The 129,627-nt window shown below is 40.3% G+C and overlaps 8 protein-coding genes across 8 annotated transcripts in view; 6 read left to right on the top strand and 2 right to left on the bottom strand.

Moving 5' to 3' along the window:
* Nucleotides 1–6,224, bottom strand: part of nmi (N-myc (and STAT) interactor) — a 10,544-nt gene extending 4,320 nt beyond the window's left edge. The window contains exons 1-5 of the mRNA XM_028436551.1: nt 6,112–6,224; nt 5,851–5,916; nt 4,800–4,958; nt 2,767–2,883; nt 1,363–1,528 (exon numbers count right to left, since the gene is read on the bottom strand). Coding sequence (XP_028292352.1) covers nt 1,363–1,528; nt 2,767–2,883; nt 4,800–4,958; nt 5,851–5,916 — 508 coding nt within the window. The 5' untranslated portion in view covers nt 6,112–6,224. The remainder of the gene's footprint in view (nt 1–1,362; nt 1,529–2,766; nt 2,884–4,799; nt 4,959–5,850; nt 5,917–6,111) is intronic.
* Nucleotides 6,225–8,741: 2,517 nt separating this feature from the next.
* ubxn4 (UBX domain protein 4) lies at nt 8,742–29,364 on the top strand. Its single transcript, XM_028436947.1, has 13 exons — nt 8,742–8,921; nt 10,097–10,199; nt 11,283–11,311; nt 11,643–11,761; nt 13,102–13,228; nt 14,017–14,107; nt 14,283–14,337; nt 17,399–17,563; nt 18,432–18,559; nt 22,344–22,446; nt 23,962–24,093; nt 26,480–26,697; nt 28,949–29,364. Exons 1-13 carry the CDS (start codon nt 8,840–8,842, stop codon nt 29,085–29,087), a joined length of 1,491 nt encoding a protein of 496 aa, XP_028292748.1. The 5' UTR covers nt 8,742–8,839; the 3' UTR covers nt 29,088–29,364.
* Nucleotides 29,365–30,275: 911 nt separating this feature from the next.
* Nucleotides 30,276–60,066, bottom strand: itgb2 (integrin, beta 2). The gene is made up of 16 exons (XM_028435971.1): nt 59,901–60,066; nt 54,904–54,955; nt 54,504–54,601; nt 51,462–51,657; nt 51,112–51,282; nt 49,495–49,736; nt 48,554–48,712; nt 43,406–43,501; nt 43,221–43,310; nt 43,012–43,149; nt 40,841–41,031; nt 35,061–35,293; nt 33,839–34,058; nt 33,527–33,741; nt 32,453–32,619; nt 30,276–30,579 (listed from the first exon to the last, which is right to left on the bottom strand). Exons 2-16 carry the CDS (start codon nt 54,950–54,952, stop codon nt 30,511–30,513), a joined length of 2,334 nt encoding a protein of 777 aa, XP_028291772.1. The 5' UTR covers nt 54,953–54,955; nt 59,901–60,066; the 3' UTR covers nt 30,276–30,510.
* A 16,147-nt stretch (nt 60,067–76,213) lies between these two features.
* Nucleotides 76,214–77,365, top strand: LOC114455718 (trace amine-associated receptor 13c-like). Its single transcript, XM_028437099.1, has 2 exons — nt 76,214–76,380; nt 76,546–77,365. The coding sequence occupies exons 1-2, from the start codon at nt 76,214–76,216 to the stop codon at nt 77,363–77,365; spliced, it is 987 nt and encodes a 328-aa protein (XP_028292900.1).
* Nucleotides 77,366–88,250: 10,885 nt separating this feature from the next.
* On the top strand, nt 88,251–91,674 carry LOC114455717 (trace amine-associated receptor 8b-like). Its single transcript, XM_028437098.1, has 3 exons — nt 88,251–88,417; nt 88,583–89,397; nt 91,400–91,674. The coding sequence occupies exons 1-3, from the start codon at nt 88,251–88,253 to the stop codon at nt 91,672–91,674; spliced, it is 1,257 nt and encodes a 418-aa protein (XP_028292899.1).
* Nucleotides 91,675–96,415: 4,741 nt separating this feature from the next.
* Nucleotides 96,416–99,893, top strand: LOC114455716 (trace amine-associated receptor 13c-like). Its single transcript, XM_028437096.1, has 3 exons — nt 96,416–96,582; nt 96,748–97,562; nt 99,781–99,893. The coding sequence occupies exons 1-3, from the start codon at nt 96,416–96,418 to the stop codon at nt 99,891–99,893; spliced, it is 1,095 nt and encodes a 364-aa protein (XP_028292897.1).
* A 5,534-nt stretch (nt 99,894–105,427) lies between these two features.
* On the top strand, nt 105,428–110,179 carry LOC114455715 (trace amine-associated receptor 13c-like). Its single transcript, XM_028437095.1, has 3 exons — nt 105,428–105,594; nt 105,760–106,574; nt 109,623–110,179. Exons 1-3 carry the CDS (start codon nt 105,428–105,430, stop codon nt 110,177–110,179), a joined length of 1,539 nt encoding a protein of 512 aa, XP_028292896.1.
* A 5,190-nt stretch (nt 110,180–115,369) lies between these two features.
* LOC114455714 (trace amine-associated receptor 13c-like) lies at nt 115,370–116,601 on the top strand. The gene is made up of 2 exons (XM_028437094.1): nt 115,370–115,536; nt 115,782–116,601. The coding sequence occupies exons 1-2, from the start codon at nt 115,370–115,372 to the stop codon at nt 116,599–116,601; spliced, it is 987 nt and encodes a 328-aa protein (XP_028292895.1).
* Nucleotides 116,602–129,627: the final 13,026 nt, after the last annotated feature.

Here is a 129,627-nt window from a genome sequence, read left to right as displayed (position 1 = left end):
GCGGCGAGCGAAATCTGCTAATACTTTCTTTCAGGCCGCCTTCTACTCTTAAACATATTCATAAATGATTCATTACCCCCTTTAGCACCAAAAGAATATCTGTAATATTACGTGAATATCTGTAAAAGTCACGTTTTTCTATTAGCTCTGTCTGCTAGCATAGCATCTCTTCTTCACTGCAAAATATCTGCATGCCAACCGACTACTGGGTTAACAGCGCCCTCTGCTGGTCCAAACAAATATCTGATGTAAATCAGTGCAATGACTGTTTTTTTTTTTTTTTTTAAAGTCCAATTGTTAAGGCACAAAATACATTTTCAGTTGCACTTTTAAAAAGAAAAATAACTATTATGCAGTTTTGTATTGTTTACTATAGAACCAGAATTTAAATAATAAGCTTCTTCTTCATTTGTATTATTCCTTTATTTATTTCATTCAAGATTTATTTTTAATTAAATTGCATTGTTTTGAATAGTTTATCAAGGGATTCTTTTGACAATGAAAAATAGTATAGTATTTTCCCCCAAAAAATAAAGGAATATTTTTCAGTCATTTATATACAGTCCCATTTTGTAAAATAAATCGTGAGAGAATCGTATCGTGAATCGAATCGTATCGGGAGTTGAGTGAATCGTTACATCCCTAATATCGAATCATTTATATTGATTTTTAATGTAATATTGTCACCAGAGTCATCTCAACGTCCTAAAAAATGTCTTTAAAAAAAAAACACTGAAGCGAGACGCGAACCCGCAGCCCATCGCTTTCAAGAGCAGCGTCACAATTCACTGTGTCATCATACCTTTAAAGATGTGTGATGTACAAATTATTATCCACAGGTTTGTATTCAGTGAACTTTACTACAGACGTCAGTAGATGTTTTAATGTAGATCAACCTCAGTGTTTTTCACTTAATGCTCTGTATCTACAATGTTAGAAAGAAAACTACCGTTTGCACAAAACAAAAACAAAAAAAACATAAATCAACACAACATTAGTAATGATGTGAACACGTCTGTGGTATGTGATGTTACTAATGTGTTTCAGAGAAAAGTGTTAAGGTCCATTAAAGTGTTCAGAAACGGCGTTCATGTGGGCGGAGCCAGGAAGAAACCCAGGGTTTCTTTGATAAAACCTGCCAGCGACCAGGTTTAGTTCACGGACAATGTTGCCATGGTAACATACTCAGAGAAGAACATACCTCGCGTTTAGGAATGAGATACTCAGAGTTTCCCTCATTTGAGCCTGAACATACTCAGAGTTTGAACATAACCCGCTTTATAGAACACCCCTCAGGTGAGCTCACAGAGAACTTTGTGAGCCCCCAAATGACTTTGGGGGCGTGGCCTAAAGTGTGTTTACCTTTCTCTTCCTCAAAGGTGACGAGGGCCTGCCCCCCCTGTAGGAGCACAGCAGCTCTCTGACTGATGGTGAACACGCTTTTGATTGGCTGGTCACTGTCAAACATCATTTCCTCTTTGATTTGACTTAAAAAGTTTACGTTCGTGTGTAGAATGTGAGCACAGATCTGATCATGTAAAGGAACAGAGTGAATTAGAACGTGTAGACGCTGCATTTACAGAGTGAAGTAAATATGGGGCAACAATTGTAAAGTTGCACATGCTAAAATAAACAGCAACTTTTGGCAACATTTAGCAACAAACCACGTTTAAAAAACTCTTTTGAATTTTTTTTATGGAACTTTTGACCAGATTTATGGTAAAATGATTTACTTTTCTTGTAAAAATAAGTCAATGTTAATCCTAAATATAAAATATTGAATCTAAATGTAAATGTTTGATAAATCACACGTTGGTCCTGTCCTACGACCAAATGCAAACTCAGATTTGTGTGTGTGCGTGTGTGTGTTTGCTAAATCTAAATGTTAAATGTAACATTTAGATTTAATATTTAACATTTAGATTTAGCATTAAAGATTTAACATTTAGATTTAAATGTAACATATAGATTTAACATTTACATTTAGATTTTAATTTTGATTCAACATTTAACATTTAGATTTAAATGTAACATATAGATTTAACATTTACATTTAGATTTTAATTTCGATTCAACATTTAACATTTAGATTTAAATGTAACATATAGATTTAACATTTACATTTAGATTTTAATTTCGATTCAACATTTAACATTTAGATTTAACAATTAGATTTATATCTAACAATTACATTTAATATTTAGATTTAAATTTCACATTTAGATTTAAATTTCACATTTAGATTTAAATTTCACATTTAGATTTAAATTTCACATTTATTTAACCTTTCACAATTTGACATTTACATTTAACATTTTGATTTAACATTTAGCATTTAGATTAACATTTTTAACATTTATATTAACATTTCTAACATTTATATTAACATTTTTAACATTTATATTAACATTTTTAACATTTATATTAACATTTTTAACATTTATATTTAAATGTAACATTCATATTTAAATGTAACATTTATATTTAAATGTAACATTTATATTTAAATGTAACATTTAGATTTAACATTTCACAATTTGATTTAACATTTACATTTAACATTTAGATTTAAATGTAACATTTAGATTTAAATGTAACATTTAGATTTAAATTTATTTTTTATATTTAACATTTATATTTTTATGAAAAATGTAAATGTCACAAATATTGCTGTAAATCTGGTCAAAAATAAATGTGGTTTGTTGCTAAAAGTTGCTGTTTTTTTTTTTTTTAGCATGTGCAACTTTACAAAGACTTGTGCAGAACCTTAAACTTCTCCTTCAGTTTGGTGGCTTCGGCCTTTCTCATCTTCAGTTTAGCTTGACTTTGCTTCAGCGTCACCAACAAATTACTTTGGGATTTCTCCAGCTTTAGGATTTCACTCTAAATGAAACAAAGAGAAATGGTTCAATTCCCCCATTGAGCAACAAACAGGAAGATGTGGATCAATGGTTTCCAAAACTTTTTGGATCGTGACCCCATTTCAATATCACAAATTTATCTCAACCCCAAAGACATTTTTTAAATTAGTTTTTGATCACGTTTGTTATTCTTAAAGATACAGAGTAGCCAAAATTAGTGACACATTGCGCCAGCTCAGATATTTTTATACTACATTTTATTTGAACTAGATTTATATTTCAGAAAGTGAAAGTATAGAATATAGTTGCTTAAAATTATGTGTTGTGTTTTAATTATGAAAATAGTTGAATAATGATTCAATTGATTCAACTTTATTTATATAGCACTAATTATAACAATAGTCATCATGTAGCGCTATATATATACACACACACAAATATATATATACATATATAATGAAGTGCCGATTGTAAAGTTGTGCAAGCTAAAATAATCAGCAACTTTTTGCAACATTCAACAATAAACCAGCTTTAAAAAAACATGTGAATTTTTGTTACTTTTGTCCAGATTTACAGTAAAATTTGAGAAATTTGTGATATTTACTTTTCTTGTAAAAAAAATAATGTCAACGTTAAATCTAAATGTTACATTTACCATTTAGATTTAACATTTAAAATTTACATTTAAATGTAACATTTAGATCAAACATTTAGATTTAGATTTATTTTTTATATTTAACATTTATATTTTTATGAGAAATGTAAATGTCACAAAATTTCACAAATATTGCTGTAAATCTGGTCAAAAGCAATGTTTTTTTTAAAAATGTGGTTTGTTGCTAAATGTTGCAAAAAGTTGCTGTTTATTTTAGCACGCACAACTTTACAATGATTTTTTAATCAATTACTTGACATTCCAGGCGACCCCACATGGGGTCAGTACAGTATCCAATACAGTATCCATTTTCTTATTTTTAGGACACGCTTGAAAAAAATATCTTCTCTTAGTTACATTGCAGTCATAATGAGTAAAGTCAGATTATTCTGTATCTTTTCTGACATTTCACTGTTGGTATTTAATTAATAGGAAAAATATTCATTTTTTTTTTTTTTTTTTTTAATAAAAAAAGGAAAATATTTCTAATAAACCGTCTGCCTTCTCACTTTTATTGCTCAAACCTTGTCTTTTTATATGTTATTTTCATCTTTATATATAAATTATGATAATAAAAAATATTAAAACCAAAATTCAATGGACAAATTAAATGACTATTTATAAAATTTGGGTGAAGAAACGTGTATAAAAACCACGAACATTCTGTAAAACACTCATTTCTCAAAGCACTGACAACAGAGCCACAGCAGGGATAACTTTATCCTGGTTGTTCACCTGCTCAGCAACACATAGCTATAGAGGCTAAATCACCATGGTTACTGGTTAACTGTAGAGGCTAAATCACCATTGTTACTGGTTAACTGTAGAGGCTAAATCACCACAGTTACAGGTTAACTGTAGAGGCTAAATCACCACGGTTACTGGTTAGCTGTAGAGGCTAAATCACCACGGTTACAGGTTCGCTGTAGGGGCTAAATCACCATTGTTACTGGTTAACTGTAGAGGCTAAATCACCATGGTTACAGGTTAACTGTAGAGGCTAAATCACCATGGTTACAGATTAACTGTAGAGGCTAAATCACCATGGTTACAGGTTAACTGTAGAGGCTAAATCACCATGGTTACAGGTTAACTGTAGAGGCTAAATCACCATGGTTACAGGTTAGCTGTAGGGGCTAAATCACCATGGTTACAGGTCCTGGATAAATTGGCTGGCTTTTGTTCATCCGACTTGGGGATAAGTTTATCCAGGGTAGCTGATTTTATCCCCTATCCTGGATAAACTGTGTAACACCCCAGGACTCAGATAAAGGCTACATTACCTGCACTGTGCTCAAGCTCTGGTTGTATTTCTTCTGAAGTCTCTCCTGTTGTTTTAAACAATCTTTCACCTCCTGCTTTATCTTCACTTTATTCTCATCTTCATCAAGCTTCTCCAGTGTCAGTTTATCTTTGGTGTCCATAGCTTTCTCCACCATACTCTGAGAGACAGAGAACAACAGGAAACACTTGTTCACTCCACCTCGGCGTGTGTTTACATTTTATGGGAATTTTAAGCCATAAAATGGTCCAACATTTTTTTTATGCAGAACACATGTTTTTAGATTAAAAAACAGCTTTGCATCACACAGAACACTTGCTGTGTGCAGGGCAGACATGGGCAACTGGCCGGCCGGGGGCCACATGCGGCCCATGGTGTAGTTTGTGCGGCCCCCAAAGTAAATGCATAAAATTACTCCGGAAAATAAAAATAAACAGCAAAAAAAATAAATCACAAAAAATTACACAAAGAACAAAAAAAATGTACAACTTTACTTTAAAAACACATACGTAATACAGACACTACAAAACATACACAAAATATTATTAAAAATAAACAACAAAAAACAAAAAAAAATTAAAAAATGCAAAATTACAACATTGATAACAAAAACAACAAAAATACACAGAATAAAAAATAATAGAAAGCAATAACATAAATATACCAAACGACTTCAGAAATGCACAAAATGAGAAAAAAATGCACAAAAAGATTCCAATAACACACAAACACACAAAATGATAAAGATAATGACAACAAAAAATACACAAAACAACAACAACAACAACAAATATTCAAATAGACAACAACATGCTGTGTTCTGAGTATTGTAATTGTAAACACTGCCAGGCGCATGAAAACAGTGACGTAACATTCATTCCTGTGACGTATGACATGACCTATTATCAATTGTGAATTTGACGTTCTCATGTCAAGTGAGATTAATAAACCATGGCTTCTTTCATATTTTAACATATGAAAACATAGATATTGTTATTCGATGATTTGACTTAAAACATTGATATCAGAATGAAAACATGATCTAATCTTACTTTCCATTTCTCCAGTTCTTGTTTGGCCTCAGAAAGAAGAACGTTGTGGTCTTGTTGTTCATCCATCTGAAACAAAACAACAATATTAATACCAACATATGAGAATAAAGTGTAGCACCACAGAGTAAACACAGGAAATAACAGTTTGGTTCGTGCGCTTTGAGCGTCCATGGAAAGTTAAAGAGGATTAAAACACAAACATAGAGTTAAAAAACCAACATGGAGACGTTGTTCTACCTTTTTTATCTATAGTTTACTCACTTTGAGACACTCCGTGTGAATGTTTTAAAGAAGAAGGTTCGGTCACTGCTGCTGTTGCTGGTTCCACTGAGTGAGAGTGAAAGTGAAACTATGGCCCGCGCGTTCATGCGCAGAATACGCGAGCACGCGCACAGGAAAATGGTTCCGTTTTTAAAATAGCAACGTTAAAAAACAAAAATAAATAAATAAATATAAGAGTATCTATAGTATTGTTACTATTATATAATAATAATAATAATAATAATAATAATAATAATAATAATAATAATAATAATAATAATAATAATAATAATAATAATAAAATGGAATAATGCTGAGATAAGATTTGTTTTAGCGTGCGCACCTTTACAATCAGCGCCCCATAATATGAGATTTTTTTATGTTACTTTTGACCAGATAAACAGCAATATTTGTGAAATTTGATATTTACATTTATCATAAAAATGAATGTAAATGTTAAATTTAAATGTTAACTGTTAAATGTTAAATGTTAAATGTTAAATGTAAATGTTAAATGTTAAATGCAAATGTTAAATGTTAAATGTTAAATGTTAACTGTTAAATGTTAAATGTTAAATGTTAAATCTAAATCTAGATGGTAAATTGAAATGTTACATTTAAATATAAATGTTCAATCTAAATCTAAATATTCAATCTAAATCTTAAATGTAAATCTTAAATCTTAAATGTAAATCTTAAATCTTACATTTAAATATTAAATAATAAATCTAAAGGTTAAATCTAAATGTTAAATGTTAAATCTTAAGTCTTACAGTAAATCTAAATGTTAAATGCTGAATCTAAATGTTAAATGCTGAATCTAAATGTTAAATGCTGAATCTAAATGTTAAATCTAAATGTAAATGTAAAGCTGATTGATTAATTATAATATTCTTTATCAGAAGTCAGTGATATTTATCTGCAGGAAATAATAGAAATTAATTATTGTCTATCTGGAACTTGTGTTGTCACTTTTTTTGGATAAAGCTCTAACATTAGTCCTACAGGTCGTCAATTGTAAAGATGCGAATGCTAAAATAAACAGCAACTGTTTTTGCAATATATAGCAACAGACCACATTTAAAAAAAACCTATGTTCATTTTTTTTTGTTACTCCTGACCAGATTTACAGCAATATTTTTGAATTTTCTTGTAAAATTAAAATGTCAACATTAAATTTAAATATTACATTTAAATTGAATGTTAAATCTAAATGCTAAATATTAAATCTAAATGTTAAACCTAAATCTAGGGCCCTATGCTATGAATCTAGATAATTATATGCTGGATCATTCTCAGTTAGAGGGCTTTAACTAACCAAACATTCCGTGTCACAGAGAAGCTGTCCTACGACCGTCGATAACAACACGCTAATTTAAGCGGTGTTCTCAGCCTCGCTACGTGCACGTTCACATAAAAGGGGTGGAGATTGCAGTGTCTGACCAATCAATAGAGAGAACTGGCAGACTGAGCATCTTTACAGGAGGAACAGTTTATGATCTTAAATAAATATAATGAATATAAAGCCATGATGACAGTGAAGAGTAACAGTGTTAGTGCAGCGGACCAGGAGGAGGCGGAGCTTTTATACTCCCTCAGATCTGATCCACTACATAACTTGGTCCCGACCAGGTCAGGTGTTGCTTACATCTAAAATGATGAATAATTAAAATCCATAATTCAGACCAAAAATAAAACTGTTGTTACAGAAAAGGCAGGAATGAAAGAACCCAGACAGGAAGCTGCTGATACTGTTAATGTGTAAAAGTGTGAGATCAATGTCTGAATATTCTCTCTCCTGTCAGATCAGATCAGATCCACAAAGTGATGTGTTCACACATCACCTTTCATTGGACAGCTCGCTTTCTAAGAGATCTTATTGGTCAGGAGGCGGGACTTTAGCACTCGCTCAGATCCTAGCCAGAACAAAACCTGGTCCCGACCAGGCTAGCCGTTCAGCATAAGTTACCATGGTGATTTAGCTCTGTAGCAAGCTTCGTAGTCCAGCACACACTGATTAAATCCTGGAAGTTAGCACGATAAGAGGTAATCTCACTGCATAGCACAGACCCCAAATGTTAAATGTTAAATCTAAATCTAGATGGTAAGCTGATGATTGCTTATGATAATATTTAGCAGAAGTCAGTGGTGGCCTAGTGGTTAAGGACGCTGGGCTTGTAATCGGTTGCCGGTTCAAGCCTCACTGGGGCCGTCACTGTGGGATGTTGAGCAAGTCCCTTAACCCCGAACTGCTCCCCGGGCGCCGCAAAATGGCTGTCCACTGCTCCTCAGGGATGGGTTAAATGCAGAGAACGAATTCATGGCCAATTAAAGGCGAAAGCCCCGATTTAATCTTTACTCTTTAATATTTCTCTAGACGAAATTATCGACAAATAATTATTAAAAATTAAAAAAAAAAAAAAAACCTAATTATTAATGATGGCTATATGTACCTGGAGCCCTGGAGGTGACATTGTAAATATGTAACTTGTAGTAATAATAATAATAATAATAATAATAATAATAATAATAATAATAATAATAATAATAATTTTATGATTCTGAAAATGTAAACAGCGCAAATGTCACGTGACGCGCTGTGTCTGACGTGACAGTCCCCGTCGGCCGTGAGACCGGAAGTGAAAGGCTCGGCTAAATGAACGGAGGAGTGTGAGCTGCTCTGTGAGAAGAAGAAGAAGAAGAACAAACAAACAAACATTTAGTCAGAATGCTGTGGTTTAACGGCTCTATCCCTGACGCCATTAGCCTGGCCAAGCAGCGGAACCTGGTTTTTGTCGTTGTCATCACAGGTACTTTAAACACGACTGTCTGTTAGCCTTAGCCTGGCAGGATGCTAGCTGCTACGTAGCCGATGTAGGCATTAGCCTTAGCATGCTAGCATAGCAATCAGCTGGCTGCTGTTGCACTTCAAATGGTTTCCGTTTGAAGCAATGACTGACTTTATTCTGCGTCAGTATTCCACAGATTCCTTTATAGCATGGTTAGTGTTTAATGGTCAAGTTAACGGATTAAATACTTTACTTTGAGGTGATTAGATGATGTTTGTGTGTGGAATGATTGGTGAGGTCATCAGTTATTATTACAGTCACGGGGTGAGCTGGACACTAAGTCAATAATATGAGGGGAAAAAAAGAGATCCGATATCCTACATTTCATCAGTAAACTATTAGGGCTGGGAATATTTATGCAGCTCACGATTCCATTACGATGTTATTGACTGATTCAATAATACTTTGATTATCTATGTATCACGATGCACATTTTCACAGCATTTCTTTGTTTCTCACTGATAAATCACTGCATTCAGACACTGGAGATAAATTAACATTTTTACCTTTTGCTAAAGCTGTAAACCAGTGGTTCTCAACCTTTTCAGGCCCACGACCCCCAAATTAAAGGTCCCAGAGATGAAGGTAGTTGAACACAGACATGAACATTGAAGAACAGTCATGTGGAGACAGGACCATCTATAAGGGGGAATAAAGGGGAGATTTTTGGGGTCCGTCCATAAAGTCAGTTAAATGATGGTCCATTGTTCTATGAATCTGTGATAACCACATTTATTTATTCATCTGAATAATATCCACTGTTATCCAGGAATGTTCATTATTATTATTATTATAGTCATCTTAAAGATGGAAATCATGGTTTTAATCACAAATAAAATGGGTTCAAAGTGACCAAAAACGATGGAAAAGGTGGTGAAATGGGATTTTTTTTAAAAAAAAACACAAATTGTTTGAAGTAGTTTAAACTGGCAAATAATGATAATAAACAAATCGAGGATGAAAAGCAACACCACAAATACATGAATGTATGGGAAACACTGTGTATCGATTATAATCGATTACGTCAGAATGATGATGCATAGATTTATTTCACATGTCACATGTCAGACAGATTCCTTAATGTTAGCACGTCCTGCTGTCACCTGCATCACTGACGTGTGTGTGTGTGCACGCAGGGGACGATGAGCAGTCCGTCCAGCTGTTATCCAGCTGGGAGGACGCCAGAGTTTCAGCAGCAGCTCAGAGCTCATGTGTCGCCATCAAAGTGGACACGAAAAGGTACGCACTGCTCACATTTTCACCTCTTATATAAAACTGATGGAATATTCTAACTTGTAGCTAATGGGTCATTCCATTTCATTTCAACAAGTGGACCATGCACTTCAGTCTGAAATTATTCTGAAATTGTTCCTTAATTATTTAATAGTCACACTGTACATTTTTAGTTTGATTGGATGAATACTTCTTGAGATATCAACAATTTAGTGAGGGTGGGTGGGGGCGGGGGGGGATGTGCTGATTTTCATGCATTCTTATTTTTTTTTTTTTCCATTTTCAGTTTCCAATATCTCAGGAACTACAGCACATAGGAAACTGACAGAGAAAATGTAGAACATAAGACATTTGTTCATCATAAATATTGTTTTCAAAAATAAATATTTTTCTGATGCAATGGTTTTTATGTATTCATGTATAATAAATGATTATCAGACACAGACCCTACAATGGCCTCGTGAAGAATTTTCAATATTCACGAGTGGTGAAATAACCCAAAGTTTGGGTCTCAAAAAGAAAAATAGTTTTATATCCCAAGAAAGAGTAATATTTATACTATAAGTTAAAACAGATCAGATTTTTATTACATTCACACATTGAAAATAGTTAAAAAAGAAAAAGTATATGTTTATATTTCCAGAGCATGTGAGCCTAGAACCAATGCATATCTGTGACTAATCATTAGTGATGTGAACAGTCTATGTTCATAGCTCTAAGCTGATCACATTACAGGGAGCTGAGACATATGCTAAGTAGTTTATTGAAGACCCAAATATGTTCCAGACCCAAACACACACTGACTTTGTGACTATTTAGAGGAGCTGACATGTCCACCAGATAGGATGTATAGCAGATCTTTTTCTATATTCTGAGAGAGTAGGTGGAGCTTATTTCTATACCATATTTACCTTTCTATGTGCTGGAGCCCCCCCCCTCCCCAGTCATCTACAGCCTAATTTTGTAAAATAAAACGTGAGAGAATCGTATCGTGAACCCAGTATCACGAATCATATCGTGAGTTGAGTGAATCGTTACATCCCTAATGTGATGTGAGTAAAGTGTGTGTGTTTCTGTTCCCTCCCACAGTGACACATGTCTGCAGTTCTCACAGATCTGTATCCTTTTATGGAGAAAAGTCGACCCAGCTGCCATTTAATGTAGGATAAAATATGATTATAATTGTTTGATCAGCTCTGTTTCAATGGTTTATCTCAATTAATGAGTTTTAAAGTGACAACATTTAATGTATGACTCCCTGTTTTAAATGTTTTTTGTTTACCTCCAAAATGATTGAATAATATTGTTATAATTGATTATTTTGATTTATTTAGTCTTCAGATGATTTGCATTGGTTGAGTTTTCTACGTATTGACCTGAATCTGAATGACGTGATCACTGATGAGTGAAGCTTGTGGACTTGTTCTTTAACCAAGGCGTCACCCCCAGACCCAGTGGTTTGCGTCCCCTCCAGCTTCTTTATTGGGGAGAGTGGGATTCCTCTGGAGGTGATTGCTGGCAGTGTGTCTCCTGAGGAGCTGATGAAGAGAATCCAACATGTTAATCAGGTATGAGTCAAAGGTCAGACAGCAGTGGGTAAAGTACTGCACCTGCCCAGTGTGGGTTCATTTCGTTTTCATCAGTAGCGACACAGATTTTCTCTGATCTCAAAAGAGGGACGGAAAACACGAAATTTAAGGTGGAAACGAAAAAGGTTCTTTTTCTTTATTTAAAATCAGGCCCCAATATTACACAGATGTACGTCACAGGCATGTTTTGGGACAATGTCACACATTTAAACTGTGTTAATGTCTTAACAAATTGACAAATATGTCCAAATTCACTTATAATTTTGTTCATAACGTCTGCACAGGATTTTGTGCCAAACTAGATGTTGATTTACCACCGGTTGTCAGTATTTTGCTGAAAGTGAAACGTTAATATTTCTAATATGACACAGACTAAACGCTCACTCTCATGTTTGGGACCAGATAACACACTTCCTATGAGCGTTGAGCAAGAGTAGCAAACATAAAATTCCATTATTTTTGTAAGTCATCTGAAGCTTATAAATATAAAATGAATAACAGTATTTGACTCTATTAACACTATTTAGCATGTTTGGTACAGTTCCAGGAAGTTAAATAGCGTTAAAGTCATCTAAACAGAGAAAGACGATGAAATGAAACTGAAATTGTGTGAATTGCTAAAAATCAGACAGATTTAATGAATGATATATAGTTTTTGATTGTCTTTGTACTTGGCTTTACACGATAAGGATTTTTGAACCGATCAGTGAGTTTAACAAAACGATCCCCGATCCGATCATATGAGTACGGTTGGGTATCGATTTCAGATCTTTTTTTTCAGGTATCGACCAAATTCCTTCAAGACTACCTGGTAACGATTCACGTAATATCAAATGGTACCATGTTCGGGTAACGAAACGCATCCTTGTGACTGTGAGGGAATGAAAGAGTTGCCGGTGTTCATGCAGGACCTGAACATTGCACACACGAGAGCGTCATGACGTCAGTAGCTGAAGGTTCAGGTCCAAAGTACGGCTACAGTAAAGACTACTTTGAACTTGTTCAGGGTTTTATGCACAACATTATTTACAATGACAAACATAAAGCTTGCAAACATTAAAGTTGTGGCACTTTAGCAAAACACTGAATGACAACACAAAAATGAGGTGCTCATTCACTGCAAATATTTACTTGGTTTATTTGTTCAGTTCTAGAATCAGTTTTTAGTCTGAGGAGTTCAGTCACCTGACTATGATAGTTGGAGTAGTTTTCCTCAGTGTTTGTAGTTTTTAAAGCTTTGAGAAATGTCCTCAGCTTTAGTTTTCTCCACAGCTGCAGGTTGGACTGAAATGAATGTGGTTCTTCTTTTTGTGTGACAGATGCATGCTGCAGAAAATAGGACCGTTTCAGTCCCCCCTCCAGGTCCTGTAGAAACACAGCCCAGTTCCAGCGCTTCCTTATCAACAGTGGCCTCTGAGCTCCAATCAGAATCACAGAAAGATAAAGGTAAGGATGTGCTGCACAAAACAAGCTCCTCCCACACACTTAGGATAAACTGGATTAGAACCAACCAAGCTCTGGCCCTAGCAATAGCACTGAATGAAAATTTTGTTATTTTGGCCGAAAAGGGGTAACAGAGACGCTGACTCAACTTTCAGAGACTCAGTAATGAGACTGGACTCATGCGCTGTGCTCCGACTAAGCAATAATTAAGTTCATTTTGCACACAGCTTTTCACAGGTTTTCACATTTGTGAACAAATGCTAGTGAAATGCTTGCAATATAGATCCCTGTCACGTAGTGCTGCTTTTTAAAATGTGCATTATTAAGAAAAAAAACTGCGTAGTTGTAGTTCAGGGTTTTCATGAAGAAATTTATGAATGTTGCTGCAATACAAACAGTTGGATGTTGGTTTGATGTATTTGTTGGAACATTTTTAGATTTGATTATTTACCATTTATTACCACACAAAACTTCAGAAAATTGGTACCGTTGAGTATCTAATACCAATTCACAGGTACCAAGTATCAGTTCACATGTGAAAGGTACCCATCCCCATCGGTTAATAAATACCCCTAGACTGTGTGACCTCAAGTCCTCCAACTAGTCCTGGAGCTCCACCTGCACAGATTTAGAACAAAACTACTCCAGGAGGCCTGGGGCCAGAACAGTATAACATGCAGTAACCCAAACAAAACATTTCGTCACAGAACACTGTTTTTAACCTTAAATATGAGATGTACTCTTAAATCATGTTTGACTTGCTGTTTTTTGTCTGTTTTTATTGAAACCAGCGTCCCTGTCGAGTCCTGTTGGTGAAGCTTCAGCTGCAGAAAAAACTTCGTCAGATGCAGATGAAGAGAACCTGGATACAAGAGTAGAAAGGTAAAAAGATACAAAGCATTTAAGAAATATTGTCATTTTCTAATACTGTTTTACAATGTTCTTCCTCAGTGGCTCGCACATGTAATCTATCACATTTTAAAGTGATGGTGTTTTGTTCAGTTTCCCTCGTGTTTGATAATTCATTTTTATGATGAAAATTGTGCTGTCATTCCAGATTGACCAAGAAACTGGAGGAAAGACGCGAACAGAAGAAGAAAGGAGAAGAAGAGGTAAAGAGTTTTTAGGGCGCGTTTCCACTCAGCTCTACTCTCTTTTTGCGCTTTTCCACTGGGAAAAAGTACCTCATCCGTGGTACCTGGTGCTGCTTTTTTTTAATACCTTCCTCGTTGAGTCTGAAAATGTGATGTAGGCACAAAGCAGGCACTGATTGGTTCAGAGAATCATCACAGCGTAGAGTCATGAACTCACACACAGAGAGGAAGCATTTTGCCGCCATTGATTTTTATTGGCAATCTTGTGAGAATGGCAGCAATAAAAGTGGCAGTTTCATGTGTCATGTTGTTGCTCAATGGGAACGCTCCGGAAAAACAGCATCGGGTCCCGAAAGCGAGGGGTGTGGAGTCGTGTAGAGCCGATACCTCCAATGGAAACGCGCCATTAGTTTTTCACACAGCAGAGTGGAGGATAAATATCATTAGCCTCTGTTGATGTGGTGATATAAGAAGAACCCACAACGCTCACCGAAATCACTTCAAACTGACAAAAGTAAAAATAAATGAAATATACCTAAAAGTGAACCAATGAAAATTAGAATAATTTTTTAAAAAACTAATGAAAACAAGTCTGGAAAAATATACTATGCCTAGAAAAGTGTGAACATATTTTGACTGTAGAGATGTAAACATGTAATCAGTGAGTCTGTCTGTTTAAAGGCTGACTATGAGTCAGGGAGCTGGATGAGGACATTTTTTGTATCTCACTAAACATGGACCACAGAACACAAAGGACAGATTTGTCTCAGGAAATTAGAGATGAAGAACATTTAAGACAAGCTTGTTAACAGTCAACACAATGGCCCTTATTTATCGACCTTGTGTGAAAACGGGTGTAAATGTGAGTTCACATTGTGTCGTACGACAGGACCAACGTGTGATTTATAAAATCAGCAATGATTGGGTGTTGATAAATCTGATGGCTAAACTTGATCATTAACATGTTATACCCTCAAATATTTCTGGTTTAGAGGCCCCGCCCACTCATACAAGCACTGGCAAGAAAATAAACGTTTCCGAGATGAAAATTCTCACAACTGAGGTGAAGAAAAACAAAGATTTGCAAAGCGTGAAAACTGGAATTTAAAGAGCCAATTTAAACGCTCTTTGGAAGAGAATAACAGGAAGTGAACACCGTTTCCATATTGGAATGGAAATAAATTCTTAATAACTAACTTAACCAATGCCTGATGGTGGAATAAATTACATGTTACTCATCCACAGCCTAAAAGCCGGAATTCCTGCCATTATAGTAAGACAATTATTTGCATTTTGTTCAAGTAAAAGTCAGACCTGCCGTGAGATCTAGTCGTAACGTACGCTCAGATCTGAACGTACCAACGGTTGATGAATGAGGGCTGATAAGTATTATTAAGAAGTTTAATGGGCTGTACGTGACCATCAGACAAAGATGAATAACAAATTATAGAGACAGATAATATGAATGTTAACCAAAGAGCTCAGAACAATCTTCAATGGAATTAAAGATGAAGTCAAAGTATCGCTGGGTAGTATACCTGGTTCATACCGAATACCGGTATATGTTTTTGTTATGATATGAATTCTTAATATACCGCCGTACCCGTGTATTTGATTACACAACTTTCGGAACGCTACGCTGCGCCGCGTTTCAGACCTGATCCTTTTCGACGTTACACTTCTAAATATGAAGATAAACAGTAGCGATCTGGTGTTAGTTACAGTGTAAATCATACGTGTAAATGATCAGAAAGACACAATTAAAATCTCTGAAGCTGCATGTGAGCATGTGTCTGCGTGCACATGCCTCTGCTACAGTAGAACAACACTCACTGACACAGAGATACAGTTAGCTTAGCATGTCAGAAGTTCGGCAGTAATACACAAAAAAAGGGAGCAAAAGATCGCAATTTGTAATTCCTATAACTCAGAAATAAGTCGTGGTGGATCTGCAGCAAAAGTCTATATTATTCACCATAAGAAACCACCACACCACTGTGTATGTAGCATTTAAAGCTAGAAATCAAGCTAATGCTAAAGCTAAGCTAGCGCAGTAAAGAGCCATTGGGCTGCTGTTGCAAACTTACTACTAGTGTGAAAATATTTTACAATATTCACTCATCATAACAGTAAAATAGAGCATCATAAGTTAATTTACTGCAGTAATTCATCTCAACCAGTAGAAAATACTGTGAACACATGATTATGCATGAAAAAAAAAACGTCATATACCGTGAAACCGTTAGAATTTTGAAAAATACAATGATATACATTTTTGTTCATACTGCCCAGCCCTAATTAGTATTTATGTTTCCAACACTGTTACCACTGTTCTATTTCCTAAAACATGAAACTATGAATGAATAAATAAATGGATGAATCTGGCTCTTAAAACGCTTGCTAGCATAGCTAAAACGTTCGTAACGACACGTAACACGATTGGCTACGTGTCCCAAAAAACAAGCCCCGCCCACTGAGTGTGCATGATCATCAAGAAAGCTCATAATGGGTGGATGTAACTGGTCTGACAACTGCCTCAGAAATCCCAAATATAAAGACTGGTTAAAGAAACTAATGGCAAAGTTTGTGTGAATAATCAGGGAAAAAGCTTTTTTTTTTTATTTGTGTGAGCTACGTTATCTAACTTTAATCTTCTGGAAATCATTTGGTGACTTTTCTTAAATATTCAGAATAATGTAAACTAATGATTAATTAGATATTTTTTACATGACACTAGAATTCTATTCTATTTTACTGAAATTTTAAAATTTAAGTTTTGTTGGAACTTTGGCAGTGATTGCCTCAGAATGTTGTGCAACCAAATATTACATTAAGGTACCATGACTTCTATCTTAGTTATTCTGTTGAAACATAATTCAAAGGCAGTGTCTGATTTTCATCGATTCATTTTTGGTACATTTTAATTTTTTACTTTGGCAGTTTCAAGTGATTTCAGGGACCATTGTGGGTTTTCTTCTCATTAACTTAAGATTATAAACAGTTTGCTCGTTGGAACAAGCTCTGTGTTGACTTTTCATGATGATAATCACAGATTTATCACCTGCTGTTTGTGTGTTAGAATCAAATAAAAAAGGAAATGGAACGACGGAAGGTGGGCAAAGACATGCAGGACTTCAAAAAGAAACAGGAGGATGAAAAGACCAAACGTCTCCTGGAGGAAAGGAATCGAGAGAAAGCCGAGGAGAAAGCAGCGAGAGAACGGGTCAAACAGCAGATCGCCATGGTAACCACAGCCTCCATCTAAACCTGCCTGCGCTCACTGTACATGTAGTCTGTCATGTTGTTTGCTTTTCTACTAAGAATCAGTACTGGTGAATTACTGGCCTTTTCAGTCTTATGCTTCACAAAATAAACGCAGAGCTATAGTGAAACTACAGGCTAAGCTGAATCCACTGATATGCAGGTCAGGTAAGTTACGTACCAAAACAACATAACAAAATCAGAAAATACACAGCGGAAAAGTCAGCAATGATGACAAATGGTGTCTTACCGTTTTTGTTTCTCATCAAAACTTGCTCCAATGTACATAAAACTCCATATTTTGATAAATCCACATTGTATTGTCAGACTGACACCACTATTCTGTACATCTGGGCATTTTCACCCCACAATCAAGCATTCTGACTGGTCAAAGCATTGCTTAATTAGACAAATGCGTAACGGCATCAAAGAGTGGAAAGAAAAGTAGCATTACGCATGAACACAAACTTGGATAAAAATGTATGGTTATTTTAAGCTAAATTGCACCATCTAGTGGTCAAAACAAGATTAAACATGATTGGAATCAATAAACCCTTTGATTGTGTGTAAACATTGTGACGTATTTTGTTGGGCGGGGCTTAGCCTGGAGGTACAACCATAATTGTCTTCATTTTTTCTGAGCACGAGTGTTTGTGCTGGAATCTATAAAATTTTAATTTACGTCCACTAACGTTATTCCTGCTATTCTGGCACCCAAACACACAACAAGACGACATTCCAAAGTAGTGACATGACTAGCCTCTACAGCCTTTAGCCAGCGGCGTTTCCTGTTGTTGCAAAGTGACACTTTATTACAAAGCTGAGCATCTTTTTCTTTTTGTCTTTTGTAGGACAGAGCTGAGAGGGCTGCTCGGTTCTCTAAAGCTCAGGAGGAACAGATGGCCACCAAACAGGCTCTGCTACAGGCCCGACAGGCAGAACAGGAGGCCAGGAAGGAGTCCATGCTCAGGGAGAGGAGGTAACACAACAGTTACCAATAGGGATGTAATGATTTACTCAACTCCCGATACGATTCGATTCACGATACTGGGTTCACGATACGATTCTCTCACGATTTATTTTACAAAATGGGACCGTAGACAAATTTTTTGTTTGGGAAAAAAACTAGAAAATACGATACTATTTTCCTTTTATTTTTCATTGTCAAAAGAATTCCTTGATAAACTATTCAAAACAATGCAATTTAACTAACAATAAATCTTGAATGAAATAAATAAAGGAATAATACAAATGAAAATGAAGCCTATTAATTTAAATTCTGGTTCTATAATAAACAATGCAAAACTCCATAATAGTTCTTTTTCTTTTTAAAAGTGCAACTGAAAATGTATTTTGTGCCTTAACAATTGGACTTTAAAAAAAAAAAATTACGTCATATTTGTTTGGACCAGCAGAGGGCGCTGGTAACACAGTGGTCGGTTGGCATGCAGATATCTTGCAGTGAAGAAGAGAAGCTATGCTAGCAGACAGAGCTAATAGAAAAGCGTGACTTTTACAGATATTCAAGTAATATTACAGATATTCTTTCGGTGCTAAAGGGGTAATGAATCATTTATTAACATATTTAAGAGTAGAAGGCAGCCAGAAAGAAAGTATTAGCAGACTCCGCCTGCCGCCTACACTTGTGGATTCAATTTTCAGAAAATCGATATCAACCGTGATACCTATGAATCGATTTTTAACTGCCTTACGACTAATCGTTACATCCCTAGTTACCAATCAATCCACATGAGGGATCATTTGGTTTAAAGATTTAATTTCAAAGCTTTTTTTCTTTATCTGGGCCAAGAAGGGAGAAATAAAACTTAAAAAAGGTTGTTTTTATTTCTGTGTTTTCAAATGGTGCGACTCGAGTAGAAGTAAAAGTAAGAGCCTGTTACGCTCCAAAACAATGCCACAGAATCATAAAGTACACAGCGGAAAAACTATTCTGTACATTTGACAGTTTTTCACCCCATAAATCCATCCAATGAGAACATAGCAGTTGTGCTGATTGGCCAGTGATAGTGTTTGATATCACCAATATCTACAGATTCTGAACAATACAAGGTAGTGTTAAACATTCTGATTGGTCAAAGGGTTGCTCAACAACACCCATGTGTAACAGCACCAAATAGTAGAACCAAAAATACCATTAGGCCTTGCACAGCACAAACTGGATAAACATAGATAATATGTATTTATTTTCAGCTAAATTGCACCATCTAGTGGTCAAACTTAGAACTAAGAGTGATTGAAATCAATTAAAGACTGTCATGTTACAGTTAAACATTTAAACTTTTTTTGGGTGGACTACAGATGTCTGTTTTTAAAACATATTATTGTCACTCTATATCATATATTTAAAAAATGTTGTATCGTCTGTAACCACTGAGGGTCCTACCTAAATTTGAACAACAAAAATGAGCTATGTAGGTAGGGTTGGGCCTCGAGAACCGGTTCCTAACATCCGGCTCCAGAACCGTTATGAAGATGTCGCAGTTTCAAATAGTTTTTTTGGTTCCTAGTTTGTTTCCACGGCTTGTATTACTCTGCCCTTCTTGCTTTGTTTGTTTATGTGGGGTTTGTATAATGGTGTGTCTGTCTGTCTGTGGCGCCCGCTGACAGGGGAGAGAGAGGGTTGATCACTTCTTCTCCGGCCTTATCATAAACAGCGCTGCTTTTACAGTTTAAATGATCAACTTAGGTAGTTACTAAAGGATGAGTTCACCCAGAATGTAGGATTATTCAAGAAGTTTACAGCTTTAATTTTGCCCTGCTAAATTGAGGAAGTGTAGTACAGCCCTCCTCTGCAGCCGTCTCACTGTAGCGGGGGAGGGGCTGCAGCCTCGGCTCTTCAGACAGTTAAGGACGGGGGAATTGATGCTTGAAGTCGCTTTAAAAAGTTCAATTTTTTCCACGTTGAGCGACAAGGTCTAGTTTAGTTACCAGAATAATAATAATCTTTCTCTACAATAACTGTTGATTGATTTGTCACATGACTGCTCCAGGGTTTGAGTTAGTTTTATTTAGTTTCACATCTACCTTTGCTGTAGCTCTTATTTTCTAAGACTTCCGTTAACTTGTTTGTAGTTTTATTTCAACAAGTTTCACTTTTACAGTTACAGTTGGGGACCTTTGTAATTGAATTGCCTGATTAAGGCTGTTCTGTGTTTACAATATATTTGACTTAACTGACATGTCAAAACCAAAGTAAAGTTCCAGGCTTGTCATCTACAGAAACCTACACTCATATCACACCAAAGTGTGGGTGGAAGAGAGTTTTTTGTTCCTTTTAATTTTTCAAAAACTACTTACTGATCCATGTCCAACCTCTGCTACACAGCACCGTCCTCAAACGCACAAGCTCTTACTTTGAAAACCAAAACCTCCGTTCACACACAATGAACATCTTTTTTCTGTCTTCTTGTTTTTTTGTTTTTAGAAACAGAAAATGAAAATCAAGCAATTTTTAAAGTTTTGTTTTATTACTTCTTGATCCTGATAAATCAGAATCAGAAAAACTTTATTTATCCCAGGGGAAGTCACTGGGAAGTATGAATGTAGTGTGTGAGTGAGTGTTGGTGGTGGTCGAAGGGGCCGATGGCGCACTATGGCAGCCTCGCTTCCGTCAGTCTGCCCCAGGGCAGCTGTGGCTACAATAGTAGTTTACCACCACTAAGTGTGGAGTGAAAGAATAATGCCTTAATTCTGTAAAAGCGACTTTGAGTGTCTATGATAAAGCGCTATATAAAACTGATGCATTATTATTATTATTATTACTTGTGTTACAGAGGCTCAAGGAATATTACAAATAAAAAGAATAAACAAAAAACAAAAAAAAAGAAACAGAAACATGCTCAATTTTAATGAACTTTCAGTCTTCATTTTAGAAACTTAAATTTTTAAATATACTATTCTGAACAGATAATCCAGTGATTTAAACGTGCACGGAACGTTTCTGGAGCTGTTCCTTTAAATGAAAACTCAACGGAATGTTTCCTAAACCTAAACATGAACCTGCTGATCTTAGACAGTGGAAAAAAGGCTGAATTTATGAGTGAATTTCTCATTATTCATTAATTATGACTTAATTTCAACAAAGCATGATAACGGACTGTTCACTAGCTATTAAGGCTGTAAAAATCCTGATTAAAAAAAAAAAAAAAAAACTCAAATCAAAGATTGGGATTTAATGATGCTCTTTAACTCCTTTCAATTTTAATACATAGAGATCATATTTTGGAGAAAAAAACAGATAGATTTTTATTCTATTTTATTTCTCAAGAATTTTTTAACTAATATATTTTCTTCTTATATTCTTCTCACAAACTGTTTGAACTCATAAACCAAAATAAACTAGACATTTATTCATCAGCATGCAAAGTTCAACAAAATATATATATTTTCTAAAAACATATAAAATAAAAAATATGAGAAAAGTTGTCAAATCATAAATATAATGAAAAAATAGAGGTGACTTTATTTTTTTTAAGTGCAGCTTCTGCTTTTCTCTCGCTGCTGCTCTTGGTTCAGCCAAAACAAGTGTCACTAAAACAGTCCCAGTGCCCCCTATTGTTTAATCAGAGTATTGCAGCTCATACTGGGCTGTATCCATTTTATTCCTGTCTTATTTACATAGATTTATATCCCTATATTCCTACTATGTATTCCCTCTCATTGACACTAAGTAACTGGACACATTTTGAACTGCCCTAATGACACTGACTCTCCTGTGCTTTTTATTCCTTTTGTCCAATCAGCACCATAGCAAGGATACAGTTCCGCCTCCCAGACGGCTCGTCCATCACCAACCAGTTCTCGTCTCAGGGCCGTCTGCAGGAGGCGTGGCAGTTTGCTGCTCAGGTTTGTCTCAGAAACAATCCAGAGGTTGATTTATTATAATGTTTATGTAGCTGTCAGGACCTTTTTATCTAACACAGCAGAGCTGTTGGACTCCTTTTAGATTAGAGGAGAAAAACGAACCAGTTTAAACTGAAGTGGGAAAACAAGTAATTTCAACATTAATGTCCCCTAGTTTGTACTCATAAATAAATAATGTGCAAAATATCTAAAGCACCGACAAAATCCAACAGATATCAGTCTCTGCAGGATCTACTCCTTAAATTCCTTGATTTAATTTGGGGAAATATTTTAGAAAATTATAGGATTATGAAAAAAATGTATGTTGTGTCCACAATTAGAGATTAAAAAAGAATCATGTGATCTAATGATTGGGAAAACTGTGAGCTCTGCTAATATTGTGGAGTTTCATTGAATTTGTCTATTTAGAAGGACTGAGAAATCTACAACGATGGATCAATGATTCTTTTTGACTTTCTCCTGAGGGACACATTGGATGCTCTAAAGCTGTGGTTCTCAACCTTTTCCTCCAAAATAAAGGTTCCAGAGATCCCCACTGGGGTCCGTCCATAAAGTCAGCAAAATGATGATCCATTGTTCTATGAATCTGTGATAACCACATTTATTTATTCATCTGAATAATATCCACTGTTATCCAGGAACATTTATTATTATTATTATAGTCATCTTAAAGATGGAAATCGTATAGAAAATGGGTTCAAAGTGACCAAAAATGGTGGAAAAGTTGGTGAAATGGGATTTTAAAAACCACAGAGTGGGCAAAAAAACTGGTGAAAAGGATTCAAAGTGTCAATATCAGAACAATAAGTAGGAAAAAAAAACACGTCCGACATTGGGATGAAAAAGGACAACAAATAGAGTAACGTAAAGTAGCTATGCAGGGCCTCCGAAAGTACGCTTTCTCCAAATTCTGTTTCAGCGCTTATCCATTTCAGTAGTGATGCACTAATAATGTTCAACAGAGCATTTTTAGTGTTTGGCAGAAACACTTTATTAATCAGACAGATTATGGGTAAAATAAAAAAAAAAATGCTGGAAAAGGTGATGATGTGGGATTTTGAAAACCACAGAAATTAGTTAAAAGTTGGAAATGAAAAAAAAGTTGTTAAAAGGATTTAAAGTGTCAATATTGGAACAATTAGTTTAAACTGGCAAATAATGGGCATGAGAAATGCTGAATGTGCTTAAATTGGCAAAAATAAGGTATGAAATATGGTGAAAAGTAGTTAAAAGTGACAATAATGGGTCAACATATGTGACATTAGGTGTAAAAGTGGTGGAAAGGGTTTATAAGTGCTGAAAATGTCCTAAAAGGAATAAATGTGCAGAAAAGGCATTGAAATGTGATGAAGTATCAGAAATGTAGCAAACATGCATTAAAAGGAGGTAAAATATGGCAAGAAAAAGTGATAAAAATAGGTTAAAATATGGTGAGTGTAATGTACTCTTCACTGGTTCTATAACGGTGGATAAATGTTTATGTTTATAATGTTTCAGGAAGTGGGAAATCGTTACGGTAACTTCACTCTGGCCACCATGTTCCCTCGGCGAGAGTTCACCAGTAAAGACCTGAACAAGACCCTGTTGGAGCTGGAACTGGTCCCCAGTGCATCCATCGTACTTCTGCCTGTGAGTGCACCTCACATTGATCTGCTGAGATCAGATTTACTGTAATAATCAATAAATAAAGAGGGCGTTCAGATTCAGATAGATGAAGGAGAAGAAATTACCCAGTGAGCAAATAATCCTTAGTCTAAACTAATAAGACGCTAACCTGGATTTAGCAGCTCATAACTCCTCTTAAAAGTCTTCAAATACATTAAATTCATGAATCTAAAAATAAGGCCTTCATTGTCATTAAAATTAGTATCACATTTCAAAATAATTATAATAATACAATAATTATTTACTTATAATTTACTGTAACAATCACGACAGGTGAACCAACTACAAACAGTGACGTGGTTGCAGAGGAACGTTCAACAACTTTAATATAAATTTAACAAAAGATTTTTCTTATTGGTTTTTATTTTTTGTATTTTTGTTGTCATTTTGTATGTTTTTACAGTGATTTTAGTCTGTTTAATTTGTGTATTTTTGTGTGTTTACGCCAGTTGCACGTCTGCACTAGACACTGGAAAACATGAACCCTAACTCTATGTAATTAATGTGGCGTTTCTTTTCCCCCCAATTATGTTTACCATGAAGTTGGTCTTAAATTTAATTTCAAATGACATTAAAAAGTCTTCAAAAGTCTTGAATTTAATTTGACTGAATAAATAGTCTTTATTATTTCCATCACTGAGTGCTAACATAATGTGTAATATGAATAAATAATATTGTGATTGCATTGTTCACAAAGCACTAACTTATATTTAACTAAGATATATTCATGCTTTTCTGGATTTTTAGTAAACTTTCTAAAAAAAAAAAAAACTAATGTTTTTGTATTAAAATAATCCAGTGTGTTTTTATTTAAACTAAAATTAACGTCCACAAAGCACAGCAACGACTTCTTCTCTGGTTCTCCTGTTTCTTGTGTTGTGCTCTGTGCATCAGTATTAAGGGTTCTACTGAGAACTCATGAAATGAGAACGGTTCCACGCTGTTTGAAGTGAAAAAAAAAAAAAGCAATTAACTGTATTTTTTTTGTGTGTTATCTTTTTGTAATTAATTTATCACAATTGGTGATATAAAGTCCTTGCTCAAATAAAAACACTTGTATGCAGATGTTTTTATTGGCTATTAAAGCAAACTTTCAAATGGTAATTTGAACCTTTTATGTCTTATTTTCCAAGCAAATAATCTCTGAAATAATATGTTAAAGATTCATTTATTCAGACAACTTTTTTCAGGAAATTTGATCTCCTAAACTATAAGTTAAAGCTGCTGATACGATCATTTTTTAATCTGATAAATCCATAGTTTAAAGATAAATAAATCCAAGATTTTTTAATTCTCGCAAGTTAATTTTGTCTTCTTTTTTAAAAAAAAAAAACAATAATATGTTAAGATTTCATTTATTCTGACGACTTTTTTTCAGGAAATTTGATCTCCTGACACGTTTCAACTGCCAACTGTCAGTCTTCCTCAGGGGCGTCTAATGATTGCTTTGATAGGGACACATGAAAGCAATCAGAAGTTGCTTTGATGGTTTCCCTATAAAATAACTCGTAGTGATAATAATAATATAATAATAATAATAATACGTTAGTTTCATGAGCGCGTTTTAAAAAAATCTCAAAGACGCTTAAGGGACACAACAAAGCAATCACTAGATGCCTCTGAGGATGACTGACAGTTGACAATTGAAACATGTCAGGAATTCAAATTTCCTGAAAAGAAGTTTTCTGAATAAATAAAACCTTTAAAGGTATTGTTGAGGACGTTATGAGGTTATAGGTTTGAGCTCCGTCCGTCCAAGTTAAAGGAAGCAGCTTTTCTCAGAAACCGTTTAAGATCCGATAACCAAATGTGGTGTGTGGTTTCAGGGTATCAATACCTTGATGGAGTTTGAAAATGAGAAGTTCACAATTATTTCTTCTGGAGTTATTGCCCTTGTGCTGTTTTTTTTACTCTGTTTGAGGTAACTTCAAAGGGGACAGCTTTTCTTAGAAACCGTTTAAGTTAGTAATTTTATATTCTGATGTGATCATATTTTCTTAGATTTAGGACATTTAGGACAAGATATACTTTCAAGTATCATCATTTTACATTTGTGATTAAATATTAATTAAATAAAGTTTTAGATTAAATGTGATCAATTTCATGAATATTGTAAAAATGTAAGACAATTACAAACGTCAACAAGATGAAAAGTTTAAACGTTTAAAGTTAAAAACTAAGTTTAAAAATGGTTATTTAAATTAAGTAATTAACTTTAAAAAGTAGAATCTCTTTGTCCTACTTCTCTCTTTTTTAGTTTTTGTACAGTTTATTGTTATAAATCAGAGCAAAGCTTTTATTGTGGTGGTGTTAACACAGGAAGTGATGTGTTTTAATGTGTGTGTTGCAGCAGTCGAGCCGGCCCGCTAACGCTGTGATCCAGTCCAGCTCTGGGGGTGTGTGGGCCGTTCTGGGGACGCTCCTTTACCCTCTGCTGGCCGTGTGGAGGTTTCTCAGCTCCTTCCTGTTCGTGACTCCACCCTCTTCTGCTGCCACACCCTCTCAAGGCCCCGCCCAGCAGTCCACCTCCTACACCAACCCAACGTCAGCCTCAAACAAAGCAAAGAGGTGATGCTTCCCACAGATTGAAAACACAATCACATATAATCACACATAATTTATTATGAACACATTTCTGATGCAGCATTTAAATACTGTTATAACGATGATGATATCTCATATATTCATGTATTTTAAAGGAAAAACACCCCAAAAAGGAGTCATTTGTTCATAATAAATATTGTTTTTAAAATTAAACATTTTTTTGATGCTATGGTTTTTATTTATTTTTTGTTACTCATGTAAAGAATTTTCAATATCAGCGAGTGGTGAAATAACACAAAGTTTTGGGTCCAAAATAAAAATAAAGAAGTCATATAAATATTTTCATTTTCGCTTTTTTAGGGGTGTTTTTCCTTCAAAACACATTAATATATGGTATATCCATCATCATCATCATCATAACAGTAATAGCAGATCTTTTTCTATATTCTGAGAGAGTAGGTGGAGCTTATTACCATACCATATTTACCTTTACTATGTGATGGAGTTCCTGACATATTGGAAAATGAAAATGGAAGAAAAATAAGGACACACCCCCCTCACTACATTATCCATAGTTCATAAAGTATTCATCAGATCAAACTAAACATGTACAGTGTGTTATAGAATTATTAAGAAATAATTGGTTAAAAAAAAAAATTATGATTAATTTTTGGACTGAAGTGCGTGGGTCATTTTTTCGTTTTGTTTATTTGATCTTTTTATTACATTACAGAAAGTCAGACAAAACCACAAAAGATACACTGAGCCTCTCCATAAAACTAAGGCAAAATAAACAAATTTTTCTGACTGTTTATGTCCACTTTAATTTGCAACTTTTAACCAATTTCTGTGGTTTTTAAAATTTCATTTCACCACCTTTTCCACCATTTTTGGTCACTTTGAACCCATTTTATTTCTGATTAAAACCAGTATTTCCATCTTTAAGATGACTATGATAATAATAATAAATGTTCCTGGATAACAGTGGATATTATTCAGATGAATAAATAAATGTGGTTATCACAGATTCATAGAACAATCACTTTTAACGTTTCTGATTTAAAAAAAAAAAAAAAAAAAAAAAAAAAAGTGTTTCGGTCAAAAACTGAAAACGTACTTTTGGGCCATTTTCAGTCAAAAATTTTTGTTGTTTCATCACTGATATGGATAAATGCTGAAATGGAATTTGTAGAAATTTGAAACATAATTTTTTGGACCCTCATCATAACTACTCTGTTTTTGTAGATTTGCTGATGGGACCTCCAGTTTTCTTTGTTTTTATATTTCTAACTCACTTTTCCTACTCCGTTGTTTCTGAATGTGTTGAGTCTGTAAGTGCTCTATTCTCCCATGTGCGCTGTTTTTGTCTGTGTGCTGTTCTCCTCCTGTACTTAAGTCTGTCTCTGCACACGTTCCAATTCAAATCTGGCTTTATGAGCATTCTCTGGTGTGCGTGAGTCCTTTTCCTCTTACGTTATACTAACCCTGGAATAAGTGCAGCGCCCCCATAAGGTGAAACATTATATTGCACTAGAAATATGGATTATGTGATTCAACTATTTTATGTCCAACGTAAAGTCACAGTTTGATCCACTACAGAGTGAAACATGCTGTCATATGCAGATGAGGATGGAACACAAACTGTTCACACACATATTTTAATGAGGCTCAGCTCAGGTCACTTTAAACTATTTATATTTAAAACTGTGTATTATGGAAGTTAATAGTTCTGTTTCACTGTAAACATCCCTCTATAAAGCAGGACGCTCTGTGAACAAGTTATTACATCATATCTACATCATCTAACTCTGTCACACTTTACAGTGATGATGATGATGATGATGATGATGGAGAAAGATTTTAACTTTGACTCAGTCACACTGCAATAATCTGATCAAATCAACCTGTTACATTGTTAATCAATGAAGGCGTTTCAAATTAAAAGAACTTTGAACTTTATCATTTTCACAGATTTCAATGACATTTACAAGCGTTGGGAAAATTCCAGGTTCCGTGATTTCTAGACAGCCCAAAAAAATGACATCACCGCCTCCTTTCCTTCAGCCCGCCTTCATTCACACATGTACGCTTTTGGTCTACCTTACGCGTGGTGGGCGTGTCAGCAGCCTGGACCAAAGAAAAGTGCGTAACTGCAGGAGCGTAAAAAAGCGCTTAAGTCCAGACGGGAGAATAGACCCTAAATGATTAGTGGAATTATCTCAACATCACGTCTGATGTTCACATTTATCCATATTTTTCTCCTTTTCGTCTTCAGAGAATCGCTGAACAAGCAGAGTTTGGAAGATCGTCCCAAAGAATTCAAGAAAGACGGTAAAATCTGTCGACTGAGGACTCAGGACGACAGCGAGGACGACAACAACACCTGGAACGGGAACTCCACCCAGCAGATGTAGATCTATGGTCATGTGCTTGTTCACTTCCTGTCTGTCTCTGCCTGCCCCTCCCCCCCCCCCTCTGCTTTATAAATGTGTTTCACTAACTCAGTTTGTGAATGTAGAGAATACGTTCATGGTGGAATAATTAATACCCGAAATTAATTTTAATTTATCTTAAACTCGTTTGATGTTAATCTAATGGATGGATTTATTTGAGTTGCTTTGCTGGAAAAACAAACATGGCCGTCTTAACTCCACACTAGGAATAAAGCTGCTCTTTTTTCCAAAAAACACAGAGTATGAGTTGTGTGTGAATTACTTTATTAAAGGAATGAATGAAAGTCACTGAGAAAAGTGTGAATAATGATTAAAGCGACTAAAGAGGCTGAAGAGCAGATTAACTCATAAATGCACAATAATAATAATACAAACAAGGTGTGAATTCATCTCTAAACCAATGAGATTCATCCGTTTTACATCAAAATAAAATGTTTTTCCATAAAAAATAATATCACACAGTCAATAAAATGTGTCAAATTCACCCAACAATGAATAAACTGAAGACGTACGAGTGATTACATTTACGTCTTCAATTATCCATGTTCAATTACAACTCAATTGTGATTATAGTGACTGGCATTTTTTCCAATTACAACTAAAATTACAATTATTATTTTTCCCCTAAAAGTCCATTACAATTACATTCTCAATTATAATTAATAACAATTACAGAGCCTTTAATAAATAATTCCATAAAAGTTAGCCTTCCTCTTGTGTTAGCTTTCTGTTAGCATCTCTAATCATAGCGAGTCAGAATTTACTTATGTATTAAATCAGCTGTAAAATACACTAATAAATATTATCTATCATCTGGTTTCCTTGTTAGAGTTCATAATCAATGAAACTATTGGTTATTTATATTTTTGATGTGGGCGTGCCTTATTACTGCCCTAGATTTATATTTATGGTAGTGGGAAACATTTATATGAAACATATTTTATTGATTAACTATTTATGTGTAAGACATAGAACTGTAACAAGTTTTTATGTTCTCATTATATTTGAACTAGTTTTTAGGGTCTTATTATAGCCATATCACAGAATTATTTTTTTTTTTATGCATTACTACTATAGCCTTATCTAAAAAAAATGATCTTTTTTTATTTTTATGCCTTATCTGCACAATTTGGGTGTTTTTCAACAGTTTTTGTAGAATTTCTATGCTAATTACAAAGTCAATTATCTGAACTCAATTTTAACTCAACTATGATTACAACAGCAACAAATATATTGAAATACAATTATGTCATAATTGTAATTAATTATAATTCAGCCCAACCCTGGACTAATTGCACACCTTTAGAACAAATATAAATCCTGTTTTTTAAAGCCGTGAGCATGAGCATCATCATCATCCATCACCGTGTTCTGAAGCGTCTCCTCAGTCTCCACCTGTGAAGGTGGGGTTGGCCACGGTGGTGGTGGCGTTCTGGAACAGAGGGTTCACGTCCTGATGGAGAAGGAAGCGTGAAAGTTATAGATCTGCATCTATTCACAGTGAAAATAAATAAACACTCCTGTTTTGAACCACATCCAACATCTGATCTCTTCTCAACACAACATAAAGGTTTAAAAGTCCAAGAAGCTACATTTGTAAAAGCATGTGATTTATGACTCAAAGCTGCTGGAGACCAAAACAGATCAAGTTCATCAGATAAAGATAAAGATGGAATTGCTGGTTTTGATCTCCACTGTGAATAAACTCTTGTTAATATAATATTGTCTGAAAAGTTTGGATAAATATGGGATGTGGAGTCCTGTAGACCAGTGGTTCTCAACCTTGGGGTCGCACTGGGAGAGGGTCACCAGATGCCTTTAACAAATTTAGAACATTTTTTAGCTCATTTTTGCTTATTTTTACCCTTTTTCTGCAACTTCTCCAAACTCACCATATTTTAATCTATTTTCATCACTTTTTCTTGACATATTTTTGCTCCTGTTAATGTATTTTTTGCTACATTTCTCCTATTTCTGACACTTCATCACATTTCAATGACTTTTCTGCACATTTTTTCCGCTTTCCAGACATGTTCAGCACTTATAAAGACTTTCCACCACTTTTCCACCTAATGTCACATTATTGTCAATTTTAACCTCTTTTCACCATATTTCATGATTTTTTTTTTTTTGGCAATTTAACCACATTCACGTTTTGTCATGCCCATTATTTGCAGGTTTAAACTAATTGTTCCAATCTTAAAACTTTGATTTTTGATTAAAACAAGCATTTCCATCCACAGTCTCTGTGACCTTTATTTCGGGAGTCGCAGGCTGAAAGGTTGAGAACCACTGCTGTAGATGGAAGTGTTTTCACTTCATTCTTACTGTGATTTCTTTTATTTGCCAAAGTGACTTCCCAACATATTTCTGCAGTTTTTACTGAAAGTTCAAACAATAGAAGATGTTTTGTTAAAGATCAGAATCTGACAGAATACTGGGAACAAACTAGAATCAATTAAACCAATCACTTTCCTCCTTTTCTGGAGAAAAACACAAGAAATAAGTAAAAACACATCTACAGGACTCCACGTCCCACAATGCAATGCACCAAAGTGTTTCCTGATTAAAAATATATATGTATTGTAGATGTGGCCCACGTTCTAATTGTGCGTGACCCCAAAAGTAAATGAGCAAAATGTTTTAAAGAAATACAAAAATATAAAACACAAAAAAATAAAACAAAAATGACAGATACATTTACCAAATGAGAAGAAAATACACTAAATGACTCAAAAATATTAAATTACAGAAAAATACACAAAGGATGACAAACATACTAAAAAAACAATCTAAAATGTGAACAGAAACAGACAAAATTACCTAGAAAATACACAAAAATAACAAAAATACAAAATTAAGGGAATAAAACAAAAAGACAACTAAAATAACACAAAAATGTATCAAATGTGAACATTGAGACAAAAACATATTTCATTGTTTTACACTTTTTTTTACTAAATGATCTTTGATGTATTGATCCATGAGGCCTACACTACGTCTTTATCTGATCATAATTTATCGTCTCCAGCAGCTTTATTATTAAATTTATTTTCCTTTCTATTATTTATTTTTTTTACTTTGCAACACACAGACAGCACACCCAAACATTTACAAATATTTACATTTCTCACACATTACGTTAAAGAGTGAGTTTGTGTGTGAGGCAGGAATGAAAGGATGAGATTTCAGTAGTTTGTCATTAATAGAAGAAGAAAAATAAATACAGTAAATAGTATAATAAATAAATAAAGACAGAAGGAAAAGCATAGATAAGAATAAAAACGACGTGGACAGCATCTCAGCCCAAACAAAGCGAGGCTTACATCGGCCCACTTGGACTTCTTCTTCTCGTTCTCAAACTTCCTGAACTCCTTGAGGTCGTTCAGATGAATCAGTAACTTTACGAGCAGTAGAAGAAGAATTCCTATGATGGCGACGCCTGCCAGTGAGCCTGCAATGATGGCCGTCACGTTTGGAGGCTTTGGACATTCTGGAGGATTAAACACACATGCCTTCATGAACACAAGAATATATATATATATATATATATATATATATATATATATATATATAGAGAGAGAGAGAGAGAGAGAGAGAGAGAGAGAGAGAGAGAGAGACCCATTTTGAGCTCTATTTTGCTCATCATGCAACTCCACCAAACATATTTTTACCTATTTTCATCACTTTTTCTTGCCATATTTTTGCTCTTTATAATGTATTTTGCTACATTTCTCCCATTTCTGACACTTCTACATCACATCTCAATGTATTTTCTGGACATTTTTTCCACTTTCCAGACATGTTCAGCACCTATAAACCCTTTCCACCACTTTTACACCTAATGTCACATATTTTGACCCATTATTGTCACTTTTAACCTCTTTTCACCATATTTCATGTTTTTTTTTTTGCCAATTGAACCACATTCACTATTTGTCATGCATTATTTGCCAGTTTAAATGAATTGTTCCTACTTTTTAAATGACATTAACCCAATTCCCCCAGTCATCCCCACACCTGGGACTCTCTTCTCCTTATTGCTTTTACAGCAGTTTTACTGTGTTTTGGACTAAATGCTGGGATTCAATGGATTTTTGAATGGCTGAGGAAGATTTTGAAACCACTTTTGATGGAATATATGGATTCAGTCAGACATGGTATCACTTTAAAGGTGAGCAGTGCTGGCTTGATTATGTTTGCTGTGATGGTTGTGTCTTAGAATGATTTATATGGTTAAAGACAGAAGATTCTAAGTTTTCAAACTGCATTTATTCCCTTAAGAGGGTGAATGAGTGAGAACATGCATGTTGACCCATATTCAGGATGGTGGACGTTAATTAAATGACGTGTGGATGCACATTTATTTATACTTAATTATATTTTTTCTTTTGCCTCACCTCTCTGCTTGTCGATCTCCGCCCTGTAGACGTCCTCTCCGACCAACTGTTCCAGCTTAAATTTGATCCAGCATCCCTCGCTGTCCTTCTGCAAACACTCCTTTCCTGGGATGGTGAACTGCTCCACCGTTTCTCCATGGACGCTGCCTCTACACACTGTGTTACAGTTGTCTTTGAGGGGCCCTGACATGAAGCCCAGGCACTCGATGCAGTTTCTATGGGAGGAGCAACGTAAACGTGTCTAACAGTGAAAGCTTGTTAAATTAGAACAGATGGGTGGTGGTGGTGGTGGGGGGGGGGGGGGGTCCTTACAGTTTGCTCAGGCATTGGTCGGGGCAGCCCAGGCATGTTTGGCAGTGTGGACGCTGATAGCCTTCTTTACATTCACAGCGGTTACATTTACACACGCCTCTGCCGTAACACACTGAGTTGTTCGGAGTCCGACAGCCCTCCTCAGACACCGTGCACTGACATGCAGAGCCCTCGTAGCCGGGATTGCACTTACATTCCCCACAGTTGCACTGTCCGTTTCCTTGAATGAGACAAAAACCAAAGGCAAAGTGTGATCACATCAAAGGCAACGTCAAAACATCATAGGCAACGTACTTTGATACTGCCTTATATGACGTGCTGTGTGGAACTCTGGGGAACCACTTTTTAAAGATGCCTTTGCTAATAATCATAACACCAAAAGCAACATCAAAAACATCAAAAGCAATGTCAAAACATCAGAGGCCAACATCAAAGACAACACACTGTGATACTAAGACTGAAGACATTTTCTATTGTTTCATTACAAAAAAAGACAATACAATTGATAAACAAAGCAGGGTATTATAATCACACAATTTGTTAAATCAAAACTTGTGAAATTTAAAGATATTGTTTATTACAAAATAACAGGTAATGTTGAAAGCTAAAAGAAATGCTCTTCCAGAAGGCTTTCAAAAATACTTTGATCTACAGACCAGCAAATGCAGCTTAAGATATTCATACATTTTAACCAAAGGCAAGGTTAGAAGTAAAATTAAGATGTCTGTCTGGTCTCGGGGATAAATTGTGGAAAAATGTTGATATAGAAATAAAAATGAGTGACACTATTTAAAAAAACAATATATTTTTTAGAGTTATGTGAAGCAATATGAATATGTTTGTAAGAGTATAAAGTGTTCTTTGTTAAATGTTGCATATAAAAGAAAGTATATTTATTTTTTGCATTATTTGAAAAAGGTAACTCAAATGTACTTTGTTGAATGTTTGCATTTCTTTTGTGTGTATTATTTGAGAAAGGTAACTTGAATGTTATTATTTATGTTGCATTTAAGCATTTTTGATTCTGCCTATTTCAGTTTTGTTGTAAATATTGTTGTCAGACTGAAAAAATAAATAAATAAACAAAATAAAATATACATATTTTAAAATAAACTGAAAACATCAATTGCAACGTGTGATCACATCAAAGGCCACTTCAAAACATCAAAGGCAACGTGTGATTGTTTGCGTGTTACAGCAGACGATAACGCAGCAGCTCTACCTCCACACAGTTTGTTCTGGAACTTCTCACAGTGCTCATCGTCGCACTGACAGAATTCCCCGTGATAACTGCTCCCACTCTCTGTGGTGTGACACTGGCATCGGCCACACACGCAGTCTCCACGGCCCTCACACTCGGTGCCATTGTCCCTCCGACAGGATGCTCGCAGGGCTGATGTGTCTTTGTTCCCACTGGAGCACTCGCAGAACTGACCGATGAAGCCCTCAACACATCTGCGTGGAGGCGAGAGAGAAGGAACAACGGACTGTCATTGACATGTATCGAGTATTGGCTGATATCGATATTGATCGATACAACATCAGCACAAAGTGTAGAATGATCGAGTGATATTAGTCGAACAGAGAACAATGGTCAGCAACAATACAGCTGAGCCGTTCATTATAAACCAACTGGGTAGACATTTAACCTTAAACTAAAAAAAAAAGTTTCATCAAGAGTACGCCACATTTTTAAAAATTATAATACCCCCAATATATTGGGGGTATTATAATATATTAAAAAAGGCAAGGCAATTAAAAAACAAGACAAAAAGAACAACACACCACCTGCAAACAACAAAGAAATAATCCAAGATGGCTGCCTGTGTGACAAGCCAAGTTTGCTCTGACAATCTACTAAATATCTCTCAGAAAAACTGCCATCCAAGCGTTAACTAAAGTTTTTCATGGTAACTGGCAAAATTCTTCCTTAATGACGAGGACTTTTTTGCACATCTGGAAGAATCTGGGAGCCAATAAAAGCCAACTTCAGCACTGGGTCAATGAAGTCATCAAGATGGGCATTTCAGATCAGCACACTGACTCAGGACATTGAGAATGGTTAAGAAGTTGGCAGAAGACATGGAGGAGGTGAAAAAGTCACTCAACTATATGTCAAGTGAGTTGAGAAGTATGGTTAAAAAAGAAGACTTGACGACTTGAGGGCATTAATTGGTGAAATGAGACAACTAAAGGAGACGATCCAGGAAAAAGACAAAAAAATAGAAGAGCCGCAAAAGAAAGTGGATGATTTGGAACAATTTGCAAAAAATGGAAGATATGGCAATAACCCGATTAAAGACGGCCCACAGTAGTGACTATGGGGTGCCAAGAGTAAAAATTTAGTATAAAAGTTGTAGCTAACGCATTTTCATTATTAAAAAAAACATGAAATCTGAATCTAAATGGTATATGTTATATCTAAATGTTAAATCTAAGTCTAAATATTTAATCTAAATCTAAATGTTATATATCATATCTAAATGCTAAATTTTATATCTAAATAATAAATGTAAATCTAAATGTTAAATGCAAATCTAAATGTTGAATCTAAATCTAAATATTAAATCTAAATCTGAATGTTAAATGTTAAATCTAAATCTAAATGTTGAACCTAAATGTTTTGCACATATGCTAATTGACCCTTGTAGCCTCAACCAATACACAAGCAGAGACACACACAGCTGCTCCCACACGCCTCTTCACCGATGCCTGCCTGGGTGATATGTATGGCTGGTTCTCTCCCGGCGGCGGAGATCGAGCACACGGTCATGGCAGGTGTACGAGCAGGAAAATGTGCTAAATATGAGAAAAGTGAGATAAATAATGAAAATGTGTTAACTACAACTTTTATACAAAATTTTTACACTTGGCACCCCATAAGTGACAAGGAGGGAGAAGACGCACCACCAGGTGAATTGGAACAACGAGTCATTAACTTCTTTAATAGTAAGGACATCCCAATAGATGGCAACAAAATATCAGATCATTCATGATCCCCAGAAGCAAAGCCCCAAAACGAAGATACTTCTAAGATTTGGAAATCGTAAACATAAAATTGATCTGTTAAAGTTAACAAAGAGACTAAGGGTGTATGTTAATGAGCACCTTACAAAAAAACACAGCGATTGCATGGCAAGCAAGAGAAATAAAGAAGCAAAAACAGATTCAGGATACATGGACAAGCAGCTGCAAAGCAATGATCAAATGAAACTATACAAGAAATCATGGATTTGTATCAACATAAATGATGCATCTTTAGCTTGTCTCTGAGAACTAATGAATATCTGGATTGATTCCGCTCATCACATAAGGGAAAAATAAACCAAGATGGAAGAAGCTACAAACTTTAAAACGGTTGAATAGCAGGATTACAAGCCTTATGATTTATGGTTACGTAAGTGAAAAACTCAACTTGGACTGTTAATATTACTCTGGGAAAGTTTAGAAGCATCAACTACAAACTTTTCTCTTATTTATTTCAACAGCGGGAGCCTCTACAAAAACCCTTCCAGAATCAAAGACTACCTGCAAGACATAAACTTAAAATTTAATGTTGCAGTGTCAGAATCGTGGTTATGTGTTGACAAGGACTTGAACTACGACATGGACGATTATGAATTATTTAAACACTATGAATAAAGGGGAGGAGGTGATTTGTATATGAAAAGAGGAAGAAAATGTAAGCTTCTTAAAGAAGTGACTCTAGCCATTGATGACCTGATGTGACGTTAGTCCTTTGATCCTTGATATGTTCTGTAGGTGGTAATAAGCTGATTTAGTAACTGTCTTTATGTTAATGTTTATGTCTGAGTCCATGATGACGCCCAGATTTCTAGTTGTGCTAACTTTCAGTCTTTCTTCTTTGGCTCCAAAGACTATTTCAGTTTTCTCTTTGTTTAAAGGTTTTGTGGAGGATGTTATTTTGGCTTCAAACTCCAGGTGGATCATCAAGACTATTGATCCTCCTAATTGTCAATCATTCTGGTGATGTTTACGTAAGACTGTCATACGTGCTCGTCACTAGCTAGTTTTAGCTTGCTGTACATGCACACTTTTCACTTAGCGATGGCGAGTCAGACATAGTGGGAAAAGTGCAAATCTTCTTTTGGTAAGTAAGGAAAACGACTCGTGCACGCTCTTACGCACACGTTTAATAGGCGTTCCCTCTTGGGAGCAGGTAGAGTGTTGCACATGTGCATTTTTTTAAAAAGTGGAGGACGTTTCTTTTCTAAACTTTGGGAAAATCCTCCTCTATACATTTAACTGAAAACAATGTTGATACATCCAATTATTAATTTGATCAATGCAATTTATCAGGGTTTGTAGTGGTCTATAGTCTCCTGGGGATACAGTTATGTCGTCTGCCTACTTACGATAACTTATTTCATTGTTTTTGGCTCAGATTTGAAATCTCAAACAGACACAAAGTAGTCCCTGTTTGTTAAATAGGATTCAAACCAGTTCAGTGCTGTGCCAGAGAGTCCCACCCAGTTTTCCAGTTGGTCTAATAATATGTTATGGTCTACTGTTGAATGCTGCACTGAGGTCCAGTAATACCAAAACTGAAATTGTGCCGTTATCTCTGTTTAGCTGGATGTCATTGAAGACCTTAACACGAGCTGTCTCAGACAGTGCCGTGGTTTGGACAAAAGCCTAAAAACTGTTTTTTAGTAACTTTAGTAACTTTATACTCGCAATTTCAACTTTCATCTCGACATTTTGACCTTATTTTATATTTGCCCAAAATAATTTTCTCCCTCAAAATTGTCCCTAATAAAGTTTCTGTAGATTTGACTTAATTAGCAAACCTTTGACTTTAATCAGGATACTGTATTTTGAGTTTATTTTCAAAATTTCTACCCTAATCTTGTCTTCTTTACTTTAATCTCGACATTTCGACTTTGTTCTTGATTTGACCGAAATTATTTTCTCCGCCCTAATCCTCTAGATTTCTAATGCCAATATCTGATTGGTAAAGCCCTAGTGACCATCACTGTCTCTATAAAACCATGATGCTCATCTTCAAAGAAACACCTTAGAGTAGATATAGGCAATTGGTGGCCCTAATTTTGTGCGGCCCCCAAAACAAATCCCCAAAAATTGTAATTCAAGAAGTTGGAAGGAATATAAAGCCCAACATAATACACAAAATAACTCCAAAAATACACAAATCTACAACAAATTGCATAAAGTACACAAAAACACAAAATGACAGAAAACACAAAATGACAAGTTATATGAGAAATAGGAGACAATATGTTGACTTCGAACAAAACATATCAATAAGCCAAACCATACAATGTGGTGTGCCACAGGGTTTGATTTTAGGGCCAAAACTGTTCATTCTATATAAAAATGACATTTTCAAAGTCTCAAATTGCCTCAAACTAACGCTGTTTGCAGATGACACAACCATCCTATGTTCAGGTAAAGACATTAAAACTCTAATAGAAACGACGAATGAGGAACTATCAAAGATCCAAACATGGCTCAATGTAAATAAACTAGCCCTAAACGTCAGCAAAACAAAAGTCATCAGTTTTGGAAATAAAAAAATAACAGAAAACATTATACTGAAACTAGACACGGACATAATTGAACAAGTAAAAGAATATAGAGCACTAGGAGTGTGGATAGATGAGAAACTGACCTGGAAAAAGCACATACAAGTAGTTAAAAACAAAGTTGCCAAAAGCAGCTACATCCTATAGAAATTACAACAAATACTACAAACCACATCACTGAAGATATTCTATTCTTCCCTTATTGGGTCACATTTAAATTACTGCTCAGAAATCTGGGGAAACACCTACAAAACGTATCTTGAACCTTTATTTAAACTTAAAAAAAAAGCAATTAGAATTCTATGTAAAGCACCACACAACACACACACAAATGAACTATTTGAAAAGGCCAAATACCTAAAACTGCAAAAAATAATACACTACAACACACAAATTCTCGCATTTAGGGCCTCACTTAAAACACTCCCATACCAAATACAAAAACGTTTCATATACAAACAAACTGCTTATGAACTAAGACATAATAATGTGTTTATACAAAAAAGGGTTAAATCTAACATTGGAAAATACAGCGCTGTAAATAGAGCTATTAACAGCTGGAATAACCTTGATGTAGAGACAAAACAAGCTGCAAACTTGACTAGATATAAAGAAAAAACTCGGAACACATTCTTACACGAATACGAGATCAACACATCAACAAGATGGAACTTATCAACTGGTTAATGAACACAATCGACTCAATCTTCACGAACAGAAGATCACAACAAGACGAACCAGCGTGTCCAAAAGAGAAGATGAACTTTTCTTTTGAATAACGATGGAGAGGAGGAGGAATGAAAAAAGACAACACTGACTACAGAGAATACATCCTACATAAAAAAGGACAAAAAAAAGAAATGAAATTGTGTTCAGAACAACCAAAGACTGTTTGACCAGAGAGACAAGCTTTGATGTAAATGTTCTGTGTTCAAAAAAGGGGACGGGACTTAAATAAGCAAACTGCTTCTATCGTCTCCTTTTTCGGCATGGACAAAACAAAACAAAACAACAAAGACAGACACAACAGCCCCTAAAACAAACAAAATGATGACAAAAACACAAACACATGACAGAAAAGCTCCAAAGACACACAAACTGACAACAAAGTTACACAAAATGAAAATACTGAAACAACCAAAATACAGAAAGTGAGCCCAAAAACATACCAATCGACAACATACTTGCATAAAATCACAGAAAAACACACAAAATTAGAACACAAAAAGTAACAAAAACACACATAATGACTAAAAACTGCCAAAACTACAATAAAGACAAAACCCTTTCCCCCCACTGTATTACTGTATTATCAATCATTATTCTAATGCTGACATAAATGTTGATAATGTGGTCCTCGGATCTGATATAAGTACATATTGTGATAGAGTGGTCCATCCCTGCTATCCTGGTCTAATGGATGGTGAGAAGTTACCTGCAGATACCACAGTCCACACTTCCTTTGTCGCTGCAGTGCTGGTGGACGCTGTCAACAGAGCGTGCACACTCACACTCACACACAGGAGTTATCGTCACCGTCAGCGTGTCTTTGATGCCTTGAGGTCTGATGGTGAAAGACTGGGTCTTGATGCATGAGTCAGCAGTTACAGTAACGTTAAAGGAAATCTGAAAAGGACAGAGTGGAAACTTATGATTCAGCACAATGGGTGTAGTTTGGTTTGCCACGTAGACTTTACGAATATTTTTTTTTTCAAAACAATGTAATCTATCTTTTTTTTTTTACTACTTTATTTACATCTAACACATCAATTCACATTCATATCAATCTCTAGATTTTGTGTTAGCTGCAGATATGGATTATTATTATTATTATTATTATTATTATTATTATAATGATTATTATTATTATTATTGTTTTTTTATCAATATATTATTATTACTTTACTGTGAGTATTTAATTAAAGTATGATTTCGTTGCTGCTATTACACAGAGTAATCGATCTTTACAAACATGTCATTTGGTATTTTTAAATTAATTGTTTCTTATTAATCTTTTAATTATACTGCCTCAAAACCTGTTTTCCAAACATTTATTTCAGAATTTTAATACTATATGACTTCATCAAGTTCTCAGAAAAAAACAAAGCTTTAAAGACTGTTCAAATAATACATAAACATCTATTCAATGTGACACTGCAGGGAGGGTAGTTACACAATTTAGTACATGAAGTATTTGTGCCCCCAGGGGGAGCTGTTACCCTGCAACAGTAAAGCATTCGTCTCATGGTGGTTTTTACTTTTTGTCTTTTGAAAAAAAAAATAACAATTAACAACACCATCAAAACAGTCACATATTTACACATGTACTAATAAAATACACCTCCTCTGCCCCAACGGACCCACCGGTGGGGGCAGCTCAAGCTTCTGTGATTCTCACAGGTCTTAATTATAAAGAATAAACTAAATCATACATTCTATACCTCTCCATAATCCTTAGAAACGATAAAAGCTAAAACTGTATCGAACACAAATTCAGAAAAAAAGACCACAGGACACACACCAGGACATTATGTTCAAAGAGGGAAAAGTCGACAAGTCAACAAACTCTGCCTTTTTCTACTGGTGTGAGTCACAAAATAAACACGGATCTCAATAACAAGAGCCTACGTGAAACTACAGGCTGAGCTGAATCCAGTGGTATAAAGGTCGGGTATGTTACGTACCAAAACAACGCCACAAAATTAGAAAATACATAGCGGAAAAAGTTAGCAATGATGACATCTGAGCACTTCTGAGTCGCATAGCGCTCGTGCATAGAATGGCAGGTCCCTCGTTTACCCAGCTCTGATTGGACAGGGCTAAAGCCATTTTTTGATACCAATTTCTACAGGCTCTCATCTTTACAACGCTGTGTCAATCATTCTGATTGGTCAATGCATTGCTGAATTAGACACATGCGTAACAGCATCAAAGAGTGGAACAGCAGAGGCCTAAATAAAATGTGTTTATTTCATGCCAAATTGCAACACCTAGTGGTTAAACATCAGACTAACAATGATTGAAATCAATTTGACTGACATATTACAGTTATAAACTTGTTCCCAAACTTGTGGAAAACTTTGGCACAGCTGTCGCACAGTGGGCTTCTACCTGAACTGTTTTGTATAAAAACATGTGTATCTTTGACCTAATCTAGTTTATTATTATCACCTAACTTGCTGTAGTTGATGTCCATACGTTAGTTCAATTATTTCTGCTTTTATAGCCTTCGATAATGAGAATTGGCTTTATATTTTATGTAAATCTAAAAAACTTTTTGGGGGGCAGACTTCTGTATTTAAAACATGATTTATTGTCAGTGTCTTATATTTCCAAAATTTCACATCTACTGAACAAAAATTAGCCAAGTAGGTCATGTAGAACCTTAGAAAAACTTATTTGTTATAGGTATTGGATTTTCGGAGAAAAGTGGCTGGGGCTTAAGAGGTTAACAAACGTCGTATGGTCGGTTTACATTCAAATATTACGTCCCAGGAGCTGTGTCGCAAAGATTGCGATCGAAGGAAGTGACGTAGTCTGTGCGCATGGGTTGAAAGGATCTGAAAGGATCAGGCACTGACGCTAAAAACTAAATGTGAGCTCTACCATTTCTCCCACAGGCACTTTGTCACAGACGCCCTCGCTGTATCCGGCCGGTCCTGGGTTGTTACATATCGGAGTGTAGAGCACGCGCACATCGTTGGGAATGTTGTCATGACTCACTGTGACTTTAGAGGAGAGCTTCTGTAATGGAAGAAGACAAAATTCACACAAATTACAGTGAACCAGCGACATGACGATAGTGATGGACTCACATTGTACGCATTCTCAATCAGCTGAACCACATTTCTGGAATCTGATGAGAGAATTCCCACCTCGGATTTAGGAATCATCTCAGACAGTTCCTAATAAGAAAGAATGGAAAAAAAAGTAAAAGTCCTTTTTTTTATTAAAATATAAAATAAAATAAAAACCTAATCAAATCGTGGGTTTGTGTTACCTTATAGACTTTCTCCACATTCTGTGTGACTGCAAATATGGGCTGGATGTTGTTTTTTTCCAGCATCGTTGCTAGTTGTCCAACAGACGGATAATCCTGTTTGAGTCAGTAATCAGATTACATTAGCTGGCTTTTTGCTCTTCTTCATCAACAGATACATTCAACAATATTCTACTTCCATGTTATACCATCGCCTCATTTGTGTTCACAATTGGTGACCAAATATGGGGCGGCGATTGTAAAGTTGCACATGCTAAACAAACAGCAACATTTAGCAACAAACCACATTAAAAAAGGTAGGTGAATTTTTTTCAATGTTACATTTGACAAGATTTAAAGCAATTTTTTTTTAAATTTGTGATGTTGACTTTTTTCATTAAAAAATATAAATGTTAAATGTAAATCTGAATGCTAAATCTAATTCTAGATGTTAAATATTAAGTCTAAATCTAATTGTCAAATCTAAATGCTAAATCTGAATGCTAAATGTTGAATCTAAATATTAAATGTTGACTAAATGTTAAATCTAAATGTTAAATGAATAGAATAGAATAGAATAGAATAGAATAGAATAGAATAGAATATCCTTTTATTCTCCTTGTACAGGGTACAACAAAATTTGAGTGCAACTCCAAGGTGCCAGTGGGAGAAGAAAATAAATATAAAACACAGCAAAAACAATAAAAAATTTAAATATGACACAATAAAATGTTCTGACAAATACCCAGATAAATACACAGATAGCAGCTTGAATGTACAGATCGACAATAGCAACAAGGTGTTTTATTGCACAAGATGAATATGATCAGTTTGAGTGAGCGATGTGAGCGGATTTGTTTGTTTCAGTGAAAGAAGCTTTCCCTGAGTCTGTTTGTCCTGGTTTTGTGTGACCTGTACCGTCGGCCCAATGGTAACAGGTCAAACAAGTGAAAACTGGGGTGGGAGGAGTCCTAGATGATGTTGCCTGCTCTGCTGAGGTAGCGAGAGTTAGCAATGTCGTCCAGGCTGGGCAGAGAGCAGCCAGTGATCTTCTGGGCTGTGTACACAGTAAACGCGATCACTCTGTATGAAAAGACTGTGGATGCTCGTTCTCCTCAATGAGCTTTTATTTTGGTACTTCCGGTGAATTTGCATGTTAGCTAAATATTGAGTTTGACTCATGACATAAGTCAAACTCATGTCATGAGTTTACGATTACTATTACTATTGATGTGTTGTTGATTACTATTGCAACAACACATCATCAGTAAAACTAGAGTTTTACTGATGATGTGTTGTTGCAATAGTTGCGAAAAGTTGTTTATTTTAGAATGTGCAACTTTACAATTGACGCCCCAAATTATTATTATCATTGTTATTATTATTATTACAGCTGTATTCAACCAAGAATGGTGACCTTGTATGACTGTGAGCTAATAGCAACATTAGCATGGCAGTCAGACAAATTCATTCATTTCTGTATGAATGCTCCAACCCCATTGGATTCTATAATGCAGTGATTCTCAACTGGTGGGTCGGGATCCAAAAGTGGGTCGCGGACCTGAACTGGGTGGGTCGCGGACAGGTGGTCAAAAATAAATATATACTTAATGTCTCTCAAGTTGGACTTGTTTTTCATTTTAAAAGAAACCTTTTTTTTAACAGGCATGCTGTGAAATGCATGTTTCACAGGAAAATATACGTAATCTTTTTCAAAACATAAATCTATATGTGTAATTTTAACAGCTGTTTTTGAAAAACTAAATGTGGTCTGATGAATTGGGTCACAAATTAATGACCGTGGCAAAATGTGGGTCCCAGGGTGAAACCAGTTGAGAACCCCTGCTCTAATGCAGTGGTTCGCAACAATTTGAGCCCATTTTTGCTTTTTTTAAAAAAAATTTTTTAATCCTTTTTCTGCAACTACACCAAAATTTCCATATTTTAACCTATTTTCATCACTTTTTCTTGCCATATTTTTGCTCCTTTTAATGCATTTTTACTACATTACTGCAGTTTCTGACACTTCTACATCACATTTCAATGACTTTTCTGCACATTTTTCCACTTTCCAGGCATTTTCAGCACTTATAAACATTTCCCACCACTTTTCCAGCTAATTTCACATATGTTGACCCATTATTGTCACTTTTGACCTATTTTCACCATATTTCATCCTTATCTTTTGCTAATTTATCCACATTCACAATGTTTCATGCCCATTATTTGCCAGTTTAAACTAATTGTTCCTAGTTTTTGAAGAACTTTAACCCGCCCTCTCTCCTCCCACTTCACTTTTAAGCCATTATTGACACTTTTATTTCCATTTTTACCACTCTTTGCTACTTTTAACCAATTTCTGTGGTTTTTAAAATCCCATTTCACCACCTTTTCTACCATTTTTGGTCACTTTGAACCCATTTTTATTTGTGATTAAAACCAGGATTTCCATCTTTAAGATGACTATAATAATAATTAAAGCCGCGAGCGGCGTCATAGGGTCCGATGAAGCGGCCGGGGGCGGTAACCCACGGTCACGTATACCACTGTTGGGGATTTGGGAATTGGCCTGGAGTTGTAAGCGTTTTCGTATAACGGCGTAGTTATGGCGAAGGATTTTCCTGTGTCATGATAGGCCCCTCCCACTTTTCACAGCCATCTCTATTTGCCATAGCAATGTGCGTCCATCTAATAAGATTCATCCTACAGTGTTTTGAAGTCAACACGACATGTCGTCTTGCCGCTAGAGCTGCTGGCGTAGGACGGCCAAAGAAGCGGCGCCCTCTGAGAGCGCAAGGCATTGTGGGTGTTTTTGGTTATCGTTTGTTGTTTGGGGCTGTACGGTCAACATGTGTATCAAATATGAAGCAGTTTGAACTTTGCATTCTGGAGTTGTAAGCGTTTTCGTATAACGGCGTAGTTATGGCGAAGGATTTTCCTGTGTCATGATAGGCCCCTCCCACTTTTCACAGCCTGCTCTATTTGCCATAGCAATGTGTTTCCATCTAATAAGATTCATCCTACAGTGTTTTGAAGTCAACACGACATGTCGTCTTGCCGCTAGAGCTGCTGGCGTAGGACGGCCAAAGAAGCGGCGCCCTCTGAGAGCGCAAGGCATTGTGGGTGTTTTTGGTTATCGTTTGTTGTTTGGGGCTGTACGGTCATCATGTGTATCAAATATGAAGCAGTTTGAACTTTGCACTCTAGAGTTATAAGCGTTTTCGTACAACGGCGGAGTTATGGCGAGGGATTTTCCAGTGATTATAGGCCCCTCCCACTGGCCATGATGGGTAATTTGGTCATCGAGCGTTGTTCATGGATGGACAATCATTGTGTGTATCAAATATGAAGCAGTTTGAACTTTGCATTGGAGCGGTATAAGCATTTTCCTATTATAGCGTGTTGATGGCAAAGAATTTTCCAGTGACATTTTAGGCCCCTCCCACTGACCACAGTCTGTTGTTTCTTCAATAGGAATTTGCTCCCCTCTGTGTAGGTTCATCCTACAGTGTTTTGAAGTCAACACGACATATCGTCTGTCCGCTACAGCTGCTCGTGTAGGACGACCACAGAAGCGGCGCCCTCTGAGAACGCAAGGCATTGTGGGTAAATTGGTTATCGTTTGTTGTTTAGCTCTGGACAGTGATCGTGTGTATAAAAAATTAAGCAGTTTGAACTTTGCACTCTAGAGTTATAAGCGTTTTCGTATAACGGCGTAGTTATGGGGAGGGATTTTCGTGTGTCATTATAGGCCCCTCCCACTGGCCATGATGGGTAATTTGGTCATCGAGCGTTGTTTATTGATGGACAATCATCGTGTGTATCAAATATGAAGCAGTTTGAACTTTGCATTGAAGCGTTATAAGCATTTTCCTATTATAGCGTGCTGATGGCGAAGGATTCTCCCGTGTCATTATAGGCCCCTCCCACTGATCACAGCCTTTTTTTTCTTCCATAGCAATTTGCTACCCTCTGTGTAGGTTCATCCTACAGTGTTTTGAAGTCAACACGACATATCGTCTGTCCGCTACAGCTGCTCGTGTTGGACGACCACAGAAGTGGCGCCCTCTGAGAACGCAAGGCATTATGGGTAAATTGGTTCTCGAGTTTTGTTTATGGCTGTACGGTCATCATGTGTATCAAATATGAAGCAGTTTGAACTTTGCATTCTAGAGTTATAAGCTTTTTCCTAGAACGGCGTCCTGTAAATGCTAACCGTGTACATGACCTCAAATGACACCGGTCGAAAACACAAGGCATGATGGGAAATGTTTCAAAGCAGTCATGACCAAGCTTGGGCACATGTCCTTTGTGTGAAATTTGAAGCTGATCAAAGTTTGTGTGTCAGAGTTATGGAGATTTAGACATTTCTGCGTGCTAACAAAAATTAGCATCGCATTTTTGTGGCGGCGCCACGACCAAACCGTGACAGATACGAAAATTCTTTCGATAACTTTTCATCTTCAATGGGTCCTATGTGGTGTTGCCAAGTTTTAAGCGAATCGGATGAATCCCCTCAGACTAGATAGCGCAGATGCGTTTCGAGGGAGAAACGTCATTTTTGACCTTTGACCCAAGATGGCTGACTTCCTGTTTGGTTTTGGGCGGGGTCACAATGTAACTTTTTGCTCATTCTGGGGCGAAGACTACATGTGGCGATTTTCGTGCAAATCGGTCAGACCTGGCGGTCGTGTGGTTCCATCGTTTGTTTTGTCCATTTTTTTTCACGCCACCAAATTATCAAATTTTTCGCCAGGCCTGATGTGCGTGCAAATTTCGGTGAGTTTTCGGGCATTTTTAGGGGGTCGAATTAGCGATCAAAGGCGGACGGGGTATAATAATAATAGGAAATAAAAGCGAAAACAATAGGTTCCTCTGTCCCATTCTGGGACATCGGAACCTAATAAATCTTCCTGGATAACAATGGATATTATTCAGATAAATAAATAAATGTGGTTATCACAGATTCATAGAAGAACAGATCAACATTTTGCTGACTTTATGGATGGACCCCAAAAATCTCTCCACTTTATTATTTTGGGGGTCGAGGCTGAAAAGGTTGAAACCCACTGTTTTAAAGGTCTTTGGCCTTGAGGTCTCAGAGGCTGCATGCTAAGCTAAGCTAGCTGCTAGCAGGTGAGCCTATAGGAGCTTTTTGTGCGTGCGTACCATCTCATTGCTCTTGGTATAAAGCTGGCCCCCCATGTGGCACTGTTCATCGTTTGGTTCCAGGATTCCTGCCAGTTTCCCGTCACCGGCCGTGTGAAATCCAGCGTCCGTCGTCAGCACGAGAAGTCGAGTGCTGCTGTTCCTCCAACCAATCTCATTCTAAACAAGGAATATGGAAGAAAATCTACATTTATACATATAAATATGTAGAAATGATCACGTGCTAGTAAATCATATCTAAGTTTAAATGTAATCACGTGAGAGGGAAACTGTAGGAAACTCAGGATGGATAGATTATTAAATAACCATCAGAATAATTACAGAGAACTATTCATTTTTCATTGAACTATTGCTTAAAATTGACATACATACTGGTATTGGTACTCAAATTACAGTTAGTTACCTTTACTTGTTCTCACAAGCTTTAAAAAAATGAAATAAATTGTATTTCATACCATTTTGTACTGAATTTTTAAATTATTGATATAGTGATATATCACAATGTACAGTATATCATATTGTTTAGCATCGGGATATATATCGTATTGTGACATGCAAATTGTAAATCGTATTGCATCAAAACATCAGATTCACGGCAGTGTATACCCATGTTGATACCAACCAATCACAAGCCTCTTCTTCTATGAAAATAAATCAAATCAACTCCCATTCAAGTAAATAATATAATATATATAATACATTTACATCAGTTTTACTGTGTTTTGGACTAAATGCTGGGATTCATTGGGTTGATTAAATACATGGATTCATTACTCATCAGTTTTGCATTATTGTCTATGTTACACACATTCTTTTCTTTTGCCCCCCAGAAAGAATGTCAAACTCCACCTATGACATGCACAGTTGTGTATTTGACGTCCCATGTGTGATTTTTGTGTTTATGTTGCACAGTTGTGTATCATTTCACTTGATGCTTTCACCCTGCAAACAGCCGCCTGCATCATGGCATCCAGACTTCCTTCTGGGGGGTCCAGGTTCCCAGAAATGTACTGTTGGGACACTTGGTTCCTGAATTCAGCCTCGCTGTCGGTCATACTGAGCACGTGTCTGTAGCCAAAGGCAGCCTGACACTGCTGGTCGTTCTCATCACACGGCTTCTCCAGCTTCTTCTTGTTGGTGTTGGTGTACGGAAGCACAGTCTTATCAACAAATGCACCGAAGCCTGGAAATACGAGGAAATCCCGTTAGAGAACAGAGTCAAACATGTTTATGACCTATTTATCACTTATTTCTCATCAATTAATTTGATCCAGTTTTGAACTTTTTAATTGATGTGGAAGCGAAGGAAAAAGCATCATTAAATGTCAAAGGTGTGTTAAAGAACACTATTATTTCAATTTATTGAATTTTTCTATAATTCTTTTTTTTAACCTTGTCTGCGCATGCTGTCGAAGGCCAACACTACATGTTGTGCAATCTTTTCACGACAGCAATGCATGTTTTATTAATTGCAATTAAATACATAAACGGAGAGTGTTAAATATTACATTTCTCATCAACTTCCTGACAGACAGAGCTGTTGTTAGCAGCAGAAATGAGCCATGGCTGAGTAGTTAGGTGTTGGAAGTGCACAAATATGGTTAGCAACTGTGATGTAAGCTGCGTGAAAGGATGTCTGTTCATTGATTGGATGATGCTCCACTACCTCTGCGTAGCGCCCTATCCAACAGCTAAGTTCTCCTAACAGAGGAAATAAGAAGAACAATGTAGTGGGGGTGTGGTTAGTGCCATGACACCCCCCATAGTATCCCCTGGAAGTAGAAATGCAGTAGTGCTCTGAACAAGTACGTTTACAAGCTGCATTCAACCACTTTCTGTGAAAGAATTCTGTCAGACTTTGGCTTGGTGCACATTAGCTTAGCCCATTAGCTTAGCCCATTAGCTTAGCCCATTAGCTTAGCCCATTAGCTTAGCCCACAGATCCCTCCCACAGCAGCTCAGCTTGAAGAAGTCCTCACATAACACCCGATGTGTTGTGAATGTAAATGTTTTGTGTATCTCGTACTGATATTATGGAGCCAACGTCTGGATAACTCTGACTTAGTGTCGTTATTTGGTTCAGAGACGCTAAAGACATGTTTCCGTGGGTTTTTTTTTCTTGTTGTCATAGCAACCATTAGCTTTACACTTCGCCATTGTTCAGAAACTGTATACCAACGGAACACTGTTGCCTAGCAACAGCTGACAGGAATCAACCAATGTGTGTCATTATTGTGACCAAAATGGCGGCTCTCCATAGTTTATGATCTCAAGTATAAAATAGTTCTAAAAAGTCATTTTAATGTGTTTTTTTTTATTTTTTAAAGAGGTGCACATATTTTGTTTATTGGTAATACATTAAACACATTTTTGTAATAAATATTTACACTGCAGGTACCCTTTAATAAAAATGTATTTGACTTTGAACTTTGGATGAGCTTTTCAGGTTTCAGACTAGATACAAATCAGACCTATTGCGAGACGTCTCGTGACGGTTTGATATCATCACAGCCCTGATTATTAACCTTGTTGATTATAAACAGTCGTTGTTTAATTACCGATTCGAGCATGTTTCGTGACTTTTTTCAGTACGGCGAGGAGATCCTTCCCCAACTCTTTAACGTTTGCCAGGTCGTCTTTCATGGAGTAGGATAGATCCATCAGGTAGTAGAGATCCACTGGATATCCAACAGCTCGTTTAAAGGAAACTTTGAATGTGGCTGGAAGGCCTGGAACACACACGCACACACACACACACACGCAAACACACGCACACACACACACACACACACACACACACACACACACACACACACACACACACACACACACACACACAGAAATAATGAAGCATCATAACAGCATTGTTAGCATCTTTCGCTAGCATCTGTGTCCTGATGGTTCCGACCTGGTCGCAGCTTTAGGTTGATCCTTTGGGGTCTCATTTGGACCGGCTCCCGACCTTCAGGGGACAGGGCCTGGTTCGCAGTGATGTCGATGTCGTTCTTAGGAGAGATCACGTCCTCCATCCTACAGCCTCTCTCCATCAGCTCTTCTACAGTGTCGCAGCGCACGGCCTCCTGCTCACCTGCTTTGGTGAAGTTCTCCAGGAAACAAATAGTGCCCACGTCACTAACAGTAAGACCAAAAATCACCAATGATAATCAAACAATATCGATCATTTCCATAGAAACAAGCTTGATGCTAAACCTTTGCCAGTGGTCCGTTCACTACAGTTTACGATTCTTTGTTCCATAGAATATAATAATATTCAAAATGGAAAATGGTGGAAAAGGTGGTGAAATGGGATTTTAAAAACCACAGAAATTGGTAAAAGGTTGAAAATTAGAGAAAAAAAATAGACAGAAAAAGTGTTTAAAAGGGTTTAAAGTATCAATAATGGAACAATGAGTTTAAAACTGGCAAAAAATGGCAAGTTGTGAACGTGGTTAAATTGGCAAAAATAATGATGAAATATGGTGAAAAGAGGTTAAAAGTGACAACAGTGGGTCAACATATGTGACATTAGGTGGAAAAGTGGTGAAAGGGTTTTTAAGTGCTGAACATGTCTGGAGAGTGGAAAAAATGTGTAGAAAAGTCATATAAAATTTGATGTATAAGTGTCAGAAATGGGAGAAATGTAGCAAAAATGCATTAAAAGGAGCAAAAATATAGCAAGAAAAATTGAGAAAAATAGGTTAAAAAATGTTTGGTGTAGTTAAATAAAAATGGTAAAAAACAAACAAATTTCCTTTAAAACACATTAATATATATCCATCATCATTATCATAACAGTAATAGAAGAAGTTTTTCTATATTCTGAGAGAGTAGATGGAGCTGTATTACTATACCACATTTACCTTTTCTATGTGATGGAGTTCCTGAGACATTGGAAGATGAAAATGGAAGAAAAATGAGGACGTACAATATCACACATAACCCCCTTCGCTCAGTTGTTCATATATTAAAAAGTATTTATCTGATCAAACTAAACATGTACAGTGTGACTATTGAATAATGAAAGAACAATTGGTAAATAATTCCTATTTTTTTGTGGCTGATGTGCGTGGGCCATTGATCCAGCTACATTTTTTCACACCTCACTTGTTTGTTTACAGATGTTTTGCTGCTGAAAACCATATCCGTACTGTTTGTTTTGAGTTCTATCTCATGAGAAACAAACAGCTTTTCCTGTTCAACATGATCATCTCCATCCCAGTGTGTCCCTGTGGGAAAGCAGCCTAACATCACCTGCTGGAGAGGAATGGAAATGAGTGGCCTGAGCTAATAGCCTCAAGATTAATGTTAATTACAGTGAACTGAGTAAAACCTTCAGGATGTGTCTGTTCATAATTAGTGGAGCGTTTGAAACCAGCTAAATGTAGGTCTATTAAATCACTTTCATTTAGAAACTATAGACATAGTGTTTTCTTTAATATTTTGGTTGTAATTCCGAACACGTCCTGCTGATGCTCTACTTCAGGGGTTCTCTACCTTGGGATCTGGACCCCATATGGGGTAGCTGGATACTGGGAGGGGGCCAGATGCCGTCAAGAAGCTAAGAATAATTTTTTTTTACAATTTGAGCTCCTTTTTGCTTATTTTTACCCTTTTTATGCAACTACACCAAACTTCGCTTCTTTTAATGCATGTTTGCGACATTACTCACACTTGTTCAGCACATATAAACCCTTTCCACCACTTTTCCACCTAATGTCACATATGTTGACCCATTATTGTCACTTTTAACCTCTTTTCACCATATTTCATGCTTATTTTTTAGCCAATTTAACCAGATTCCCGATTTGTGTCATGCACAATATTTTAAACTAATTGTTCCAATATTGACACAACCTTTTTTTTTTTTTTTTAACCACTTTTTCTGTCTGCTTTTTCCCACTCTAATTTTCAACTTTTAATCAATTTCTGTAAAAAAATTTTTCCACTTTCAAGACACTTTTCCACCTAATGTCACATTTTTTGACCACTTATTGTCACTTTTAACTTCATTTCACCATATTGCAAGCTTTTTTTTTGCCAAGTTAACTTATGGTTCATACTTTTAAAATTAAATAAAACAAAACCCCCCATTTTGAACCCTTTTTTTTTACCACTTTTTCTTCTTTTAACCAATTTCTGTGGGTTTTAAAATCCCATTTCACCACCTTATTTTTTCTTCTTTTGGTCACTTTGAACCCATTTTATTTCTGATTAAAACCATGATTTCCATCTTTAAGATGACTATAATAATAATAATAATAAACGTTCCTGGATAACAGTGGATATTATTCAGATGAATAAATAAATATGGTTATCACAGATTCATAGAACAATAGACCATCATTTTACTGACTTTATGGATGGACCCCAAAAATCTCTCCCCTTTATTCCCCCTTATAGATGGTCCTGTCTCCACATAACTGTTCTTCAATGTTCATGTCTGTGTTCAACCATCTTTAGCTACAGTGGGGGTCCCCACTCTCTGGGACCTTTATTTTTAAGGGTTGAGAACCACTGGTTTACTTCACACGTTTTCAGAACAGTTGTTTTTGCATCGTTAGGAAGTCGTTCTTCTGTCATCTTTAGAGTCGTCCACCAAACACTGAGGAACACGTGAAGCTAAAAGCTAAAAGCTAATGACCTATTCACATGAATTAAGTGAATCAGCTGAGCTTTGCACATTTATGTTGCTCCACTAATCTCACACAAAACGAAATATATCGCTGCTTAATGGAACGTCTTCATGATTACAGAGCAGTCAATCAAAAATTAATTTTTCTCACTCTTAGCAGATGTGAAACTTTCTTTCCCTTTCATTAGATTTGAGCTGCTGCCTCAGAATTTACATTTCTTTCAAAACAAATGAAGGATAAAGTAGTTGGCTCAGAGTTGTTTTCAGCCGTTCAGCAGAGGGAGTGTGTGTGTGTGTGTGTGTGTGTGTGTTTCTCACCAGCTGTTGGCACCAGGCACAGTACGGCCCAGATGTGATGCAGTCAGCGCATGAGTTGATAACTGTTTTCGAGCACACTTCCTTTTGTTGGCACAGACCTGCACAAAAAGCCACAAAGTCAAACATGAGTGCAAAGAAAAAGAAAAAGACAAAAATCAACTGGAAAAGCTAAACTGATGATGGGAATACGTCTACAAATAATACACAGAATATTCATAAGACTATGCATTTAAAAGTTGTAATAATTTGTATTCATATTTATCATCATTGATGCATTTAGCTTTGAGCACAAATTTTAAATAGATTTGAGTTGGTTTATGTTGAACGTTTAGATTTTCTAAATCATGATGATTATTATTCAGTTTATTATTACACACTGACTGACAAATAACGTACGTACCATCTTTGCTGACCAGCAAAATCAGAAGAACCAGCCTGTAAGAATCCATGTCCTAGTAAAACACACACACACACACACACGCACACACGCACACACACACACACACACACACACACACACACACACACACACACACACACACACACACACACACACACACACACGCACGCACGCACACACACGCACACACACACACGATTGATATTGAAACGTCTGTCAGTCTAACTCAAAAGTAAACCCACAGAACTGAAAAAATGACATGTAGACAGAAAATAAACAAAATTACAACAAAAAACAGACAAAACAAAAACAAAAATATGCAAAAATGACAGGAAAATACACAAAATGATTTCCAAAACTCAGAAACAGATGCAAAATGTCTCTGAATAGACACAAAACATCATCAACCACAACAACAACAACACACAAAGAGCCTGTACTTTAGCATTTCCCTCCCTCCATAGTGGTCAAAAGTTTTCATTACAGTTTTCCAAAATTCATTCCAAAAAATATGAAATAGTTTTCTGCTGCTTTGATTCTAACTTATTACTGTTAGTTTCATGTCACAGATGTTAGTTCTAGGCGTGTAGTAGACGTTTTCAGTGAAATGGTCCCAAACTTTAGGTTGGTTCTTCTTCTGTTGCGTAATTCCTCTTCACAATGTAAACAATGCACTGAAGCAGAAAGAATTTAATATGAATTTATTCAATGATGCGTCGAAACAAATTTTTGTCGTCAACATAATCAATTATGTTACTAATCATTTTTGCTTTATTGTACAACCCCTGGCAAAAATGATGGAATCACCAGTCTTAGAACATGTTCATTCAGTTGTTTAATTTTGTAGAAAATGAGTAGATCACAGACACAAAACTGAAGTCATTCACAATGGCAACGTTCTGGCTTTAAGAAACACTAAAAGAAATCAAGAAAAAAAAAACGTGTGGTAATCAATAACAATTGTTTTCTTAGATCAAGCAGAGGGAAAAAATGATGGAATCACTCAATTTTGAGGGAAAAATTTTGGAATCGTGAAAAACACTAACGCACCAGTAGTACTTTGTTGCACCACCTCTGGCTTTTCTAACAGCTTGCAGCTCTGAGGAGATGGACTTAACGTGTGACAAACAGAACTTTTCATCAAACTGGCTCCAGCTTTCTCTGATTAATGTTGTCAGATTAGTTTAGCAGGACGGAGCCTTGTCATGGACCATTTTCTTGTGTTGGAAGAGGGAAACATCTAAAACAAGCTTGATAGTGGCCCTCGAGGACCGGAATTGGACACCCTTGGTTTAGAAGTACAGAAAAGTTCACATTAGTCTCTTCAGGTGCTCCGTAGATATCTTTCTATTCTGTTTTGGTCATATTTTTCAATCTGTTTTGATTTTTCTATTCTCTATTACGTTTTTTGAAAAATAACGTCACAGTATTTGCAGCGGAACAAATTAGTACATCAACTCCAGGCCCAACACTTCGAGCAATCCGCCATTTTTATTTCTCGCTTTTATTTTGTAGTCCAAGCTCAAGGATGCAGAAGTTATGAGAGGATAAGTCAAAATGTTTGGTTGTTGGATGTAGTAACCCACACGCTTCATTACACCGTCTCCCAGCATCAGAACCTTTTCAAAGTGTCTGGTTGAGTTTTATTTTTTACATAAATGTACCACATCTGTGGATAAGGTCATTATTGTGTGTGTGAAGCACTTCAATGATGACTGCTTCATCAACCTCCACCAGTATAAAGAAGGATTTACAGAAAGACTTTGTCTGATTGAGGGTTCAATTCCTTCTATCTTTGGAGACGATGAACAGAGCACTTCGGTAAGCTGTAAATAACGCTAAAAAGTGATGATAAGACGTCCCTGTCATTGTTTTGTTAGCATTAGCAGTTTCACCATCTTCATATGTTAGCGCTGTGTGCTCGTTTTAGATCCTTGATGATATGGCCTACGTGATTTAATTTAAGTCTAAAGTTTTCATTAGTCATTTCATTTTGACGTTTTTGTCTCCGAAAAGACTGTATTAAAATGCATTTCGTGATGTTAGCTTGGCGCTAGCGTTAGCTTGCCGCTTGTGTTAGCTCACTTGTTAACATCCATATGAAGATGTTGTTCTGCAGGTTCATCATCTTCATTTTCATCTCGCTCCGCCGGGTCCGACTCTGGCTGGAACATGTAAGGCTGGATGGACAAGTCTAACGTTGTTGACATTGTGTAAATAACGTGTGAATAAACATTTTTTGCACCGCTACATAATTGTATCTCTTCTATCAAAGTACAAAAATGGCCGAACAGGGTGGAGTTGAACCGAGTGTCACCTCTACAACCTGGAGAGGGGGCGGGGTATGGAGTGTCTCATTTGCATTTAAAGAGACAGCACCAAAACGAGTTGCTCTCAGAAGCACATCAGAAAAGGGTAGAAAAGGGGTGGAGCTACAATAATGAGGAATTCAGACCCAAGCATTGCAGTTCAGCTTTATATAGACCACAACTGTATGATTTATACTGTATGTAAAAAGGAAGGATTTAAAGGCATGATATGTCTCCTTTAATGAAAAGAATATAGTGTAAAAAATTATATATTCAGTTACAATTATATCAAATAATATTATTAATAATAATTAATATTTTTTAGTTGATGTATTTGTAGTGCTACAAAAAGTCATTTGAATTTGATAACACATTCTTACAACATATCAAATATGCATAATAATCTGACACGTTGGTAGTTAATTAAATATTTCCCCACACAAAGAAAACCAGAATAGTGTTTTTGTTGGTTTAATTATCTTACCAGGGATTTAAAACGTAAGGTTAATCACAGGTGTAAGAAAAGTTTATGGTTGATGAGAGTTTATTTATTTTTAGGTTGATGTATTATTATATCATGATTTTATTTGGTGTCAATGTCATTTATCATTAATATTCTCTGTAAGAAATAACAATTCATTATTTTTCTATTTTCTTATAGCTATATGGAACCATTGCAAATGAGTCAAAGTACCACATGAGGCTCCAGAGCAACAGGTTGCAGACCCCTGTCCTAGGGGTACACATACCCCAGTTTGGGAACCACTAGAACATACAGAAATCATTTTTAACCTAGGGAATATATATATAATATAAAATAAAATAATAATGTATTTATTTATTTAATGTTAACCTATCAGTATGATTTTTGTTAAATCCCATATATAATATGCCTATTTATATTACCTAAATCTACTGTAATAATAAATAAATGATCTTTCATCTGACTTTTGAACCTCCACATCCTAAACATGAAATCAAATCCCAGTAGTTTATTAAATCAATCTAACCATGATGGATGGATGATTATTCATATCTACACTGTTGTTTGACCGTGAGACACTGAAAACTCTCTAAAGTTGGACATTTTTAGGGTTTGAGTCACGCTAATGTGTGTTGGCTCTCTACTCTCCAACAGTCTGTGAAAGCACCACACACACAGCCAAGGAGATCCCACCGCGATGATGTTGCTGGCTTTTGCATTTCCTGCATTTTACTTTGTGTGACGTCTGACGGACATGTTTAGTGTTCTGGTCATTTATGCAAATACGGAACAAACAGTGTTCTGTTTTGGCTCAGTACGGGACGCACCACTTAATGGCCAAATAAGGAACCATTCCGTATTTTAAGGGACGGGTGGCTACCCTACCCCTGACCCTACATAAAGAAGGAAGTAAGTCTGAAAATGTAAGCAAACGTAATCTTTACAGTTCTTGTTGGAAGGATGAACTCAGTCAGTTCTCGATCTCTGCGTGAAGCAAAAGAAGTTTTGACTAAATGTGCTTTGTGATTGTAGGGTTCAGATCCCCAAAGGTTAAAACCAACTGTCCTTCATGTATGAGCAGAACAAAATAAAGGACAAAGATAAAGATAAAGCGACACAGAGCAGAACTGTCGTTGTATGTTTGATTATTGAAAGTCAGCAGGATTTAAACAGAAAGAACAGCTGTTCACTCCTTCTACACAAACTGGTTCATGCAAAAACAAACAGGAAATCATATATTTCAGTCAGATCTTCAGAGTTCTCCTTCAGGAGAGTGGAGCATGTTTCTTATGTTAAATAAACATTCAGGTAAATGCCATAAACTGAAAGAATTAGAAAGCTAAAATAATATTTCTATACTAATGCTGCTAACATAACGCTTAATGAGAGTTAGAGATAGGCACCAGCAGACCTCGTGACCCTGAATAAAGAACAAGAAAGTCAGAAAATGGATGGATGGATATGAGCAAACGTAATCTTGCCAGTTCTTGTAAATCAAGCAGCCAATAGATGAACTCGGTCAGTTCTCGATCTCTGCAGCCAATCCACTGACAGTAGTCAGCTAGTTTAGTGTGTATATGTATAGATTCTGTTTTTTTTAATAGTTTTTGTATACTTGTATACGTATACATTCTGTTTAATTGTTTTTAGTGTGCAATTTATTGTCTTGCAACATGTTTTCCCTCTTCTATCGGTCTGTGGACAGGCCCATGTATATATATATTCATATTTATCCCCTTTGTGGGACAAATAAAGAACTTCTTGTTCTTATTATTCTTATTATAAAAAAGGATGTTTTGACAATACGTGCTCCTTGATTCTTGGGTTCAGATCCCCATAGGTTTGAAACCAACTGTCCTTCATATACGAGCAGAACAAACTATAGGAGAAAAAACCCGAGCTATGATGTCTAAAGTACGAGCTTCATCTCAGACGATATTTGACCAAGATCAGAGCGAAGCGACACAGAGCAGAACTGTTGTGGTATGTTTGATTATTGAAACAAACTGTTAACCTCTGCTACACAAACTAATTCATTGAAAAACATGAAAGGTCAGATCTTCAGAGTTCTCCCTCAGGAGGTCAAAGCATGTTGAGTCACAAATAGTTTCTTATGTTAAACATTCAGATAAAAGCCATGAACTGAAAGAGTTTGATCATAAAATAATGCTAACATTACAACAAAGAGAAAAACAGGCACCAACCTTTTTGTAAACTCAGATCTCACATGTGGAAACAGGTTGAATCTTCAGACGTGTTAAAAACACAAACAAACAGGAGAAATATCTGCACTTTTCTGGTAAACGTCAGTCTATATTTAATGCTGCAAGTTTCCTTATAACACAGGAAGTTCATCTTCCTCTTATTGTCTGACGTAAAGTCCTGACACTCAAGGCGGGCCTGTGGCATAGGCAGTAGAGGCAAATGCTCTGGGTGCTGGCCATAATACTGGGTGCAAAAAAAAATAAAATAAATATATATACAGTATATACAGGTATATATATATATATTCATTTTTTAAAATTAATTAAATAATCAAAGTTCTGATATTTTTAGTATACTTAACTTGATAGTATTATTAAAAATTAGTTAGTCTAGTTTTAATGAAAATAAAAAAAAAAAGTTTTACTCCCGCCCCCTGAATCGATTGACAAGTTGGCTGAGGCGTGACGAATGAATCTGAGCAAATGCACACACCGGTCGATCCACAAACGCACTTTAAACAATTCACAAGCACAATTGAAGATTTACACACGATACTTTAGTGAATATTTTTGAGACAAATCTCTCCCCATTAAATGGATGGGGCTTTTTTTTAGCTTGTGTTGGTTAAAGCTGCTTTATAAAAAATGACACTATTTTTACTAAATAGTTTCTTTATGCAAAACCTCTGCAAACTGCAATTGTTTAAATTGATCTGGAAGTTTAGCATCTTTTCACAAAATGTGAATGTCAATAGTATTTAATTAAAAATAATACTTGATGAGCCAACCCACCACTATCTATCTATCTATCTATCTATCTATCTATCTATCTATCTATCTATCTATCTATCTATCTATCTATCTATCTATCTATCTATCTATCTATCTATCTATCTATCTATCTATCTATCTATCTATCTATCTATCTATCTATCTATCTATCTATCTATCTATCTATCTATCTATCTATCTATCTATCTATCTATCTATCTATCTATCTATCTATCTATCTATCTATCTTTAATCTGTATCTTGTTTTTGTGCAATGCCTTACTCTAATAATATTAATAATTTGTATTTTGAACCTGTTACTAAAACATTTAAATTGGCTTGTATTTACTTGTTTGTGTTCTTTTATGTGTGTATGTGAAACAGTTTTATCAAAATTAAAAATAATGTCAAAAAAGTAATTTTTCTCATGGTTTCTCCTCATCTAAAGCGTCTTTGTGGATATGGTGAAGACCACTACGTAAGTGTTAGAAATGATTCTGATAATAAGAATATAATAAGAATGTAAATATCAATTACTTGGTATATAAGGGGACGCCAAAAGAAAATCTGGCCTCGGCCTTCAGAGAGGCTGGGCCGTGCCTGCTGACACTCATCATGTAAATGACAGTAGGGTTCATCTTTTTTATATATAGATCTAACAGTGAAAATAAGACATCTTTACAATGATCGTCTGATGTCCATTAGCAGTTATTGGTTCAACAGTAAAGATAAGAACCAACAAAGACTGTTTAATTGTTATCACCTTCTTAATAAGCATGACCAGCTTTTTCCCAGGAAACAGGAAGTAGTTGCTGTGGACGTGTAACGCTGAGATAATGTTGAAGCGTTGACACCGCCCTCACAGCTGGATGTGAAGCAAGAGCGTGAGTGTGAAAGTCACTGAGAATCTGTGTCCAGAGAAGCTAACAAAGCTAAAGTTTAGCACACTGAGTGTTTCAGAGCTCAGTGATCAACTTACAATGAAAGGGAATTAGATTATGTGTGATTCAGATAACAGGACAAGAAAATAAATACTCAGAGCAAGATATGGGCAACAGGCGGCCCGGGGGTCACAAGGGGCCGCTTGTCTGAATTTCTATGTCCACTCAAAATAACTTTTTTGTACGGGCGTCCTGTACTCCCAAAAACACACAAATTTACACAAAAACTCACAAAAGGACAACAAAAATACACAAAGAATACAGATTTACAACATTAACAACAGCTAAAATACATGAAACGACAACAAAATTTACAAAATTAGAGAAATAACTTCTCGAGCCTGTACTACAAAGCTGGATCAGTATATCCTGATATCGCTGCGTTAGCTTCACCAAACCAAACATTCTCTGTCAGAGGGCAGTTGTACTATGAAGCAGGACATAAACACGTTCAATAACCCAGGTGACTTCAGCCTGGCTACGTGTGCGCTCCTGTGACAGGGGGAGATTACAGCATCAGATCTACCAACAAAGGGCAGCTCATTTTACAAGATAACTGATTGTTCAGGAGGCGGGGCTTTACCACTCGCTCAGATCTGATCCACTTTTTAACCTGGTCCAGACCTCATCCTAAGTTACCATGGTGATTTAGCGTGGTAGGAAGTTCGCCGGCGTCATCGTATAGCACACACCCAATAAATCCCGGAAGTTAGCGCGATAAGAAGAAATCCAGCTTCGTAGTACAGGCCCCTCCTCTTTACCGCCAGTGGTTTTTATTTACAGTTTTTATTACTCTTTTTTTAAAGTTTGAACATTTTGTCCCCCACACAGCCAGCAACACATGGTTGGTGATCTTTGGGCTGATAAAAAGCTTTGGTCGGAAGTGGTTCTCTTTTTTATTTTAGCACAATTATCCCACTTTTAGTTCACTACCCACAGAGACAGTTGCAACATCTGTAAAGAGGATGTGTTCACAGAGAGAAAATCCTGTTACGTGACCTTTTAAAGCATCTCTTTTGTCCTCTGTGCTTGGTTTATGGTGTCCAAGTTCATCAGTAATTCTAACTTTATTTATCAAATTATTTATAATCTATTCATCAAATTCTTCATCAATAATTATATTCAAACTATATTTGACTTTGTTTATGAATGTACAGATAAAGAGTAAATAATTCTAGGAAACAGTTCCATAAACACTACCTACCATTTTTTACCTTCATCCTGTCCAGCACCTGTGTCCAACTCAAGGCCTGGGGACCAAATCCGGCCCTTTAAAGGATCCAATGTGTTCCGCAGGAGACAGTAAAAATGACAGAGAAATCATGAACATGAATATAAATTACCATCTAATTCAGTTGTAGATACGTATCTAAATCCATCTAAATACACAAACTCAATAAAACCACTGTATTTGCACGACTGTGATTTTATCACATGATGGAAAACATTTTTATTCTCAAATTGATGAAAGAACAATATGTTAAGGTTTCATTTATTCAGGCAGTTTTTTCAGGAAGTTTACTTTGATACTTTTTTACTGCCAGTCTTCTTCAGAGCCATCTGCTGATCACCAGAGGTGATGTAATTAGATTGATTTTATGGGTACTTGTACTTTTTTGTGTATATTTCTAAATCAGTCATTTTACTTGTACTTAAGTACGTTTTAAAATAAGTAATTTGTTACATTTCTACACCCAAACATTACTGAGTAAATTATCATTTATTTAGTTTTAAAATGATCAACAAACATTGTGAAACTACAAAAATGCATCACATCATAGCTGACCAATCAGATTAAACGTAATGCATCACATCATAGCAGACCAATCAGATTAAACGTAATGTATCACATCATAGCCGACCAATCAGATTAAACGTAATGTATCACATCATAGCCGACCAACCAGATTAAACGTAATGCATCACATCATAGCCGACCAATCAGATTAAACGTAATGTATCACATCATAGCAGACCAATCAGATTAAACGTAATGTATCACATCATAGCCGACCGATCAGATTAATCGTAATGCATCACATCATAGCCGACCAATCAGATTAAACGTAATGCATTACATCATAGCAGACCAATCAGATTAAATGTAATGTATCATATAATAGCAGACCAACCAGATTAAACGTAATGCATCACATCATAGCCGACCAATCAGATTAAACGTAATGCATTACATCATAGCCGACCAATCAGATTAAACGTAATGCATTACATCATAGCAGACCAATCAAATTAAATGTAATGTATCACATCATAGCCGACTAATCAGATTAAACATAATGCATTACATCATAGCAGACCAATCAGATTAAACATAATGCATCACATCATAGCAGACCAATCAGATTAAACATAATGCATCACATCATAGCCGACCAATCAGATTAAACGTAATGCATTACATCATAGCAGACCAATCAGATTAAACGTAATGCATTACATCATAGCAGACCAATCAGATTAAATGTAATGTATCATATAATAGCCGACTAATCAGATTAAACATAATGCATTACATCATAGCAGACCAATCAGATTAAATGTAATGTATCATATAATAGCAGACCAACCAGATTAAACGTAATGCATCACATCATAGCAGACCAATCAGATTAAATGTAATGTATCATATAATAGCAGACCAATCAGATTAAACATAATGCATTACATCATAGCAGACCAATCAGATTAAACGTAATGCATTACATCATAGCAGACCAATCAGATTAAATGTAATGTATCATATAATAGCAGACCAACCAGATTAAACGTAATGCATCACATCATAGCAGACCAATCAGATTAAACATAATGCATTACATCATAGCAGACCAATCAGATTAAATGTAATGTATCATATAATAGCAGACCAACCAGATTAAACGTAATGCATCACATCATAGCAGACCAATCAGATTAAATGTAATACATCACATCATAGCAGACCAATCAGATTAAACGTAATGCACGGCACCAAAACATCGTTGAATAGAGGTTATTTTCTCAGTTTTAGAGTTGATAAATGCATCTATAATTAGATACTGATAAAGTATTTATTTTTAATTGAATTAATTTGTTATTTTATTTTTTAAATAATTGTACATTTTGACAAACCTTTTATTTTCTACAGATACCTTAATAAATAAATAAATAAATAAATAAATAAATAAATAAATAAATAAATAAAGTTCCAATTGTGGTACATTGTGTTTCTTCCTTTTTAAGTTTCTATATGACATGTTTACTGTATGTAAGGGAATCGTACCAAGATTTATTACCAACAATAAACTTGGGAGGTGAAAGTAACTAATAACTTTTACTTTGAGTATTATTTAATTGAACAACTTTTTACTTGTACTCAAGTATTTTATGTATAACTTACTTGTACTTTAGTACAAATTCAATCAAATAACAGTACTTCTAATTGAATAGATATATTAGTACTCTTTACACCTCTCAAGATCGCTTTGATGTGTCCGAAACGTCAGGATCAAAGTAAACTTCCTGACAAAAAGTTGTCTGAATAAATGAAACCTTAACATATTATTGAAAAAAAAAAAAAAAAAACTTACTGGAATTATTGTTGAAAGAATTGTATTTTTTTTTTTCTTCTCCAAAATCCTAAAATTATTCCATAAAATGTCACAAAATCGAGGAAATGAAAGTGAAAATCTGATTGATATGTCACTTATTGCTGACTACGGCACATTAATGTTGAAGTCACTAGTTTTCTGGCCCTTTGACATCAAACTGGTCTGTATTTGTCCCTGAACTAAACTGAGTTTGACAGGATGACAGAAGCTGATCCTACATTAGAAACAAGACAGTAGACGTTTAATATGTGTTATAACTTTTTAACATTCAGACCTTTAACTTCCTGTGGATCTTTAAAGACACGCTACCATGAAATATCAATAAGATCAAAACTTTAGTGATGCAAAGACCTCATTAGATGCGTATTCACAAAGACAAACATGAAGTTAGTAGAAAGAGTTGAAAGTTGCATCATGTGACTGTTGTTTGTGTAAAACCTTGCATCATGTGTTGAAGTGTTTGCATTCACACCTCAGACTGGAAGCGTCCCATGGAGACGAGTGAGAGGAGAAGGTGCAAATCCTCAATGACCATCAGGTTCACTTTGAGTACGTGTGTGTGTGCTTCATCCACACGCTCATCTCATGGGCTTTGTGTTGTTTGTTTGTGGAACTGAAAAACAATTCCAAACTTTATTTTAGGAGATCATATTTGCTTATTTTTTACCCTTTTTCTACAATTACACCAAACACATCATATTTTAACCTCTTTTATCACTTTTTCTTGCCATATTTTTCCTCCTCTTAATGCATTTTTGCTACATTACTCCCATTTCTGACACTTCTCCATCAAAATTCAAAGCCTTTTCTGCAAAGTTTTTCCACTTTCAAAACATTTCCAGCACTTTTAAACCCTTTCCACCACTTTTCCACCTAATGTCACATATGTTGACCCATTATTAGCACTTTTAACCTCTTTTCACCATATGTTATGCTATTTTATTCTTGCCATTTTACCCACATTCAACTAATCGTTCCAATATTCACACTTTGAACCCTTTTTACCACTTTTTTTGTCCACTTAATTTCCAACTTTTAGGCAATTTCTGTGGTTTTTAAAATCCCCTTTCATCACCTTTTCTGGTCACTTTGAACCCATTTTATTTGTGATTAAAACAAGAATTTCCATCTTTAAGATGACTATAATAACAGTGGATATTATTCAGATGAATACATAAATGTGGTTATCACAGTTTTACTGGTTTGCATTTTATTTCTAATTGTTCTGCTTGTGTGCAGAGTTGATAACAGTGATTTAAATAATGTTTGTGTTGGCCATCAAGATCATATTACAGTACTTATCAGGGTTGGGGTCAATTACATTTTTCATTTACAATTACATTTTCAATAACCCATGTCCAATTACAATTTAATTACGATTACAGTGAGCAGCAAGTTTCCAAATTCAATTAAATTTACAATCACTTTTTATCCTCAGAACATCAATTACAATTATGTTCTCAATTACTAAAGTTCAAATACAATTAATCGCAATTACTGAGTCTGAAATAAATGACCTAATAAAAGTTAACCTTCCTCTTGTGTTAGCTTTCTGTTAGCATCTCTAATGCTAACGGGTCCTAAATCAGCTGTAAAATATATTAAAAACAAATATCTATCATCTAAACTATTTCCTATCTATTGATTACCTTGTTAGGCTTCCTAATCAATGAAAATATAGGTTTTATTATTTTTGGTGTGGACATCTGAGCCTTTTTTGTGTCAGTATACTTTTCAATTTTTGATTTTTTTTTATTGGTAAAATGTAGGAAAGCTTGATATGGAACATATTTTAATAATTGTTAGCTACATATGTGTAGAACTGTACATAGAACTGTAACATGGTTCCCCAGTTTTGCATTAAATTAATATTTGACATTTTTTAGAAAATTTTCATGGCAATTACAATTACAAAGTCAATTATTTAAAATCAATTACAATTTAATTATGATTATGACAGCAACATATTTTTTAAATTACTGCAAATATAATTACAACATAATTGTAATGAATTATCAATTACAATTATAAAAAACCCCAACCCTGGTACATACATGGCCTCATGCATGTTTAGGGTTTATTAGTCGTCATACTCGTTTGATTCAGTTGTTTTACTCTTTATGACTTTTTACAAGGTGCAAACTTAAAATCTTAAATGCAAATCAAATGTTGTGTGAAAGATAGAATGACGTGCAATCCACTGAGCTTCTGTTTGAAAGCACTTTATAATAGAGACATCAGACTTCTGGTTTAAATCATAAAACACATACAATACAGTATAAAGCTGACAACAAAAACACTATTTTGGAGTAAAACAACCCATCAAACAAAGATAAGTTGTGTTCTGAAAGGCTTCACTGCAGGGAAACATTACAGTGTTCATTGTCTTCTCTGAGGGATCAGGTTTAACAATACAATGGAGCTCCTTTTGTTACCAACCATGTTTTATATTAAAAGCATTCATTTATCTCCTACACTTGAACAGCTAACCACTAACTCCCTTTTCTTTAGATTGTCTCAGTTAAACCCAAATACTAATGAGGAATTAGCCTTGAATATTTCAGTGTAATTTCTCCAGAACTCTCTGAGGTCCATAAAAGCATTACCACTATAGTGACTCAAATCTTCACTAATACATCATCTTTATGTTTTTAACCCACCACCAAACACTCAATCTGCAAAGTGTTCTGTTGCATTAATCAATAGCTTTATTATCATTATTATTAACTATAACTATATATTTGATTTAACTGGTAGCTGTCCACCTACATATATATATATATATATATATATATATATATTTATTTATACATATAAGTACAGAAAAAAAACAGTTAAAAATATTCAGAAACATTACATAAAAGGTTTTCCCATCACCAGATTGGCTAGGATTGGATACGTGTCACTGTCAGATTGGTTGTAGAGCGGGGGCTGATACATACCTCATCCATATCAAGTTTTGGATTTGAAAATAAGGGAAATTTTCTGGCGCCCACTACGATCCATCCCACCTGTCCAACCAAGCTCCAGTATCCCTTATATTTTAATATAGATGTACAATAAATCTAAAATACCCACTTATCAACCACTTACTAAATACAATGATGTGATTATAATCTGGTAGGTCGACCTTTATTAACATTAAAATGCTGTGAACATTCCTACTAGGGCTGGTGATATGAACCAAAACTCATATCTCAATATATTTTCTCAAAATGGTGATTTATGATATAAATCTAGATAATTTTATCAAATAAAGTCTGACCAGAAAAAACAATTCTGGGTTAAATTTGCTGATGCAAAATGCTACACAGACACATTTATTAATAAACAGCTGATCAATATGTGTCACTCATTAAACATCTAACTGAGCTTTACATGTTGTTCTGAGAAGTAAAAGCAGCGACTCCTAAAACTAGTATTTTGTTTCATATGATATATGAAATATTATAGTTTTCTATATCGCCAAAAATAGAAAACTCGATACATCTTGAATCTCGATATATCGCCCAGCCCTAATTCCTAAATTATAAAACAGCCTAAATAAAAACATAAATGTGTATATGAATCACGTGTTTATTTAATATACTTATAGTTTATATACAAGTCAACACGTTGCATATTTACTGTTAAATTCACGTTGCTTGTCTTTAAGTTAGACATTAACATTTTATTTTATTATATATTTATTATAATTTCTCATGTTCACTCATGTGGTTCTCTGGTATTCACTAATGACTTATTAAACACATTTATTAAAGACTTTACATTATTTAACACTTTATAAACAGTGTATATTTGTGGAGCTTGTGATTGGATGATTTTTCATGGTGATTTACGTGGTTCCTTCCTCTGTGGTAGACGTTATAATATCAGTTATTAATTTAACAGAACGTGTAACTGTGTCACATCCTGATGGTCTTTATGAAGATAAACTCTCTGTTATATTTTACAACGTATTTACACCAGTTCTTGGTTTTTTTCACCAGAATGTCTTCATTCATCATCTCTGTTCTGAGTTATTTCCAGGTTTGTTGCCGCTGTCAGCATTAATTTAATGAGAACTGTCACTCAGGTCATTTCAGGTGGAAGTTCTCGCGAGGCTCGTGACAGCGTTCAGTTTAGTAAGACATCTTTTAATTATTATTACATTAAAATACGGGATATTTACTGTAAAATACTACTACGGGAAGATGGCGGGAAAGAGGGGTAAAATACGTGAGTTTCCCAGGCAAAACGGGATACTTGACAGGTATGGGTTGATGGCATATAAGCTCAACTGTTACTTCCTTGTTGTTGTTGTTTATAAATGTGTGATACTCACAAAATGAGTGTTTTGTTGAGTTGTTTTTCTTTTGGTTTCCATCCCCTGCAAAGTCAGTTTAAGTTTATTGTAGTTGTATTTTTAAATTTTACTTTACCATGTCATGCTGTGAAACAGACACAAGATGGCGACACTGACCTGAAACGTCACTGGGTCTCTAAGGAATGCGCACCGGACGTGCCTCATAATCCAAATGAACGGAGTAAGAGTCACGTGTCCGGCTTTGCTGTGCCTTTTTTACATTTACAGGTTAGTTTCTCACCTTTTATGTGATTACAGGTGTTTATAACATAATATGGTTCTCCAGTGATATGTAGCCTGTTAGCTAAAATGTGTAAATGTGTGTAGAAATGTTAGTTTCGTGCTACGTGACAAGGAGAGTAAACAAAATGGCGGTCGACACCATAGTAATTGTGTACTTTATAAGTCTATTTCTTTTGGCTCCTGGTCATTTGTGGGTTGTTGTGTTTTTACAATATAGTATTTGTGGGTTTATCTTTGTGTGTGAAATCTGATGTGTGAGTGCAATACATTGTTTGGTCGTTTAAGCTAATGCTAATGTATGGATACAACATCTGGAGCCTGGGTTTAGGCCGGGCCTGTACTTAAACTGAGACTGGGAGTTAGTCATGTTTTTAGTTAATAGTGTGTGAGTAAATAAATATTTGCATGTAAGGTTATTCTGTTATATTAATTAATGTTAATACTTAAAGTATGTTTAGTTGTGACAAAATGTACACTCTTAAATAAGAGGTTAAAAACAAGGTGTTTAGACAAGAAAATATACATGACTGGTGATACAGAGTTAGATGACACGATTGTGAAGGAATGTTTATTTTAGGAGGATTATCTATACATCTACCAGCGGAGACCAGACCAGGATGGAAGTCTGACAATAAATCAACCGGCTCAAATTACTATTCTTGTCTCAATTTCAGCCAGCCATCACTCTGCTTCACGTATTTGTGACAATGGTGAAACTCCCAGTGTTTTGACAGTAGGTTCCAGATCTGTGGTTTCTACACATTGAAACCCAGTTCCATCTCTGTGGGATTACGGCAGACGAGAAGCGGTACTAACATGTTGTTGCTGCTTGCTTCGGGTTATGGGTTTATTGACGGAACCTCCAGCCGTCGGTAAATATGGCTCTTTAAAAACTTTACTGTTGTGGCTATACCAGCTATTGTACACCGTGGGAGCCAAATGCCTCCTATCTCTCAATGGCTTGGGGGACAGTAAGTCAACTGAAGGAATGGAAAACATGCGTGCAATGCTTGGTCCAGGGATTACGGCTGCACGATTTTGACAAAAAACCTTATTGCGATTTTTCTGACTGATGTTGCGATTTTGATTCAATTTAAAAAAGTATTTTATACATTTAAATGCATATGCGTTTTATTTTAATTTTTTTCCAAATTCAGTTTTCCACATATTTTTTTTTTTAATTCTGTTTTTCAGAAATATTAATCAATTTTTTAAGAAAATATTAGTTCCTGTGAGGAAACAAAATACTAATGAATAAAAAATAATAATAATAATTAAACAAAAATGTATGTGAAAAATAATGTAAGTTACAATTAAAAGGAAGATATAAGGTGTACTGTGAGGAAATTAAATAAATTACCAATAAAAAATAAAACTATGAAAAATTTAATACAAATCAATTCATATATCTTTTGTACAGTCACTGTGTTTTATGGTACTTAAAATATCGGAGGACGTCCAAGGACTTTTTATGGCCATCAGTTTAAATGGGCCTTTGTTGTTGCCTCTGTTGCAGTGCCTATACTAGGTGTGAATTTTGTGCGCGCATATTGGTAGACATCTCAAATTGTCGTTTAATTGACACTGTCTTTCTTCCCCTACTCCTGCTCTCTGAGGGCCTGGAGCCTGTGGCCCTCACAAACATGCTCACCATGGGGGGGGGGTGTAACAGCGCCTGCTGGCGGAGTTCGCAGAACTGACTGTGCTGACGTTCTCGGCAGCAGTCGCAAAAAATGGAGTGGAAAATTTCATCCTTACAATGGGCCCGCCTTTCTGGACTCAGCAAAGCTGTCCCTGGCAAGGGCGGTGTATGTGGCTATGGAATGCTTGGGGATCATACAGCGCTCTAACAGCCCTTGATCCTCATCCTTGCATATTGTGCCTAAGCCTGGTAGTCTTGGACAGTGGTGGCCATGTGGCGACTTCCAATAACATCACTACGCCAGGCAGTTAACCTATTCCGCACATTCAAGATTTTTCTGCGAGTCTGTCTGGAGCTGCTGTTGTTTCCAAAGTGGATTTACTGTGAGGCTACCACCAGGTGCCTGTACACGAATTGGATATACCCAAGACTAGGGCTGGGCGATATGGCAAAAAAAATTATGACAATTATTTTTTTCATATTGTCCAATCTTGATTATTATCACGATTTTTTAATTTGTTTTCAAACTGCCAGTTTTAAAGAATCTGTACTGAAAACTAAAGAAACTAGATATTACTTCAACATTTTATTAACATACGAAGTAAATAACAAAGCAAATTAAATAAGATGAACATAGAAAAATATTTAAAACATTTTACTCAACAGTATAACAAATGTAGAAAATTATAACACAGGAAGAAGTTTAAACTCCGAACTGTAAACCAGGTATGCAAGACCTAAAATAAACAAATTTTTTTGTTTGTATATTAGGATGACATTTTGGTGGCCAGCACTTCGGCCGGTCAGCCATGGCCTGATCATCAACCCCCAAGTGTCAATTTGTTTTATCTACCATTGACTTTCTAGGCCACCAGTTGTCCTCACGGGAAGTTGTTTCCCTACTTGCCAGGGTGGAGATGGTTAACAGATTCTCATGCCCACCCATTGTCAAGCTGTTGCAGGAGTTTTTGGGCATAGTTAACTTCTACAAACGCTTCATCCCCCAGGCAGCTCAGCTCTTGTCAGCGGGCCAAAGACCATCAGCACATTAGGACTCCCCTAGGACCTTTTCTGGTGCTGGAGAGACTGTTTGACCATCTGGACCTTTACTTCCCTCCAGTGGATATACACATCACAGGACCACCAGGTGGCCAGAGGGGGTGCCTTTGTTGTCAACTATGACGGAAGATGTTGCTCGGGCACTCATCTCGACCTGGATCTCGCCTTTTAATATATATTTAATAAATATTTGCTCTCTGGTAAAGATAGTAGCTCTAACAACAGGTAAAATGATCAACTTGGTGACATTACAGCCTGTGAATGCATTTCGGGGACGCATTTACTCCGCCTCGGGTCCTAGTGCCTGCTACTCGATGAACCCTTATCCGTTTACCGAGGTCCGTGTCAAATTCCGCATGTTTATGACTATAACACAGAACACCACACATGAGAACTGTTTTCACCTTTATTTTGATTGTAGTTTTGAATCAGCAGCTCGACAATAACACAGGGTTTCAGTTTGGACCGCGGAGTGGAAGAGAAATAGGAGGTAATCACTGGTAAAAAGCCCAGTAAAACTCTGGAAAACACTCACCAGGAATAAAAAAAATGTGCTCCCTGGTAAAGACAGTAGCGATAACAACAGGTAAATTGATAAACTGGTGATATTACAGCCTGTGAATGCAGTACGGGTGTCACGATGGGGTTTTATTTTGGTGGGCAGGCAGGCACTCTGGGCCTTCCTCCCAGCAGCTTTCACCTGATTGGCCACCAGCTGCAAATAATTAACTGCTGGGATAAATAGGGAGGCTTTGCTGCAGGTCGGGGCTGGGACATTACTTTTGCTGTGACTATGGTTCTTGGTTTTGCCTTTTGTTGTTTTCTGATTACCTCTGCCTCCCTGGACTGACCATGCCTATGAGAACAATAAATCTTGGAATTATGCACCAGAGCTCCGCCTCTCTCTCTGCATTTGGGTCCACACCCACCATGGACTGTAACAGAATGTCCCAGCCATCAGTGGACCCAGCAGAGAAGGATATAGCTGAGATGGACCGGGCAGAAAGGACTGCCTATTGGCAGCGCTACCTTCTGGAGGCCAGGGAGGCTCTTTTGTATGATTTGGAGGACGATCCTGTTAGGGATCCCTACTCGGGAACTCGACTGGCTTTTGGAAGACCCCGGAGCCTACAACAAAGTAGAGGTCGGTCTAAAAAAAAGGGTCAGTCCCGCCAGTCCACTAGCTTCCAGGCTAGCGTCCCTGTTTCCCCTAGCTTCCAGGCTAGCGTCCCTGTTTCCCCTTTCTTCCAGGCTCGCGTCCCTGTTTCCCCTAGCTTCCAGGCTAGCGTCCCTGTTTCCCCTAGCTCCCAGGCTAGCGTCCCTGTTTCCACTAGCTCCCAGGCTAGCGTCCCTGTTTCTCCTAGCTCCCAGGCTAGCATCCCTGTGTCTCCTAGCTCCCAGGCTAGCGTTCCTGTGTCTCCTAGCTCCCAGGCTAGCGTTCCTGTGTCTCCTAGCTCCCAGGCTAGCGTTCCTGTGTCTGCTAGCTGTCAGGCTAGCGTTCCTGTGTCCCCTAGCTGTCATGCTAGCTCTCCTGAGTCCCCTAGCTGTCATGCTAGCTCTCCTGAGTCCCCTAGCTGTCAGGCTAGCTCTCCTGAGTCCCCTAGCTGTCAGGCTAGCTCTCCTGAGTCCCCTAGCACCCGGCCGCCGCCTGCCCAGCCGCCAGTGCCGGCTCCCCGCACCCGGCCGCCGCCTGCCGTGCTGCCAGTGCCGGCTCCCCGCTCCAGGTTTTCCCATCTGAGCCCCCTTTGCCCGGCCCGCCGGAGGTTTTCCCGTCTACCTCGCCTGAGCCCCCTTTGCCCGGCCCGCCGGAGGTCTTCCCATCTGCCTCGCCTGAGCCCTCTTCGCCCGGCCCGCCGGAGGTCTTCCCGTCTGCCTCGCCGGCTCCGCCTCATGGGAGGCCGCCGGACTCTTGGTCCCCGGCTTCACCTGCCCTGCCTCATGGGAGGCCGCCTGAACTTGGTTTCGACCCGCCTCTGGGCCCCCGTCCACCCACCCTGGTTTGGTGTTTAGATAGTTTAATTTTCTGTTTTGGAGCATTTGGAACCCGCTCCTTAAGGGGGGGGGGGGGGGGGGGGGGGGGGGGGGGGGGGGGGGGGGGGGGGGGGGGCGGGCTATGTCACGATGGGGTTTTATTTTGGTGGGCAGGCAGGAACTCTGGGCCTTCCTCCCAGCAGCTTTCACCTGATTGGCCACCACCTACAAATAATTAACTGCTGGGATAAATAGGGAGGCTTTGCTGCAGGTTGGGGCTGGGACATTACTTTTGCTGTGACTATGGCTCTTGGTTTTGCCTTTTGTTGTTTTCTGATTACCTCTCCCTCCCTGGACTGACCATGCCTATGAGAACAGTAAATCTTGGAATTATGCACCTGACCTCCTCCTCTCTCTCTGCATTTGGGTCCACACCCACCATGGACCGTAACAACGGGGACGCATTCACTCCACCTCCGGGTCCTAGTGCCAGCCACCTGGTAAAGCCTTTCCTGTTTACCGAGGTCCATGTGTGTTTAATAAGTGCGTGTGAAAGTCTGCATGTCCATCCACTCTTTCATTATATCCATGTCTTTTAAGGCTTTTATTAAATAGTGTCGGCTGTAGTCCGGGCCGCCGCCATCTTGGATTATGTCGTCACCAGCACGTCATCACCGCAAGTCACGCAAACGCAGAATGACCCAAATAACTGTAAAGAGGTCTTATAATAGTCTATTTTCTTTTTAAAGTGGTGTTTTTGTGTCTTTTGACTCCAATTACATATTTGTATATAATATATAATATAATCTTCCCTACAATATAAACAGGTTCACAATATAATTATTTTTTTACAGTTTCTGTTTCTACTGTGTCCAGAATAATAATAATCTTTCTCAACAAGAACTGTTGATTTATTTGTCACATGACTGTTCCAGGGTTTGAGTTTGTTTTATTTAGTTTCACATCTACCTGTAGCTCTTTGTTTTTTACACTGCTGACAACTTGTCTGTTGTGTTATTTCAGAAAGTTTCACTTTTACAGTTACAGTTGGGGACCTTTGTAATTGAATATCGTAATTACAGTACAGCAACCAAATTAAACTATATCAACTAAGTGAATTAATAAAAATGGCCTGTGTAAAGGCTTTTTCAAACTAAAAAATTATCCTGTGAAATCTGTGACCTGTTGACTTGTACAACTCAAAGAATCGAAATTGAGAATTGTTTAGACCAGGAATCGAAATTGGGAATCGGAATCGGAATCAGAATCGTTAAAATCCAAATGATACCCAACGTAACCCCTAGGCGTCATGGGCGCCCCCCACCTTCGGCCTTGTTCCTGCCTCCATTGACTTTGTGGTGATAGGCTATAGTAAGGCATAAAAATGGAAAAATGTTAAAAAAATTTTTTTTACTTTTCCAGTGCCACCACTGGAAATGTTAGTGTAGAGCCCTGAGAGTTTCTCATTCTTCAGTTGTTTGGGAACCCCTGTAAACAGAGACGTAATGTAAGAGTAAATGCCCTGATGTTAATTTATTCTGACCAATCCCACATGAACATCAGATCATCCAATCCTTGACCTAGAAAGTTTACTTGTGTGTTGACCCGGCCCAGTGGGTGGAGGTCACCGTGTCATACGTGCACTTTTCAACATGGGAGGAGCAACAGGAGTTATAATAATGAGTCAGAGCAGACGAAGGCTGGTGCAAAGCTCAGCCAAGACTGCAACAATGGACGTGGAGGAGTCTGAACTCTGCTTCCCTCACCTCAACTCCTCCTGCAGGAAGAACAGCAGAGCTCCAGCTGTGTCCATGCTCATCTACGTCATCCTGTCCTCCATGTCTCTGCTCACCATGGTCATGAACCTCATGATCATCATCTCCATCTCACACTTCAAGTATTCACAACGTTATACCTCATGAAAAGTCTTTGTTGCTGTTGTTTCTAATGATTACTGGTGATTCTAATGATTATTGCTCTTACTAATTATAATTACTGGTGTTTTTACTAATTATTACTGCTGTTGTTACTAACGAGTGTGTGATTTTTCTGGTTTTCGCAGGAAGCTGCACTCTCCAACCAACTCCCTCCTCCTCTCCCTGGCTGTATCAGACTTCATAGTGGGCTTCCTCTTGGTCTTCCAGATCATCCTCATTGATGGCTGCTGGTTCCTCGGTGACATCATGTGTGGGGTTTACTTTGTGTTAGATTACATCTTCACCTCCGCCTCCATAGGAACCATGGTTCTGATATCCGTGGACCGCTACGTGGCTGTCTGCTACCCTCTGCACTATCCCATTAAGGTGACCCAGTACAGGGTCCAGGTGTGTGTGTTCCTGTGCTGGATCATCTGTGCATTCTTCCACTGCATGATCCTGATGGACAGCATTCAACAGCCCGGCCTGTACAACACCTGCGTGGGAGAGTGTGTGGTCATCATCGACTTTTTTGGTGGTATCGCAGACGTGGTGTGCTCATTCGTTGCGCCCGTCACTGTTATTGTTGTCCTGTACGTGAGGATTTTTGTGGTGGCCGTGTCGCAGGCGCACGCCATGAGGTCCCAGGTTAAGGGCGCCATAGGTCAGGGGTTTGTGCAGAGGGTCGCGGCCAAGAAGTCTGAGATTAAAGCGGCGAAGGCGCTGGGCGTGGTCGTGCTTGTGTTTCTCATATGCGTGTGTCCGTATTTTTGTTTTACGCTGGAAAGCGGCGACGCTGTGGTCAGCGCTTCAGCCGCCGCCTTCGTCATGTGTTTGTTTTACGTGAATTCCTTTCTCAACCCACTGATCTATGCCTTTTTTTACCCCTGGTTCAGAAACTGCATGAAATGTATAGTTACATTTCAGATACTGAAGCCAGGTTCATCTGATGCTAACATGGGTTAGTTAGAAACACTTTGTGTCTGTGTTTCAGATGATTCCGTCTTTTTTTGATCCCCTGTTGTTCATCTCTGTGCATTTAGCAGCTTGTGATTTCATGTTTAACCATTTGATCTTTACAGCTGAAAGAAGAACGCAGGATTCAAGCTTTGTTTGCTTTTTAAATGAGTTTTCATGATTTTTTTTTATTAACACACAAAAAAGCTAAATGTGTTTCTGTCCTTTGTGTTTACAGGGTCACTTATTACAGCAGGATGTTTTCATCTATAATTGTGGTTATCATCAACCTTTATAATAAGTGCTGACTAGGCCACTGGGAGTGAGGCTCAAGGCCAAGGCAGGCTGACTTGATAATGTATGATGTTTTTAGCAACATTTTGGAACTATAGACATTATTGTTTCTGGTCAAACATTTTGATGCCCTGTATGGCTCAATTATAAAAATAACCCAAATCCATCAATTCACCACTGGCACACATTTCATATTATTATTATGATTATTTGTTATTTTACACTTGTGTGATAATGTTCCATTATGGTTCTTGATGTATTTGATTTATTTCTTTAATTTGTTCCTGAGCTTTGAAACTCTACTGTAATGCCACATTATGACATTATAACGTGTGTTCTGAAACATGTTGAGCCTCCTCCAGGTGCTGCTGTAGATAAGAGAAACATCCTCTTTAGAGCTCACTCATCATGATAATAAAGCTCCTTTAGCAGCTCCTCCAACACAGACACTTTTGTGCTACATTTGAAGCATGAGCTTCTCTTTTTGACATTTTTGTCTGACTTCCTCAAAGGCCGTCATCTATTTTCTCAGCGATGGTAAATGTCACAGCAGCAGTTTGTCAGTAATCTGAGCTCCAGACCATAATGACCTGAATTCATTCTACTGACAAAAGGCTGCAGAGCTGCTTATCACACGTATGTTTCTGTAGCACAAGGTCTAATGATCTTTAGAAGTTCCAGTAGCTCTGGGTACGAATGACTGGCCCATTTACATTCACCATGATGATAGGTTGACCAGATTTTTAAAACTCAAAACCGGAACAGTAATGTAACCAAAGAAGATGACAGATTTTCAAAAGAAAATATTTGCATTTTTATTTGTAATGAAAATAAATTACATTTCTAATTTCTTCCTTTTTGATGAATTGTTTTATTGCAAAAAAAACAAATTTAAAGTGGCCATCAGTCAGAAAGCAACATTTTAAGTGGACATAAAATTATTTTGAATAATCAAAAAGCAACTTAAAGGAGAAAACAGGTAATATTGTCAATGCCATCGACCAATCAGCATCAAGTGGCAGTGGTTCCGGCCAAATGTCAATTTGTTTTATCTACCATTGACTTTCTTGGCCACCAGGTGTACTCACGGGAAGCTGTTTCCCGACTTGCCAGGGTGGAGATGGTTCATAGTTCTATTTCATAATATTTTGTGAGATGTCTCACTATGGGATGTACCCTCTGTCTGCATTCCTCTGAAGCATTTATTTCAATCTGCCAATCCTGATTGGCCGGTGAAGCACGTCCGTCCGCTAGGGGGACCGTGTGAATCACTCACACGGTCTGTGTGAGTGATTCCATCACACCAAGATGGCTGCTCTTCGGGCGAGTCACATGGGATGGCTGGCGGACCATTGGTCATGGGTCATGTTTGGCCTGCGTTCTGCTCTGAAGAAGGATCTCCAGTAATGTGCTGCGAAGCTGGTCTATGGTCAGTCGTTGAGGGTCCTGGGGTAATTTTGCTGGCTGCTACGACTCCATGTTCTGGGATGGCCAATCACCCGGCTACCAAGGAGGTGTTGGTACTTGTCCCCATGCACCATTGTTTGCCCCGGTCCCAGCTGAGTTTTGTAGTCCTCCGACATGATGGACATCATTACCCGCTCCAGCCTCCTTATAACAGGCCCTTTCCATATGTGGAGGTGGGGCCAAAGAACTTCCTTTATTGATTGGATGGTCGAAGGTAATGTGTCACGGTGGATCGGCTCAAGCCCACTCATCAGGACCTGGAAGGGTTGAAGGTGCCCACTCTGCCTCTGCGCTGTGTTCGGCCCCCTGCTGCTGTGTCGACCCAGGTTCCCTCACTATTCCTCCTGCCTGGTAGCCCCCCTTTTCCGGCGTAGGCTTGTCATCATGGGTGCCCCCCTCCTGCGGCCTTGTTTCTGCCTCCATTGACTTTGCGGGAATAGGCTATACTAAGGCATAAAAACGGAAAAATGCAATTTTTTTTTTCCTGAAGTGAGACTATAGTAAGGCATGAAAATGGAGAAATATTACATTTTTTCCTGAAATAAGGCTATCGTCAGGCATATGGGCGTCCTGTTAGGCCTTGTCGGTGGGTGTGAATGAGTGGGCCTGAGTGAGGGTGGGGGTGGCCATTGCTTAACCTTCAACGTCAAAAAAAAAAAAAAAAAATAATTACCCAATAATAAATAGCTTTATTATTGTTCTAAATGATGTAATATTTACAAGTATTGAAAAAGAAAATTCTTTTTTTTTTTTAAAAAAAAAGAAAATTGTTTTTTTTTTTTAAAAAAAAAAAAAAAAAAGGTTACACTTTTTTTATGACCATTTTTAAAAAAATATATATTTGTCAGGATGTGGGGGCCCCTGAGAGTTTCTCATTCTTCAATTGTTTGGGAACCCCTGTAAACAGAGACGTAATGTAAGAGTAAATGCCCTGATGTTAATTTATTCTGACCAATCCCACATGAACATCAGATCATCCAATCCTTGATCTAGAAAGTTTTCCTGTGTGTTGACCCGGCCCTGTGGGTGGAGGTCACCGTGTCATACGTGCACTTTTCAACATGGGAGGACCAACAGGAGTTATAATAATGGGTCAGAGCAGACGAAGGCTGGTGCAAAGCTCAGCCAAGACTGCAACAATGGACGTGGAGGAGTCTGAACTCTGCTTCCCTCACCTCAACTCCTCCTGCAGGAAGAACAGCAGAGCTCCAGCTGTGTCCATGCTCATCTACGTCATCCTGTCCTCCATCTCTCTGCTCACCATGACCATGAACCTCATGATCATCATCTCCATCTCACATTTCAAGTATTCACAACGTTATACCTCATGAAAAGTCTTTGTTGCTGTTGTTTCTAATGATTACTGGTGATTCTAATGATTATTGCTGTTACTAATTATAATTACTGTTGTTTTTACTAATTATTACTGCTGTTGTTACTAACGAGTGTGTGATTTTTCTGGCTTTCGTAGGAAGCTTCACTCTCCCACCAACTCCCTCCTCCTCTCCCTGGCTGTATCAGACTGTTTAGTGGGCTTCCTCATGGTCTTCCAAATCATCCTTATTGATGGCTGCTGGTTCCTCGGTGACATCATGTGTGGGGTTTACTTCATCTTAGATCACATCTTCACCGCCGCTTCCATAGGAACCATGGTTCTGATATCCGTGGACCGCTACGTGGCTGTCTGCTACCCCCTGCACTATCCCATTAAGGTGACCCAGTACAGGGTCCAGGTGTGTGTGTTCCTGTGCTGGACCATCTCTGTGTTCTTCCACTGCATGCTCCTGAAGAACAACATCCAACAGCCTGGCCTGTACAACACCTGCATGGGAGAGTGTGTGGTCATCATTGACTTTTTTGGTGGTATCGCAGATGTGGTGTGCTCATTCATTGCGCCCGTCACTGTCATTGTTGTCCTGTACGTGAGGATTTTTGTGGTGGCCGTGTCGCAGGCGCGCGCCATGAGGTCCCAGGTTAAGGGTGCCATAGGTCAGGGGTTGGTGCAGAGGGTGGCGGCCAAGAAGTCTGAGATGAAAGCGGCGAAGGCGCTGGGCGTGGTCGTGCTTGTGTTTCTCATGTGCGTGTGTCCGTATTTTTGTGTTACGCTGGAAAGCGGCGACGCTGTGGTCAGCGCTTCAGCCGCCGCCTTCGTCATGTGTTTGTTTTACGTGAATTCCTTTCTCAACCCACTGATCTATGCCTTTTTTTACCCCTGGTTCAGAAACTGCATGAAATGTATAGTTACATTTCAGATACTGAAGCCAGGCTCGTCTGATGCTAACATGGGTTAGTTAGAAACACTTTGTGTTTGTGTTTAAAATGATTCCGTCTTTTTTTGATCCCCTGTTGTTCATCTCTGTGCATTTAGCAGCTTGTGATTTCATGTTTAACCATTTGATCTTTACAGCTGAAAGAAGAACGCAGGATTCAAGCTTTGTTTGCTTTTTAAATGAGTATCATTAATTTTTTGATTAACACACACACACACACACACACACACACACACACACACACACACACACACACACACACACACAAAAGCTAAATGTGTTCTGTCCTTTGTGTTTACAGGGTCACTTATAACAGCAGGATGTTTTCACCTATAATTGTGGTTATCATCACCTTTATAATATGTGCTGACTCGGCCACTGTGATTGAGGTCCAAGGCCAAGGCAGGCTGACTTGATAATGTATGATGTTTTTCTGCAGTCAGTGTCTTCTCCTCGTCCTTCTCTTTCTGCTCTGTTTCGGGTGTCGTGAAGCTGATGATGTCAGTTCCTGATCTGTAGTTCACAGCTCAACTAGTCTGAGACACTCTGACGTTCTATCTCTCTATCCTTTTCTGTTGGTCCTTCTGTACACAAACCCCAACCAGTCGACGCAGATGGCTGCCACCTCTGAACCTGGTTCTAATGGAGATTTCTTCCTGTTAAAAGGAAGTTGTTTTATCCCAGTGTTGCTAAATGTTTGTTCATGTGGATCTTGTTGGTTTTTTTCTTTCCTATTATAAATTTTATATTTTGATAAGCTCATTAAGATGACTTTGTTGTAAATTGTGCTATACAAATAAATTTGAATTGAACTGGTTATAGTTTTTTTACCTGCTGATATCAGAATGTTTAATAGATACTTGTTGAAGTATCCTGAGTAGAAGTCATTGTGGTTAATATGATTATTATTAATAATAATAAGGAACGATTACTCCTTGTACAGAGAGAAGTCTGGATATAATCCTGTTTATTTTTAATGCATGTGTACAAATGAATCTAATGAAGAGAAACTAACCCTGTCACCAACTCGCCTCCTTTCAGGATGAAAGTTTTACTAAAAGATTAAAGCTTTCTGTGGAACCATGTCACAAAAGTATCACAATAAGAACTTCATATACACTTTCATACAAGACAAATGTAATGGTCACATAAAAATATTTGACATGAAAAGCGACGTTTTTTTTCTTTAAATCCAATAAATAACATAAAACTTGCAATTACAAATTCTAGAACAGTAATAAAGCTATCTATTATTGGGAACAACTGGTTTAGTAGATGTTTTACCAGTTGTATATGAAAATTTTTTTTACTAGTGATGGGACTCGATTAAAAATATATCTAATTAATTGGAGACTTTGTAATTAATTAATCGCACAACAATATTTTACACGAGAAGCAACGTTTTCCAATTTTTTTTTTTTTTTTACTTTGCACATGCTATCAAAGGTCAACACTTCAAGAAGTGCAATCTTTTTCAGACAGCAATGTATGTTTTGTTATTGCAATTAAATAAATGAATTTATTTTATTGCAGAATTGTGGGGGGGGGGGGTTGACGGGGAAGGGAGCAGGGAGGAGAGATTCAAGGTAGAAAAATGAAAGGGTGGGGAAGAGTTGATTAATGTAAAGTGAGAATGAGAAGTGAAGTTGTAGGCGTGAGGCTTAGGTATAATGGTGGTGGCTGTGGACAGAGGGAAGGAGTGAGTGGTAATACCTGAAACAGTTATTTGGGATCAACGTGTCTAAAGTTAAGCCCAGTACGAGTTTTATCCCACAGTCCAAGACATGCCAGTGCATCATAGACAGATGTATGTGCAAGAAACCGCCACTGGAAAACCAAGCGCTGCCTCGGACCCGATGATGCAGCCAGGCTAGTAGAAAGAGCGGGGGCCACAGAGCCCAGACAACTCCCCCAAGCACCAAAGAGCCGAGGACCCAGCGCACCCCGCCACCGACCCCAACCTCCAACCCCAAGGCCCCCCACCGACATTCACTCCACAATCCCACCCCCGCACCCAATCCCCCAAGGGGAGGCCCCAGAGAGCCCCCGCAAGAGACTCCAGCAGCGGGGGCCAAGACCCACGCCCAGCAGACGGCCACAGCTGCGCCGAATGGGCAGCCGTCTCTGTCCATCCGCTAGGGGGAGGCCCACTTCCTATAAAAGGAGGACACGGACAGACGTGCACCATTCAAACACGTTTTCTCCTCTCAGCTATCTCGCGGTTTTTTTTTATGCCAGCTTAACTGTCCACAGGTGGATTTTCTTTATTCAAGTGAACTAGCACCTGCTCTGGACCACAACAGGTCGAGAAGTAGGCAAAATACAGCTCTTACCTTGCTTTGCTTGGTAGGTCCCGTCCTTCACTGCCGAAATGTAGTGAAAAGCAGTGTAGTGAACCAACACTGCTGTTTTGGCACACGTTGGGCCCCAGCGGCTCTTTCACTCCAGTGTTAGCCCCACTGCACGCTCTTTGCCGCAAGGCCGGTGCGTTGACCTCAGCAAACCTCGCTGTCGTCTTAGTTCCACTGCCCTCGGTGCCTACGGGCCCGTGTGCATGTCGGTCCTCTCTCTGGGCTCTCACGAAAGTGTGTAGCCCGGCTTCCGCCCCAGATATTATGGTATTCAAGCATTGGACGAAAGCAAAAGCTGCCGTCTTGAAAACCAACGCTGTCCTCGATGTCTCAGACGGTCCAGCACGTGTTGGCCTGCATACCTGCTAGCACCTGTGCTAGCTGCCTTGGGGTAGCGCTAGTTAAGCCACCTGCTCTCTTAACTGCGTCTCGCAGTGATGGAAGCTAAGGCCTCTCTCACCAAAGGAGCAGAATGCTCTGGGGCTCGCTTCTGTCCGTGTGGGGGTAAAATGTCCACTAAGTACAGGCACAGTCTGCCTCAACTGCCTGGGTCTGGAACCAGCTCGCATGGCGGTCGAAACTCTGTGCTCATGTAAGCACTGCGCCGTGTTTAACGCACGGAGCCTCTACGGAGACTGGCTCGCCTGTCTGAGCAGGACTCCTTCCCCCCTCACAGTGTTCCCGTGGAGGCGGGTGAAGTAGAGACTCCGCTGATGGAAGCTGCGGCTGCTCAGGGTTCCAGCTGGGGCTCCCAGCTCGACCTGGTAAGCCCCTCTTTGCTTCACGAGGATGTCCTTGTGATTGACTTTGGGGAGTTTGATGAAGACTCCTCTGACCTTCTTGGCTCAGGTGTGGACGAGGAGGATGAACCTTTCATCTCGGGCGAGTTTCCTACCGCTTCTTTTGCCTCCCAGGAGGACATGGAGGGCTCCACGCCTGTTTCCTATCCTCCCAGCCTAGACAGTGTAAATGCGCTGCGGCTTGGCTGGCCATTCCGTGGCCCACCGTAGTGATTGAAACGACCAGGTCCTGCTACGAAGAAAAGAAGCTTTCCGTTTCGAAAGGCGCTTCCAGCCATATTCTTCTTGTTTTTCCTGAGCTGATCGTTGAAGTAGCAGGTTCCTGGAAAGTGCCTCATCCCTCAACTGTGAGGCGATGGAGAGCCTCGGACTGCTTTGCATGCCGCCGGTGGAGCCCCTTGTTGTGGCCCACTTGATCCCTTGACAGCTAGCTGTCCCCCCTGGAGGCCCGTGTTACTGTCCAGGGCGGGCCGTCTCCAGTCAGACCTGTCCGGTAGGACATATGCGGCCACTGCTCTCTCATTCAGGGCGCTGAATGTCCTCTTTCTCCTCACTGCCTATCAGGCTGAACTCTCTGAATATTTTGCCCTGTCTCAGGACCCTGCGATGATGGAGGAAATATCCACGATTGCCGGCATGTCTCCCCGCACCCAGCACTGTTCCGGGCAGGCTTTGGGAAAGGTGATGAGCAACATGGTTATCAAGGAACTGTCTGACGCAGAAATAAACGACATCCTGAATGCCTCCGTTGTTCCCCAAGGGAATTTCAACTTTGCTTTGTCTTCAATGCAGCAGCGCTGCAAGGAGAAAAAGAGAGACCATGAGGCTCTCTGCCTCTGTCTCCACCGTCGCAACAAAGGGCTTTCCTTCAGGCTGCTCCCCAGGGTCCGCAGTTTAAAGCGGCAAGACCTTCCGTTCCCCGGCCAGCTCCAACACAACCTCGTCATGGCTCGCCTACTTGGCCCGGGAACCCTGCCGCTTTGGTGGCTGCTGCTGCGCCAGCACAACCTGCTCAGCACACGCAGTCACCTGTGCATTGTTGGGCTGTTCTCAACCCTCTGCTGTTTGGGAGAGACAGACTGGTTCCGCAGGATGTTTGGCTGTTGCATGCACCAACACACATCCAAAACAGAGTGATGTGTTCATTGCTCACACCACTAGGCCAAAGGCCAGGGGCAAATCATGTGAAAGCAATGTCTGCCACAAGTGGTGAGGAGCGCTCTCGGTTCATCCATTGTGCGCTTAACTTTTCCTGGCTGATGCAAGGATCATCACCCGGGCTTCATGCCAAAGATGGTGGGCTTGTTTTTTTCCCCATTGACCTTTTGGCCTTTTCTGCCTCACAGGGTGAGCAGCGGCCAAATGTGTTATGTCCAGTTTTTGTGAATCACAGTTAAATGGAGCCTCAGAAGGTGCGATCAGCTGTTCGTCTCCTGGGCCAATCCCCACAAGGGGAAGGCTGTTACCAAGCAATGTCTGTCACACTAGGTGGTAGAGACTATTGCTTTGGCTTACTCGTGTCAGGGTCTGCAGCCGCCTATGGGTCTGTGTTCACACTCGACTCGGGGTCTTGCCACATCCTGGGCTTTGTTCAGGGCAATATCTTTTCAGGACATCTGTACGGCAGTGAGTTTGACCTCGCCCCTCACGTTTATCCGCTTTTACATGCTGATCGTTTCCACTCTGTGCGTGGCACGGAAGGTTTTACTGTCCTGATGTGATCAGACTTCTGCCCTGGGGGCTGGTACTGCTCAATAAGCATGTCTACACTATGGGAGTTTCCATAACCCATAGTGAGACATCTTATTATGAAACAGAACTTTAGGTTATGTATATAACACCAGTTCTATGAGTTATATAAGTGAGATGTCCCACCAGACTACCCTTTTTGCCCGAACAAGGAGAAGAGGTGCTTATTTTGAATGGTGCATGTCTGTCTGTGTCCTCCTTTTATAGGAAGTGGGTGGCTCCCTAGCGGACGGACGCGCTTCACCGGCCAATCAGAATTGTCAAATTGAAATAAATGCTTCTGAGGAATGCAGACAGAGGTTGCATCCCATAGTGAGACATCCCACTCATATAACTCATAGAACAGCTCAGCTCTTGTCAGCGGGCCAAAGACCATCAGCACATTAAGACTCCACTCGGACCTTTTCTGGTGCTGGAGAGGCTGTTTAACCATCTGGACCTTTGCCTCCATCCAGTGGATATACACATCACAGGACCACAAGGTGGCCAGAGGCGGTGCCTTTGTCGTCAACTACGATGGAGGAGGTTGCCCGGTCACTCATCTCGACCTGAATCTCGCCTTTTTGACACACCATCTGAGCCTGACCTCCAACAGAGATGCCCAGTTGACGTCAAAGATATGGAATGCAATGAACACAACAGCATACAACCCCCAGGCAAACGGTCTGTGTGAGTGATGCCATCACACCAAGATGGCTGCTCTTCGGGCGAGTCACATGGGATGGCTGGCGGACCATTGGCCAAGGGTCATGTTTGGCCTGCGTTCTGCTCTGAAGGAGGATCTCCAGTAATGTGCTGCGAAGCTGGTCTATGGTCAGTCGTTGAAGGTCCTGGGGTAATTCTGCTGTCTGCTACGACTCCATGTTCTGGGATGGCCAATCACCCGGCTGCCAAGGAGGTGTTGGTACTTGTCCCCATGCACCATTGTTCGCCCCGGTCCCAGCTGAGTTTTGTAGTCCTCCGACATGATGGACATCATTACCCGCTCCAGCCTCCTTATAACAGGCCCTTTCGATATGTGGAGGTGGGGCCAAAGAACTTCCTTTATTGATTGGATTGTCGAAGGAAATGTGTCACGGTGGATCGGCTCAAGCCCACTCATCAGGACCTGGAAGGGTTGAAGGTGCCCACTCTGCCTCTGCGCTGTGTTCGGCCCCCTGCTGCTGTGTCTACCCAGGTTCCCTCACTATTCCTCCTGCCTGGTACCCCCCTTTTTTCCGGCTCAGGCTTGTCATCATGGGTGCCCCCCTCCTGCGGCCTTGTTTCTGCCTCCATTGACTTTGCGGGAATAGGCTATACTAAGGCATAAAAACGAAAAAATGTAATTTTTTTTTTTTCTGAAGTGAGACTTTAGTAAAGCATGAAAATTGAGAAATATTAAATTTTTTCCTGAAATAAGGCTATCGTCAGGCATATGGGCGTCCTGTTAGGCCTTGTCGGTGGGTGTGAATGAGTGGGCCTGAGTGAGGGTGGGGGTGGCCATTGCTTAATCTTCAGCGTGAAAAATAAAAAAAAATTAATTACTCTATTAATATATAGCTTTATTATTGTTCTAAATGATGTAATTTTTACAAGTATTGAAAAAGAAAATTCTTTTTTTTTTTTTAAAAAAAAAAAAAAAAAAGGTTACACTTTTTTTATGACCATTTTTTAAAAAATATATATTGGTCAGGTTGTGGGGGCCCCTGAGAGTTTCTCATTCTTCAGTTGTTTGGGAACCCCTGTAAACAGAGACGTAATGTAAGAGTAAATGCCCTGATGTTAATTTATTCTGACCAATCCCACATGAACATCAGATCATCCAATCCTTGATCTAGAAAGTTTACCTGTGTGTTGACCCGGCCCTGTGGGTGGAGGTCACCGTGTCATACGTGCACTTTTCAACATGGGAGGACCAACAGGAGTTATAATAATGAGTCAGAGCAGACGAACGCTGGTGCAAAGCTCAGCCAAGACTGCAACAATGGACGTGGAGGAGTCTGAACTCTGCTTCCCTCACCTCAACTCCTCCTGCAGGAAGAACAGCAGAGCTCCAGCTGTGTCCATGCTCATCTACGTCATCCTGTCCTCCATGTCTCTGCTCACCATGGTCATGAACCTCATGATCATCATCTCCATCTCTCATTTCAAGTATCCACAACGTTATACCTCATGAAAAGTCTTTGTTGCTGTTGTTTCTAATGTTTACTGGTGATTCTAATGATTATTGCTCTTACTAATTATAATTACTGTTGTTTTTACTAATTATTACTGCTGTTGTTACTAACGAGTGTGTGATTTTTCTGGCTTTCGCAGGAAGCTTTACTCTCCCACCAACTCCCTCCTCCTCTCCCTGGCTGTATCAGACTTCATAGTGGGCTTCCTCATGGTCTTCCAGATCATCCTCATTGATGGCTGCTGGTTCCTCGGTGACATCATGTGTGGGGTTTACTTTGTCTTAGATCACATCTTCACTGCCGCTTCCATAGGAACCATGGTTCTGATATCCGTGGACCGCTACGTGGCTGTCTGCTACCCCCTGCACTATCCCATTAAGGTGACCCAGTACAGGATCCAGGTGTGTGTGTTCCTGTGCTGGATCATCTCTGTGTTCTTCCACTGCATGCTCCTGAAGAACAACATCCAACAGCCTGGCCTGTACAACACCTGCATGGGAGAGTGTGTGGTCGTCATTTACTTTTTTGGTGGTATCGCAGCCGTGGTGTGCTCGTTCATTGCGCCCGTCACTGTCATTGTTGTCCTGTACGTGAGGATTTTTGTGGTGGCCGTGTCGCAGGCACACGCCATGAGGTCCCAGGTTAAGGGCGCCATAGGTCAGGGGTTGGTGCAGAGGGTGGCGGCCAAGAAGTCTGAGATGAAAGCGGCGAAGGCGCTGGGCGTGGTTGTGCTTGTGTTTCTCATGTGCGTGTGTCCGTATTTTTGTGTTACGCTGGAAAGCGGCGACGCTGTGGTCAGCGCTTCAGCCGCCGCCTTCGTCATGTGTTTGTTTTACGTGAATTCCTTTCTCAACCCACTGATCTATGCCTTTTTTTACCCCTGGTTCAGAAACTGCATGAAATGTATAGTTACATTTCAGATACTGAAGCCAGGCTCGTCTGATGCTAACATGGGTTAGTTAGAAACACTTTGTGTTTGTGTTTCAGATGATTGCGTCTTTTTTTGTTCCCCTTTTGTTCATCTCTGTGCATTTAGCAGCTTGTGATTTCATGTTTAACCATTTGATCTTTACAGCTGAAAGAAGAACGCAGGATTCAAGCTTTGTTTGCTTTTTAAATGAGTATCATTAATTTTTTGATTAACACACACACACACACACACACACACACACACACACACACACACACACACACACACACAAAAGCTAAATGTGTTCTGTCCTTTGTGTTTACAGGGTCACTTATAACAGCAGGATGTTTTCACCTATAATTGTGGTTATCATCACCTTTATAATAAGTGCTGACTCGGCCACTGTGAGTGAGGTCCAAGGCCAAAGCAGGCTGACTTGATAATGTATGATGTTTTTCTGCAGTCAGTGTCTTCTCCTCGTCCTTCTCTTTCTGCTCTGTTTCGGGTGTCGTGAAGCTGATGACGTCAGTTCCTGATCTGTAGTTCACAGCTCAACTAGTCTGAGACACTCTGACGTTCTATCTCTCTATCCTTTTCTGTTGGTCCTTCTGTACACAAACCCCAACCAGTCGACGCAGATGGCTGCCACCTCTGAACCTGGTTCTAATGGAGATTTCTTCTTGTTAAAAGGAAGTTGTTTTATCCCAGTGTTGCTAAATGTTTGTTCATGTGGATCTTGTTGATTTTTTTCTTTCCTATTATGAATTTTATATTTTGATAAGCTCATTAAGATGACTTTGTTGTAAATTGTGCTATACAAATAAATTTGAATTGAACTGGTTATAGTTTTTTTTACCTGCTGATATCAGAATGTTTAATAGATACTTGTTGAAGTATCCTGAGTAGAAGTCATTGTGGTTAATATGATTATTATTAATAATAATAAGGAACGATTACTCCTTGTACAGAGAGAAGTCTGGATATAATTCTGTTTATTTTTAATGCATGTCTCCAAATGAATCTAATGAAGAGAAACTAACCCTGTCACCAACTCGCCTCCTTTCAGGATGAAAGTTTTACTAAAAAATAAAGTTTTCTGTGGAACCATGTCACAAAAGTATCACAATAAGAACTTCATATACACTTTCATACAAGACAAATGTAATGGTCCAAAATCTCACATCTATTGGATTATAAAGATGTGTTTAAAAAATTATAATTGGGGGGACTCAATTAAAAAAAATTATTTAATTATTTCGAGAATATGTAGTTAATCTAAATTAATCGCATAAAAATATTTGCCATGAAAAGCGACGTTTTTCCAGTTGAAAGGGATTTTGGTTTATAAATCAATGAAAACAATACATGAGCTTAAACAACAAAATAGTGTTTATAATTTTCTTTAAATCCCATAAATAACATAAAACTTGCAATTACAAATTCTAGAACAGTAATAAAGCTATCTATTATTGGGAACAACTGGTTTAGTAGATGTTTTACCAGTTGTATTTGAAAATTTTTTTACTAGTGATGGGACTCGATTAAAATATATATCTAATTAATTGGAGACTTTGTAATTAATTAATCGCACAACAATATTTTACACATGCACATGCTATCAATGGTCAACACTTCAAGAAGTGCAATCTTTTTCAGACAACAATGTATGTTTTGTTATTGCAATTAAATAAATGAATTTATTTTATTGCAGAATTGTGGGGGGGGGGGGGGGGGGGGGTTGACGGGGAAGGGAGAAAGGGAGTAGAGATTCAAGGTAGAAAAATGGACGGGTGGGGAAGAGTTGATTAATGTAAAGTGAGAGTGAGAAGTGAAGTTGTAGGCATGAGGCTTCGGTATAATGGTGTGGACAGAGGGAAGGAGTGAGTGGTAATACCTGAAACAGTTATTTGGGATCAACGTGTCTAAAGTAAAGCCCAGTACGAGTTTTATCCCACAGTCCAAGACATGCCAGTGCATCATAGACAGATGTATGTGCAAGAAACTGCCACTGGAAACCCAAGCGCTGCCTCGGACCCAATGATGCAGCCAGGCTAGCAGAAAGAGCGGGGGCCACAGAGCCCAGACAACTCCCCCAAGCACCAAAGAGCCGAGGACCCAGCGCACCCCGCCACCGACCCCAACCTCCAACCCCAAAGCCCCCCACCGACATTCACTCCACAATCCCACCCCCGCACCCAATCCCCCAAGGGGAGGCCCCAGAGAGCCCCCCGCCAGAGACCCCAGCAGCGGGGGCCAAGACCCACGCCCAGCAGACGGCCACAGCTGCGCCGAATGGGCAGCCATCTCTGTCCATCCGTTAGGGGGAGACCCACTTCCTATAAAAGGAGGACACGGACAGACGTGCACCATTCAAACACGTTTTCTCCTCTCAGCTATCTCGCGGTTTTTTTTTATGCCAGCTTAACTGTCCACAGGCGGAATTTCTTTATTCAAGTGAACTAGCACCTGCTCTGGACCACAACAGGTCGAGAAGTAGGCAAAATACAGCTCTTACCTTGCTTTGCTTGGTAGGTCCAGTCCTTCACTGCCGAAATGTAGTGAACCTCCAGGCCTCAGCTTCAGCTGACGGCTCCCTTCAACACTGCTGCTTTGGCACACGTTGGGCCCCAGCAGCTCTTTCACTCCAGTGTTAGCCCCACTGCACGCTGTTTGCCACAAGGCCGGTGCGTTGACCTCAGCACACCTCGCTGTCATCTTAGTTCCACTGCCCTCGGTGCCTACGTGCCCGTGTGCATGTCGGTCCTCTCTCTGGGCTCTCACGAAAGTGTGTAGCCCGGCTCCCGCCCCAGATACTATGGTATTCAAGCATTGGACGAAAGCAAAAGCTGCCGTCTTGAAAACCAACGCTGTCTTCGACGTCCAGCACGTGTTGGCCTGCATACATGCTAGCACCTGTGCTAGCTGCCTTGTGGTAGCACTAGTTAAGCCACCTGCTCTCTTAACTGCGTCTCGCGGTGATGGAAGCTAAGGCCTCTCTCACCAAAGGAGCAGAATACTCTGGGGCTCGCTTCTGTCCGTGTGGGGGTAAAATGTCCACTAAGTACAGGCACAGTCTGCCTCATCTGCCTGGGTCTGGAACCAGCTCGCATGGCGGTCGAAACTCCGTGCTCATGTAAGCACTGCGCCGTGTTTAATGCACGGAGCCTCTACGGAGACTGGCTCGCCTGTCTGAGCAGGACTCCTTCCCCCCTCACAGTGTTCCCGTGGAGGCGGGTGAAGTAGAGACTCCGCTGATGGAAGCTGCGGCTGCTCAGGGTTCCAGCTGGGGCTCCCAGCTCGACCTGGTAACCCCCTCTTTGCTTCACGAGGATGTCCTTATTATTGACTTTGGGGAGTTTGATGAAGACTCCTCTGACCTTCTTGGCTCAGGTGTGGATGAGGAGGATGAACCTTTCATCTCGGGCGAGCTTCCTACAGCTTCTTTTGCCTCCCAGGAGGACATGGAGGGCTCCACGCCTGTTTCCTATCCTCCCAGCCTTGACAGTATAAATGCACTGAGGCTTGGCTGGCCATTCTGTGGCCCCCCATAGTGATTGAAACGACCAGGTCCTGCTACGAAGGAAAGAAGCTTTCCGTTTCAAAAGGCGCTCCAAGCCAAATTCTTCTTGTTTTTCCTGAGCTGATCGTTGAAGTAGCAGGTTCCTGGAAAGTGCCTCATCCCTCAACTGTGAGGCGATGGAGAGCCTCGGACTGCTTTTCATGCCGCCGGTGGAGCCCCTTGTTGTGGCCACTTGATTCATTGACAGCTAGCTGTCCCCCCTGGAGGCCCGTGTTACTGTCCAGGGCGGGCCGTCTCCAGTCAGACCTGTCCAGTAGGACATATGCGGCCACTGCTCTCTCATTCAGGGCGCTGAATGTCCTCTTTCTCCTCACTGCCTATCAGGCTGAACTCTCTGAATATTTCGCATTGTCTCAGGACCCTGCGATGATGGAGGAAATATCCACGATTGCCGGCATGTCTCCCCGCACCCAACACTGTTCCGGGCAGGCTTTGGGAAAGGTGATGAGCAACATGGTTATCAAGGAACTGCTTGACGCAGAAATAAGCGACATCCTGGATGCCTCCGTTGTTCCCCAAGGGAATTTCAACTTTGCTTTGTCTTCAATGCAGCAGCGCTGCAAGGAGAAAAAGAGAGACCATGAGGCTCTCTGCCTCTGTCTCCCCAGGAAATCCCCGCTCACGTCTCCACCGTCGCAACAAAGGGCTTTCCTTCAGGCTGCTCCCCAGGGTCTGCAGTTTAAAGCGGCAAGACCTTCCGTTCCCCGGCCAGCTCCAACACAGCCTCGTCATGGCTCGCCTACCTGGCCCGGGAACCCTGCCGCTTTGGTGGCTGCTGCTGCGCCAGCACAACCTGCTCAGCACACGCAGTCACCTGTGCATTGTTGGGCTGTTCTCGACCCGTCCTCCCCTCTGCCAAGGCTCGACCCTCTGCTGTTTGGGAGAGACAGACTGGTTCCGCAGGATGTTTGGCTGTTGCATGCACCAACACACATCCAAAACAGAGTGATGTGTTCATTGCTCACACCACTAGGCCAAAGGCCAGGGGCAAATCATGTGAAAGCAATGTCTGCCACAAGTGGTGAGGAGCGCTCTCGGTTCATCCGTTGTGCGCTTAACTTTTCCTGGCTGATGCAAGGATCATCACCCGGGCTTCGTGCCAAAGATGGTGGGCTTGTTTTTTTCCCCATTGACCTTTTGGCCTTTTCTGCCTCACAGGGTGAGCAGCGGCCAAATGTGTCATATCCAGTTTTTGTGAATCACAGTTAAATGGATATGACAAGGAGCCTCAGAAGGTGCGATCAGCTGTTCGTGTCCTGGGCCAATCCCCGCAAGGGGAAGGCTGTTACCAAGCAATGTCTGTCACACTAGGTGGTAGAGACTATTGCTTTGGCTTACTCGCGTCAGGGTCTGCAGCCGCCTATGGGTCTGTGTTCACACTCGACTCGGGGTCTTGCCACATCCTGGGTTTTGTTCAAGGCAGTGTTTGTTCAGGACATCTGTACGGCAGTGAGTTTGACCTCGCCCCTCACGTTTATCCGCTTTTACATGCTGATCGTTTCCACTCTGTGCGTGGCATGGAAGGTTTTACTGTCCTGTTGTGATCAGACTTCTGCCCTGGGGGCTGGTACCGCTCAATAAGCATGTCTACACTACGGGAGTTTCCATAACCCATAGTGAGACATCTTATTAAGAAACAGAACTTTAGGTTATGTATATAACACTGGTTCCATGAGTTATATGAGTGAGATGTCCCACCAGACTACCCATTTTGCTCGAACAAGGAGAAGAGGTGCTTATTTTGAATGGTGCATGTCTGTCTGTGTCCTCCTTTTATAGGAAGTGGGTGGCTCCCTAGCGGACGGACGCGCTTCACCAGCCAATCAGAATTGGCAAATTGAAATAAATGCTTCTGAGGAATGCAGACAGAGGTTGCATCCCATAGTGAGACATCTCACTCATATAACTCATAGAACAGCTCAGCTCTTGTCAGCGGGCCAAAGACCATCAGCACATTAAGACTCCACTAGGACCTTTTCTGGTGCTGGAGAGGCTGTTTAACCATCTGGACCTTTACCTCCCTAGAGTGGACATACACATCACAGGACCACCAGGTGGCCAGAGGCGGTGCCTTTGTCGTCAACTACGATGGAGGAGGTTGCCCGGTCACTCATCTCGACCTGAATCTCGCCTTTTTGACACACCATCTGAGCCTGACCTCCAACAGAGATGCCCAGTTGACGTCAAAGATATGGAATGCAATGAACACAACAGCATACAACCCCCAGGCAAACGGTCTGTGTGAGTGATTCCATCACACCAAGATGGCTGCTCTTCGGGCAAGTCACATGGGATGGCTGGCGGACCATTGGCCATGGGTCATGTTTGGCCTGCGTTCTGCTCTGAAGGAGGATCTCCAGTAATGTGCTGCGAAGCTGGTCTATGGTCAGTTGTTGAGGGTCCTGGGGTAATTCTGCTGGCTGCTACGACTCCATGTTCTGGGATGGCCAATCACCCGGCTGCCAAGGAGGTGTTGGTACTTGTCCCCATGCACCATTGTTTGCCCCGGTCCCAGCTGAGTTTTGTAGTCCTCCGACATGATGGACATCATTACCCGCTCCAGCCTCCTTATAACAGGCCCTTTCGATATGTGAAGTTGGGGCCAAAGAACTTCCTTTTTTGATTGGATGGTCGAAGGAAATGTGTCACGGTGGATCGGCTCAAGCCCACTCATCAGGACCTGGAAGGGTTGAAGGTGCCCACTCTGCCTCTGCGCTGTGTTCGGCCCCCTGCTGCTGTGTCTACCCAGGTTCCCTCACTATTCCTCCTGCCTGGTAGCCCCCCTTTTCCGGCTCAGGCTTGTCATCATGGGAGCCCCCCTCCTGCGGCCTTGTTTCTGCCTCCATTGACTTTGCGGGAATAGGCTATACTAAGGCATAAAAACGAAAAACTGTATTTTTTTTTTTTTCTGAAGTGAGACTATAGCAAGGCATGAAAATGGAGAAATATTACATTTTTTCCTGAAATAAGGCTATCGTCAGGCATATGGGCGTCCTGTTAGGCCTTGTCGGTGGGTGTGAATGAGTGGGCCTGAGTGAGGGTGGGGGTGGCCATTGCTTAACCTTCAGCGTGTAAAAAAAAATAAATAATAATTACTCTATTAATAAATAGCTTTATTATTGTTCTAAATGATGTAATTTTTACAAGTATTGAAAAATATTTTTTTTTTTTAAAAAAAAAAAAAAAAAAAAGGTTAGGGGGCCCCTGAGAGTTTCTCATTTTTCAGTTGTTTGGGAACCCCTGTAAACAGAGACGTAATGTAAGAGTAAATGCCCTGATGTTAATTTATTCTGACCAATCCCACATGAACATCAGATCATCCAATCCTTGATCTAGAAAGTTTACCTGTGTGTTGACCCGGCCCTGTGGGTGGAGGTCACCGTGTCATACGTGCACTTTTCAACATGGGAGGACCAACAGGAGTTATAATAATGAGTCAGAGCAGACGAACGCTGGTGCAAAGCTCAGCCAAGACTGCAACGATGGACGTGGGGGAGTCTGAACTCTGCTTCCCTCACCTCAACTCCTCCTGCAGGAAGAACAGCAGAGCTCCAGCTGTGTCCATGCTCATCTACGTCATCCTGTCCTCCATCTCTCTGCTCACCATGGTCATGAACCTCATGATCATCATCTCCATCTCACATTTCAAGTATTCACAACGTTATACCTCATGAAAAGTCTTTGTTGCTGTTGTTTCTAATGTTTACTGGTGATTCTAATGATTATTGCTCTTACTAATTATAATTACTGCTGTTTTTACTAATTATTACTGCTGTTGTTACTAACGAGTGTGTGATTTTTCTGGCTTTCGCAGGAAGCTTCACTCTCCCACCAACTCCCTCCTCCTCTCCCTGGCTGTATCAGACTTCATAGTGGGCTTCCTCTTGGTCTTCCAGATCATCCTCATTGATGGCTGCTGGTTCCTCGGTGACATCATGTGTGGGGTTTACTTTGTGTTAGATTACATCTTCACCTCCGCCTCCATAGGAACCATGGTTCTGATATCCGTGGACCGCTACGTGGCTGTCTGCTACCCCCTGCACTATCCCATTAAGGTGACCCAGTACAGGGTCCAGGTGTGTGTGTTCCTGTGCTGGACCATCTGTGCGTTCTTCCACTGCATGCTCCTGATGGACAGCATTCAGCAGCCCGGCCTGTACAACACCTGCGTGGGAGAGTGTGTGGTCATCATTGACTTTTTTGGTGGTATCGCAGATGTGGTGTGCTCGTTCGTTGCGCCCGTCACTGTTATTGTTGTCCTGTACGTGAGGATTTTTGTGGTGGCCGTGTCGCAGGCACACGCCATGAGGTCCCAGGTTAAGGGCGCCATAGGTCAGGGGTTTGTGCAGAGGGTGGCGGCCAAGAAGTCTGAGATGAAAGCGGCGAAGGCGCTGGGCGTGGTCGTGCTTGTGTTTCTCATGTGCGTGTGTCCGTATTATTGTGTTACGCTGGAAAGCGGCGATGCTGTGGTCAGCGCTTCGGCCGCCGCCTTCGTCATGTGTTTGTTTTACGTGAATTCCTTTCTCAACCCGCTGATCTATGCCTTTTTTTACCCCTGGTTCAGAAACTGCATGAAATGTATAGTTACATTTCAGATACTGAAGCCAGGCTCGTCTGATGCTAACATGGGTTAGTTAGAAACACTTTGTGTTTGTGTTTAAAATGATTCCGTCTTTTTTTGATCCCCTGTTGCTCATCTCTGTGCATTTAGCAGCTTGTGATTTCATGTTTAACCATTTGATCTCTACAGCTGAAAGAAGAACGCAGGATTCAAGCTTTGTTTGCTTTTTAAATGAGTATCATTAATTTTTTGATTAACACACACACACACACACACACACACACACACACACACACACACACACACACACACACACACACACACACACACAAAAGCTAAATGTTGTCTGTCCTTTGTGTTTACAGGGTCACTTATAACAGCAGGATGTTTTCACCTATAATTGTGGTTATCATCACCTTTATAATAAGTGCTGCCTCGGCCACTGTGATTGAGGTCCAAGGCCAAGGCAGGCTGACTTGATAATGTATGATGTTTTTCTGCAGTCAGTGTCTTCTCCTCGTCCTTCTCTTTCTGCTCTGTTTCAGGTGTCGTGAAGCTGATGATGTCAGTTCCTGATCTGTGGTTCACGGCTCAACTAGTCTGAGACACTCTGATGTTCTATCTCTCTATCCTTTTCTGTTGGTCCTTCTGTCTCCTAACCCCAACCAGTCGACGCAGATGGCTGCCACCTCTGAACCTGGTTCTAATGGAGATTTCTTCTTGTTAAAAGGAAGTTGTTTCATCCCAGTGTTGCTAAATGTTCGTTCATGTGGATCTTGTTGATTTTTTTCTTTCCTATTATGAATTTTATATTTTTATAAGCTCATTAAGATGACTTTGTTGTAAATTGTGCTATACAAATAAATTTGAATTGAACTGGTTATAGTTTTTTTTACCTGCTGATATCAGAATGTTTAATAGATACTTGTTGAAGTATCCTGAGTAGAAGTCATTGTGGTTAATATGATTATTATTAATAATAATAAGGAACGATTACTCCTTGTACAGAGAGAAGTCTGGATATAATTCTGTTTATTTTTAATGCATGTCTCCAAATTAATCTAATGAAGAGAAACTAACCCTGTCACCAACTCGCCTCCTTTCAGGATGAAAGTTTTACTAAAAAATTAAAGCTTTCTGTGGAACCATGTCACAAAAGTATCACAATAAGAACTTCATATACACTTTCATACAAGACAAATGTAATGGTCCAAAATCTCACATCTATTGGATTATAAAGATGTGTTTAAAAAATTATAATTGGGGGGACTAAATTAAAAAAATGTATTTAATTATTTCGAGAATTTGTAGTTAATCTAAATTAATCGCATAAAAATATTTGACATGAAAAGCGAAGTTTTTTCAGTTGAAAGGGATTTTGGTTTATAAATCAATGAAAACAATACATGAGCTTAAACAACAAAATAGTGTTTATAATTTTCTTTAAATTCCATAAATAACATAAAACTTGCATTTACAATTTCTAGAACAGTAATAAAGCTATCTATTATTGGGAACAACTGGTTTAGTAGATGTTTTACTAGTTGTATATGAAATTTTTTTTACTAGTGATGGGACTCGATTAAAAATATATATCTAATTAATTGGAGACTTTGTAATTAATTAATCGCACAACAATATTTTACACGAGAAGCAACGTTTTCCAATTTTTTTTTTTTTTTACTTTGCACATGCTATCAAAGGTCAACACTTCAAGAAGTGCAATCTTTTTCAGACAGCAATGTATGTTTTGTTATTGCAATTAAATAAATGAATTTATTTTATTGCAGAATTGTGGGGGGGGGGGGGGTTGACGGGGAAGGGAGCAGGGAGGAGAGATTCAAGGTAGAAAAATGAAAGGGTGGGGAAGAGTTGATTAATGTAAAGTGAGAATGAGAAGTGAAGTTGTAGGCGTGAGGCTTAGGTATAATGGTGGTGGCTGTGGACAGAGGGAAGGAGTGAGTGGTAATACCTGAAACAGTTATTTGGGATCAACGTGTCTAAAGTTAAGCCCAGTACGAGTTTTATCCCACAGTCCAAGACATGCCAGTGCATCATAGACAGATGTATGTGCAAGAAACCGCCACTGGAAAACCAAGCGCTGCCTCGGACCCGATGATGCAGCCAGGCTAGTAGAAAGAGCGGGGGCCACAGAGCCCAGACAACTCCCCCAAGCACCAAAGAGCCGAGGACCCAGCGCACCCCGCCACCGACCCCAACCTCCAACCCCAAGGCCCCCCACCGACATTCACTCCACAATCCCACCCCCGCACCCAATCCCCCAAGGGGAGGCCCCAGAGAGCCCCCCGCAAGAGACTCCAGCAGCGGGGGCCAAGACCCACGCCCAGCAGACGGCCACAGCTGCGCCGAATGGGCAGCCGTCTCTGTCCATCCGCTAGGGGGAGGCCCACTTCCTATAAAAGGAGGACACGGACAGACGTGCACCATTCAAACACGTTTTCTCCTCTCAGCTATCTCGCGGTTTTTTTTTATGCCAGCTTAACTGTCCACAGGTGGATTTTCTTTATTCAAGTGAACTAGCACCTGCTCTGGACCACAACAGGTCGAGAAGTAGGCAAAATGCAGCTCTTACCTTGCTTTGCTTGGTAGGTCCCGTCCTTCACTGCCGAAATGTAGTGAACCTCCAGGCCTCAGCTTCGGCTGACGGCTCCCTTCAACACTGCTGCTTTGGCACACGTTGGGCCCCAGCAGCTCTTTCACTCCAGTGTTAGCCCCACTGCACGCTCTTTGCCGCAAGGCCGGTGCGTTGACCTCAGCACACCTCGCTGTTGTCTTAGTTCCACTGCCCTCGGTGCCTACGGGCCCGTGTGCATGTCGGTCCTCTCTCTGGGCTCTCACGAAAGTGTGTAGCCCGGCTCCCGCCCCAGATACTATGGTATTCAAGCATTGGACGAAAGCAAAAGCTGCTGAGGTGTATTGACTGTTTCACATGTGAAAGGAAATTAAATCATCTAAATTGAACTTTGACTGAGATACTGTACTAGCCTCAGCATTGGGGTCAGAAGGTTTGTCTCCCTCTGTGAAGTGCAAATGTGGACCAAGGGGGGATCCTTTCCCCTTCCTGGCCAAGCAAAGGAACAGTAGGATCAAAGAACAGGTTCGTTCCTGTTCTCACCTCTTTGTTACATTAAACAATCAATCAATGTTTACTTGCTAAGTTTTCAAACTCTGGGCTCCGACCCCCTGCGGAGCCCAAGGGATTTTATTACCCCCAAAGGTCACTCAGGATGTTGGAAGAATACCAGCTGTTTGTTTCCCCCTCAAAATGAGATCAAAGAAATTGTAAATTCAGGCCTTAGACTATTTAACTCGAGCCTTTGTTCATTGCCATGTGAGGGTTTTATCACCTTAAGGGACAAATGTTGCTTCCTTTCTTTGTGTCCCAGAGAAGGGTCGTTAAGTAATCATGTGACATCTGAGAACTTTGTGAAAGATATAAGCTTCTCTCTCCTGTTCTTGCTTCAGAGTAAATCTGACCCCGGCTGCTCTCACAGGGCTTCTGCCTCAGCCCTGTTCTTTTGATTCTGCTTGTGTTAATAAACTCTGTATTATTATGCAAGCCAGTTTCATCTACGATCCCTTTTTTCCACACTACATCTTTTTCATCGTTCACATCTCCACCTGGGGAATCCACAACACATCCGTCTTGAAAACCAACGCTGTCCTCGACGTCTCAGACGGTCCAGCACGTGTTGGCCTGCATACCTGCTAGCACCTGTGCTAGCTGCCTTGTGGTAGCGCTAGTTAAGCTACCTGCTCTCTTAACTGCGTCTCGCGGTGATGGAAGCTAAGGCCTTTCTCACCAAAGGAGCAGAATGCTCTGGGGCTCCCTTTTGTCCGTGTGGGGGTAAAATGTCCACTAAGTACAGGCACAGTCTGCCTCAACTGCCTGGGTCTGGAACTAGCTAGCACGGCGGTCGAAACTCCGTGCTCATGTAAGCTCTGCGCCGTGTTTAACGCACGGAGCCTCTACTGAGACTGGCACGCCTGTCTGAGCAAGACTCCTTCCCCCCTCACAGTGTTCCCGTGGAGGCGGGTGAAGTAGAGACTCCGCTGATGGAAGCTGCGGCTGCTCAGGGTTCCAGCTGGGGCTCCCAGCTCGACCTGGTATCCCCCTCTTTGCTTCACGAGGATGCCCTTGTGATTGACTTTGAGGAGTTTGATGAAGACTCCTCTGACCTTCTTGGCTCAGGTGTGGACGAGGAGGATGAACCTTTCATCTCGGGCGAGCTTCCTACCGCTTCTTTTGCCTCCCAGGAGGACATGGAGGGCTCCATGCCTGTTTCCTATCCTCCCAGCCTAGACAGTGTAAATGCGCTGCGGCTTGGCTGGCCATTCTGTGGCCCACCGTAGTGATTGAAACGACCAGGTCCTGCTACGAAGAAAAGAAGCTTTCCGTTTCGAAAAGCGGTCCAAGCCAAATTCTTCTTGTTTTTCCTGAGCTGATCGTTGAAGTTGCAGGTTCCTGGAAAGTGCCTCATCCCTCAACTGTGAGGCGATGGAGAGCCTCGGACTGCTTTGCATGCCGCCGGTGGAGCCCCTTGTTGTGGCCCACTTGATCCCTTGATAGCTAGCTGTCCCCCCTGGAGGCCCATGTTAGTGTCCAGGGCGGGCCGTCTCCAGTCAGACCTGTCCGGTAGGACATATGCGGCCACTGCTCTCTCATTCAGGGCGCTGAATATGCTCTTTCTCCTCACTGCCTATCAGGCTGAACTCTCTGAATATTTCGCATTGTCTCAGGACCCTGCGATGATGGAGGAAATATCCACGATTGCCGGCATGTCTCCCCGCACCCAACACTGTTCCGGACAGGCTTTGGGAAAGGTGATGAGCAACATGGTTATCAAGGAACTGTCTGACGCAGAAATAAGCGACATCCTGGATGCCTCCGTTGTTCCCCAAGGGAATTTCAACTTTGCTTTGTCTTCAATGCAGCAGCGCTGCAAGGAGAAAAAGAGAGACCATGAGGCTCTCTGCCTCTGTCTCCCCAGGAAATCCCCGCTCACGTCTCCACCGTCGCAACAAAGGGCTTTCCTTCAGGCTGCTCCCCAGGGTCCGCAGTTTAAAGCGGCAAGACCTTCTTTCCCCGGCCAGCTCCAACACAGCCTCGTCATGGCTCACCTACCTGTCCTGGGAACCCTGCCGCTTTGGTGGCTGCTGCTGCGCCAGCACAACCTGCTCAGCACACGCAGTCACCTGTGCATTGTTGGGCTGTTCTCGACCCGTCCTCCCCTCTGCCAAGGCTCGACCCTCTGCTGTTTGGGAGAGACAGACTGGTTCCGCAGGATGTTTGGCTGTTGCATGCACCAACACACATCCAAAACAGAGTGATGTGTTCATTGCTCACACCACTAGGCCAAAGGCCAGGGGCAAATCATGTGAAAGCAATGTCTGCCACAAGTGGTGAGGAGCGCTCTCGGTTCATCCGTTGTGCGCTTAACTTTTCCTGGCTGATGCAAGGATCATCACCCGGGCTTCGTGCCAAAGATGGTGGGCTTGTTTTTTTCCCCATTGACTTTTTGGCCTTTTCTGCCTCACAGGGTGAGCAGCGGCCAAATGTGTTATGTCCAGTTTTTGTGAATCACAGTTAAATGGATATGACAAGGAGCTTCAGAAGGTGCGATCAGCTGTTCGTCTCCTGGGCCAATCCCCACAAGGGGAAGGCTGTTACCAAGCAATGTCTGTCACACTAGGTGGTAGAGACTATTGCTTTGGCTTACTCGTGTCAGGGTCTGCAGCCGCCTATGGGTCTGTGTTCACACTCGACTCGGGGTCTTGCCACATCCTGGGTTTTGTTCAAGGCAGTGTCTGTTCAGGACATCTGTACGGCAGTGAGTTTGACCTCGCCCCTCACGTTTATCCGCCTTTACATGCTGATCGTTTCCACTCTGTGCGTGGCACGGAAGGTTTTACTGTCCTGATGTGATCAGACTTCTGCCATGGGGGCTGGTACCGCTCAATAAGCATGTCTACACTACGGGAGTTTCCATAACCCATAGTGAGACATCTTATTATGAAACAGAACTTTAGGTTATGTATATAACACTGGTTCCATGAGTTATATGAGTGAGATGTCCCACCAGACTACCCTTTTTGCTCGAACAAGGAGAAGAGGTGCTTATTTTGAATGGTGCATGTCTGTCTGTGTCCTCCTTTTATAGGAAGTGGGTGGCTCCCTAGCGGACGGACGCGCTTCACCAGCCAATCAGAATTGGCAAATTGAAATAAATGCTTCTGAGGAATGCAGACAGAGGTTGCATCCCATAGTGAGACATCTCACTCATATAACTCATAGAACAGCTCAGCTCTTGTCAGCGGGCCAAAGACCATCAGCACATTAAGACTCCACTAGGACCTTTTCTGGTGCTGGAGAGGCTGTTTAACCATCTGGACCTTTGCCTCCATCCAGTGGATATACACATCACAGGACCACCAGGTGGCCAGAGGCGGTGCCTTTGTTGTCAACTACGATGGAGGAGGTTGCCCGGTCACTCATCTCGACCTGAATCTCGCCTTTTTGACACACCATCTGAGCCTGACCTCCAACAGAGATGCCCAGTTGACGTCAAAGATATGGAATGCAATGAACACAACAGCATACAACCCCCAGGCAAACGGTCTGTGTGAGTGATTCCATCACACCAAGATGGCTGCTCTTCGGGCGAGTCACATGGGATGGCTGGCGGACCATTGGCCATGGGTCATGTTTGGCCTGCGTTCTGCTCTGAAGGAGGATCTCCAGTAATGTGCTGCGAAGCTGGTCTATGGTCAGTCGTTGAGGGTCCTGGGGTAATTTTGCTGGCTGCTACGACTCCATGTTCTGGGATGGCCAATCACCCGGCTGCCAAGGAGGTGTTGGTACTTGTCCCCATGCACCATTGTTTGCCCCGGTCCCAGCTGAGTTTTGTAGTCCTCCGACATGATGGACATCATTACCCGCTCCAGCCTCCTTATAACAGGCCCTTTCGATATGTGGAGGTGGGGCCAAAGAACTTCCTTTATTGATTAGATGGTCGAAGGTAATGTGTCACGGTGGATCGGCTCAAGCCCACTCATCAGGACCTGGAAGGGTTGAAGGTGCCCACTCTGCCTCTGCGCTGTGTTCGGCCCCCTGCTGCTGTGTCTACCCAGGTTCCCTCACTATTCCTCCTGCCTGGTAGCCCCCCTTTTCCGGCTCAGGCTTGTCATCATGGGTGCCCCCCTCCTGCGGCCTTGTTTCTGCCTCCATTGACTTTGCGGGAATAGGCTATACTAAGGCATAAAAACGAAAAAATTTAATTTTTTTTTTTTTCTGAAGTGAGACTATAGTAAGGCATGAAAATGGAGAAATATTACATTTTTTCCTGAAATAAGGCTATCGTCAGGCATATGGGCGTCCTGTTAGGCCTTGTCGGTGGGTGTGAATGAGTGGGCCTGAGTGAGGGTGGGGGTGGCCATTGCTTAACCTTCAGCGTGAAAAAAAAAAAAAAAGAAATTACTCTATTAATAAATAGCTTTATTATTGTTCTAAATGATGTAATTTTTACAAGTATTGAAAAAGAAAATTCTTTTTTTTTTAAAAAAAAAAAAAAAAGGTTACACTTTTTTTATGACCATTTATTAAAAAAAATATATTTGTCAGGATGTGGGGGCCCCTGAAAGTTTCTCATTCTTCAGTTGTTTGGGAACCCCTGTAAACAGACACGTAATGTAAGAGTAAATGCCCTGATGTTAATTTATTCTGACCAATCCCACATGAACATCAGATCATCCAATCCTTGATCTAGAAAGTTTACCTGTGTGTTGACCCGGCCCTGTGGGTGGAGGTCACCGTGTCATACGTGCACTTTTCAACATGGGAGGACCAACAGGAGTTATAATAATGAGTCAGAGCAGACGAACGCTGGTGCAAAGCTCAGCGAAAACTGCAACGATGGACGTGGAGGAGTCTGAACTCTGCTTCCCTCACCTCAACTCCTCCTGCAGGAAGAACAGCAGAGCTCCAGCTGTGTCCATGCTCATCTACGTCATCCTGTCCTCCATGTCTCTGCTCACCATGGTCATGAACCTCATGATCATCATCTCCATCTCACACTTCAAGTATTCACAACGTTATACCTCATGAAAAGTCTTTGTTGCTGTTGTTTCTAATGATTACTGGTGATTCTAATGATTATTGCTGTTACTAATTATAATTACTGCTGTTTTTACTAATTATTACTGCTGTTGTTACTAACGAGTGTGTGATTTTTCTGGCTTTCGCAGGAAGCTTCACTCTCCAACCAACTCCCTCCTCCTCTCCCTGGCTGTATCAGACTTCTTAGTGGGCTTCCTCTTGGTCTTCCAGATCATCCTCATTGATGGCTGCTGGTTCCTGGGTGACATCATGTGTGGCATTTACTTTGTCTTAGATTACATCTTCACCGCCGCTTCCATAGGAACCATGGTTCTGATATCCGTGGACCGCTACGTGGCTGTCTGCTACCCTCTGCACTATCCCATTAAGGTGACCCAGTACAGGGTCCAGGTGTGTGTGTTCCTGTGCTGGACCATCTCCGTGTTCTTCCACTGCATGCTCCTGATGGACAACATCCAACAACCCGGCCTGTACAACACCTGCGTGGGAGAGTGTGTGGTCATCATCGACTTTTTTGGTGGTATCGCAGATGTGGTGTGCTCATTCATTGCGCCCGTCACTGTCATTGTTGTCCTGTACGTAAGGATCTTTGTGGTGGCCGTGTCGCAGGCGCGCGCCATGAGGTCACAGGTTAAGGGCGCCATAGGTCAGGGGTTTGTGCAGAGGGTGGCGGCCAAGAAGTCTGAGATGAAAGCGGCGAAGGCGCTGGGCGTGGTCGTGCTTGTGTTTCTCATGTGCGTGTGTCCGTATTTTTGTGTTACGCTGGAAAGCGGCGACGCTGTGATCAGCGCTTCAGCCGCCGCCTTCGTCATGTGTTTGTTTTACGTGAATTCCTTTCTCAACCCGCTGATCTATGCCTTTTTTTACCCCTGGTTCAGAAACTGCATGAAGTGTATAGTTACATTTCAGATACTGAAGCCAGGCTCGTCTGATGCTAACATGGGTTAGTTAGAAACACTTTGTGTTTGTGTTTCAGATGATTCCGTATTTTTTTGATCCCCTGTTGTTCATCTCTGCATTTAGCAACTTGTGATTTCATGTTTAACCATTTGATCTTTACAGCTGAAAGAAGAACGCAGGATTCAAGCTTTGTTTGCTTTTTAAATGATTTTTCAAGAATTTTTTGATTATCACACACACACAAAACTAAATGTGTTTCTGTCCTTTGTGTTTGCAGATACACTTATAACAGCAGGGTGTTTTCATCTATAATTGTGGTTATCATTAGCTCATTAGTTTTTTTTGTTTATTATTTTTTAATTATGAAAGGTTCAAGTGAATTTTTACACATTAAAATTCATGTTTACACACAGAAAAGAACCAGATTAAAATAAAACATCTCTGACACTTTTTCTCTCAATATACCCCTTTCCCTTGTTCTTTTCATTTTTGAGTATTTTACTTTAATAACTATTTACAACCATAATCGAGGAGTGTGCACTCAATTCTGCAGCAAATCCTTTTCCAATTTTTATCAAAAATATCTTACGTCTAATTTTGACCATTCACAGCTGGGTAAACCTTTCTTTTTATAATCGGAAGGAGAATGTGATTTTTTTCATGACATAAATGTCATTAACTATGTTCTCTCTTTTTTCAGAATGCAGCCAGTGTCTGGTTATAGTTTTTTTACCTGCTGATATCAGAATGTTTAATAGATACTCGTTGAAGTATCCTGAGTAGAAGTCATTGTGGTTATTATGATTATTATTAATAATCCTTGTACAGAGAGAAGTCTGGATATAATCCTGTTTATTTTTAATGCATGTGTACAAATGAATCTAATGAAGAGAAACTAACCCTGTCACCAACTCGCCTTCATTCAGGATGAAATATTTACTAAAAAATTAAAGCTTTCTGTGGAACCATGTCACAAAAGTATCACAATAAGAACTTCATATACACTTTCATACAAGACAAATGTAATGGTCCAAAATCTCACATCTATTGGATTATAAAGATGTGTTTAAAAAATTATAATTGGGGGACTCAATTAAAAAAAATTATTTAATTATTTTGAGAATTTGTAGTTAATCTAAATTAACCGCATAAAAATATTTTACATGAAAAGCAACGTTTTTCCAGTTTAAAGGGATTTTGGTTTATAAATCAATGAAAACAATACATGAACTTAAACAACAAAATAGTGTTTACAACTTTCTTTAAATCCCATAAATAACATAAAACTTGCAATTACATATTCTAGAACATTAATAAAGCTATCTATTATTGGGAACAACTGGTTCAGTAGATGTTTTACCAGTTGTATATGAAAACATTTTTACTAGTGATTGGACTCGATTAAAAATATTTATCTAATTAATTAGAGACTTTGTAATTAATTAACCACACAACAATATTTTACACGAGAAGTAACGTTTTCCAATTTAAATGTTTTTTTTTTTTTAACTTTGTCTGCACATGCTGTCAAAGGTCAACACTACAAGAAGTGCAATCTTTTTTAGACAGCAATGCGTGTTTTGTTATTGCAATTAAATAAATTTATTTATTTTATTTCATAATTGTGACCATCACCAGCCCTCCCTAAGGAAGGTTAAGAAACACTTCTTTAAAGGGAGAATATTAAAAGGGAGGGCAGTGTTTCACCTGAGTGGGGGGTGGGGGGAAGGTTGAGTGGGAAGGGAGCAGGGAGGAGAGATTCAAGGTAGAAAAATGGAAGGGTGGGGAAGAGTTGATTATTGTAAAGTGAGAGTGAGATGTGAAGTTGTAGGCGTGAGGCTTAGCTATAATGGTGGTGGCTGTGGACAGAGGGAAGGAGTGAGTGGTAATACCTGAAACAGTTATTTGGGATCAACGTGTCTAAAATTAAGCACAGTACGAGTTTTATCCCACAGTCCAAGACATGCCAGTGCATCATAGACAGATGTATGTGCAAGAAACCGCCACTGGAAACCCAAGCGCTGTCTCGGACCCGATGATGCAGCCTGGCTAGCAGAAAGAGCGGGGGCCACGGAGCCCAGACAACTCCCACACAGCCAAGCAGCCCTCCAGATGCCCCCCAAGCTGAGATGCAGCCACTGCCCTCCACATACACACCCGAGAGAGCACCAAGGAGGCGAGGACCTAGCGCACCCCGCCACCAACCCCAACCACCAACCCCAAGGCCCCCCTCCAGCAGGGACCAGACCCCAGGCCAGAATGACTCGGAACTGAAGCAGCACCGTGAACAGCCCGCCCAAGGACAACGACCACACCCCCGGCTGCCCTGCGCAACGAGGGGACGCTGAACGCCACACCGCCATCCCCCGGACGCACCAACCAAGCCCCCCAGAGAGCTCCAGATCACCTTTTTTTTTTGGACAACGCCAGCGCGATGCGCCTTTGTGATGGCTAAAGTACAGCGACTGGCGGCCCCATTGCAGGAAGGAGGCACTCCAACGGCACCCACCTGGTGCAGAACAGCAGCCTCCAACCAAGGGCGTCCCGGACCCATCCACTGGTCCCCAGATAGCAGTACAGACCTACCAGGCAGCTGACAGCAACCACGGTGCTCCCCATCCAACCTAAGTGTATATATATATATGTGGTGCCATAGTTCCGAAGGGTGGAAGTGGTGGTCCCACCCTCCGGGGGGTGGTGTGTTGAGGTGTAATTAAAATGGGAAGGATTAGTAGGGCTGCCAGAGGTGAGAGTGCCGCCCCAGAGCCACTGCTTAGTAGCACAGGTGGCGGCCTCCTCCACCCCCAGCCCCACCATCCAGCCCCCAAAGGGTTGGGTATGTGAGTGTGGTGCAACAAGTGGGTGAGCCAGACCAACTGGGAGTGAGTGACATAAAGTATCCATGTAGGAGACCTGTCTGGTATGAGCCCGGCCCGTCCGCATGGCGGGCCACCAGAGATGGTAGATGGCGCAGACGGGCAAGCGGCACTGCGGGCCCCAGGAACGCGCCGAGCAGCACAACCAGAGACCCCCCCGCGGCACCCCCCCGAACCATGTCAGCCATACAGAGCACGGCGGGACCCCCCCACAGGCAAAGCCAGGCACCAGCCACATCCCCCAGCAGTCCAGGAGGCGACTCCGGTCGCCCCAGAGCGGCACGCCCTGCCAAAGCAGGTGGTGGCCAAGCAGGAGAGAGGCCAGAGTCCATACCAGGGCCAGCACAGACCCGCACACTACCACAACATAGCACCTTCCACAGGGGGGCGGCCCCGGCCCCACCGAAGAAAGAGAATGCCACCAACCGCCCAAGCAGGGCCACCACGCCAGCCACGGATCAATAGGCAGGCGAACCCAAGCCCCCCCAGCCAGGCACCGCAACCCCACACCAACACCGCCAGCAGAGCCTCCACACCACGGAGGCCACCCCCAATCACCCACGCTCCGACACGAGACACCCCTGACGCCAGCACAGCCCGGATTACAGCGGACCCCAACCACCAGCCCCACTCTGCCCACGGCGGAGCGGAGCCTCACTGGACCACGGCCAGTCCCTGGGCAGACGGCAGGGGAGCGTGCTCCAAGGCGCCGAACCCAAAGACCCCGGCCCAGACACGGCACCCACTGGGCCCGGCACCCCAAGCCAGCTGACCAACCACCCCCGACGCGGATCCGCCAGGACAGGAGCCACCGGCCGCGCCCCCACACACACCCATCCAGCTCGACCCAGGGGAGGCCCCAGCACGGGCGAGGCCCCTGCGGTCCCCCAAGTGAGCTCCCGGGGTGGGGGGAGTGGAGGGGGAGACCTGGCCCACCGCGCCAGGGGCACCCTTAGCGAAGGCACGCCCCAGGGAACCAGGCCAAGGCGCCCAGACTGGCCGGCGGAGCAACCCACCGCAACATGCCACCCACCAACCCAGGACGCAAGCGCCGCCCCCAAGAGTAGCCACCCCCAGAACCACCCCCACCCTGGACCCCCAGGTCCCGAAGCCATGAACCCCACCACCCCAGGCCCTCAGACGTGCCAACCCCCAAGCCACCCACCTGGTACCCCCACGCCAAACCCAATGGGAGAGCAGGCACAGAGCGAAGGCGGAGGAGGGGGGAGGACAAGACAGGGGGACAGAGAGCAAGAGGAAAGAGTGGCAGAGAATCACGCAGGCCCCCAGCCCCAAGGGCCACCCAGACGTGCATGGAGGGGGCAGGAGAGCAACACCAAACCGCCCAGGGACCACAAGAGCACCCGAAAGGGATGCACGCCCGCGCAGAGGCACCCAAAACACCCCAGCAACCCACTCAAACCACCCAGGTCAAGGCCACCCCACAAGCCCATGGAGGTCCAGGACTAAATTAGGTCAGTGTGTTAGTAAAGAGTGGTGCTGGCAGGTTAAATCATCAGGCTAAAAACAAAAAAATCAAGATTCAATGCAATTAGAAAAGGAGTCCAACGCTCCTCAAAGCAGGTTATTTTATTTTTTCTGAGAGCAGACATCTTTTCCATGGAAATAAATTCTAAGAGGAGATTTCGCCATTGGTTTATGCTTAACAATTTTTTATCTTTCCAATTCACTAATATTGTTTTTTTTGCTACAAGCATAGTCAGGTCTCCTAACAGACATAGATTTGGAGATAGAGGAACCCTGCAGTCCAAAATGGAGGACAGTTTTTCAGTGATTAGAAACCAAAACTGTTGTACTGGCGAACAAAGCCATACGGCATGTAAATATGAATAAGCTGTTCCCTGGGTGCACTGAGAGCAGATGTCTGTTGTGGAGAACGACATTTTATACATTTTTTGTTGGGTAATGTAGGATCTGTGGAGGACCTTGTATTGAATTAGCTGAAGATTTGTGTTTTTAGTCATCTTAAAAGTATCGGTGTTCGTGGTGATTTAGAGTTCAGCTTCCCATTTAGCGATTGGTAAGTGATTAGAGTTAGTGTTCAAGAGTGCTCTGTATATTTTTGAGAGTTTTTTTGTTTTTGTTGAGATTTTTTTCATATATATGGCCAGTTCTGGAGGTTGCAAGGTGATTCAATCTATTGCCGTATTTTTCTTAATTGTCTCTGTTACTTGTAGGTATTGAAGAAAATTACTTTTGTTTATATTAAATGTTTGGGTTAGATTGTTATATGTCCTGAGCTTATCATTTTCGAAGAGGTCTTGGAGATGAATAATTCCGCTATCTTCCCATGTTTTTAGATAGAGCGGTGTTTTTCTGTTTCTAAAGTCGGGGTTGTGTCAGATTGGAGACAGCATGCAAGTTTTTAATTGAACATTTGTAATGTCCAGGGCTTTCCACCACGCAGTCAGGGTGGAGGCAATCAGTGGGTTTTTTAAGCAGTTATGACATTTGAGGGTCGCAGTGATAAAAGGGAAATCAGAGAGCATTTTTTTCAATCTGCCAATCCTGATTGGCCGGTGAAGCACGTCCGTCCACTAGGGGGAGACCCACCTCACTAATTCTTCCTGTCTTTCCTGAGCTGCTCGTTGAAGTAGCGGGTCCCTGGAAAGTGCCTCACTGTGAGGCGATGGAGAGCCTCGGACTGCTTTGCATGCCGGCGGTGGAGCTCCTTGTTGCGGCTCACTTGCTCCCTCGACAGCTAGCCATCCCCCCTCTGGAGGCCCGTGTTACTGTCCAGGGCGGACCGTCTCCAGTCAGACCTGTCCGGCAGGACATATGCGGCCACTGCTCTCTCTGTCAGAGCGCTGAATGTCCTCTTTCTCCTCACTGCCTATCAGGCTGAACTCTCTGAATATTTCGCCCTGTCTCAGGACCCTGCGATGATGGAGGAAATATCCACGATTGCGGTCATGTCTCCCCGCACCCAACGCTGCTCCATGCAGGCTATGGGAAAGGTGATTAGCAACATGGTAATCCAGGAACAAGCCCAACTGCCACACTGTCTGACGCAGAAAAGAGCAACATCCTGGATGCCTCCATTGGTCCCAAAGGGATTTTTGACTTTACTTTGTCATCAATGCAGCAGCGCTGCGAGGAGAAAAAGAGAGACCATGAAGCTCTCTGCCTCTGTCTCCCCAGGAAATCCCCGCTCACGTACCGTCACAACAAAGGGATTTCCTTCAAGCTGCTCCCCAGGGTCCGCAGTTTAAAGCGGCAAGACCTCCCGTTCCCCGGCCAGCTCCACCACAGCCTCGTCATAGCCCGCCTACCTGGCCCGGGAACCCTGCCGCTCCGCCGGCTGCTGCTGCGCCAGCACAACCTGCTCAGCGCATGCAGTCGAGGAGGAGGAAAAAGACTGCCTAACCACTTTCTGCTCCTCTGATGACGAAGTTGCCGTTTTCCAGCTTTGTCTCCTTTGCTTTCAACCGTGCATTTTTGGGCTGTTCTCACTCCATCCTCCCCTCTGCCAAGGCTCGACCCTCTGTTGTTTGGGAGAGACAGACTGGTTCCACAGGATATTTGGCTGTTGCATGCACCCACATACATTCAAAACAGAGTGATGTGTTCATTGCTCACACCACTAGGCCAAAGGCCAGGGGCAAATCATGTGAAAGCAATGTTTGCCACAAGTGGTGAGGAGCGCTCTCGGATCATCCGTCGTGTGCTCAACTTTTCCTGGCTGATGCAAGGATCATCACCTGGGCTTCTTGCCAAAGATTGTGGGCTTGTTTTTTCCCATTGACCTTTCGGCCTTTTCTGCCTCACAGGGTGAGCAGCGGCCAAATGTGTTATGTCCAGTTTTTGTGATTCGCACTTAAATGGATATGACAAAGAGCCTCAGGAGGTGCGATCAGCTGTTCGTCTCCTGGGCCAATCCCCGCAAGGGGAAGCCTGTTACCAAGCAATGCCTGTCACACTGGGTGGTGGAGACTATTGCTTTGGATAACTTGTGTCAGGGTCTGCAGCCACCTATGGGTCAATGTGCACACTCGATATGGGGTCTTGCCACATCCTGGGCTTTGTTCAGTGCAGTGCCTGTTCAGGACATCTGTACAGCAGTGAGTTGGACCTCGCCCCTCACGTTTGTCCGCTTTTACATGCTGAACGTTTCCGCTCTGTACGTGGCACGGAAGGTTTTACTGTCCTGATGTGATCAGACTTCTGCCCTGGGGGCTGTTACCGCTTGATAAGCATGTCTGCACTACGGGAGTTTCCGTAACAAATAGTGAGACATCTCACAAAATATTATAAAATAACACTTTAGGTTTTGTATAAAACCCCGGTTCTATGAGTTAAATGAGTGAGATGTCTCACCAGAATACCCTTTTTGTTCGAACAAGGAGAAGAGGTGCTCATTTTGAATGGTGCATGTCTGTCTGTGTCCTCCTTTTGTAGGAGGTGGGTGGCTCCCTAGCGGATGATGCGCTTCACCGGCCAATCAGGATTGGCAGATTGAAATAAATGCTTTTGAGAAATGCAGACAGAGGTTGCATCCCATAGTGAGACATCTCACTCATATAACTCATAGAACAGCTCAGCTCTTGTCATCGGGCCAAAGACCATCAGCACATTAAGACTCCACTGGGACCTTTTCTGGTGCTGGAGAGGCTGTTTAACCATCTGGACCTTTGCCTCCCTCCAGTGGATATACACATCACAGGACCACAAGGTGGCCAGAGGCGGTGCCTTTGTCGTCAACTACGATGGAGGAGGTTGCCCGGTCACTCATTTTGACCTGAATCTCGCCTTTTTGACACACCATCTGAGCCTGACCTCCAACAGAGATGCCCAGTAATGTGCTGCGGAGCTGGTCTATAGTCAGTGGTTGAGGGTCCTGGGGTATTTCTGCTGGCTGCTACAACTCCATGTTCTGGGATGGCCAATCACCCGGCTGCCAAGGAGGTGTTGGTGCTTGTCCCCATGCACCATTGTTTGCCCCGGTCCCAGATGAGTTTTGTAGTCCTCCGACATGATGGTCATCGTTCCCCGTTCCAGCCTCCTTATGACAGGCCCTTTCGAGATGTGGAGGTGGGGCCAAAGAACTTCCTTTATTGACTTGGATTGTCGAAGGTTATGTGTCACGGTGGATCGGTTCAAGCCAGCTCATCAGGACCTGGACAGGTTGATGGTGCCCGCTCTGCCTCTGCGCCGTGTTCGGCCCCCTGCTGCTGTGTCTACCCAGGTTCCCTCACTATTCCTGCTGCCTGGTAGCCCCCCTTTTCTGGGGGCCATGGGCGCCCCCCACCTGCGGCCTTGTTTCTGCCTCCATTGACTGTGGGAATAGGCTATACTAAGGCATAAAAATGGAAAAATTTAATTTTTTTTTCTGAAGTGAGACTATAGTATGGCATGAAAATGGAAACATTTTCAATTGTGTTCTGAAATAAGGGTATAGTCAGGCATATGGGCATCCTGTTAAGCCTTGTTGGTGGGTGTGAATGAGTGAGCCTGAGTGGGGGGGGGGGCTTGCTTAACCTTCAGCGTGAAAAATAAAAAAAAATGAATTACACTTTATTAATAAATAGCTTTATTATTGCTCTAAATGTTATGTCAATTTTGCAAGATTTGAAAAAGAAAATTCTTTTTTTTTTTCAAAAAAAGTTACACTTTTTTTATGACCATTTTTTAAAAAATATATATTTGTCAGGATGTGGGGGCCGCTGAGAGTTTCTCATTCTTCAATTGTTTGGGAACCCCTGTAAACAGAGACGTAATGTAAGAGTAAATGCCCTGATGTTAATTTATTCTGACCAATCCCACATGAAGATCAGATCATCCAATCCTTGATCTAGAAAGTTTACCTGTGTGTTGACCCGGCCCAGTGGGTGGAGGTCACCGTGTCATACGTGCACTTTTCAACATGGGAGGAGCAACAGGAGTTATAATAATGAGTCAGAGCAGACGAACGCTGGTGCAAAGCTCAGCCAAGACTGCAACGATGGACGTGGAGGAGTCTGAACTCTGCTTCCCTCACCTCAACTCCTCCTGCAGGAAGAACAGCAGAGCTCCAGCTGTGTCCATGCTCATCTACGTCATCCTGTCCTCCATCTCTCTGCTCACTATGGTCATGAACCTCATGATCATCATCTCTATCTCACACTTCAAGTATTCACAAAGTTATTCCTCATGAAAAGTCTTTGTTGCTGTTGTTTCTAATGATTACTTGTTTTTTCTAACGACTCCCTTTGATTCTAATGATTACTGTTGTTTCTAATGATTACTGTTGTTGTTTCTTATGATTACTGGTGATTTTAATGATTATTGCTGTTACTAATGATAATTACTGCTCTTTTTACTAATTATTACTGCTGTTGTTACTAACGAGTGTGTGATTTTTCTGGCTTTCGTAGGAAGCTTCACTCTCCCACCAACTCCCTCCTCCTCTCCCTGGCTGTATCAGACTTCTTAGTGGGCTTCCTCTTGGTCTTCCAGATCATCCTCATTGATGGCTGCTGGTTCTTCGGTGACCTCATGTGTGGGGTTTACTTTATCTTAGATCACATCTTCACCTCCGCCTCAATAGGAACCATGGTTCTGATATCCGTGGACCGCTACGTAGCTATCTGCTACCCCCTGCACTATCCCATTAAGGTGACCCAGTACAGGGTCCGGGTGTGTGTGTTCCTGTGCTGGACAATCTGTGCGTTCTTCCACTGCATGCTCCTGAAGAACAACATCCGACAACCCGGCCTGTACAACACCTGCGTGGGAGAGTGTGTGGTCATCATCGACTTTTTTGGTGGTATCGCAGATGTGGTGTGCTCGTTTATTGCGCCCGTCACTGTCATTGTTGTCCTGTACGTGAGGATCTTTGTGGTGGCCGTGTCGCAGGCGCGCGCCATGAGGTCGCAGGTTAAGGGCGCAAAAGGTCAGGGGTCGGTGAGGAGGGTCGCGGCAAAGAAGTCTGAGATGAAAGCGGCGAAGGCGCTGGGCGTGGTCGTGCTTGTGTTTCTCATATGTGTGTGTCCGTATTTTTGTTTTACGCTGGAAAGCGGCGACGCTGTGGTCAGCGCTTCAGCCGCCGCCTTCGTCATGTGTTTGTTTTACATGAATTCCTTTCTCAACCCACTGATCTATGCCTTTTTTTACCCCTGGTTTAGAAACTGCATGAAATGTATAGTTACATTTCAGATAATGAAGCCAGGCTCGTCTGATGCTAACATGGGTTAGTTAGAAACACTTTGTGTTTGTGTTTCAGATGATTCCGTCTTTTTTTGATCCCCTGTTGTTCATCTCTGTGCATTTAGCAGCTTGTGATTTCATGTTTAACCATTTGATCTTTACAGCTGAAAGAAGAACGCAGGATTCAAGCTTTGTTTGCTTTTTAAATGAGTTTTCAAGAATTTTTTGATTATCACACACACACAAAACTAAATGTGTTTCTGTCCTTTGTGTTTGCAAATACACTTATAACAGCAGGGTGTTTTCATCTATAATTGTGGTTATCATTAGCTCATTAGTTTTTTTTTGTTCATTATTTTTTAATTATGAATGGTTGAAGTGCATTTTTACACATTAAAATTCATGTTTACACACAGAAAAGAACCAGATTAAAATAAAACATCTCTGACACTTTTTCTCTCAATATACCCCTTTCCCTTGTTCTTTTCATTTTTGAGTATTTTACTTTAATAACTATTTACAACCATAATCGAGGAGTGTGCACTCAATTCTGCAGCAAATCCTTTTCCAATTTTTATCAAAAATATCTTACGTCTAATTTTGACCATTCACAGCTGGGTAAACCTTTCTTTTTATAATCGGAAGGAGAATGTGATTTTTTTCATGACATAAATGTCATTAACTATGTTCTCTCTTTTTTCAGAATGCAGCCAGTGTCTGGTTATAGTTTTTTTACCTGCTGATATCAGAATGTTTAATAGATACTCGTTGAAGTATCCTGAGTAGAAGTCATTGTGGTTATTATGATTATTATTAATAATCCTTGTACAGAGAGAAGTCTGGATATAATCCTGTTTATTTTTAATGCATGTGTACAAATGAATCTAATGAAGAGAAACTAACCCTGTCACCAACTCGCCTTCATTCAGGATGAAAGTTTTACTAAAAAATTAAAGCTTTCTGTGGAACCATGTCACAAAAGTATCACAATAAGAACTTCATATACACTTTCATACAAGACAAATGTAATGGTCCAAAATCTCACATCTATTGGATTATAAAGATTAAAAAATTATAATTGGGGGACTCAATTAAAAAAAATTATTTAATTATTTTGAGAATTTGTAGTTAATCTAAATTAACCGCATAAAAATATTTTACATGAAAATCAACGTTTTTCCAGTTTAAAGGGATTTTGGTTTATAAATCAATGAAAACAATACATGAACTTAAACAACAAAATAGTGTTTACAACTTTCTTTAAATCCCATAAATAACATAAAACTTGCAATTACATATTCTAGAACAGTAATAAAGCTATCTATTATTGGGAACAACTGGTTCAGTAGATGTTTTACCAGTTGTATATGAAAACATTTTTACTAGTGATTGGACTCGATTAAAAATATTTATCTAATTAATTAGAGACTTTGTAATTAATTAACCACACAACAATATTTTACACGAGAAGTAAAGTTTTCCATTTTAAATGTTTTTTTTTTTTTACTTTGTCTGCACATGCTGTCAAAGGTCAACACTACAAGAAGTGCAATCTTTTTTAGACAGCAATGCGTGTTTTGTTATTGCAATTAAATAAATTTATTTATTTTATTTCAGAATTGTGACCATCACCAGCCCTCCCTAAGGAAGGTTAAGAAACACTTCTTTAAAGGGAGAATATTAAAAGGGAGGGCAGTGTTTCACCTGAGTGGGGGGTGGGGGGAAGGTTGAGGGGGAAGGGAGCAGGGAGGAGAGATTCAAGGTAGAAAAATGGAAGGGTGGGGAAGAGTTGATTATTGTAAAGTGAGAGTGAGATGTGAAGTTGTAGGCGTGAGGCTTAGCTATAATGGTGGTGGCTGTGGACAGAGGGAAGGAGTGAGTGGTAATACCTGAAACAGTTATTTGGGATCAACGTGTCTAAAGTTAAGCCCAGTACGAGTTTTATCCCACAGTCCAAGACATGCCAGTGCATCATAGACAGATGTATGGGCAAAAAACCGCCACTGGAAACCCAAGCGCTGTCTCGGACCCGATGATGCAGCCTGGCTAGCAGAAAGAGCGGGGGCCACGGAGCCCAGACAACTCCCACACAGCCAAGCAGCCCTCCAGACGCCCCCCAAGCTGAGATGCAGCCACTGACCCCACATACACACCCGAGAGAGCACCAAGGAGGCGAGGAACTAGCGCACCCCGCCACCGACCCCAACCACCAACCCCAAGGTCCCCCACCGACATTCACCCCACCATCCCCACCCCCACCCCCGCACCCTATCCCCCAAGGGGAGGGCCCAGAGGGCACCCCGCCCGAGACCCCAGCAGCGGGGGCCAAGACCCATGCCCAGCAGACGGCCATCGCCGCGCTGAATGGGCAGCCGGCGGGCTACCGCCGGCAAGCCCAGATCCAGCAGGGACCAGACCCCAGGCCAGAATGACCCGGAACAGAAGCAGCACTGTGAACAGCCCGCCCAAGGACAACGACCACACCCCCGGCTGCCCTGCGCAACGAGGGGACGCTGCACGCCACACCGCCATCCCCCGGGCGCACCAACCCAGCCCCCCAGAGCGCTCCAGGTCACCTTTTTTTTTTTGACACCGCCAGCGCGATGCGCCTTAGTGATGGCTAAAGTACAGCGACTGGCGGCCCCATTGCAGGAGGGAGGCACTCCAACGGCACCCACCTGGTGCAGAACAGCAGCCTCGAACCAAGGGCGACCCAGACCCATCCACTGGTCCCCAGATAGCAGTACAGACCTACCAGGCAGCTGAAAGCAACCGCGGTGCTCCCCATCCAACCTCTGTGTATATGTGGTGCGATAGTTCCGAAGGGTGGAAGTGGTGGTCCCACCCTCCGGGGGGTGGTGTGTTGAGGTGTAATTAAAATTGGAAGGATTAGTAGGGCTGCCAGAGGTGAGAGTGCCGCCCCAGTGCCACTGCTTTGTAGCACAGGTGGCGGCCTCCTCCACCCCCAGCCCCACCATCCAGCCCCCAAAGGGTTGGGTATGTGAGTGTGGTGCAACAAGTGGGTGAGCCAGACCAACTGGGAGTGAGTGACATGAAGTGTCCCTGTAGGAGGCCTGACTGGTTTGAGCCCGGCCCATCCGCATGGCGGGCCACCAGAGATGGTAGATGGCGCAGACGGACAAGCGGCACTGCGGGCCTCAGGAACGCGCCGAGCAGCACAACCAGAGACCCCCCCGCGGCACCCCCCCGAACCATGTCAGCCATACAGAGCACGGCGGGACACCCCCACGGGTGAAGCCAGGCACCAGCCACATCCCCCAGCAGTCCAGGAGGCGACTCCTGCCGCCCCAGAGCGGCACGCCCTGCCAAAGCAGGTGGTGGCCAAGCAGGAGAGAGGCCAGAGCCCATACCAGGGCCAGCACAGGCCCGCACAACACCACAACATAGCACCTTCCACAGGGGGGCGGCCCCGGCCCCACCGATGAAAGAGGATGCCACCAACCGCCCAAGCAGGGCCACCGCGCCAGCCACAGATCGATAGGGAGGCGAACCCAAGCCCCCCCAGCCAGGCACCACAACACCACACCAACACTGCCAGCAGAGCCCCCCCACCACGGAGGCCACCCCCAATCACCCACGCTCCGACACGAGACAACCCTGACGCCAGCACAGCCCGGATTACAGCGGGCCCCAACCACCAGCCCCACCCTGCCCAAGGCGGAGCGGAGCCTCACTGAACCGTGGCCAGTCCCTGGGCAGACGGCAGGACTACCCCCGGGACACCCCAGCCCAGACACGGCACCCACGGGGCCCGGCACCGCAACCACCCCCGACGCGGATCCGCCAGGACAGGAGCCACCGGCCGCGCCCCCACACACACCCACACAGCTCGACACAGGGGAGGCCCCAGCACTCTTTTCACATTTATTTATTTCTTTTTTTTATTACTGTTTGATAAACACTGTTAACCTGGGTTCCATATGTCTCAATAAAAAAATAATCCAAATCTATCAATTCACCATCGGCACACATTTCATATTATTATTATGATTATTTATTATTTTACACTTGTGTGATAATGTTCCATTATGGTTCTTGATGTATTTGATTTATTTCTTTAATTTGTTCCTGAGCTTTGAAACTCTAGTGTAACGCCACATTATGACATTATAACGTGTGTTCTGAAACATGTTGAGCCTCCTCCAGGTGCTGCTGTAGATAAGAGAAACATCCTCTTTAGAGCTCACTCATCATGATAATAAAGCTCCTTTAGCAGCTCCTCCAACACAGACACTTTTGTGCTACATTTGAAGCATGAGCTTCTCTTTTTTACATTTTTGTCTGACTTCCTCAAAGGCCGTCATCTATTTTCTCAGCGATGGTAAATGTCACAGCAGCAGTTTGTCAGTAATCTGAGCTCCAGACCATAATGACCTGAATTCATTCTACTGACAAAAGGCTGCAGAGCTGCTTATCACACGTATGTTTCTGTAGCACAAGGTCTAATGATCTTTAGAAGTTCCAGTAGCTCTGGGTACGAATGACTGGCCCATTTACATTCACCATGATGATAGGTTGACCAGATTTTTAGAACAGTAATGTAACCAAAGAAGATGACAGATTTTCAAAAGAAAATATTTGCATTTTCATTTGTAATGAAAATAAATTACATTTCTAATTTCTTCCTTTTTGATGAATTGTTTTATTGCAAAAACCAAATTTAAAGTGGCCATCAGTCAGAAAGCAACATTTTAAGTGGACATAAAATTATTTTGAATAATCAAAAAAAATAGTTTTTCTTTTTGGCAAATTGAAGGAGAAAAGAGCATCAAGTGGCAGTTCTATTTCATAATATTTCGTGAGATGTCTCACTATTCTAGACTATGAAAGGAATTGAGGGTCGGCATTATTTCGTCTCCTTTGGTAAAGGATGGATCACTGTTTCCTAGGCTGAAGGAGGTTATAAAGGAAGCATTGAGCCTTTTTTCCTCAGCTTAAAGAGAACTCAAACACTCTTTATCATGGCCGTCACCTAAACACTTCCGGGGGTGAAGGAACAGTGGATAGGAAAGGAGATAGGAGAAAATATTAGGACACAGCCCATGGATCATTCTCATCTGCTTCCTGATATATGTGAGGTGCTGTTAGTCAGGGTGAGAACACTGCCCTCTATAGGACAGATTAGGGAGAGCTTCTGCTCATCAAAGGACAGGTGTGGACCATTAGAGCCTCTTCCTCTGAATCCTGGCACAGAGGTCGTAGGATCTCCTCGTTTGTGAACAGGTAAGGAGGATTCTTGGAGAAGCAATGTCATGAATTAAGTTATTAAGTTAAGAAATCCAACAGCTATATTCATATTTAGTTGTGCAGAAGTTCAGAGCTGACAAACCTGGCCTGAGTTAAATGAAACACAGTGTAAAGGTAGGTTTCAGCATAGATTGCTTGTCTTGTTGGTTTGGGTTTGAAAGTTGAGATCTAAGTGTCCTCACGATGCAGTGCATGCAGTGTCTTAAAGGGGCAGCATTATGAAAAAATCACATTCTAAGTTCAAGTTGAAAAAGTTCTGTTTCTTTCCTCCCTTGTTGTTCCACGTTTTATAAAAAGTCAGCTCCAAACGGGACAATTGGATTTTTCTTGCGTTGTGCTGTCACATGGCTGAAACTCCTCCTCCTGACAATTCTGGCTCCTCCTACCTTATAAGGTAGTGCAGTGTTTGTTTCAGCTGAAACAAACACTGCAGTTTAATATAGAATATATATTATACTTTATTGTCATATATGTAAAGCTACATACACTAAATGTGTTCTCTGCATTTAACCCCTCCCCGAGGAGCAGTGGGCAGCGCGGAGTAGCGCCCAGAGAGTAGTTCCATTTTTAGTAGCCGTTATCACATCGTATCGCCTTTGACATGAGCTGACGTGTTTGTGACCCAATGCGACAGAGCGTTTGGACAAAACAGTGGATTATCACCTTAAATGGACTATTCCTCTATTAAACAGTGGAGACAATGAGAAGAAAGCGATATAAAAACTCTGGTGAGTGTTTAAAACAGCTGCTGCTGTGATAAACATACACTGTGGAGCAGTTTTTCTCTGACTCTCAATCACAATGGCCTCTTAAATAGCCACGTGTTTTACTGTGATGTGCAGTTTTTTTTTTGCTAAAAACAATAACAAGAGTGTGTGGATAGCAAAAGAAAATCACAAGTGATCAGCTGTTGTGTGAAACCAGCGTCTACAGACACACCTACTCATGCATATGCATGAAGGCCCCTAAACAGTCTGTTTTTAGAAGCGTCATTAAACTGACACTTAAGTTTCCAACACTCTCCCCATTGTAGAAAATCTGAATGTGTTTTATTTTTTTTTTAATAGTGCATCACTATTAACTTTTGTTAATCAGTGTTTTCTCTATTTGTTATAGAAAAAAATGTGGACAGTACTGAGGCAGGGCTGATAGCCTGTGGGTTGAGACTGATCATTTGCTTCATGTGCTGTGTGCTGTTTTATTTATATATATATATATATATATATATATATATATATTGAGAATAAAATATAAATGTCTAAATTAAAGACAAGCAATGTGAAATTAACAGTAAATATGCAATGTGTTGTTTTGTATATGAACTGTAAGTACATTAAATTAAAAAAATACCCTCATGTTTTCATTTAGGCTGTATTATTATAATGTAGGAATGTTCACAGCATTTCAACGCCAACAAAGGTAGGCCTACCACATTCTAATCACCTTATTGTGTTTATTAAGTAGTAGACAAGTGGGTATTTTAGATTTTTTGTACACCTGCTTAAAATAAAAGGCACTTGTGTCAAACTCAAGGCCCTGGATCCAAATCCGGCCCTTTAGATCAACCAATTTGGCCCACAGGAAAATACAGAAAATATGAATAAATTGCAAAAATGACCAAATATTTAAGTTGTAGCTATTGTTTCCCCTCCAAATACACAATTTTATTAAAATGACACAATATTTGCAGGGAATTTTGTGCCTATACCATGCATAGTCTTATTTTATTGGAAATTGTGGAAACAACTAAGTTTTTTTGAATTTCAAGCATTTTTCCACACATTTTTTAGTTACAAAAAAAAGTGACTAAATGAAGGATTTTTGAAGTGTTGATCTTGCAGTGACTGATACCACCTATTGCTTGGATATTGTCTGTGTCTTTCAAACTGTACAGATGCATCTAAAAAAAATAGATTATCATGAAGAAGTTTAATATTTTTTGTCACTCCTTTCAGAAAGTCAAACCCATATGATATAGCCTCATCACACATAGAGTAAAATATGTCAAGCCTCTATTTCTTGAATTTTTGATGAATATGGCTTACATATAATGAAAACCCAAAATTCAGTGTCTTGGAAAATTAGATCAATAAAAAAATGATTTTTTTTACACAAAAAGGTAAGGCTTCTAAAAAGTATGTTAATTTGTATGCACTCAATACTTGGTTAGACCTCCTTTAGAATGAATGACTGCGTCACTGTGGTGTGGCATGGAGGTGACCAACCTGTTGCACTGCTCAGGATGGTTTGATAACTAGCCTTCAGGTCATCTGTATTGTTGGGTCTGGTGTCTCTCACCTTCCTCTAGACAATAGCCATAGATTCTCTATGGGGTTCAAATCAATCAAGCACAGTAATATTCTAATTTTCCAAGACACTGAATTTTTGGTTTTCATTATGTGTAAATCCATCCACCCATTCAACCATTTTCTTCTGCTTTATCCGGGGCCGGGTCGCGTAGGCAGCAGTCTCAGCAGAGATGCCCAGACCTCCCGATCCATGTACACCTCCTCCAGCTGTTCTGGGTGGACCCCGAGGCGACACCAGGCCAGCTCAGAGACATAGTCCCTCCAGCGTGTCCTGGCCTTCCACTAGGCCTCTTCCCAATAGGACATGCCTGAAACACCTCCCGAGGGAGGCGACCAGGAGGCATCCGAAACAGATGCCCGAGACACCTCAGCTGGCTCCTTTCGACGTGAAGGAGCAGCGACTCTACTCCAAGCTTCTCACCCTATCTCGAAGAGTGCGCCCAGCCACACTGAGAAGGAAACTCATTTCTTGTCCTTTCAGTCATTACCCAAATCGCATGACCATAGGTGAGGGTAGGAACGTAGATCAATTGGTAAATTGAGAGCTTTGCCCCCTGACTCATCTCCCTCTTCACCACAACAGCCTGATACAGCGACCACATCACTGCTGACGCCGCACCGATGCGTCTATCGATCTCACGCTCCATCCGTCCCTAACTCGTGAACAAGACCCCGAGATATTTGAACTCCTCCACTTGAGGCAAGGACTCTCCACGGACCCAGAGAGGGGAAGCCACCTTTTTCCGGTGGAGAACCATGGCCTCAGATTTGGAGGTGCTGATCCTCATCCCGGCCGCTTTACACTCAGTTGCAAACCGCCCCAGTGCACGCTGAAGGTCCTGATTTGAGCCAACAAAACAACATCACAGAACCGGTGACAAAGGGCAGCCCTGGCGGAGGCCAACATGCACTGGAAACAGGTCTGACTTATTGCCGGCAATGCGAACCAAGCCCCTGCTGCGGTCATACAGGGAACGAACAGCCCTTAGCAAAGGGCCCCGGACCCCATACTCCCGGAGCACCCCCCACAAGGTCGAACGCCTTCTCGAGATCCACAAAGCAAATGTGGACTGGTAGGGCGAACTCCCACGAACCCTCGAGCACCCGATGAACGGTATAGAGCTGGTCCAGTGTGCCGCGACTGGGACGAAAACCACATTGTTCCTCCTGAATCCGAGCCTTTCAAGAAATAAAGGCTTGAAATATTTCTCTGTCATGAGCCTCTATCATATATGGGTTTAACTTTCTGAAATGAGTGACAAAAAGTATTGAACATTTTCATGATATTCTAATTTTTTTAGGTGTTTGTATATCAGTTATACGTGGAAATAAAAGCTAGGGCACATTAGTGTTAGGGCCACTTGCACTGTTCTTGGCCCCTGAGCTAATGTTGGTTTGACCCCCCTGATACTGTATAAAGGATACTGGAACTTGGTGGTGGGATGGCTTGTGGCAGGCGCCAGAAAATTGACCATATTTTCAAATCCAAAACTTGACAGGTATGGTTAATGTAGTTAATGTAAGTTAAGGGTTTTTTGATTCGTTTTATTAAAAACTGTTTGTTGTTGTTTAGTTTTTTCTAATTCTATAGTTAGACTGCCCCCTACCCTGCAGAAATATCATTGCAGATTAATAACGTAAAATGTTGAAACATATACTGTATTCTAAAAACGGAGCATTTTTAATGATTAATGATCCCATGAACCATTTATTGCTCCTCCTCTAAATTCACTTGTTCTCCTCAAGCTTAACTTTGAAACAAACTGAATAGAAATAAATTAGAAAATGAGACATTTTTTCCTCCAGGATTTGACTTTGAAAGTCTGTTCCTGACAGAGCGAAGAGGAAAAAAAGAAAAGTTCTAGTGTTGGAAGTTGTCAGCGGACTGGATGAGTTCATTAAAGCCTGATTACGTACAAAGCAGAACGTACATGTGTCCTGCCTCTTTCTGGTCTTTGACAAGGTTAAACATTCCCAGTGAAACTGGGGGTTCTGCTTTACTAATCAACCGTGTAATAGTGTTTAATTGGATCAATGCATTCAGATGGATGGTTTCCTTTCACTGTTGTGTCCTTCTTCATCAAATGTCCTTGTGCAACACTCAACAGCTCAAATATGACAGAAAAATCTAATTTAGGGGTTGCAAAACACAGACTCAGTGTGAGGGAAAGAAATCCATTCAGCAATCATGTACCCCCTCTAGTGTCATTGCGTACCCCCATTTGAGAAACACTGGTCTAAAGGGCCATATTTGGCCCCTGAGTTTGACACAAGTGGGGTAGAGCAGTGGTTCCCAAACAGTGGTACGTGTTGAGAAATGTTCCTAGTTCCTTTTTAATAAATTACTATATTTTCTTTAAATTTATTGTAACAGGATTATTTTATTTTATTTAAAAATTTTTAAATAAAGTAAAGACTGTTTACTATGTCGTTATCAGCACAGTCTGACCAGAAAAACAATTCTGGGTTAAATTTACTGATGCTAAATGCTACACAGACACATTTATTAATAAACAGCTGATCAATATGTGCCACTCATTAATCATCTAACTGAGCTTTACATGTTGTTCTGAGAAGTAAAAGCAGCGACTCCTAAAACTAGTATTACTATTTGTCCACCATTATTCATACCTTGTTTTAATGTAATTATTGGGTTATTGCATTGAAAACTTAGAAGAAGAAGAAGTGGTGGAGTCAGTTGGTCTTAAACATCCATTTTGACAGCAGCACTTTATGTGCATTCATTTTTTATGTCATAAAAGAGTGTCGTCTTCTCTTCACTTCCAAAGGTTGAGTAAAGGAGGTAATAGTGGCCAGTTGTCCTTCACTCGTCTATAATTTATATCTGTTTTTCTATCAATGTTCCCCTGAGTCTGTGAGATTTAGTGCCAGTGAAGTTTGGAGCGTGTGACGGACTGATGAGGGTCTGCAGGACGTCGCACTGCAGCAGTGGCAGCGCTCGCCACGTGCACACAACACAGTGTCAGGATGAAAATGGACGACAGGTAAAGGATGCGACCTTGGCTCCGAGCCAGAGAGAGTACACACACACACACACACACACACACACACACACACACACACACAGCAGAGACCAGTTAAAAAGTGACAACTCTCACTCCTCACACACAATAATGTGTCGAAAGAGTACACAGATACTCATACTGCCTACTAACGTTACTAATAATAATAACGTTACTAATATTAATAATGTTACTAATGTTACTAATATTACTAACGTTACTAATATTAATAACGTTACTAATATTAATAACGTTACTAATGTTACTAATATTACTAACGTTACTAATATTAATAACGTTACTAATGTTACTATTATTACTAACGTTACTAATATTAATAACGTTATTAATGTTACTAATAATACTAACGTTACTAAAGTCCCAAACCAGTGCACGAGGTGAATGAAAGGGTCATTAAACGTATTGGCCCAGAATCAGACTGGGATTGTGTCCAGGCTGCATCGTACCCTGCACCAGATGTGACCTTAGAAACCAGCACAGAAAACCAGAGATAGATATTTATTCATTTATTTTGAACACATTTTAAGAAAAATACAAATAATGAAAAAAGAACAAAAGTACAAATATGAGTTAAAAAGAAGAAAAGAAAAAAAAAAAGTATAAACTTGTTCATTCCCACCCAGTTGTCACCCAATTTTATGTATAATATAATTCATTACAATATTCATGTTTTTGCTTCATAATTGAATGGAATCAAAAGCCATTATGCATCAATATATAATCAATAAACTTCAAAGATAGACAGATTGACAGACAAAAATACAAAAATTACTCCAAAAAACATACATTACATAAAACACCAAACAAAAAAATATATAAAAATGAGTAAAAAAACAACACATTTATCATGTTCATGTCCCATAGAAGTAAACCATGGAAATCACACACATTTTTATTTTGCACATACTTTCGAAGGGCACTGTACTAGTTTTCTCTAATTTTGTGTCTTTTTGTTGCAGTTTTGCGTGTTTTTGATATTTCTTTGGGTTTTCTCATATTGTGTGTTTTTATTGTCATTTTATTTATTTTGTTGTTTTTGTGTTCTTGGTATTATCTACCTATAAAAGAAAGACGCGTGTGTGCGTGCGTGTGTGTGTGTGTGAACAGATACCACGTAGAATATCTCCCCCCGACACAGTATCTGTTGGGCCTGAAACTTTGTCAACGACTTCCAAATACCACAAGTGTGTGCATCTGTTATTTTGGAGTAATTTGGCCATTTCAAAATGTTTCTTTTAATTTTATTTTATATATATTAATTAGTATATTTTTCTTTAATTGTGTGTCATTTTGTTGGAGTTTGGTTTGTTGTATTTCTTTGTGTTTTCTTTTCTCATGCTGTTTTTTTTTTTAAATCATTTTATGTGTTTTTGTTGTTGTATTTGTATCATTTATTAAATCATTCTTCTCTGATTTGTATGTTTTTGGTGGCAATTAGCGTATTTTTGTTGTTGTTTTGTGTTTCTGATATTACTTTGTCTATTGTTCCTTCATGTTGTCTGTTTTTTTGTCATTTTATATATTCTTGTTGTTGTCTTTGTGTTCTTGGTATCATTTATTAAATTCTTCTCTCTTGGTGGCAATTAATATTTAATATTTTCTCTAATATTGTGTCTTTTTGTTGTTGTTTTGTGTGTTTCTGAAAATACCTTTCTTTTTTTTTCACGTTTGGCATTTATTTTTTTCATGTTGTGTTTTTGTTGTTATTTTATGTGTTTTCCTTGTAGTTTTTCTGTTCTTGGTTACATTTATTAAATTCTTATTCTCTCATTTTGTATGGTTTTGGTGGCAGTTTGTATATTTTTCTCTAATTTTGTGTCTTTTTGTCGTTGTTTTGTTTGTTTCTGGTGTTACTTTGTGTATTTTTCTCTCCTATTGTCTGTTTTTATTGTTGTTCTTCCTCCTCTTCCTCCTCACAGGGTGACCTCCTCCTCACTGCTGCAGTGACTTTCATTCTTCTCTTCACTATTTTTCCTCTGAAATATTGATGGATTTATACAATTTCCTCTAAAGTTGGAAATGCTTCTTGTTAGACTGGAAATACCTTTTATTTGCTCCTCGTTGAATTCTTTCCCTCGGTCATCATGAATAAAACATCAGAGCATCAAAATAATGCCGACCCATGATTTTTTTATTAGTGTCAGTTGTTGGTCCTGGTTTTTATCATTTCAAGAGAGAAAAAGAAATGAAATGTATGAGGTTAAGAAGTGAGGCCTTGAGTCACAGAGCAAATGGATGCAGAGGGAGCGACTGGTGACATTCACACTCTAAAGGTGTCATGTCGCACATTTTAATCAAACTCTAGCTTCTACCAAAGGTTTGATGCTGTTTAAAGCAGTGCACATTGATAATAATAATAATAACACTTCATCCTCTCTATATCATGTCTCATGCAACAGCAGAGACATTAAAATACTAGACATGAAAGAATGTAACCCATTCACCATTCACTC

The sequence above is a fragment of the Gouania willdenowi genome, chromosome 21, assembly GCF_900634775.1.
Source record: "Gouania willdenowi chromosome 21, fGouWil2.1, whole genome shotgun sequence".
In the NCBI taxonomy this organism is placed as follows: Eukaryota; Metazoa; Chordata; class Actinopteri; order Blenniiformes; family Gobiesocidae; genus Gouania; species Gouania willdenowi.
Note: the sequence above shows the minus strand (reverse complement) of the source record. Positions and strands in the feature narration are given on the sequence as shown.

Bases quoted from the DNA above. Each gene is read 5' to 3' on its own strand.
- ubxn4 (XM_028436947.1), top strand. From the start codon at position 8,840: ATGCTGTGGTTTAACGGCTCTATCCCTGACGCCATTAGCCTGGCCAAG. The intron at 14,338-17,398 runs GTAAAGAGTTTT...TTTGTGTGTTAG, and splicing joins AGAAGAAAGGAGAAGAAGAG to AATCAAATAAAAAAGGAAAT. The intron at 22,447-23,961 runs GTTTGTCTCAGA...ATAATGTTTCAG, and splicing joins CGTGGCAGTTTGCTGCTCAG to GAAGTGGGAAATCGTTACGG.
- itgb2 (XM_028435971.1), bottom strand. From the start codon at position 54,952: ATGGATTCTTACAGGCTGGTTCTTCTGATTTTGCTGGTCAGCAAAGAT. The intron at 49,737-51,111 runs GTAATTAAACAA...TCGTATTTCCAG, and splicing joins CACGAAACATGCTCGAATCG to GCTTCGGTGCATTTGTTGAT. The intron at 43,150-43,220 runs GTGAGTCCATCA...CTTCCATTACAG, and splicing joins TGATTGAGAATGCGTACAAT to AAGCTCTCCTCTAAAGTCAC.
- LOC114455718 (XM_028437099.1), top strand. From the start codon at position 76,214: ATGGACGTGGAGGAGTCTGAACTCTGCTTCCCTCACCTCAACTCCTCC. The intron at 76,381-76,545 runs GTATTCACAACG...TGGTTTTCGCAG, and splicing joins ATCTCCATCTCACACTTCAA to GAAGCTGCACTCTCCAACCA.
- LOC114455717 (XM_028437098.1), top strand. From the start codon at position 88,251: ATGGACGTGGAGGAGTCTGAACTCTGCTTCCCTCACCTCAACTCCTCC. The intron at 88,418-88,582 runs GTATCCACAACG...TGGCTTTCGCAG, and splicing joins ATCTCCATCTCTCATTTCAA to GAAGCTTTACTCTCCCACCA. The intron at 89,398-91,399 runs GTTAGTTAGAAA...CCAATGATGCAG, and splicing joins CTCGTCTGATGCTAACATGG to CCAGGCTAGCAGAAAGAGCG.
- LOC114455716 (XM_028437096.1), top strand. From the start codon at position 96,416: ATGGACGTGGGGGAGTCTGAACTCTGCTTCCCTCACCTCAACTCCTCC. The intron at 96,583-96,747 runs GTATTCACAACG...TGGCTTTCGCAG, and splicing joins ATCTCCATCTCACATTTCAA to GAAGCTTCACTCTCCCACCA. The intron at 97,563-99,780 runs GTTAGTTAGAAA...CAATCCCCCAAG, and splicing joins CTCGTCTGATGCTAACATGG to GGGAGGCCCCAGAGAGCCCC.
- LOC114455715 (XM_028437095.1), top strand. From the start codon at position 105,428: ATGGACGTGGAGGAGTCTGAACTCTGCTTCCCTCACCTCAACTCCTCC. The intron at 105,595-105,759 runs GTATTCACAACG...TGGCTTTCGCAG, and splicing joins ATCTCCATCTCACACTTCAA to GAAGCTTCACTCTCCAACCA. The intron at 106,575-109,622 runs GTTAGTTAGAAA...ACCCCCCCACAG, and splicing joins CTCGTCTGATGCTAACATGG to GCAAAGCCAGGCACCAGCCA.
- LOC114455714 (XM_028437094.1), top strand. From the start codon at position 115,370: ATGGACGTGGAGGAGTCTGAACTCTGCTTCCCTCACCTCAACTCCTCC. The intron at 115,537-115,781 runs GTATTCACAAAG...TGGCTTTCGTAG, and splicing joins ATCTCTATCTCACACTTCAA to GAAGCTTCACTCTCCCACCA.